Raw genomic sequence first — 121,896 nt, 5'->3', positions numbered from 1 at the left:
AAAGAGTCATGTGATTGTGGGCCACGTGCACTCTGATTGGTCGAGTCTCTTGAAATTCAAGTTAAAAGTGTGTGATTTATTTATTGTTTTTCCCACATCCATCTTTAAATGGGGCTCATCATCATCATCATCATTGGATGCTAGTGATGATGCTCAGATGCTGAATTCCCCCCCCAACCAGGTTTCATCGTTGCCATGGTGATGGGGCCGCTCCTCCACGCCCACACTGCTTACCCCCTCTCTCTCTCTCTGCTCTCTCTCATGCTCACAGCGAGCGAGCGAGGGAGAAAAGACAAGGAAAAAAGAAAGAGAGCGAGAGAGAGGTGTGTTTTCTAACCCACGCATTGGAGTGGGAGACAACGTGCACACTCACACGTGCACACACACACACACACTTGCATCCACAGTGTGTCATGCTAGCAGTGTGTGGGCTGAGCCGACCAGCCTTCCACTCATCCTGCTTCTCTCCCTCTCTCTCCCTCTCTCTCCCTCTTCTTCTCCTCTCTCTTTTTGTCTCCAGATACTCCTCTTCTTCTTCTTCTTCCTCCTCTTCTTTTCTCCTCATCTTCCATCCTCTCCCATCCTCTCCTCCTCCTCTGTGTTTCTCTCTCCATCTTTTCTTTTCAGTTTATCATCATGGAGAACGAGTCGGCAATCTTCTGGGTGAGTCTCTCTCTGCAGCGCTCTATGTGTGTGTGTGTGTGTGTGTGTGTTAAAGGTTTGTTTGGATGATGTTTCAGCAATATGTTTGCAAGTGTGTGTGTAGGTGTGTGAATCGGTAATTTGTAACTTTAAAAGTCGCGATTCCTTTTATTCACACTTAACCATTTTTACCTCTTCTTATCATATGTTTCCTTCCCTCATCCCTCCTTCCCATCTCTTTCCTTTCCCTAACTGTCTTTCATCTCCTCCTTTCCTTTCCTTTCTATCTCTTGGTCTGTTTTTCTTTCTTCATACTTTTTTCTCCCCCCCCCCATTAGTTTCCTTTGCCAATCTGTCCCCTTCCTCTTTTCTTTATCCCCGTGTCTCTGTTTTTCATCTCACCTCTTCTGTACCTTACCTTGTCTGTTCCTTCCTTAATTTTTATTCTGCATTCTTCCTTTTTTCCTCTTGATTCCTTTACTCTTCTCATGTCCTTCTCTATCTTAATTCCTTTATGTCTGCATACCTCCTTCCCCTTCTCTTCTCCTCTCCTCTGCTTTCCTTTCCTTTCCTCTCTTGTCCTGCCTTTTTATTTCCTGTTTCTATTTCCTCCAGCATCACTTTACTGTCCTTTGAGTATGTGTGTGTTATGTAAGCGCAGCTGTCAATGTGTAGGCTGTAGTCTCAGACCGACCACCTAAACACATGATCCCCTCCAGCCCATCCCACTAAAAAAAGAGAAAGAAAAAAACCCCACTTAAAACAGGAACAGGAAGTGGATCTTCTTCTAAAGCACTGACTCTCTTTGACATCTTGTTGCTGTCACAGCTAGGTGGTTAAAAGCTGTTGTGAAAGAAATTTATATGACAAATTAATGCAAAAAGAAAGTGTAATTAAAAAAGTCATAGAGGCTGATTTTTTTTCTGGAACGCTTTGGAAAAACTCCATTCTTAAATGCCAGATCATGGTTTTGAATGAATGGTATAAATGGCGTTCTTCACTCATCAAACAAGACAAGACATCTGACATCTTATAATTAATCCGGTTTGCAGTTTGTGGAAGCTGGCTTGTGACTGAAGCTGGCCAGATTTTTAAAAATCATACCTTTCCTCTGATATTGATTACATTCTCACATCGTAGAGACAATGTTAGATTCAATTCAAAGACAGTTTCGCTAAGACTAGCTACTGGCAGCTAACCACAGCTAACAAAAATAACAGCAACAAAAAAGCAGCGCTTTCAGACAGAAAAATTCAGCATATCCTCAACAACTCACCACAGTATAGTTGTCATCAGTCAGAAGTGACTTGTATCAATGACCTGTAACAGTTCTGACTGATGACTCCAGGGTAAAGAGTGTAGAGACTTCTCACCCAGCATTAACAGCTGAGGTAAGCAGTGGACTGACAGCCTTCCACAAATAGGGAAAATCTGCAGGTTCCAGTACTAACAGTAGTAGAAACATACAGGTTGGCTTCAGCTATTTTGGAGACTGAAACATTTTTGTCATACAGCAGCCATCTTAGCTATTGTTATGCACTTGAACTGGGAGGGGTAATAAAGCAAAAATCAGCTGATCCACTGACATCTAGTGGTGAAACTTTTACACACTAGCAATGTTAGAAACCTGTTTATTTCTTCTGTAAAGTTCGACATTTAAATGTAGGAGTCTGTGGGGACTGGCTGTTGCAGCCAGCTTCAACTTTTTTAGTTAGCCTAATTGTTAAAAAGGGTTGTTTTGTTGTCCATTAAGCTCATTTACATTTCTCAGAGGAGTGATTACACTATTAGAATTTATTTGTGTGGAAAATGGTGAAAATTGTAGTTAACAGATGTTTCCAAAGGTCCAGCTGTGTGGAAACCTCCTAAAGGCCCCGAACAGGCTGGCCTTGGCCACGCTAACCCCCATTTAGTCCATGAAGGCCCTGAGGCCAGAAACACTAATTGTCTTGTATCTTTGTTGGAAAACATGTTTGCATTGGCATTTGCATTTACAGTCTCTTTGAGTCTTTATTGTCCGTTTGTCATTCTGTGGTCTTTGCGGTTGTTTTTGATCCCATAAATCACCACAGAGATACTTTTAAAGATAGCATGACCATTAAAAGATTTAAAAATATCGATATCAAATATAAGGCTGCAACGAGATGTAATATTGAGAAAAAATCTTTTAATGGTCATGCTATCTTTAAAAGTATCTCTGTGGTGATTTATGGGATAGCACAAGAGTGTCCACCCTTGGACACTCTTGTGCTGTTGTTGGTCCATGAGACAGCTGCAGAGAGATGTTCTAACATACAAAGAGCTGATATTAAAACAATCGTTAAAAACAATAAAAAGTGTCCACTGTACCCACTGTCTGAGCTTTTTGGTCTTTGGTGTCTTTTTCTCCTCTTCTCCTGTTCCTGGTGAACTCCTTTGTCTCTTCTTTCCTTGTTCTGGTCTACTAGTCACCCATTTAGAATTAGATTTGCATCCGGTGTGCAGTTCGGATTTTGGAGGACTGCACAGGAGCTCATTTATGATGAATAAAAATGCCTCTCCATAGGCTCTCTGTAAGCAAATGTCTCTGTAAATAGTCAAAACAACAGTAGCATAAGCTAAACTAAGTAGTGTTTAGTACCTAAACCAAACCAGGTAGAGTTCAGGAACTAAATCAAACTAAGTTTTTACATAAAACAAATCAGCAAAGGAAAAAAAACAGGAGAAAAACACATACCTGACATACATACAGTGTATTCTTCCACCACCTAAAGTGGGCACTGTGGGGCTGTAAAACGAGGCCTTTATCTCTTGGCTACAGATATTGCTGCAACCACTTCGTCAGGGCACCGATGCCAAGTGATGCCTTGAGTATAATGAGAAAACGCTGGATGCATATGTTGAAACAATATTATGTTATGTCTCGAGATCAGAAATCGTTTTTTGGTTTTTATCTTTTCCAATTTGCTGTGCTTTGTCTCATTCAGGAGAAGACACTGATGCTCATTCAGTCCATTGTATCAGATGCTGTAAGAATTCTTGTTCTTACTCTAATGTGAGAAGTACAGATTCTCCTCAGATTTTAGGTTCCCAGTGATGTGCGAAACTTGACAAGATAAAGTGTGTGTCAGAGGGAGAGAAATTCAGTGTGTATTATCAGCTCCTGCTATTGGTTACCATGGTAATGGCCAGGGGAGCTGCATTTCCAGGACACACACACACACACACACACACATCTTGTTCACACCTTACAATAAAAAGCATCTTTGGTGATCTGACCACAAATGGATGGATGGCTTTAAATCCAGCTGTGAGCACACCTGAAGCATTCAGAGGTGCTATCAGGATGTGGCTGTTTATATTCAGAGCGACACATGTGGCGAGAAGTGCAGCAAGAGCGCAGATACATAATGAATGCAAATGCAGTCAAAAGCTCTCTCAACTGCTGGGAGAGGACTGAAATTATCATCAAATTAAAGTCATGAATTCAAGATTCAATTTAGGGATGTTTTCACTTTGGTTCGGCTAAAACAAACTGGTCTGTTTGCGCAGCTACTTCGACTCATTTAGGCGAGTGAGAAATCTCATCTCGTATAAGGACAATTGTTTGAAATTCAATTCTGGATTTTACAGAAAGGCAATGAAGAGAAGCCAATATGAGAGAAATATGATGTCTCTTAGTACTCTCACAGCAGCATTTTCGGATCACCTGGAGGCTTTTTCAGAGAGCTGTTAGGACTTCCTGATATTAAGGATAAAGGCCATTTTTCACTTTCATTCTGAGACAGGGTGTTCCTAATTTTGACAAATTAAGTAACTGAAGGAACGTGGTCCTCCAGATGTCTTTTATGTGCGAGTTAAAGGATATGATGACTCCAAGATTCCTTACAGCATCACTGAAGGCCAAGATAATGCATCCACAGTGACTATCTGATTGTTAAGTGTGATGGTATTAACCTTTTCTAGGTCCATATCTTCTTTTATTTCCCAAAAGTAAACAAGGACAGAGTTAGCACTAAGAGTTTCAAGGGCCAAAACCTATAACAAGTCCAATAAAGTTTCCAGATATTATAATCAAATGTAGAGGTGAATTGGAAGTTTGCAGTAAGCTAGCTCAAACAAAAACATAGAGAAGTTGGTATAAACCTTCAACCTTTAAAATATTTTTGTATTTTGTTATTTGGCTGATTTACGGTAGGAAGGCGCCTCTTTGCTTATGAGGTCAGTCAGTAGTAAACCAGAAAGGATATAGGCTCCAGGTCGGACACAAAGGATAAAATAAACAAACTAGTAAGCGCCTTGAAGAAACTGTTGTTGTGATTTGGCGCTATATAAATAAAATTTAATTGATTTTGAATTTGGAGAGTTAGCTAGTTTGGCTGGTTTACATATAATTATCTCTCATCAGATGGCTAACATAGAGAATAACTTTCAGTGTAAGGGTTAAACTGCACACAGTGAAACTATATATGCTGAGGTTCAATCAGTGAGGTACAGCAGTGGCATCATAAGTTCCTACTGCCATCACATATCAGCACAAACACCATCCCCAGAGTGGTTTGGTGTGACATGCTGCTGTGTGGTTTGGTCTACTCCCTGTGATAAAACCCTGATCCTCAGCCTCAGAAAGCTTAGAAGCCCTGATAGTGATTCTTTTATGAAGCATGTGTGGTAATGTACACCATGACTTTTTAAAAACAGGAGTAGTCCTAATAAAAAGCTGGAGAGGCAGAGTTTTTAGGGTTTGTGATCTATACAAGTTCAATACAATATTTTTTAGTAGTAGTTGCAATTTTGATTTAAAAAAACTATAAGATTTCTAGTTTTTTGGTTCAGAATTTGCCTCTGAGAGATAACTTTATTGACATATATTTAAAAAAAGAGTTGACAAAGTTTCTTGACAGACATCACACGGTATGGCCAAAAATAAAACAATAGTGTGAATGGGAAGTTAAAACAGTACAACTCTCCATAAAAGTATACAACACATTTTTTAAATGATACACTAGCAATTACAAAACAATAAGATATGATAGAACAATAAATGTCAGAAAGAGCAACGAAAGAGAGAATGCATCATATAAAACACATAAATATGTGATTTTTAGAAGCAATTCTGAGAAGTCACACTGATTTCAAAGGTAGGTCATTCCAAAGTCCTGATGGCAAAAACATCATCTACTTTAGATTTAAGTCTCAGAACAGCCAGGAGGGCTAAGGCTTTGAATTGGCTCATGTGGGGTCAACATATTTGCTATGCAGCTTGGAGCCAAACCACATCGGGCTTTAAAAATATCAGTAAAATCTTACAATCAATTCTAAAACCCACAGGGAGCCAGTGATGAGAAGCCAGGATCTGGGTGATGTGACGCCATCTGCTTAAACCAGTAAGAACCAGAGCTGTTGTATTTTGAACCAGTTGGAGACGAGTGACATTTCATTTATACCAAAAAAAACAAAAGAAAGCTAGAGTAATCTAACCTGGAAATAAATGCATGGACGACTTTTTCACAGATCACATTTTGAAAGCACTGGTTTAATTGTGGTGACAGATCTGATTTTGTTGAAGCAAGACTGGAAGACTTTCCTGATGTCTCAGTTAAAGTTTAGGCCTGAGTCAAACTGTAGCTTTAAGTGTCTGGCGGTTGGGTACATGTTAACATGTGTGTTGGCATGATGGCATCACACAGTTGCTGCATACTTACATACATCCATGATGGAAATCTGTTGTTTCACCACATCCAGTGAGATCTGGTGACTGTGGAGGCCACTTAAGTAAAGTGAACTCATTGTCATATTATAGCGTCTGTTATAATGGCATCTACTAGGGGGGGTCTTCCCACTAAGACCCTAGTGTTCTACCTACCTGCCTAGACTGTGAGTTATCTGGTTGTCCCAGGCTAACTAAGAAATTAGTTTGAAATGATAGGAACTTTTATGACATGGATTGTAATCCTGCTGGAAGCAGCCATCATAAGATGGGCGTAGTGTGGTCATAAAGGGATGGACATAGTCAGCACCAGTAATCAGGTAGGCTGTGGGGTGTACAGGTTTCACAGTTGCTACTAAGGGGAACAGAGTGTGCCCAGAAAATACAAGGTATGATGGATCCTTGTTTTCATTTTAGTTATTCAAAATTCTGTAGCAGAAATCAGACAAAGCAATATTTTTCCAGTCTTCAATGTCAAATTTTGGAACTTGTGTGAATTATAGCCTCGGTTTTCTGTTGTGGCATCTGGTGTGTCGTTCTGCTGCTATCACCCATCCACCTCCAGGTTCGACATAAGCATTCAGAGATGCTCTTTTATATACTTTGGTTGTAACAAGTGTTTGTTTGAGATAGGGTAACGCAGATAACCACTTTGATTGTATGGGAAAATCCTAATAGCCAAAAAGATAGCATTTCTTCCCCATGGTTGGTTTGAACTTCAGTAGGTCGTCTTCACCATTTCTATATACCTAGAAGCATCAAGCTGCTGCCATGTGATTGGGGTATTAGACACCTCCATTAACAAGCAGTTGAACATCCATCCATCAAGTCTAAGCAGAGAAACCCAGACCCCACAACCTCTTCTAGCTCATCCGGAAATTCCCAGGCCAGCTATGAGACATAATATGTCCAGCATGTCCTGGATCTTCCCTGAGTCTTCCTCCCAGTAGGGCATGCCAAGAACACTTACCTTCACCTAGGAGATGCAGATTAGGTATCGCAGATATATGCCCTAATCAATTCATCTGTCTCCTATCGATGTGGAAGAGTAGCAGCAGAGCTTAGGTAAATCAACAGCTTCACTTTCAAATTCAGCCCTTTCTTCACACCAATAAACATGTACAGTATGCGGGGCCCCAATCCATCTTTTAATCTTTTGACCTCTGCTGGAAACAGCACCACAGGGTAATCAATATATTTTGGCATAATTTCTGGACAACTGTTGTGTTCCCTACTTATATTCAGATTTCACATACTCAAACCGTTAAAAGCACTTAAAAGTTTCAGTTGGTTTTGTCAAATCTGTGGTTCATAAAGGCCATCAGAAAAACAAAACAATCCCACAGTAATCATCCCAGTATGTTTCTCTACAAGACGCCTGTTTGTTATTATTCATGAAGTGATTGATTTGCAGGCAAACAATGCAAACTCACTACAGGCCTAAAGGGTAACTATAACCCTAAATTAGACGTGAAAGTGATCGCTACTGTTAGTCTTTGCAGTCGTCTCTGAATAAACTCTAGTGTCTACATTTATAAATAGAAGGAACAGTCTTTCTCTCTGAGCAACAGTGCAGCTCACTGATGGTTTTTTTGGACAACAATGGAGCTCGATGACACAGAAAAGACATGTACAGACAACACTTGTAAATAGGGTACATGCTGTGCTGCGTTTGGTGTTGTGATGGGCTATAATATTTTTAAAAATCTCCAAAGATCGTTTAATCCACACAGGATTTGGGGGGGATTTGTAATGTGTTCATCACATAATGTAACAGCAGGTTTTAATACTTCATGTTGGATGTGAAATATATCAAATACAAATTAGGACACAATTAATGTGGTCTTGTTCATCCATGTTTATTCGGACTGTGAGTATTAGACCTTTTTTTTAAGTACTTTTAGTTCTGTTCTGTAGTTACAGCTAAGGAAATAACAATGAGGCTTCTCAAAAAGATGTAAATAGAAGAATATGTGGATGTGTTCTTGTTCAGGTATCATTGTGAGGACTTCTGTAAGCGTTTGACCTTCTGAGGACATTTTGTCAGGTCCTTGCTTTCTTAGAGGCCTGTTTGATGGTTCAGGTTTAAATGAAGTCACATCAAAGCAATTGTCAATGAGGGACCTCAACAAGATATACAAGAATATGTGTATGTGCATGTGTTCTTGTTCAGCTGTGAGAACTAGTGTGAGTGCGGGGACATTTTATTGGGTAATAATGTTAGTGCAGAGTTTAGTGGGGTTTCAGGTTAGAATCAGGTTACAGTTAGGAAAATGTGATTGGATGAAATCGATGTCAATCGCCCAGTTAATTCTCTGGAAACAACATCAACATTCCTGGATGAATAGCGGAAGGGTCTAAACGTTTTCAGTAGCGTTTGTCTTGGTGTTTACCTGATGAGCATCAGTAAAAAAAATATAGTAAGAAATATAGATTTTTAGTGTTAACCTTTTTTTTCCATTTTATTAACTCTGTGAGCATTAATGTATGATCCTATAACAGGGCTTCTGGACCTTATATCAAATTTGCATGTATTCTGAGTCTAGTCTGTCTGAATTCTGTTTTTATAGTTAACATTTACATTCAGGCATTTAAACACAATCTGTGTCTTAATCCCAGAGGTCAGGATTTTTTCTCAATTTTTCTTCCTTCAAATCGTCTTAACTTGAATAATATGGTAGGTCTTTTACAATCTTCCTAACAAATAACAAAACCAGCACAATGTCATATCCTCTTCCATCTATTGATTTATGCAGAAATATGGGAATATGGTACTCAAGAAGCCTGCCTCAAGTGGACATTAGAGCAATTGCAATTTTTCTTCAGCTTCATTTTTCAGCCCTCTGGGTTGCCTCTTAAATTTTCAGTGATGGGGCATAAAATGTTAAAAAGCTGCGTATGTGTATGTCTGTGTTCTTGTATAGCTGTTTTTATGAGGACTAATGTAATAATTATTATTATACCATCATTGGGTTGTCTTTTTATCGCATGCCTATTTGAGGGTTTAATGTCAAATCAAGTTACAGTTAAGGAAATTTCAACAGGGTCTGTCACAAAGATAGAAGTTAAATGTGAGTGTTTGTGTGTTATCAGTGAAGTCCAGGTTCTCAGCTTTTTCCTGGCAAACATCCGTTTCCTTGGCAACCCAGACAGGAAACAGGAAGCGTGAGTCAGAGGAAGTCCTTCTAATCTTTGTCTATACTTGTTTTAAATTGTGTTCTTGTTTGCAACATGTCCTCCTGCTGTCTGCGTTGCTGTGGAAACATTCCGGTTTTACAGACAGACCCACACAGACCAGCTGGCTAGCATGCTGTTAGCAATTAGCAAGCCACCAACTGCCTGCAAGTAGGCTACCATAAGCTAACAGGCTACCAGAGGTTACTCCCACTCAGTCTGTTTTTCAGATTTGGTCATGCATAACTTTGGTCTTTATTGTAGGGCCAAATTTGAGTCAGATGTTGATCTTCATATGTTGTTGGTCTTTCGTATCTGAATCTCAAGCACTCTGCCACCATTGATAAGTTAAAGCTGGCAATGCATAAAATAATTGTAAAAAATACATAAATAAAAGAAAGCCTAATCTTGGTGGCTGCATCAGTCAGGACACATTGGAGACTATATATATGAACAGACTAGTGGAGACAACATAAGCTTTTAAAGTATCAGGGTGAATAACCTGTAATATATGGTAGAATCACAGAAGAGTTTGCAGGACAGTTTGTTAGGTTTGTTGGATACGGGAATAGAGATTTCCTGCCAGCACTATCATGATCAGGCATAAGAAATTCCGGTAAACCAGCCATTCTGGTGTCTGTATTCAGCTCTCAATTCCAGATCAACACAAGTCAAACTGGCACGTGTCTGGTGTTGGGAAGGTTACTTTTAAAATGTATTCCACTACAGATTACAGAATACATGCCCCAAAATGTATTTTGTAACGTATTCAGAATACGTTACTCAGTGAGAGTAACGTATTCTGAATACTTTGGATTGCTTAATGTATTATCATGCTTTTTACAACTACATGAATGTACTATTGCTGTGTGATTCATTACTATTACTGAAGGCTACTCACCATACCAATACCAACTAGATTTTTAAATCTTAATATAAAATGAGTAGCAGTAGGTGGACATTGGGTAAGGCATGCATGTGTTGTTTGGGTTTCCACCAGCGTGGAGTTACCAAAAATAGAGAGAGCATAGCTTAACATATGAAACAAGAAAAGACCGCTATGTAATCCATTTATTTCAACAAAGTAACTGTATTCTGAATACCACCTTGTTATGCTGAAAAATGAATCTATTGGTACAGTTACCTTTTGAAACGGTAACTGTAACGGAATACAGTTACTCATATTTTGTATCTTAAATACGTAACGCCGGTACATGTATTACGTTACTCCCCAACAGTGCATGTAGCCAAATTAATCGAATAAACCGAATTAAAGCAACTGTTGGATTGCTGGTTAATAAAATAGAAGGACAAGTGTAAGTTGAAATAACCTTTTGCTCATTTCCAGCTTCATATTTTTATTCTTGGACTCTACTAGAGTACCATGCTTGACTTATAGTTCAAAATAATCCTTGCTGGGTCTTGGTGCAGTTCTGCAGTTCATCATCTTTCTGAAACTAGTTAAATTAGCTCTAAATCCAAAGACTTTAAAAAGCAGAATAAGTTAAAACTTTACAGGAAAAAAATGGAGTTCATTTTGTATGGTAAAATAGCTCTATAAACGTAATATAGAAAAATAAAACAGAATTTACTTAACAAATGTAATAAAGAAATACTTAATGAGTAAAATAATTGGCGACTGGCTCCCTGATGCTAAGTCTCATGGTTCAAGGTTATCTTTGAGTGTCAGTTTGCAGTCCATACACTGGCTCGCTCGTACATGCTAGCAGCTAATCAACCCTGCTAGCATGTACGAGCTTCAGCTGCTGCAGTGAGGCCTTCAGCCAGTTCACGTTTCTTTGTACTCGGCTTAGAATAGAAACTGAGAAATAAATCAATATGTAAAACTTTACATAATTCTGCCAGCATGGCAGTGGATAAGGAAAAAAAGGTTTGCAGCCTTGTTGCCATGCTAACAACTTCATATTGTGTAACTAAGTGAACCTGAAATGGCCTCCGTGAAATGCAGCTGTGTCTGACCCACTTCTGATTCACACTGCTCCACCATCTCCTAACATGTTTTTTCTCCTTCTTTTACCCCCTCTATATCCTGGCCTCCCTCGCCTTTACCTCCCACCCGTCTTCCTCTCGCTCTTCCTCACTCTCTTCCTCCCTTTCTACAGGATGGGCAGGGCAGCTCCCAGAACACAATCTGAAACCCTGAGACCTCTCACTTCCCTGCAGGATTACTACACTTTAACTACAGTATTACAACACAAAATCTTTCATAGTTTGAAGGGTTCAACAAAAGGCACTACAATATAAAGGTCTCCATCTGCTGCAGAAAGCACCCATCCTACTGCTACTACAGGATTACACCACATCTTCATCCAATCAAAACCTTTCAGAGACACAGGAAGCAGGCACCCCAGGCTGCACCAGGCTGCCCCAGGACCAGAAACCAAAGAAATCACCAGACCAGTAACCCAGACCAAAACAGAATCAGGAAAGACCAGAAGAGACCAGTCGAACTCAGTAAAGGACCGTGGAAAAGTTTGATGGGACTCTTGACGATAGGTGAGTAAATCTATCTTGATATTACTAGGTTTCCTCTCTGCACTTGAAGCGATGATGGATTTGCTTTTAGCCATTTCTGACTCTTTGTTGTCACTTTCAGCTGTTATGAGACTGTTTTGAGTTTGTTTTAAGTCATTTTTGCCGTTTGAGTCCATTTGGAGTCTTCTTTTAGTCATTTGTTTTGTCTCTGGAGTCAATATTAGTTGTTTTATGACTGTTTTTAATCTTTTTGTTCTCACTGTTGGCTATTTTTTGTGCTTTGACTCTGATTTTAGTCATTGTAGTCTTTTTGTGGTAATTTTTTGGGGGGTGTTTTTTTGTGAGGCTACTTAGTCATTTGTCATTTAGTCAGTTTGGTTTTGGTCATTTCATTCTTTTAGAGACATATTTAGTTTTTCTGAGGTCATTTTGTTGTTTTTAGCGGTTTTATAGTGCTGTGCAAAAGACTTGAGCCACCACTCATTTTGCTAGAAACACAATATATTGAGAGCATACAGAAATCGAGTTTGTAACATTCTAACAAACTTGACAGTCAATATTTGATATGATCACCTTTATTCTTCAGCACAGTTTGAACTGTCTGAGCCAGCTTTCTGTAATTTTTTTAAAATAGTCTTCATGAACAGTTCTGCTGGCTTCTTGAAGGACATTCAAAGCTCTTCTTTGGATGTTTCTGCCGTTTATTCTGATCCCACACTTCTTCAAAATGTTGAGGTCCAGGCTTTGGGGAGGCCAGTCCATGAATGATATTGTTCAACTGTTTGCTTTTCTGTCCAGATATGCCTTTATTACATTAGTCTGTTTGGAATCATTGTTATGCTGAAAAATGAATCTATTGGTACTTTCTTCATAATTCCATCCCTTTTTGTCAAGATCTTCAACACCACTGGCTCAAATGCAGCCAGACCATAACAGAGCCTCCACCATCTTTTACAGATGGCTGTAAACGCTCACTGTTGGACCTCCTTCTGGAATTCCTCTCCCTGTTTCCTTTATTCAAGAAGGGTTTCTTGATAGCTGCTTTCCACTGAGACCATGTCCAATGAGACTTCAGTAAACAGTAGATGGATCAACTTCAGTTTTTTCTTATTTCTTACACATGACTTTAAGGTAATGATTGTCTGCTGTAGATAGTTTTTGGGCCTGGTACTTCCTCTGTATTCTCCTCTCTTACAGTTTCCACTTGAACACTGCACTCAATGCTGAGATATACCAAGTTTCCCACTATTAGTCCTCTGAAAATTGTCAGGTTCAAGGACTACACTGAAAATCAATGAAAAAGCAGCCAATGTCCTTAAGAAACTCTGAACAACTATTACTCAAGAGCACTTTAAAAACATTACAAGTCACACTTCCTAAAAGCAAATTATAAAGACATTAGTGGTGGTTCAAGACATTTGAGCAGTATTCTACATTGCAGTGATTTTAGGACATTATGTGGTCTTTTCTTAATCTTCTAACTGAGCTTTGTGGATTTTACATGAAAAACAATTAGAGCCGCTTCAAGCAAACAAATATCCAGATGAAAGTGTGTTTTCAATCTTAGGCCAGTATCATAGCACCTGAGAAAATGATGTAAGAAGATGGCTTGTCTTATTATGACTGAACATACATTTATGGAGCACTGACATTATATTCTGAACCTAAAATCTGGAAGCATTTAAGTAAATTAGTTATTTGCATCAACAACTGATTCAACAACTGAGTAATTTGCCTGGATAAAAGCCTGTAACTGCATGGAGTGAGTCTTTTATTTTTTATTTATCCTGGATCATCTATCAGTTTTCAGACGTGTGTGTTGAGAAACTGTCGATCTGAAGACTTGATGCTGTTACATCGCTGTTTGCTTCAGGACAGGATTTGTAGTAAAAGGACTAAAACAAGAAAAAAAGGACAAGTGTGATATTTTAAAACACTTCCAGACACTCATTCATTTTCAGTCTAATATAGGACCCCGTTTCTGCTGGTTCATCCACCTCTTCATTTAGGTTCCTCCAGCATATTTAAGGTCAATGAAGTCTTTTTTTATATATCTCAGTCTATAAAGAGCATAAAAAACACTCCTCACTGGCTCACATTCATGCCACAACATTGCAAACCTTGAGTCATGTTTGCAGGTCTGAAGAAGAAGTGAATTAGCTTTTCTGCTGCCGTGATTCAAACAGCGCTCACATCCTGCAGCTATTGGCTGCAGTGAAAGCAGCTGAGGCGCCCTGTCAGTAGTGGAGGAGGAAGCCATTTTTCTCTCTTTGGGCTTATTTTGAGTCTCTTCATGGCTGTTTTTAGTCATTTTGAATATGCATGTATAGAATCACCAGTTGAATTTTTACCTTTGGAAGTTATGCCTCTGCTGCCACCTTTGCTGTTGCAGAACTCTCCCATAGGTTTAATTCAAAGTTGTCTGAGTATAAAGTCTATATGTTATCAAACCTATGGATAAATACACTAGAGAATTTAATACTGAAACTAGTGAAAAAATTAACTAGAACTCAACTACTTGATATAAACTGAAAGAAAACTAAACAGAATAAAAAATAAATAAATGAATTAAATGCTGGACAAGTACTTGAGTAACAAAACACAACAACGTGATTAAAGAATAATCACCAAAGAAAAGAAAAAAAATTTAAAGGTACGAAGACCCCTTTCTGACCTCAAGTCCAGGAAAACTAACCCGGTGTTCCCCTCCTGACTCCTCCAATAATAACGGCAATATCTGAAGTGCCTGATTAATTGGCTTTAGGCCAGTTCTATTGTAACAAGGTGGAAGTGTGTATGTAGGCTGAAGGCAAACTGTCAGCACAAGTAAAAACGTGCTTCTCACTTAGCCTTCACTCGACAACTTGCTGTGCTTTTTTCCTTCTCTTTCAGCCTCTGAAACAGAATTTGAAATTCAGGACGTCAAGCTAATTTTTTTTTCCAAATTATTTTATTCTGATCACTCGGTGTGTAAAACAGCCAGACTGTGATCGCTGTCAGCTGGAAACACAGACGCTCTTCTCACTACAGAGGAACATTCAGTCTTTCTGAATTATACAAGAGGGCCGTGAAAGTACATCTGAGCTTTTTATCAGTTTTCCAGCTGTCAACTAAAATTATACTTAACTTTCAGATGTCAAAATGTAGACTGCTGATACACTCGTTGGATTTAAAATGTTTTTTTGAGTAAAAAAGGCCTTTTAAGTTCTTAGAGTTAGTGTGGGATGCTATGATAGTGATAAGCCAAAAATAAAGCAAAACTTAACAGTGAAAAGATGAGGAATATAACGCTGGTGTCAATGAATGTCAATGGGATGAATAACCCAATTAAAAGAAGTAAAGTGATACTTAAAATGAGAAAGCTTAATGCCAATGTAATATAGCTACAGGAAACGCATCTGTCGCAGGAAGAGCATGATAAATTGAAGAAATTTGGGTACAGAAATTCTTACTATAGTACTTGCAAGAAAAGTCGTAAAAGGAGGGTAACAATACTTATTAAAAATTCAGTTAATTTTGAATGTTCTAAAGAAATTCGGGACAGTGAGGGGAGATACATTATTGTAAGAGGTAAACTAGAAGGGGAGGTGGTGACACTAATCAATCTCTATATTCCCCCTGAGAGCAACCAACAAAATGTGAAGACTCTACTTACTACAGTCATTTCAGAATCTGAAGGGACTGTGCTGTGTGCAGGAGACTTTAATGTGGTATTCGATCATAGAATTGATACAACAAGCACAAATAGAAGCAAAAACAGCCTGGCGAGAATGGTTAATACCTTTATGAAGGAGCATGGAATGGTAGATGTATGGAGGGAACACCACCCGCTGGATAAGGAGTATACACACTACTCAAAGACTCACAACACTTACTCAAGAATTGACTATGTCTTAATGAACAGATGGGATCTACACAGAGTAACTGAATGCACAATTGGAGTGGCAGATATTTCTGATCATTGTGCCATTCATTTAAAGCTAAATCTAAATAGTAGGCGTAGAAATACCTGTTGGAGGTTAAATCTGAGCTGTCTGAATAAAAAAGAAACGAAAGACCAAATCAAGAAAGATATAAAGCAATACATAGAGGAAAATTCCACTGAAGAAATTAGCCCAACTGTGTTTTGGGATGCATTCAAAGCTGTACTCAGAGGGAAGCTTATTGCTATAACTTCAAAACAACACCAAATGAGGAAGGCCCTGTACCTAAGCCAGGTGGAGGAATTGAAAAACACAGAAATATTATACCGAACAACTCGGAATGTTCAGCTCCAAGACAGAATCAAAACACTAAAAAAGGAAATTGACAATATATTGACTGAAGAAGTGGAAAAAAACTTAGATTTTTGAAACAGGATTATTATGAGAACGGCCCAAAGGAAGCGAGACTGATAGCACGGTGTCTTAGACAGCAGCAAGCTGCTAATACAATTCACAAGATTAGAGACCCATCTACAAATAACTTGCAGTATAGCCAGGAAGCAATAGAAGACACATTTAAGAAATATTACGAAAACTTGTATAAACAACCATGTTCCTCAAATAAAGACGAGAAAACTGCTTTTCTTAACTCCCTAGACTTACCACGTATTGGTACGCAGCAAAACAGCAAACTGACTGCCCCCATCAGTCATGAAGAAATATCTAGAGCAATTTCAAGACTTAAAGCTAATAAATCACCGGGGGCCGATGGGTTTCCCTCAGAGTGGTACAAGAACTTTAAGGAGGAGTTGATACCAATGCTTCAATCATCATTCAATCATACCCTTGCGGAGGGTGTAACCCCTCCCTCATGGAGAGAGGCGATTATCTCAGTAATCCCTAAAGAGGGAAAAGACACCGAATATTGTAACAATTACAGACCCATATCGGTTCTTAATGTGGACTACAAAATATACACATCTATAATCGCTAAGCGATATGGAGCAATTATGACAGACTTAATTAATGAAGACCAAACTGGCTTTATCTCAGGACGTAGAACTCAAGATAGTATAAGAAGGACCCTCCAGATAGTTAATTCGATACAAACAAAAAAGGGCAGTGCGGCCCTAGTAAGCCTGGATGCAGAGAAGGCTTTCGACAGTGTAGATTGGAACTTCCTATATGCCGTGCTTGAAAGGTTTGGTTTTAATGACGGTGCTGTGATGTGTATCAAATTTATTTACCAATCTCCTACGGCTCGAATTAGAATCAATGACAGCTTAACGGAGCAAATCTCTCTCGAGAGGGGTACCCGTCAGGGTTGTTGCCTCTCACCTCTTCTCTTCACTCTATATATTGAACCCCTGGCACAGGCCATCCGACAAAGTGAGGAGGTGAGAGGAATAAGTATTAAAGGGGAAGACCATATCATCAGCTTATTTGCAGATGATATCATACTCTACCTAGAAAATCCAAACCAAACTTTAATTCCGATGTTTAATGTAATTAATATCTTTGCTGAACATTCGGGGTACAAAATTAATGTGACCAAAACTCAGATACTGGCTTTCAACTATTTGCCATCCGAAGAGGTTAAAAATAAGTTTAAACTGAACTGGACTGCAAAACAAATGAAATACTTGGGTGTAACTGTGACTAAACAATTGAGTGACCTTTTTAAAACAAATTATGATAGACTGACCACTCAAATTAAACACGATCTAAACCGATGGTCAACTCTTACACTAGACTTTAGTGCAAGAATCACAACAATAAAAATGAGTATCCTCCCACGGTTATTGTACCTTTTCCAATCTCTGCCAGTTAAGATCCCAGTGGAAAAATTCAAGGACTGGGATAGGCTAATCTCTAGATTTGTATGGAACGGTAAAAGGCCTAGAATAAAATACACAACATTACAACTATCTAGGAAGCAAGGTGGTGTGGGACTCCCTAATCTAAAAGATTACTACCATGCGGCCCAAACCAGACCAGCGATAAAGTGGTGTGATCAGAACTTTAATGCTAAATGGAAAGATATTGAAATAAAAGTACAGGATGTCCCAGCCCAGACATTTCTTGGAAATGAGCAACTTAAGAAAACCTTACAGCATTTCCTTGATCCTATAACATCCCACACTCTAGAGATATGGTTTGGCCTAGTTAAACAAAGTAAGTTGGAAAGGGAGGTTAAGATGTTAAACTGGGCTGCCTATGTTGTTGGTGATATACCAAGTGCTCACGACTCAGGATTCAGGAAGTGGGAACAAAAAGGAATAACAGCGATTTGTACAGTAATGAAAGATGGCCATTTGATGAGTTTCCAAGATTTAAAAGATCGGTATAGTCTAGAGAAAACCGATTTTTACCGGTACCTGCAACTCAGAGACTACTTTTCAAAGGAAGTACGAAGTTCGCGTACGTCTTATGGCATCCTGAATTGCGTAATTAAATCATACAGGGGCCTCCAATTCAAGGAAATTTCTGTACTATATAAAAATCTAAGAGAGAACACGGCAACATCAACTGAATACATAAAAAAGAAATGGGAGCAGGAAATAAAAACTGATATCTCAACTGAGGAATGGTTAGATATGTGTGAAACCCAACGACTGAGACCCAACACAACGACTAACTCAAGATGCTGGAGAGAATTTGGATGGAAACACCTTACTCGATTCTTTATTACACCAAAAATCAAAAGTAAACAGACTCAAGACAGTTTGCCATGCTGGAGAAGATGTGGTAACATGGAAGCACACCATACGCACGTGTTTTGGGAGTGCCTGAAACTGCATAATTTTTGGAAGAACGTGACTCTTGTAATAGGCAATATCTTGGGCTATCAATTACCACACAATTTTAAAACTGTATATCTTGGGAATATTAGAGAGTATGTTATGTACGACGACTTGTATTTGACAAAAATCCTATTGATAGCTGCAAAGAAAGCTATAACAAGAAACTGGTACAAACTGGATCCGCCTTCTTCAAAAGACTGGTTAAATATTGTTGGAGAAATCTATGCAATGGAAAAAATGACTTACATTCTCAGATTAAAGGAAGATATTTTTGTTGCTAAGTGGGAGAAGTGGACATTATATGGCACCAAGGAAAATTAATGAACGAACAACACATTTAAGGTCTATAACTCTGTATATCTATTGATGCATGCCCGTATAAAAGTACGTATATAAGCTGGAGTATGTATGCTGCGGAGTAAAGGCAGGCATGCATACGGTAGTTGATTAGAATTGGCACCCACACCTTTTGTTCGCTTTAGTTCTGTTTGTTTTGACTGTGTGCTTGCATGGTTATTTCTCCTGTAATGCAATACATGTTTGTGTTTAAACTGTGACAAAACTATCAATAAAAATTACAGTGTCAAAAAAAAAAAAAGGCCTTTTTTAATGGAATTTGGTTGGTATTCATCACATGACAGCTCATCAATTTCAAATGTACTGAGAAAAACTGAAGGCTTTCTATGGTCTTCACCTTAATGTATCAATGACATATACCATATTTACATATTTGCCTAAACTGCCATAAATACAGCTGTGGTCATGCATATCTCATGGTAATTTGTTTTTAATGATTTCGTTGAACTGTTCTTTTTCCACGGTGGGATGATTGTACAGCATTGGTCTTTAATTACTGAAACAAGAACTGGAGGCACAAGTTGGAATTCATTTGGGATTGTCTCTAATACTTTTGGTATCCATCAACAAGCTGCAATAAATGAAACCCATTTGACACCTCAGAGTTAATAGAAAAATACACCTGTTACGGGATTCACAAAGATTTAGATTCTCTTTGAAATAGATGGACTCTATGCCTTATCATTGGGCAGTTAATGTTCATCAACCGGCTGGTGACAGAGAAAATTCAGTGTTTGTGTGTAAACTCTTACTATTAATCAATTCTTATCTGACTCTTCCTGTGGTCTTCAGGAACCAAAGCATTTTTAGACCTCACTTCTACTTCCAGATGAAGAATGTAGCCTCAGCATTGTTCTGTGTGGGAGGACAGTGGCTCCACTCAGGACAAAAACTGGAAATGATCAAAGTGTTGACCCCAAGTTATTTCAGGACAAAGTCTCCTGCTGCTCTAATCGAACAAACAATTTCTACTTTTTCCCAAAAGTCGAGCCTAAATCGGAGAAGCACAGAATATCCTTGATCAGATCGGTCCTGAAAGAAACCTGAGGACCAACCCGAGGAGACATTACATAACAGAGCACTCTGCAGGGAAGAGTGGAGGAAAACAGTCACTGTGAGCAACACAAAAGCTGCTCCTGCTCCCACTGAGTATTACCTGAAGGACCCATTAACATTTACAAAAGCAAGCACAAAGATAACAAGGAGCTGCGCTTTTACCAGGGAAAATATACTTTGACTGCCGATATGTAGCAGAAACGTTTTGCTCACTCAGGTGTGAAAGTCTGATTTTCAGAGCGGCTGAGATGGAGGGAAGAATGGGAAGAGAAGAGGGATGAAACAAAATGGAAGAAGCAATGAGAGATGGAAAGAAAAAAACTGAACCTGTCTACATTTTCCAGGTGTTTGAAGATCTATTTGCTGAATTGATTTTAACCTTTTTTTATTAGCTCTACTTCTCCGTCAGATTTATGAAAGGGCAATACTAGAACTTTACTAGATCGTCTGCTGTTTGGCATTTTAGTTAATGAGAGGATTTATACTCCTAACTTGTCTCATATTGCCATTTGGTTAAGGTCCTCTGGTATAACATTTAACAAGCTGGGCTCCTCTCTACCTTCATTTTTCAAAGTCTAGTGCAGGGTAGGATCTGTACAGAGAAAATAGAAACAATATTTCCTTTAAGGCTGAAGACATCTGCCTTTAAAGTGGATATAAAAAAATAAATCTCAGGACTTTTCCCTTGAAGACAGCAGTTCAGATCCAATAAAAGACCATTAATTTAGACCTGAATAGAAACCAGTTGTAGAAACTGCATGGAAGCATTTGTGTATACCTGCAGGTCATCAAAAGACATCTGATAAATATCAGATATGGTAAAAACTGCCATTGATCGACAAACTATTCAGTTTTATTCCATCTATCTAAAACATGTGTGGGCAGATTTTTTCTTTTCTCTGAGAATGTGAAAAAACTGAAACATGAACCATAATGCTGAATTGTGGTGAACTTCATGAATGTGGTAATCATAATGTAACACTTCTGGAGTCGTTACAGTACACTAGGACCAGCTAGGTTCGACTAGAGTAGTAATGAGTGTAGCGTGTAATAAAGACCACAGACCAGAAAATAAGCTACAAAGAACAAAAAAATGTAAAAAACTGAAAACAATTCAGCAAAAGGCTGAATAACCCCTTAAACAAACAAACAAACAAAAAAAGAAAAGTTGTCTCTGTGTCCTTTAACTATTAATCCCAGAATTACTCTGAATGCTTATCCGGTGCTTTGAGAGTCCACTGTTCTTTTGCAGAGGTGTATGGATTAATCCTACCAGTTTTTTTTTTTCAGCGAAAGAGCGCAACCTCCAGCAGGGGGCGTTTTTCCCGTTTCCTGCTCAGCACAGTTCAGTCAGTCTGTTGGTGGCTCACCATCTTGTTTCTTGCTCAGCGAATCAAACTTTGATTCTAGCTCGGCATTTCCCAATCCAAACCTTAATGGCCAAGTCCCGTTCAGTTATGTTCACAACGTCACTAAGGCAAGGACAGGTTGGAAAGACCAAAATACATTCTCCAGAGTACAAAAATGGCTTTAAGTAGACTTCTGGCTTGTTTTTGAATATTTTTTTCACTTGTCAGCAGCTCCGCAAGGACTATCTGCATTTCTCCCTCTACAGCGTCAAAAAGAAGGAACAACCCAGTTGGGTGTGGCTGGTCACAGGAGTCACGCTGCAGCGTGCCCTTTCACAATAAGAGTCTGAACACATATTTTAGCCATCTTACCTGAATTAACATAAAAACACCATGAATTAGCAAGTTTTTAACCTTTATGATCTATTTATTGACTATTTATCACCTGTAATATATTTCTTATGACTGTTTTTACTAACAGGCTTTTATTTATTGACAGCTATGTTAACCAGGGTTACAATAACATATTTCTTAACAATAAGATTGAGATCCTTGTTTTAAAACCCTTTTAGAAACAGATGACTTTGTGTTGTACGCTGCATTGTGTAAGTCCTGTACCAGGAGTAAATGGTTGTATCAACCAATGACAGAAATACTTTAAAAACGGACACCAATTAGGAACATAATACAGACCTGAATTAAGATTAAGGTCATATTTGCAATTTATTTTTTTGTACATGGATTCTGTGAATTATGAAATGTTGTCATATATCTGTAGACCTTTCCATAAAAGGTTTGAATTATGGCTTCTGATGCCAAAATATCCACTATAAAGGGCAGATGTTTAGTTCAGGGGCAGTTTGTTTGCACAAAAACACGACAAGCCCTCTCAAGTCAAGTTAAATACCAGTACTGACTTTTAGAGTTATTTGCCTAGAGTTTATCTTTTACTGATTTTACTTTTAGAAGGGTTGTTTACTTTTCCTTTCAGGACGTTGAGAGCCTGCGGGTCTATTTTGGTCTAAAGTCACACTAAAGTACTTTACTAAGGATTCAGTATAGTGTTTCAATCAGGAGCACAGGCAATGTCTGAACTAACAAATAACAGAACCTCAGTTTTGCTGTTAAGGTTTATGGACATCCAGATGTTTAGGGCCCCTAAACAATGTAAAACCAATTGCTAGGTCTTCAAGTTGTTGGACTTTACTAGTAAACGTAATAGAGTATCGTCTGCATAGAATGACATCCATTTTTTTTTTTTTTTTTTTTTTTTTTTTTCTTAAATGACATCAGAAACAGCAGTATGCGACATTACGTGATGGCAGAGCTTCAGTTCATCCTTTGTCTTTTTTTTTTTTTTTTTTTTTTTTTTTTAATTTTTTTTAATTTTTTATTTATTTATTTTTTTAATAAATAGGACAGGGGGAATGAATGAGAGAAAGAGGGGGAGAGAAAGAAAGAAAACCAAAGGGGAGAAGAGACGGTGAGAAGGGGGGGGAAGAGAGAGAAAAAAAAAAAAAAAAAACTCCTGGGTCACCTGTATGGAGAAAAAAAACAAACAAACAGAGGAGACAGCAAACAACAAAGAGCAACATAATAATAGAGAAAACAAAGCACCATCACAATAAACTAGCTAGTCATAGATATCAATAGTTACTAAATAAACGATATTGTGCAGCACGCAAGATAGACAGCGCACAGTGTGCTTTGAGGCAGCAGCCAAGAAAGCTTTAGTCCGCGTCTGTGAATACCCATGTGTACACCTGTGTGCATACCTGTGTGGATCAGCATGCTTGCATTCCAAAGGTTTCTCCATGTAATGATCTGCTAGGGAGTGTGGGGGGGCCACAGCCCCGTCCTCCAGGGTGTGAAGCGGGTATGGAGGAGATCAAAACTCCAGACATCCAGAGGCCCCCAGAACACAAGAGACCATGGAAGACCAAAAGAGGGGCAGCCGCGCCACTGTTCCAGAAAGAGCTGAGGAGAGTCCCAGATGAGGGCTCGCCCAGCAGCCGCGGAGCAGAAGCCAGGGGGAGTTGCAGTGACGCGCCCGTGAGCTCCGCCGGCCCCCAGCTGTGCCTGAGTGACCGAGCCCCAGGCCGAGAGGCCGGGGGCACCCCATCTCCAAAGGGGCCCGAGCGAGCCCCAGGCCCCAGGCCCCGACAAGCGGCCGCCAAGGAGTGAGCCGGTGTGTACCCGGACGCCCACCCCCAGACACAAAGAACCACCAACACACCGACACCTGAGGGAGTCCGCCACCGGCAGGGGAAGTGGTGGTGGGTGGAGATAGGCCTCCATACCTTGGAGGGCCTGAGGTGTCCCCAGAGAGGTGGCGTCTGATACCCAACCTGACATATAGACACAGACATACAGGCACACACAGACACAAACATCCATTCCTACCCTCATGCTCTCATATGCACTCACTCCACACTCAACCAACGTGGAGACAGACATAAAGAGACGCTGTACACACGATCACACTCCCCAAGCGTACTCTACAAACCGGGTCTAGGTACCCTTGCCCCTGGAGGGGGGAATTGCACCCAGACCCAGGTGGTGTTACCCTTTTCCCTGCGGTGGGGAGAGGCAGACCACCCCGACTCCGCAGCAGCAGGGAGGCCCCACACCCCAGACCGCAGTCGGACGGCCAACTCCTCCTACTAGCCCTCCCGCTCCAGCAGGCCGCAGAGAATGGGGGTGGGAGAAGACTCCAAACCTCCCTCCACCCGCTCATTGTAGTGTTGATGCATATGTGTTCTAAGGTGCAATTAAAACCCAGGAGGGCATGGAGCTACCTGCCAAGGAGCAGCAGGTAAGCGCATAGTCCCTCCTGCTAGCCCTCAATGACTAAGTGTCTTTAAAATTGAGAGGTGGGCAACGACGTCAGGGGTGAGGTATACACCCTGATGGTAATTTGGACTCCGTGATTGTGCCCACCCCCAAGATCCTATATGTATGTGTAATGAGAGTGTGAATAATGTGAATGTCTAAGTTGTGGGATAAAATTGAGGCAGAGGCAGCCAGAAGGGGACAGAGGGGGGGGTAGCCTCCTCTGCACCCTGGTGACATACCCCTACTCCAAGGCCCTGCATGTGTGGGTGGTTGTGGAGGAGCGGGAAGAGGGAGGCAGCTGGAGATGGGGAGGGAAGGAAGGGAGGGGCAGGTAACCCCTCCCTGGGGCCAGCTCCCCCGCTGACCCCAGTAGGCACTCCCACCCTTCGCGACCCGCCAGGGAAAGGGGGCCCAGGCCCATCAGACCGGGGCCCAGTGCAGTAGCGCCCCCCGGCTCCACAGAGCCCTGGACAGTCCACCCAACCCCACCACAGAGAAAACTGCACCCACCCCACCATCCACTCATCTTCCAGACTACATAAGACGGTAAACGCCCAGGCTGAGATCTTCCTCCACCTCTCCTGTATCTCCCCCTCCTGCAGAGAGTTCCTGAAGAGAAGAAAGCTCCTGCAAGATGTGACCATCCCCCCCACCAGTTGAAGAGCCCCCCAGGCGGCTCGACGCACCGGCGGCACCCTGCTCTGGAGCCGGGCAATGACATCCATTTTTAAAGTAGAGCCTAAAGGAAGCAGGTATAGTTCAGAAAAGAATAAGACCATGAACAGGTTGGGGAAAACTCAATATGGCTCCAACCTTGCACACTGTGTCAAGCGAGAAAGCGTGATACTGTTGAAAGAAGCAGTGTAGCTTGACAATGAAGATTTCTTAGATTCCATGCTGGAATAAGGGGCCAGCTTATTTAACTGCCACTTACAAAAATAGTTCAATGAAATGTGTTTTTGAGAACACTTCATTATTCTGTCGGATGGTATAATCACTTTTTGGGAGTTTCCAAAAGGGAACCGTTCCCCTCCCCACCTCCCATCTGCCTCAACTTCAGACAAATGAAGAGGCAGCAAACGTGACTTCTAGAAAAGCAGTGGATGGGATGCATAAAAAGGATGAATCCTGGGGACACGTAGCATTTAGAAACTCCTGTGTAATCAAGCTTTTCATCAACAGTGCACGTCGCAAATTTATATTTGAACAGCTGTCACATTGTTGGCTCGCCTTTTGTCTTTGCCTTCATTTTGAAGGTTAATCCGTCAAAACAACAGTGAAAAGCTCTAATTTATTGAGCTTTTATTTCAGGCACTGAGGCATGAAAATGCAGTTTGGCTTTTTCTATGCGTTCTTTTGTTACGGCCGATGAGAGTGTCTCAGTTCAAAACCCTCAGAACAGGTGGAGATAAAAAGAAAAATGCACACAGGAGTGAAAACCTCAACAGCTGCGGGGCTATTCAGAAATGCTTCGTCGGTGAGTTTGGCTTCAGAAGTGTTTGTTGCCTTTTTAAACAGACAGAAAGGGGGATTTCTCGGGTCTCACCATGCTAATCACAAGCAGAGAAAACATAATCTTCAGTCAGTTTAGTGTTTCTGGACTCCAGTCAACCACCTTCTCTCTCTATGAAAGGTTATTTGAATGACGGGAAAGTGATTCAGCGTCTCTGATGGGTAGAGCTGAAGTGGAAGCTGAAGTGGAGGCTGAAAATCAAACCCTGCAACTTAAAGCTGATTGCAGTGGGAACTGTCAAGCCAGCAAGTGGACAGAGCTGGACATTAATACAGGCTCTGTGTTTGAGAGTGCACCAGGTTATTTCAATAAGCACAGATGCAGTACACTGATATTATATGACCTCCTCTTTTGGTGTTAGGAGCCATTATTTACTGGGAAAACAGGGAGCACAGAAACACTCAGTGAACTGATGACAAATTGATAATAACACAATTTTCCGCTCATTTTGTACAACAGAAATGCAGCGGCAGAAGACAAAAGAGCTGAGCTGAAAAAACTAGGTTACAGTAAGTGTGTCTCCTGGGATTTCACTCACTTTTTGTCCACACTAGTATTCCACTGCTATTAGATGGATTATGGATCAGCCACAACATTAAAAAATCCACTTTTCCATCCATTGTCTTCCTCTTATCTGAAGTTGGGTCATGTGGGCAGCAGACTAAGCAGCATTTTCCTGGGGGAATCCCAAGTTGCTCACAGACGAGATGACTTATATAACATCTTCCAGTAATCTGTCTAAGGTTAGGGTTAGCGTCAGAGTTTATTTCACAATCACCTTTTATATACTTTTATAGTTATATAGTTTTTCCTAATTACAGATTCAAAGGGGGAAAAATCTGTTAAAAAAAAACACTGCAAGACCAAAATGAATGTGTGGCACTTTATTTGCCTAATTATTGTGTGGCTAACACAAACTATACTAGTGGATGTTAAGAGGTTAAAACCATTCATCCAGTTTGTTTTGCTCATGTAAAGTCAGGTTACAGTTGTAGTGGCTGAGCATTGTCCTCTGGATGTCATTTCCTCTAGCATTGTTTTCTAGTTCCTCTTAGAAGATCACGAGGCACTCCCATGTCAGATCTGCAGGAAGTTCTGGGTTTACCCCAACGTCTCCTCCCAGCTGGATATTCTCAGAAAAACACCAAGGAGAGACACGCAGGAGGATTGCCTGACTCTAAAACCAGAGGCAAAATGACTTGATCATCATGTATCACAAGCATCGCATTAATGGTTGGTTCCTAGTGGGCATACAAAACTATGTTTGCAGAGGTAACCCTTTAAAGTAGCGGTCTCCAACCTTTTTTGCACTACGGACCAGTTTATGTCCGACAATATTTTCATGGACCGGCCTTTAAGTTGTCGCAGATAAATACAACAAAATGAAACCAGTACTGGTACCAAAAAAAGAAAATTTATTCATAACACACGGGATAATGATAAAAATGATAAAGAAAAAAAAATAACGCTAAAAACCACTAAAAACCCTGAAAACCATCAATTTCACACCTGAGCCTCAACTCTCACGGACCAGTACTGGTCTCATGATCTCATTTTTTGGTTAATACCCAGGCTTAGATTGACTGGTAAACCTTTGTCTTCCAGCATTTGAAACCAGCTGCCTTTTTGTTTAGATCCTCTGTGTGCCAACCAAGCTCCTCTTGTCCGTTAGGAAATGGATATATTCCTTAGGGTTGTGGGGTGAAGTCTCCCTGGATCAGGCTTGTTCTGGCCCATGCCAAAGACGGAGTATCAGAATCTGGAGGCCTGTTTAACAGGCTCGGCTCTTTTGGAGCAGTATTTTGCATCGGCCATGAATAATTTCCAGGAGAGTGCTATTGTCGTAGTGTATATGGTGGTCTGCAGTGGTATTTAAAGTGGGAGGTAAATTTAAAAAAAAAAACATGTTTAAGACATCCTCCATGGATCAGGGTTACTCTAACGCCTCAAGCATTCAGGTGCTAATTGGGATCTTGGGAGACTGGAGGGCAGTTAAACACCTTGGGCTCTTTGTCGTGTTCCTCGAGCCATTCCTTAGCAATTTGTATGGCAGAGGAGGGTGCAGTGTCTGCATATGGATATGATCCAGGATATTGGACCTGTCACCCCATAGAAACATTAGAAGCGTTTTGGAGCAGAAATGATGACAAACAAAACTCTGAACATTTAACCAGAAAAACTCCCACATCAAGCAAGAACTGTAAAGGGTTCAGCTTTAACAACTACACAAATTTGTGTCCTTGGTTCCCAAAACACTTACAGAGTGTTGTTAAAAGAAGATCTGATGCAACACAGTGAAAACTCTGCCTCAGCCCCAACTTTATTTGAGTTTTTTTGCAGGCATCAAACTCAAAATGAACTGCTATTCTAAATAAATAAATAAAAGTTCTCCATTTCATCATTAAATCCATTTTCCCCACCGTTTTTTAAATTAAATGTAGAGTTTAAGTTATAAAACGTCATACAGAATTCAATTTTTTTAAAACAGGGATTAGAAAAAAAATGATTCAATTGTGATATTTATGTTGATGATGTTTTTAATCTTGATTTTACCGAAGTTGTCAGAAGCCCAAATGATCGTTTAAAATTATCATTGCATCCCTACAGTAAAACTATCCTGAATTAACCTTTAACAGTACGAACAAGTCAACAGTAGGAAAACGTCTTAGGAACAAAGACTTTATAAACCTTGGGTACGTGTTTCTATGAATGTTTTTGTTTTTAGCTTTGTGTGACCTCTGCCCAGTGCATGCTGGGAAACTCTGGAGCCTGCTCTAGCTCTGAATAGCTGTGTGTTGGTGTAAAAGGAATGAAAGAGTCTTTTTAATTTGGTCCTGTGACGTTTCACAGGCTGACATGTCATCCTGTGTGCTGAGGATTCCTCCACAGGGTGAGATGTTAGAGTGAAATATATCAGCAATTACGGGGCTTTTACTGCAGTAAATGAAAGGAAGTGATTCATTTCAGGGAGCCGCTTCTCTGTGTCCTGTTGGCGCTGCTTGATTACCCTCAGTTCACTTCAGCATGCTGTCAAAATCAGCTTAAAGTGTGTTTGGGATATTGGCTTTTATGGAAAACTGAAATTATGGTTGTGTAGTAATGCTGCTGAGAGTGGGGACCGCTTTGAAAATCCGCTGCTGGTGCATTCAAGGACACTTTCTCAGTATCTGAGATCTTTAAAGCTGGGAACTCAATGGAAAGATTTTAATGCAGCAAGCAACAAATTCAGACAGTTTTCAAAAGCTCACTTTCCGCTCAAAGCTCACTTGAAACATAGCTAGTTATGGAGTGCGAGGGTACTAAAAAGGTCCAAACAGCTGCTTCGTGTCCACTAAGTGTCCAGGTGTTCAGAAGTACTACTGCACATGTGCACAAAGTTGAAGTCCACAAGCTGGAAAAGTTTGTGGAGTTGGAATGTAATGAAATTAAAATTTGCATGATTGGCCAACACAACACCAAAGGAACAGATAGCGCCTCGTATTTTGTCACTAATCCCATGAAAATTTGGCATTTCGACCATATCACTGAGGTTTGTTCAGATTTAATTTAATTAATTTAAGTGTTCATACTCTCTATTTTGCCTTCATCATATTTGTAGTCATCAAAGCAGATCTGACAGCAGCTCACGATTAGATTCTTAATATTTTTAAAAAAATACCAGAACAACACTACACCATACTCTCTTCACCTTTTTGTCTATCCAGGATGAGCCCCATTTATGTTACGAGCCGGCTCAAAAGCTGCGGCATAAATAAATATGGAGACTAATACATAACAACGTTGGCTAAAATAGCTGGTACCACTAAGAGTAGTGAGCCACCATGAAAGGCTGCCTTTATCCATACCTGACTAGGTGTGGTCAATTAGCAACAGCTGAACACTCTTGCACTGCAGCTGCAAAGAGATGAGGGGCTGCAGAGGGACGCAACAGATCCATCTTATGGTTTTATTATTTGTTTCTAGTAACACCTTTAATGGATCAGCATCACCATAGCTGCAGCGTCAAGGTTGCTGAGGTGCAAGGATCAGTGTCTGCGTATGGCCATGTTAGGACGTTGGCAGGTCACCTGATCTACAACCTCATTAAACACTTTCCTTATCATTTCAATCAGTACTTTCAAGCACAGACTGGATATAAAAGATGGAGGTGGGCACTGTGACATCACCTGCGAGAAATCATATTTTTGAAGCTTTAAAATCACTGTCACCATCTGAGCTTTGAAACCAGGTGACAGAGGAGAGACTCAGACAGAGAAACCACAGGACAGGACACTCATGAGTCATGACTTGCTAGCTGCCCTGTTTCATTGTCCTTTCTGAATCTAATGAGAGTCATAATTTACAAAATGAACATCATACTTAATTCTGTAAATCATCAGATGTTATTTAATTTCTAGTCTGCTCTGATCCTGAGATGTGCGGCTGCGATTATGAACAACCAAACCAATTATTTTGTTGCCTCCCTCCTCACAATGCTGCTCTGGTTTTGTCTTGTTGTTATGAATCCAGCCAAATCCTTGACAGCATATGAATAATAAAACCAAATCAGCTTCTTAGTCCTGTGGTGAACAGCACATATGCTTTTTTTTTTTTTTTCAAAAGCTGGGTGTTAAATAACCATGATTGTAATTTTTTCCCTACTGAGATTGGTCTGTTTTTAAAAGTTTAATTGTTTTTATATGAAACTTTTATATTAAGCTTTTTTAACCGTGTTGTCGAAGAGCCTTTTAAGGAGTTGCCTTTTTGACCTCAGGGAAACAAGTCTGTTGTTTTTAAGAACAGGCATTAAAAAGAAAGCAGTAGTGTGGTCCTTTAAACATGAGTGGGTCCTGCTGAGTTCATAAATCCATCTTCAAATAGCTGAACTGCCTCTGAACTCCCATCTGCTTCTCCTCCCGTCAGCTTACATCGATCCTACGCTGAAAATCATTGCGTTCCCATAGCTTTTATTTCTTTAAACGCAGCTGAAGTGTCTCGGAGTGGATGGACATGTAGACTTTAAGCTTAGTGCTGCGATGGCTGAGCAAGCATGACAGACAGGAGAGGAGGAGGAGAGAGAGAGTCAGCAGGTTGATGTTTTAAACGGGATCTGCGAAAATTGTTCAACTCCGTTGCCATAGCAACAGCGAGCATGTAGATCAGGAGGCTTTTATAAAAACACGCACACACATACAGAGTGACACAGTGAGGTTAGCACAGGATTCCCTGCTATTCCAGTTTCTATGACAACTCACAACTCATCCTCGCCTCCCCGTCTTCCTCGCTTTCATCCTCAGCTGTAATGGAAGCAGCCATTAAGTTCTGACTCCGGCTCTGCCCAGCTTTATCAGCGTGAGGGGTAATCAGCTGTTAATTAGTAGCAGTGATGATTAATATGAACAATGATTAAAGGAGTACTAATGCAGTGTTAGAGCATCAGCAGCAAGAGGAGCATCGGTCAGGAGAAGCTGCTGGGAGGGACTTCTGTTAAAGCTTTTTTCTCCTCTGACCTCTTTAGCTCGGTGGAAGCGATTGGACCATTTGGCCTGTCAGTGTTGTCCATTAAGGCTAACGACAAGGTCGAGTCTCTCTCTGCTTTATGTCCAGAGTCTCTTAGACTGTTTTCAACCACAGGACTTAGCAGGTTTGGTGTGTCCTTCTTATCACAGGAACTGCTGCTTTCCCTTTTTTTTTTTTTTTTACTTAAATCACTCAGAATCACAACAGTCATCAAGCATGTTTCTGGTATAAGGTGAAGGCCCAATAACATTATACACTCAAGACCAAGAGATCCAACAAGCACAACAGCAGGGAGAAAAAAATCAGCTTCACTTTAAAAGGAAACAACAGCCAGTCTTCTTCATTCATGCTTCATCTCGAGGACACACGTGGTCTGATGTGGCTTTCATTTCCAATTAACCTGTTGTTGTGACTCAACACAGGAACCAAAAACAATACCTAAATGCGTCGGAGAGCAACTTAGGGTTCGTTTCTTACCCAAGGATACTTTGGCATGCAGAGTGGAGCAGCAGTAGTGCTCTACCTCCTGGCCCCAGCCACCCAAGTAGTTTGTAGTACCTAAAGGTAACCAAGTTGTTTGTGATATCTTAACCAAACCAAGTAATCTGTAGTAAAGGTGCTTGCAACTTAAACAAATCAGGAAGTAAATAAAAAACCAAAGCGCAAAACTCAAGCGCTTCACAGGACATAAACCATGACTTCCTGGCAGAGCATTTCACTACTTAGGCCATTTCCATCACTTTAACCTGCTGACAAAGATGCAGTTTGTAGCTGTTATTTCTCCGAGGCTCATATTGTGGCAGCTGGCGGGTCAAGGCAGCTATGCCAAAGGACATATTGTACACAGGTGGCTTCTGACAAAACAGCATCTTATTGGCCCCTGGAATGAGAACATATTGGACAAAACCTCTGAGAAAACAAGGCTCAAGGAGGAGCAGCCATCTGTTGTGACTGGTTGCAGAGTGAAGGGAAAGCAAAGAGAGAATAGAGGAGCATAAGGACCACTGACAACAAACAGGACAAAAGACAAACTACAGGAGAGAGAAGACAAACATTAAAGACATCCAGTAGTGGCAAAGAAACACCTGAAGACTGAAGAAATGCTTATTGCAATATGGGAAGTCCCCCCAGCAGCCTGAGCTTAACGAAGAAAACAAAGTGATGGTTCATGGTCACCAGATCCAACCCTAACTATTAGCTTTTCCAAAAAGGAAAGTTTGACGATCGATCTTAAAGGTAGAGAGGGTGTCTTCTGAATCTGAACTGGGAGGTGGTTCCACAGGTGAGGGGCCTGAGAGCTGAAAGCTTTGCCTCCCATTCTACTTTTAGAAAGTCAGGAATCACAAATAACCCTCCACTCTGAGAGCGAAGTGTACTGTTGGGATATTAAGGTATTATGAGGTCTTTATGATATGATGGGGTGTTGTTATGGATCAAGTGAAGAGTTTTCAGGGAGCTTTACAACCAGATAAGAAATAATTACAAGTCTATCTTAGAAATAATAATTATGTAGACTAGTTTTTCAACATCACTCTGAGACAGGATGTTTCTCTTTACTGCCATCAGACTTTTGTTTAATGTTTGGTTGAAGGACATGTCCTGTCCAAAAATTACTCCCATGTTCCTCAGTTATGCTGGAGGCACACTAAGTATCTGATTAGACATTGTGGTTTTCAGGTTTTTAGGCCCAAGAACAATAACCTCCATTTTGTCTGAATTTAAAAGAACAAAATTACAAGTAATCCAGGCCATTATGTCTTTAACATAGTTCTAGTCTGGCCTAATGGATGTTAAATGGACTGGTTCTTTTATAGCACTTCTCTACTTGATCACTAACAGCACTTTAACATGCCCCATTCACCCATTCAAATCGTGTTTTTCTACTCCATTCGCAGTCCAATGAACACTTTGCGAAAAACTTGGGTTCATTATCTTGCCTAAGGATACTTGCTACTTCACATGCTAAATGCAGCAGCCATCTACATTTTGATATTCAGCCATGATCAATAGAGTTTGGTGTAGGGTTGGGCCATATCATACCGTTCACGGTAATATCGGTATAATGTTGGGCAATGATAAGAAAATGAAATATCGCGATAGAATATGGGTAAAACGCTCATGCGCAGTGCCTTTGTTTTCATACGCACATGGCAGCGACTATGAATGAGAAGGGCGAGGGCGGATCGTTAAATGAAACGGATGAACCAGAATTGGTTTGTAAAAATGCTGCAACTTCAGTGGTGTGGAACTGGTTTAGCTTTCGTCCGTCAGAAACACAACAAAACACTATTTTTGGTAGAGCATGCTAGCGGGCCGTCGTTATTACCGTGTTTTTTGGAAAATACAGCACACTTAAAATCAATTCTTTCATTTTTCTGAAAATCGACATTGTCCCTTATAATCCCGTGTGCCTTATGTATGAATTCTGGTTGTGTTTACTGACCTCGAAACGATTTTATGTCGTACACGGCGCTCGAAAATCTGTCAAATGTTTTAGTACGACTTTGCTAAGCTACAAACCCGCACCGCTTGATGGATTTTCGGAGCATTACGGCTATCGTAGGCAGGAGCCTCGCGGAGTGATACGTACTGTGCTTCAACATAATATTACTGTATTGTGTGTGTATAACCTCTTTTTAAGTTTTGTGGATATTATACACGGAGTATGCTGAGGATATGTCGGCCAATTTCCACTGGAAATGCCTTTTGGTTAAACTGTCAGCAAGGAATTTGCATTTGCACTGCAAATTTTTTATAAAACTTTAATGCACATATAAAACAGCTGTTTGTTTAAGTGAAAATACATTGATTTATTTTTTCACTAATAAAGTTGTGGAGTTGTAAAGTATTTTGTCTAGTGTCAATTATATCGTCAGTTATATCGTTATCGCAATTTTTCAAATGTATATCGTGATAAATATTTTTGGTCATATCGCCCTGCTCTAGTTGGGTGTCATCTGCAATGGCTTGAAAATATGTGCAGTGTTTTCTTATAGTATTTCTGACGCAAAGCATGTATAATTGCAGTTAAAAGTATGGGTCCGAGCATGGAACCCTGTGGAACACCATGACTTGCTTTAATGTGTGACAAAAACTCTTTGGAAATAATCTGCTGAATATCTAGTGCAGCTCCTTTTATCCTTTTGGTATGGCCTTCCTTTTAATTTAAAAAATAATAAAGATCATAAAATGTTATCAAAACATGTATGTTACAATTATCAACAAAAAATATAGTACTATTAAAATACTACATTATTTTCAGAATGAATATTGCAAGATAACTGAGGAATGAATTTCATCCAGCTCCTCTTTCTCCTCTTTCCTTTCCCTTCCCTGTCTAATAATTTTCACACAGCAACTAAACTTTAGTCAAACTGTTGTACAGACACTTCCCACTGTGTGAACGCTTGGTTAAGGGGTGAAAAACAGGATGTGATGTAACATCCTGAGGACATTATTAGCGTTGGAGGAGGTGGAGGTCATATCAGAGTCAGCAGCAGACTATATGAATAAGATATCGTCCCACGATCACAGAGAATTAAACTATGAAGATACCTGGTGTTTAATTACATGAACGCTGATGTGCTACATTTGGTGTGCGGTGGAAAACACTAATGGAAAGCAGCCATTTTAACTGTTCACCTCTGTAAATGCAAAATATCCCCTGTGAGAGATGTCTGTAGGAGGCTGTTAGATTCATGCCAATATCTCTGTCATAATAGAGTTTCAATCCATATTTTAATATGATTTTAAGGTCTGGACATCTCTTCATTTAAACTTTATTTAAAAGTTAAAGTGGGTCCATGATTGTGCGTCCCAACAAAGCAAAAGTGTGCAAAGCTGACCCAGTAACTGTGTCAGAGGAAACTGAGCACAACAAGTAGAAGCAATGTGAGGATAGACAGACAACAAAAAGGCACATAGAAGGTAATAAATAGAAATAATGCAACAGACATGGGTTTCATTCAGAAACAATGTGAAATGAAGGATTTAGACTGGAGACAGGTTGCAAAGTCACTTGCAGATGTGCAGCAACTCTAGCCAGTCTAAAGCAGCCTGAGTAGCACAGTCTATATGGTAACAGCTGATCACTGGCTCATGCAGACTGGTTTAGGTTCAGCTGAGTTTGATTACATGGCCTGTCTGAACAAGCACACTATTCATTGTTATCTTTCACTACCGAAAGGGTTCTCATTCTGGAGTGTTAGTATTTTGTGAACTTAACACGAGGTGTATTTTGGCATCTGTGCCTTGATGTGCTGCCTGTTGAAGTACTTGTTGCAAAGAGATAACAGTTCTTTGAATCTGTATTAGTTTCTTCTGTGAGTATGCTAGGGTTCTGCTTGGGTTCAAGTGACATTAATAAAATCATCAGCTGCCGATCCAAGGCACACGTACCTGTCTGCTAGTTTTTTGAAAACCGCATAGATTCATCTATGGGGCATTACACATACACAGCACCAACTGAGCATGCACTCTCCACATATGTGGACATCCCAAAATGTGATGTCCACATATGTGGACAGCAGGTCCTAGGAGGTTAAAGAACTAAAATGGCACGATAACTTGTCCATTCTGTTGTGTTTGGCGTGTGGAATTTCTAAGACAATTTTTGCAACCATATAATCCATGCTTAATGGTCATCTGGAACCTATTGTTTGTGCATATTTTTGTTGTGCAAATGGTTTAGCTTTTTTGCCAGTCACTGCTTCATTTCATTTTTATTTGTTTGTGCTTTTAACAAAAAACTACTTGGTTAGATTTAGGTCAGGTTTAGACACTGAGAATAACTTGGTCAGGTTTAGACACTGAGAATAACTTGGTCAGGTTTAGATACTGAGAACTGCCTAATTAAGTTTAGGCACAAAGAACTACTTGGTTGGTTTGACATGAAGATTGTGGTTTGGGTTAAAACAGTGCCCCATCCATGATGACTTGGGAGTGGCAGAGCTGTCTCAGTGATTTACCAGCAGCTTTGAATGGCATTATTAAATCCAGCGGGTGTGACAAGGTTCTAAAGTGTTGCCTATATCTGCTCTGTGATTAGTGCAGCAGTCATAATCACCATTCTTTCTGTTTCAGCCACATGCCTCTGAGTCCGGCTGCTGACACCAAACATGATCGCCCGCGGCAACAGGCGGTTACAAACGGCAACCCGGCAGGCTCTGTTGTTGCCAGGGACGACGAGGGAGAAGACACGCCCACTGGGAACAGCATCGTCGTCCGCATCGGCATCCCGGACCTGCAGCAGACGGTAACACACACGCACACACACAGGCGTACTGTGTGTCGATGTACAGTTTGTATATAAACATAAGGCACAGCACAAACCTGTCTGTCTGTCTGTCCGGCTGTCTCTTTCTCTGTCTGTCCGCCTGTTTCTCTGTCTCTGGCTCTCTCAGAAGTGTTTGCGGTTGGACCCAGAGTTACCAGTTTGGACCAGTAAGCAGAGGGTTCTGGTGACGTTGACTCAGTCTCTGTCGGATGTTTTGAACTATGGTCTCTTCCAGCCGGCGTTCAACGGCCGAGCCGGAAAGTTTCTGGACGAGGAGCGGCTGCTGAAGGAGTATCCTCTCCCGCCCATCACACCCATCCCGTACCTGGAGGTAAACTTTACCTCAGTGTTTCTACAACACTGAAACATACTAAAACGTACAGCACTGCTATAACTTATAGAACATTATATTAGGACTGAAGTGTTGTAATATTTAGAGAAAACCCTGTAATATTTTTCTAGATTAAAGTTCAGTTAATCAAAAACCCATGTAGTTTCAATTTTCACATTTAAGTGAAGATATACATAACAAACAGATATTTGAACCTGTGGATTAGAATATCAACAACACCTCTTTAGAGCAACTTTCTTCCAGCAGGCTGTTTTCTCTTGTTTAATCTGCATGCAGACCTGGCTGTGAAGTCTTCTCCCTTTGTTGTTTTTTAGTAAAATTAACTCTTAATGATACAGACAAACCTGTGCACAAGTATAAATGCAAACATCTGCATCATACTAATGCAGTCAGAGTATCCCCCAGCCTCTTTTGAAAAGTAGAATGCAACTAACTATCAATACCATAGACAGTATAAAACAGGGGATGTCAAACTCGGGTTTTTTTTGTTTTTTTATCATGGGCCACATACAGCCTACTTTAACCTTAACTGGGCCAGACCAGTGAAACTCCCCTTTCTGTCAGTATTATTTACACATTTGAGCCTTGAGATATCTTAGTATAAGAAGAAGTGCAATTTCAACAGTGCGTTTCAGTTTTTTCTGCATGAAAAAGAAATGCTGCTGTAGTAAACGACTACTGCAACTCTTAAATTGTAAGGAAAAAAAAAAACAATTTCAATAGTAGATAGTGAAAAAAAACAGGAACCTTTCTGTCATTTAATTTTTTCTGTATTAGACCTTAGAGGAAGTCTTTACTACTAAAGATAAACTAAAATACAGTTAAAATTAGCCCCAGGGCCTAATGTTTGAAACCTCTGGTATAAAAGATGGATGTAGCTTACATACATTTCCCTGAAGCACCTTAAACCTGCTTTCTTTCTTAGAGGGCGACTTTTGTGGTTCCAAATAACTTGCAGTGGTAGACGTGTTTGTGAAAACAGCTTTCCGTATGGAGCTCTGTAAACACTTTCTTGATCAGTTTATTATGGTCATTAAGTTATGGTCACAATAAAAATCAATAACGGGGATTATTTACAAGATGCTCATTAGCTAATCATGAGTCATTCACAATTGGCCAATGAGCATGTGAAATCACAGTAAGCCCCACCCCTTTCAAAATAGACTTTTTGCTGTGGTTCCAGCAATTTTTCCCACAGAAACATGCTGCTAATACACCAGAGGGCGCTACTGAAAGAGGTTAATGTCAGATATTTTTAACAGGGAATGACACTTATTGCTCTTGGCTGTTTGGTGATCTTTTTAATCACAGACCGATTTAAAAACATGACGCTAACTCATGAAATCTCCTCTACATGCATCATGTAGCTTCAGTTTATTCCAGACTTGACTGTTTGTGTCTCTTTTTTTGAAGTTTCGTTACAAGAGGAGAGTTTACACCCAGAGTTACGTGGACGACAAACAGCTGGCAAAGCTGCATACCAAGGTAGGAAACACAATACTGTTAATGCAAGATTTAAATGTTGCAGAATTATTACAGTATTAATGCAAAATGCTCACACTGTGTCTCTAAATAAGGACACAAAGAGGTTTACTGCTGTATTCCCACAGTTACAATACTGCTGCAAGTGATGATATGAAGCTTGGGTGAAATAAATAATGAAAGGATTTAAATAAATATGTACAAAAATAGTTGTACATTTAATATGCAGAGGGATGCTTTCGGAGATGTGTTATTTATATTTGGCTGAGAGTGCAAAAAGGATCAGGAAATTTTAGCAGCGTTTGCTTCACTGCGACTCCTCCACACTCACCTCAGATTTAATTCAGGGAGTTTGTGCTGCTTCTTCATAGAATATTATTCAGTAAATAAGAAAAATGTTGTGTTTCTTTCCCTGTTAGGCCAATCTGAAGCGCTTCATGGAACATGTTCACCAGAAGAATGTGGAGAAGGTCTCCAAGTGGTTGGAAAAAGGCCTCGATCCCAACTTTCATGACTCTGACACGGGAGGTGAGCAGAAACAAATCCCTTCAGCATCATTTTTCAGTGTGTGAAATTGCATTTTGGAAATATAAATATAAACATATTTCTGCTGTGCAATTAATTTTACTAACAGTCCAAGAAGTCTGACCTCCAGTTTTGTTGAATTAAACTTTTGTATTGTATTTATTGGCTGGATGCTACTGAGCATAATTAGCATGTATCTGTATCTGTGTAATGTTCCTATACAATCTATAAATGCAGCCTGATAACCAAGCTAGCTGATCACTTGGCTACAAAAAACTAAAAGACTAACCTTGATGCTCCAATGTTCAGGCTGTAGTCATATTGTGTTTATTATTAGTATCCAGTATATTGAAACACAAACCTTGAAACATTCGCTGTGGTCATTTGATTGTAAGGTTTTGTGTATTTAAAGGGACTGTTAAAGCTAATTTGGCTTTTCAAATGTTTCCACCTGAGTGAGAGAAAGTCCTCCATAAGCCAATTGCTACACAAAGAGAAGGACTAAAAAGGTTCAGTTTTAAAGGGTTCAAACACTGTTGTCTTTCCATGAAGTTTTGAGTGGCTATGTATTAGTAGGCAGGTTGGTGGGTGTCTCCATGCCAAATTTTCTTAGGCAAGGAACCCCAAGTAGCTACCTAGCTTTATTAGAGGGTGTCTGAATGTTAGATAGGAAGTAAGTAAAAGTTTATTTGTATGATTGGGTGAATGAGACATGTTATATAAAATACTGAAGTGGAGAAGAAAAGTATGTATGAACCAGTCCATTTACCATCACTGGCTCTTCTTTCCCGAAACCATCCTAACTATGATTAGTCTGAGAAACATCCTACAGTCTGAACCCACCACATGCTTCCCTTAGGCAGCATCATTAGAAGGCACCGCATCCATATTCACTGCTTTGCAGATGATACCCAACTTTATCTATCCATGAGCCAGGCATGAATGAGTTTTTCCTTCCCACTGTCACCAAGTGCTTGCTCAAAGAGGGTCCTTTGATTGTAGCATCTTTATCTTGCAGTAAAGGTAAAGGTATTTAAAGCCATTAGAAAACAGTCATGGGTAAACTTTTAAAGAAACATTACTAACACATTTGCATGTGCAGCTCAATCTTACCTGACACAGAAGGAGCCGGGAATGTACTTCATACTTTCCTTGGTTAGCAGCGACTGGGTTTAAATAAATCATCGCCCCCTGCTGGTACTGCAACTTAAGCGTGTCCATTTCACACCTACGAGAGGCAAAACCGTGACATCCACACGATGAACCAGCGGGTCTGTTACATGCTCTGTAGTGATATAGGTGCTTTATAAATAAAACTGAATTGAATTGAACATCATCCCCACTTGGTTTCCATGTTGCTTCTCACATATTAAACAACTTGTAGGTGGTTTTCTGATTAGCATCAATACCCCTTCTGTTATCTGTTATGTACCAACCTCTGAATCCATTTTAAGACTTCCTGACTCACTGTTAGGAGGCTGTTTTTTAGTTTCTAATTACAGCTTTGATGAGGCAGACGTAAAAATGTACGTTTATACAGTTTTTCCAGATTTTATTTCTCTCAGGAGCGTCTGATCTTCGGCGAGCGCCATTGTTCAGTTTGCCCTCACAGCTGTGGAGCTGTTACTGACTTTAAAGATGGATATTCTCCTTCAGCCTAACAAAGACTTGTTTCCATGTGCTTCAGAGTGTCCTCTGACTCTGGCCGTACAGCTGGAGGAGAGCTGCGAGCTGATTAAAGTTCTTCGCAATGGAGGAGCTCACCTGGACTTCAGGACCAGGGACGGCATCACTGCCCTTCACCGGGCCGTCCTCTGCAGAAACAGCGCCGCCCTCACCGTAAGAAAACACTTTTTTTTTCTCTGGTTCTGTCTCCATGTGTTCACTTTATTTTGAATCACACCACAGCTCGCTGATTTTTGTAGGTTTCAGCCAACAAAAAGACATTTCAGCCGAGCTTTTCCATCTTGTGAGCTACCAAAGTCCTGCTTCCTGTCTGGGTTTAACATTAATATACAGCGATGTTTCTTCAGTGAGGACAGAGTGACTCATTCCATCTGACAGCAACATTTAAAAAAAAAAACCCGACTGAAAAAACACATCACCTGATAAAATCCACCAACTCACCTTTATATAAATGTCGGCTGCTGCCTGCCTGTTCAGTGTTTCAAGCTAGTGAGTTAATGCCATTAAATACATTTTTTTTTTAAACATAAGCAAGCCAGTGAGCAGTATTTATACAACAACGTGTTTTACAGGAAACAAGATTAAAGGAACAGAAACTTAGAATATGTTAGGTGACGGCTGTGTGCGGACAGGAATAGGACCCAAGGTGCAGACTCCAGAGACAAACTTAAACCAAAACAGCTTTAATGCTGAACTCAAACATAACATAACTGGGAAAAAATCTAAATAAACTAACACCGGTGGACTGACAAAACACACAGCAAAATAAACGGTAGATCGCAACATGGACACAGAGAAACACAGGGCTTAAATACACAGAGGGAGCAATCAGGGAATGAGTAACAGGAGGGAAACACAGCTGGGGCAAATCAGGCCTACCGAGACCAGGGGAAGCAAAACCAGACACATTAACATCAGACATGGACTTCCAAAGTAAAACAGGAAACATAACACAGACTCACAGGCAGGCACTAAAACAAAGGGAACAGAGACGTGGGACCAGGGCAGACACAGACACTGACTGGACGTGGAAATACAGCAGACAGGGGAGACAGCAACAAAGGAACACAGACAGAAAACCAAAACACTAAAACTCTAACCAAACCCCACCCAGAGGACCTTAACTTAAGAAAAACCCGTAAAGCAAAGCTAGAATATAAGGAAATAACAAAATCAAATAACCAAAAACACAAAACACTGGGTCACCGACCCAGGAACCCTAACAGAATAGCTAGAATATATACGGTGGCCCTGAGAGGCCAAATGGACTGCAACTTAAGAAAACACCAGCAATAAGAAAAACGCTGCAAAAGCACACAAAACTCAACGGAAATAGGAAACACGACAACAAAAATGGTAAAAAAGAAAACAGAAATAGTAAAAAACACATGGGAAGTTTTTCTGGGGAGACAATAACCCGACGGACCAGTTGCAGGAACCCAAAACATGGTAGGCGTGTTTTATCATGATTACTGATGACAGATTCTTAGGCTAATAGTTAGGCTAACACACTTACCTCTCATCTTTTCTTTCCTCACAAAACCGACAGATCCTTCACTTCTTTTCAGCAGGCAGGGCCTCCTTGGATAACGATGTCTAGTGATAATGGTCGAAACACCCGATGAATCCAAGGTCCACTACTGACGATGTGTCCCAAATTTTAACAATTTAGATCAGATCTCTAATCCCTGAACCTAACCAGGGAAAATGTCAGGTTAGCCTGGGTAAAAGAACGAAATTTGAGGCACACAACGATGTGTGCTGCTGGTAAAGTTGCTGGGCTGCTTTTCCTCATAACAGCCATCCCTCAAGATTTTCTCCGTTAAAAGCAGTACATTGTCCGGGATTGTAACATCTAGTCCTTTACTGAATCAGTGTCTCTCAGCGCAATTCTTAGCATGTTTTGGTTCCTGCAGCTGGTCCGTTGTCTGGTAAATATATCCTAATTAAAAGCAAGAAAACACAAAACCAACTACATCAAAAACAAAAGCAGCTCCTGCAGCAGCAGTGGCTTAATTAATTATTAATTTCATGATTAGTGTGTCTGCTTGACCTCCATGGAGGATGGTTATTAAATGGATTAATGTCAAACTGCTCAGTGTTGGACCAACATGTTTCCACCACACTGCTGCCACCATCACTTCAAAAACAAATTTAACACCAAACCATCAAAACCTGCAGTTCCTCTAACCATTTTAACTTAAAGACTTTATTGGAATTTAAAGAATGCATCTTTAATCTAAGAGAAAAAAATAATATTGAACATATTTTTCCTCATTTCTTTGGCTCACTTGAGATTTAATAAGCTGTTTATGGCCCATGAATTAAAATCACTGAGACCACAGCTGACTGTTTTCACCATCTTAGTGATGGGGATGAATCTGTACGTAACACGTGAGGGTTGGATTTACTGCTTTATGGTCCTTTCTAGTACTAATAAGACCCTAAATTTAGATTTTTACTTCATAGACTTCTACACAGTGGGTGCAGAGGAGTCTCCCCCTGCTGCGCATTAGAAACAATGCAGGTTCAAAGTACTTGCTCATTCTTTAACATCACTGCATTTTTGTTGTTTCTCCTGGTCCTCAGACTCTGCTGGACCTCGGGGCATCTCCGGACTACAAGGACAGCAGAGGCCTCACTCCGCTCTATCACTCGGCCATGGTGGGCGGCGCCCCCTACTGCTGCGAGCTGCTGCTGCAGGACCACGCCACCATCGGTATGAGGGGGTCTCATAGGACCAATCTGACGAATCATCTGATATGTTGTGGAGCTCTGTTATTATTTATTTATTTTATTCATATTTTTGTGTTGAAAAAAAAAAACACTTTAGCACTAAGAGTACTTGTTGTCATGGTTACAGGGATGACAGATGAGAACGGGTGGCAGGAAATCCATCAGGTGACACACACACACACACACACAATCAGGAAAATTACTTGCACTGATGGCAAGTTCAAGCCCTGTACAATTATGACTCTGTGTGTGCGTGTGTGTGTCTTTGTGTGTGTGGGCGCATGTGTGTGAGTTCAGGCATGTCGCTATGGCAACGTGCAGCACTTGGAGCACCTGCTGTTCTATGGCGCTGACATGAGTTCCCAGAATGCATCAGGAAACACTGCACTGCACCTCTGCGCTCTGTACAACCAGGTAACACAAACACACACACAAAGAGGTAATGCACATGTTGGTCATGTGATGGCGGCCTGTGGGTGTAATGTATGTTGTTAGTCACATTTTGGGGGTTTGGGTTTTTTTTTCATTAGGATAGTTGTGCCCGAGTGTTGCTGTTCAGAGGAGCCAACAAGGACATCAAGAACTACAACAACCAGACGGCCTTTCAGGTAAACCAGTCAATCAATCAGCAGATCAATAAAAGAAGCCTTTAAAGTAAAAAAACAAACAAACCCCAAAACAACCAGACAGCTTTTCACATGAAAATACGTTAAAAAAAAATTATTACACTTTAAAATGAGCTTTTAGTTTCAAAAATTATAATCCAATAATTAATAAATAAAATAAAAACAACAACAAAGTCTTTTTTCTTTACCTTCTATTGAAGCAAAAATAAAAAACAAATAAAATGATAAATAAATATCCAAAATAATCAATAAAAATCAAATAAAGACTAAATAAATAAGATAAACATAAAGAAATCTAATTAAAAAAACATTTCCGATACAATATTATAAAATAAGAAACATATATAGACCGTTTAAAAATACAAATAAAGGAACATTATGTGCCTTTAAGTAAAAAATATTTTTAGAATTATTTATTATTTTATTATTTATTTTTTAATTTATGTAATATAATATATAATTTAATATAATGCATTTATTATTTTTTATTTCTGATAAATAAAAAAATGAAATCCAAACAAGACTATATCTACCCTGCTCGACATAAAGACCAGTATGTCAAAAAAACGTTAAAGTTAGAGCTACAGAAACAAAACACAGCAATTAGTGGAAAAAATAATTAGCCCACCAAAAACAGAAAGGAGCGCTTGTTTCAATGCCAGAAATGATACCACTGCATTTAACCATCAGCACATCTAATTATGTTAACATCTCAGCTTCACAGACACATTTGCAGTTCTGTGATTGGATGCCTGCTGCTATACTGGCTCTTTAGTTTCACTTTAATCTTGTGCTTTCACGCCTCATGTTGTACCTGTGAGTTTTTATTATTTTCTAACCAGGAGACTTGTTGAAAGAGAATTTTACTTTGAAAATCCTGGAACTCTCTGGAAATCTCCGGAAATTATTTGCAACTTCAGAGATACAGAAATGTGAATCTGTTCAATCTGCTCCTGTGATGTTTCGTGTTTCAGGTGGAAACGAGATTAAAAAGCTGTGAGTTTAATTTTGAGCCCTACGTGTGTTTGTGTGTTTTTATGACTCCTGGCTTGTGTGTGTGCAGGTGGCAATCATTGCTGGGAATTTTGATCTGGCAGAAATCATAAAAATCCACAAAACGTCTGACGTTGGTGAGTTTCAACACATTTAAATCGTGTGCGTGTGTCAATGTTAGCACAGTGGCTGGATATTAACTCTCTGTGTGTTTTCATGTGTGTGTGTGTTTGTATATATGCGTCCAAGTAGTTCCCTTCAGAGAAACTCCCTCCTATACCAAGCGCCGCCGCATGGGCTTGACCCGGACAACAGCTGGAAACGGCCTGTCATCTCCTCGCTCCCTGATTCGCTCAGCCAGTGACAACGCCTTGGAAAGCCCCGCCTCCTCACCTGGCCCCTCCCTTCAAAGCCTGGAGACTCACCACGACACGCACACACACTCGCTACGCCGACACACACGCCGACTCAGGTAATTATGAGTCATTAATGGTGCCTTTACACATGTAAAAGTTCCCCATGAGATGTGCATGATTTCACCTAATACTAACAAGGATGCTGGCTTTGTGTTGCTGAAATAAGCAAGATCATCCCTGAAAATACATCTTATGGTCAGCAGCACATGAGGCTCCAAAACATGCTAAGGTGTAGCTCATTTATACATCTTTCAGCATTAATGGTGCCTTTACAGATGAGTTACCAGATTCCAGGTTCTCATTTTCTTCCTGAGTGGTCGTCAACAGGTTTCTCGCAAAACTACAACATCACAACAATGTGATTGGTTACTTGCAAGTCCTCAGACCTATCCGTTATGCACAGAGATCTTTTGATCACATTATGAACCGTAGATGAACCGTAGATTCATCCATCGTGTCGACTGCTTATCCAGTTCAATCCAGTTCCATTCCAGCATGTTACAACTTTTTTGAAGCCGGTTGCAGGTTCAAATTGAGCATGTGTATATAACAGGTTTCTCAGTTTTACATTTAACATGTTGTTTTGTTTCATTTTCTCATAAAATGGTTTTTCAGTGATTTTATTTGAAAGTTGGTTACAAGATGTCCTTTAAAGTGTAGTCAAGCCAGTATCTCCTTTCTCACCTGCAGTCCAAGTGGGGGAGGTCATGTGGAGACCAGCCCTCCCTCCTCTCCTCCCCCGACCCCACAGATGAGGAAGAGGAGGCTGTATAGCGCCGTCCCGGGACGCACCTTCATCGCCACCCGGTCCCACGTCCCTCAGGGGACTGGAGAGATCCAGCTGCACCGAGGAGAGCGGGTCAAAGGTTTGACCAGGATAATGATTCTTATCGAAAGTGTAAATCAGGAGCTAAACAAACTCTAAATGTCTGACTTTTATAACTCAATAAGGATATATAACTATCACCAAAACAAAGGCCAAAGAATTAAGAATAAATAAACACTGAATACAAAACTTCCATAATCAGATTCAGACCTCAGGTGTTTCTGTTTATGACATTATTTATTTATTTAAAAAAACCTTTATATCTGCATAGTTCTACATTAATAATCCTCCATCACAAAATTGAGCTCAAACAGAGGCAACGCATGTGTGAGGTGGTGATAATGAGTGTGTGCTGTGTTTACAGTTCTCTCTATCGGTGAAGGAGGATTCTGGGAAGGAAGCGTTAAAGGCCGAACCGGCTGGTTTCCTGCCGACTGTGTGGAAGAAGTCCAGATGAGGCAATACGACCCAAGACTGGGTAAAAAAACACATCCACAGCAGGGTCAGGGTCTTCTCTGCGTTTAGAACATGCTGCTGTGCGTCACAGAGGGAAAGCAGCACTGTTTATATATCAGTACTTTAACTTTGCGTTCATTTACTCGACCATATGGGCAGCATCTGATGGGATATATTTAATAAATAATGTGCTATGTAACATACATATGTAACACATGTATGTTTCAGAGACGCGAGAGGACCGCACCAAGAGACTGTTCAGACACTACACTGTAGGATCCTACGACAACTACACCTCCTACAGGTAACACAGCACCACTACACCTCCTACAGGTAACACAGCACCACTACACCTCCTACAGGTAACACAGCACCACTACACCTCCTACAGGTAACACAGCACCACTACACCTCCTACAGGAACTCAATGGCAGGTTCGACTTTCTTCAGAATCAGGATCATCTTCATTAAAGTGGTTTTGTTTGCAGATTCTTCTGCTGCATGCATGAACATGTGACAGACCTAATGAGACAAGTGACCCTCTCAGGTGTAACCCGGTGATTCAGCAACCGTGGCTGTTTCAAACTATAGAGGAAATTTTTATGTTTAAGATGACGCTTGTTGATGTTTTCAGCTTTTCTGTCTCAGCTGCCGGAAAACAGACGCCAGGCTGGGGAAGAACTAATAAACATTTAGAGATGTTCATTTATGTGAATAAGAAGTTCTCCCTGATTTGTGTTTTATCAGTGTTTATGGCCTTTTTCAGTGAGCTGTTCATATAACACCATCACTAAGAGAGGGTGCAGGGTCTCCTGCTCTGGCTCTAACTGTGAGCTTTACCAAAAAGGAAAGTTTTTGATTCTGAAAGCAGAAAAAATGTCTGTCTTCTGAATCCAAACTTTGTCTGAGAGCCAACTGTACTTAGATTTCAGCTCGGGTCACTGATGAAGAGGTCATGTTCAGCTGCTGTCCTTGCTGAGGCTTTTACAAAAAGTACCTTTATTAATAAATCATTCATTTCATGTCTGCAGAGCATTGAGAGCCTGGCTCAAAAAGCTGGTGGAGGACAGTTTAATGTTTTAACGATTATCACTTGTTCGTCGTCATCTGTAGTTATGCCTTAAAAGCAATTTCATTTCAAGTGGTTCAAACCTTGGAGGCGCAATAGAAGATGGAGGGATCTTTTGTGAGCCTCGTTTCTTTCTTCATGTTTCAGCGATTACGTGATCGAGGAGAAGACGGCCGTGCTGCAGAAGAGGGAGAGCGAAGGATTTGGCTTCGTCCTCAGAGGAGCTAAAGGTAGAAACCGAGGGACGGGTAGTGGAGTGGTGGGCGTTTGGAGGAAGAGGAGGAGAGATTTAAAAAAAATAAAAAATAAAAAAAAAGCTCCTTGCTGTGTTTCATGACACCTACACAGTCCACAGAGTCTGGCTTCCTGTGGAAGCAGAATCACACTCCGTGGACTCAACCCTCGCTAGTCTGAGGTGGGAGGAGCTTCCCTAACTCACCGGCTCTCTCTTCATTTCCAGCTGAGACGCCCATCGAGGAGTTCGCTCCAACCCCGGCGTTTCCCGCCCTTCAGTACCTGGAGTCAGTTGACCAAGGGGGCGTGGCATGGAGGGCGGGGCTACGGACCGGAGACTTTCTCATCGAGGTACTAGCAGACTTCATTTTATATTCAAGTAGACATCAGTCAGCTGACACATTTACTGACATTTTTTCATGTTTTTTTTTTCAATACTTTATTTTGTTTCTTATTAATTTTATTTTTAACTTATTTTTTATTTTCATATTTTTTTGTTGGTTTATCATTCTCAAGCATATTTGTCATATGAGCACGCTCTGTGAACAGAAAAGAAAAAATTAAGATGGAAACTTGATATTTTCTGACCTCAGTTTTAACAGGTTTTTTTTCTACTTTTTAATCACCTACAGGGACAAAAAGCTGTGAATCTTTGTGTTTGGGCCTGTGAAACATTTAAAACATTATGACTTGAGTTGTTTGTCTTTTCTCCAGGTGAACGGTACCAACGTGGTGAAGGTGGGTCACCGGCAGGTCGTCTCTCTAATCCGGCAGGGAGGAAGTCGCCTCCTGATGAAAGTCGTCTCAGTTTCCAGGAAATCTGAAACCAACCTGATCAGGAAAAAAGGTAGAGCCACCTGCTGTCCAGCCTTAGTAAGATTTGATTTTATTGGTACACAACAGTGTACAGTTAGTACAGTGATTTAAAACGAAGAAAGTCAATCTTTTCAGGCCTAAAAAGGACTACAATACAATAACTTAGGTGTCATATAAAGTGGGTTTTATTCAGTTCTGATAACATTTAAATAAGAAAAATAAAAATGAACTGGGAAGAATAAAGTTTTATTTTAGTTTTACCCCCTTGTTTCAATAAATAATTAAAACAAATCAAGATGTAATTATAGATGTAACAGTCAAACCATTGTATAAATACAAGACGCAGTTCAAGTTTAGTTAGCGAGGAGGCAGCTGCACGTGCTCACTTCTGTGTATTTGACATGTCAGTGACATGACGGCTATCTGTGAACATGTGACTCTTTACAGGGAAATTTATCTCAGCGCTCTTTCTTTTTATAAGTGCTGTAGACCAAAATACCCCCACCCCCCAACACACACACACTGTGTACCACTAATATGCAATCTTGCCTTGTAGCACCGCCCCCTCCAAAACGAGCCCCCAGCACCTCCCTGACCCTGCGATCCAAGTCCATGACGGCTGACCTGGAGGAGATAGGTAAACAAACACACACACACACACACACACACACAGTTAGACTGTAGCGGTGTGTGTTGCTGACCTTTGCTCTGTCTGCAGCCAGGAGGAGACGCTTCGGTGAGTCACATCGACCTCACGGTCATCGTGTTGTGACCCTGCGGTGACATTTGTCTTTGCAATCTGTTAGCATGATGTCGCAGTGATGTCATCAGCTGCATTTCCACCAGAGTCCAGGTTATTTCTGTGCAGACAGTTTTAACCAGACACAGTCGCACAGCAATGACACCAAACTCTGAACATCCACTGGAACTCCAAATACCCGCCTGTGTGTAGTGACCGTGGACAGGTTGCTGGTGACTGAGTGGAGGTTTAAAGATGAGGTGTCCGTCAGAGTCGCAGTCTGACAAATATTTAGCAGCCTGCCCTGCAGTGCAGTGAAACACTTTTTGTCCCCTTCCTGATTTCTTAGGGGTTTTTGCATATTTGTCACACTTACATGTTTCAGGGATTTACAAACAAATTTAGCGCCTCTGACCACACACACAACCAAAAGATGAAGCCGTGCCTCCAAGTGACACTAATCCCCCAAATACTCAGAACATTAGCACGAACATAACTCCTCCCAGCCCAGATGGGGACTTTGTGAAACCCACAAAGTTAGTCACGTGGCCAGCCTTCATCGAAGCACAACAAAGCTGATTTTAAGGGCACAGGGTGAATGACAGAGGAGACAAGAAGGCACAGAGTTAGGATTTTGGGGAATTCGGGCCAACACTTTGGCCTAATTTTATCTCCTGGAATGTTAGGTGGAAAAGCAGCTGATGTTTTCCATTGATGTCGCGACTTTTCAGGGCTGTAGCTGAATCGAGTATAGCTTCTACAATTACACACAAACAGCACGTGTTCGGTTTTTATTTGAGGCTCGTCCATTTTTTAAGGCATCATTGATATAAGTTAATCTACCCCTTGACCCCTGTTTTTCCCAAAAGGGGGGGATGCTACAAAAAAATGATGCTTGAAAAACCTAAAAAAAAAATAAAGAGTAACACGGTGATTCTTGAGTTTGGAATTTGATTCTTCTAAGTGCTTTTAAATTGAAACACCTTTTTTTGTCTATTTTGACACTTTTGAGAGTTGTTTTGCGTGAAGTCCTGCTGCAGCCCTGGTGACTGATGTTGTGATGTAGCTCTGATGTCATGATTTCGCCACAGTGTTTGTCACGCTGTTTGGAAACTTTCACAGTGGTGTGGTCGTGTACCGGATGCTTAATCATGTCTTGTTAGGAGTCTGTTCATGTTCCTTTTTGTCGCTCCAGAGAAACTGGATGAGATGTTGGCCGGAAGTCAACAGGAAGTCGTCTTGAGGGGCCGCCCATCAGATGACTTCAGGGCGGCGACGGTGAAGCAGAGGCCAACCAGCCGGCGTATCACACAGGCAGAGATCAATGTAAGACACGGTTGAGCTAATGGGATAAACACATAGCAACCGTTGCGAGAGGATGATTTTTAATCAGAGATTCCTGAGTCGCAGGCTTTCACAGCTCAGTGTTTACCTGCACACAGACTAATCAGATTTTCTTCTCTCAAAGCCTTCAAGCCCCCATAACATCAAATAATAAACTAGAGATGGCACGATACCACTTTTTTATGTTCGATACCGATATCATAAATTTGGATATCTGCCAATACCGATATATATCCGATATATCGTATTTTATAAACAATAAAATGTTGTTGTTTTTTATGTCTTGCTGCATTTTGTATAAGTTCATACTCAAGTTTAAAAAAACAAAACAAAACTAAAGCGATTCTGTTAAACCTGTATGAAAAAAAAATACACTGCACCCAAAATATTTCATACATCAGCAATACTGACCAATCTAATAAACTTAAACCTACACTATCCTCCCTATTCTGGCATTTTAAAGAGTACTTAGTGGAAATATTAAACAACCTAACTAATAGGGTTGTCAACTCCAAGCAAAAAAAAAAAAAACATAGGGAACCATCCCCAACCCTCTGCCTCATAATGCTTAACTGATGTAATCAACTGTAATTTAATGCAAGTGTAAAAAAAAAAAAATGCACAGAAATCAATAATTTTTCTACAATAATTAAATAGATTCAACATCTTTCTTCAACAGAATTGCAGACTGCACAGATGGTATCTTCCCAAAGGAAAAAGTACTATAGCTTACTAGGTTATAAATTTAATTTCTATAAAATGTTCCTATATACAATAATGGATTTCTATAAATTTTACATCAGATGAAAACTTTGGTTGTAAGATTCAGATAATTATTTATTAAAAGTAGTGCTGTCAGCGTTAACCTCGTTAAAATGATGTAATTTTAACGAGGTTAACGCTGACAGCATTAATTAAAAGCTAGACATGACAATTAGAAAGAAAATATGTTTTTGTGCCCACCTTTCCCTGTTAATGCTCTACCTGCCCCCCTGGCAAAACTTTGCTAGACCCGTCCCTGCACAGTTACCAGCTGTCAGCTACATAGAAAAGGATCCTGGTGTAGAAAGTAATATTAAATAAATCCTAACAACAGCTTCTCAAGCTTAAATGTGCCACTGTTGTTTATCCGCCTGTTTCCTCTTTCTGGCGTAAAGTGGGCGATAAACTAACAAGAGAGACGGGACTTGCGTCAGAAAAGCCGATCAGCTGATCATTGATTAGTTTCATGATTGAAGTAGCAGCAGGAGAGGGAGAGAATGAAAGGCAGTCGCTCCCAGCATTCGCTGGGAATGCTTTACAGGCATTCAGAGATGAACTTACACACTTGCTTTACTTCTCTGGGATACCTTTAAATGCCGGTTTGGAAGCAGTAGTGAGGCTCCAAATGCTCAACCAGACCGCCAATAGGTCTCACACGCCACAGCCGTTCTATCGTGAGACGCATGCTCCTCCAATGTGTAAAGGTTATGAGCTGGGTTACGCTATGTGGCAAGTTTTGTGAGGTGCTTTTTTGATATTTAATGGATTGGACTACATTTTTTATTTCTCTCCGATATCCGATCCAGTAATTTAAGTCAGTATTGGACCGATACTGATACATAATATCGGATCGGACCATCTCTATAATAAACAAGCATTTATTTTAGCTGAACTGGTCGCTATCTACTGGAAATAGATTTGGTCACGGTAAACATTTCAAAATCGGTGGAACGGTCTCTGTGCAGATCAGTCAAATATGGCTTGTTTGTAGCCGGGTTCATGCTCAGAGGTATTGCTAATCAGGCACAGGTCAGGCACCTGAATGTCAGTAGCAGAATAATCTGTTTGGCATTGCCAGAGAGAGATGGTGGATGGTAAAAAGAAAAACATTGTGACTAATAAGTATTTCTATCCAAAGACTGGTTTGAACACTTTTGCTGAGAAAGGGGAAAACACCTGTACTTTAAAGGATGTGGTTGAGATCACAGACACCATAACAATACTTACTCGTTGGGGTTGTTACTTTTCTTAAAAGTACCAAGTATTTAAGCATTTAAGCAACACATTTATTTAAGAGTATAAGCAGCTGACTGAGAAACCCTGGGTTGATTTATTGAGCCAATAACCACCTTTGTTTGAACATTTACCCTGGTTGCCCAGGAAAATAAACTGGGTTTATTTACTTCATGGCAGTACTGACTTCATATGTAAAAAGTACATAGTTGTTAGCATAGAAAAGCAAATAAATATCTTAATTCTTGGATTTTTGACAAAATCTTTGTGTTGTTTGTGTCTGTAGTCGCTGTTTGAGCGTCAGGGTCTGGTGCCCCCTTCAGCTCCAGAGAAGAGCACCATGCCTTTACCCAGAGGGATGTCCAGAACCAAGAGTTTTGGTGAGAAATGTGGCACTACACCAAACTATCGCATAGGCTCACATTTTGTAAAATATGTCACTGGCTGAGCATAAGAGTACCGGAAATAGGAAAGTCAAGGCATCATTGGCTTCCCATTTTATGACCCAAGAAGAAAGCCAAATCATCATAGTGCTGCTGTAATAGGCAGACTGGTTTCAAGCTAGCTAACACCACAGATAACTTTATACCAAGAACTTTAATTCATTGATCCAATGCAGACATAAGATCTCTTCGTGAGACCAATCTGTGTGGTCGATTTATTTTGACATCTCATTGTTACCACAACAGGCACACCGGACGACGACAGAATCACAGCTCTGATCAATGAAAGTCGGTTTCCACGGAGCTCTTCGCTGACAGACAGCTTCATCCCTCCTCCTCCTCAGACAGCACCGCCTCCTCCACCCTCTGCATCCTCTACCTCCTCGCTCTTCATACTCGACTCTGGCCCTCCTCCCTCTTTTCTCCCTCCTCCTCCTCCAGCACGAGGAGATGGACTGACCCGCTCTAGTTTCAAGCCAGGGGCAGAGCCAAGGCTTCAGGAGCTTTCAGATTCACCAACGAGGAGCCACACCCACGCCGAGCGGCAGAGGAAAGCAAGGTCCATGATCATCCTGCAGGACACGCCTCCACCACTGCAGCCTGATGCTCACGGTGCCCCTGCTACTCACACACTTCACACCGCCACACACACCGCCACACACACTCTTCACACCGCGACACACACATCTACGCTGTCTCTGCACAGCACTAGCCCCGCCCTTGGCCACTCACCTCTGTCGCGGCGCCGCGGAAGAGCAATAGAAAACCCCTATGCTAATGTGGGACAACAGGCTCCGCCTACCAAACCCCAGAGGAGGAAGTCACCATTACTGAAACAACTTCCTGTTGAAGAGCAGGGTTAGCATTTTTCTGTCTGATGTCTGTGGCATGTTTGTCTCAATCCTAAGTGCATGATTGGATATGTTGTTCAGAGAACCATGACTCGTGTTTGCTTATTTTTTAAATATATTTAAAATAAAATTGGGCTGAGACACCAAAACAAAAGAAAAATAGACTCCTAATATTTACATTTTCCAGGTCTTGGGATCAAAGATCACGATTCATCCAAAGAAGGAGGTGGACCCAGCAGCCCCAGCAGGGCTGAGCTGTACCAGCAGCAGGTTCTTTCAGAGCGCGCTCGAGTTCAGGGTCGCCGGTCGTCTCTCTTCTTGTCAGTGGAGGGAGCGGGGTCCGAAAATCAGGCACCGCCTCTTCTGACGCAGAGCCACTCGATGGATGACCTCGGCGAGCTTCCCCCTCCAGCTCCGGTCCTGTCACCTTCACCGACGCCTCATACCTTCCTCCACCCACTGACAGGGAAACCTCTAGGTCTGTCTGACAGCACAGAGTTAATGAATGTTCTCAATGAGAATCAGGCTGCCATATTTTGTATGGGTTAATAACAATAATCACCTCTGGAAAAGCTAGTTTTATTCAATTCAAGCTTAGAATAGAAAAGAATAGTAGAGCCTTGAAGTGCTTGACAGATCAAAAGGGGTATACAGGTAAAACCTTGCGGTACCGGTAAAACAAATAAATAAAAAATAGAGATTTTAAAACTAAGGAGGTATTCCGCAAAACACTAGTGGGGAACAACCTAGGCCAGAAAAAGTGTTAAGGCCGAAGAAGGTATCAGACAAGATCTTAATGTTCTCCACGTAGTAGAAGAACACTTTACAAAATAAAACACAACCTAGAACACAGTGTTGAGGCTCTCAACAAAACATGAAATGGCCAGACAAAGTAAAGGCATTAAGACTGAGGACAACAGACAGGGCCTTTGTGTACCGTGCATAGTAGAAGGCAACTCAAAAGAAAACCTTGAGTCACTTTACAGAATATAACAGGACCCGGGACAGAGCTAGCGACTTCAGAAAACATAAGATAGAATATTAAGAGATATTGCAAAACAAAACACAACCTAGGTAAGATCCTAGACCTTGACAATATACTGAACCTTGGAATTCAAGTTTTTGTCTGGATGGATTTTTATTCTCACTTGTGGTGTTTGTCTTCAGACCCGTCCTCTCCACTCGCCCTGGCACTTGCTGCAAGAGAACGAGCGCTCACCGCCCGCACACCGAGCCCTGAGCCTCGAACTAAACACGCTTCTGCCTCCACCACACCCATCCCCACCCCGGCTGCCAGTCCTGAGGGCAGACACAAGCGAACGCCCATCACCACCCCACAAAGCAGTCCTGAGCCACGATCCAAGCGCACCACTCCTCAGACAAGCCCTGAGCAGCGGACCAAACGCACCACTCCCCAAACGAGTCCTGAGTTAAGGCATAAACGCATAACTCCACCCCTTTTCCCAGATGGACAGGTTGAGCGCCCAGAAACAGAGGGAGGAGTGACATCACCTGCCGCACCCTCCCCTGAGCGCTGGAGACCCTCCCCTTTGCCACCACTGGCCAATGAGGCTCATTCTCCTCTGATTGATAGACGTAGAAGCCTCACAGTGGGCAGTTCAGAGGAGGAGGGAGGGGCTTACACAGTGACACTCCCACCTGCCTTGTTATCATCCAGCGATGAGGAAACTAGGGAGGAGCTGCGTAGAATTGGTCTGGTGACTCCCCCTCCTGGCTTTAGCAGCCCTCCTGCTGCTCCTCCCCCATCCTCTCTCACCTTGTTGCCACGACGAGGTGGAGAGGGAGGGGGAGGAGAGAGTGGTCCTGAATCTTTGGGTAGACGAGGAGATGAGGAGGAAGGAGGTGATGAAAGACTTCATGACAGCTCGTCTTCCCCAAGCTCCCTTCCACCCTCCATCACCCTGGCTTCTCCTCCTGCTCCATCTTCCCCATCTTCCCCACCTGCTACTCACCCATCTCCTTCATCCGCCGCCGTTTCCCCATCAGGTTTGAAGCCTCGCCTTCGTTCACCTATCGGTCGAGGACGTTCTGCACTCCGGGACCCCCTATTAAAGCAGTCGTCGGACAGTGAGCTCCTCCCATCTGCTGCATCATCATCCTCCCCCTCCTCCCCACTTTGCTCCTCTCCCACCAGTGGCGGAGGCCGACAGCCACGCTATTTGTTTCAAAGGAGGTCTAAGTTGTGGGGGGGTGGGGATCAAGATCGACGGGGCCTCAGTCCGGAGGAAGGGGGGGGGCGTCCAGCAGCCTTGGGAGGCCAGGGATCCGGCTCAGCTGTGGATCTAACAAGCCGGTCAGCTTCTGCACTAGAGCTCAGCGGCAGAGCGGGGTCTGGACTGGATCTAGCCAATCGGCTACAGCTGCTCAACAAAGATAGCCACTCTCTGGGGGAGGAGCCAAGCCCCCTCGATCCAGGTCGAAGGTCACCAGTAGGAGGTGCCAGGTACATCAAATATTGTAAATACTGGTGTGGTGTGCTGTTGATCTGGCAGTCATGCAGTGTGTTTTCTTGAGTAGATGTTTTGTAACAGTCTGTTATTTGTATTGTTCCAGATGTGTGGACAGTGTGGAGAGTAAATCGTAGGTTTTAATCTCTGGTAAACATTTCTTGTTATTACCAAGAGATGGCTTTCATCAGCTAACAGCTGACTAACATGCACCACCCTTGACTAACTACTAAATATCTCAAATTACTCTCCCATCTGTCTTTTGAACTAAAGTAGGGAAATCTTTGATAACCACATCACCTGAAAGGAATAATCTTTTTAGTGCTCAGCAACCATAACAGAGCACAACAGCCCTGTCAAGCCTTGTATTTGTTTATAACTTGAAGTTGTACAGGAGGTTTTTGGGGGGAATAGCTTCTGTTATCATTTTCAAATCACAAAAATAGAAGAGGAGCTAGGACTAAACCTAATATACACCAAAACTAAGAGTGGGGCTAGGACAGAGACAGACAGACACTAAGGAGTACTTTGAACAGTATTTTAATGTACTTTGATCTAAGACAGATTACATACTAAGAAGAAGGAGATAGCCTAGCTTAAGACATAACTCTAAGGTACTTAGCAAAATAAAAAGGACCTAGACCAGAGCCTTGAGGTACTCCACAAAACATGATAGGATGTTGGCCTTTGACAAGGCATCAATTGGACATTTTATCTTACCCTAATCTCTGTGTTTCTTGTGCTACCCACAAGAAACACAGCCATCTTCATATATTCTGTACAGAAATGTAAACAACCAAACCAAGTTATGTTAAAATGGTTTATCGGTGTGATCTGACGGTTTAACTTCCAGTGAAACAATGCTACACATTAATTTTCATGACTGTACAACATGATCAGTATTAGCAAAGATATGAAATTGCTTGCCCAGCTTTAGCCCCAGTTTTTCAACAGAAAGAAGCCTGAAGTAGTTTTCCAAGGTCCTGAAGAACTAAAGGTTCTTATCTAGACAGTCAAAATGCAGAGTGTTGTCTTAAACAACTGTTTCAAAATTTGAAAAGAATAATGTACAATTTATCTTCCACAACTTTCACATAAGAATACAATACTTGACAGGAAGCTGTAACTAATGATTATAAGGCTTAACAAAGGATCATTTACACTGTGTTTAACTCATAACTAAACATTCTATTTGCTGTGTTGCAGGTTGTTCTCCAGTCTCGGTGAACTTCACACCATCTCCCAGAGAGGATATGGCGCCTCCTATACAGTCCGACCTGGAAGTCGCTACCCTGTCACTCGCCGGAGCCCTTCTCCTTCTCCCTCACCCTCTGATAGGTCAGTGGGACTCCCCTCCACTACCGCCCCCTGCTCTGAAAGGCCAGATCTGAGCTCAGGTCGCGGTCTAACCATCCTAAAGTCCTCCAGTCTCAGCCTCCCCTCAGAACCAAAGGAGGTTCGGTTTGTGATGCGAAGCGCCAGTGCACGAACCAGATCCCGTTCCCCTTCCCCTTCACCCCATGCCTCGCCCTGCCCCTCCCCGGTCCTCAGCGGGCCCTTGTTGTCCCTACGACCATGGAGGCAGCGGCCCCTCAACTTGTGGAATAAATACGATGTGGGTGACTGGCTGGAGAGCGTGGGTCTGGCCGAACACCGCCAGCGCTTCCAGGACCACGAGATTGAAGGCTCCCATCTCCCTGCCCTCACCAAAGAGGACTACGTGGAGCTGGGAGTCACCAGGCTGGGACACCGGATCAACATTGAGAGGGCACTCCGACAGCTGCTGGATGGTTCCACTTGACCCCTCACCTCTGACCACTCACCTCTTAGATATCCTAAACTGTAACCTCAGACCCCCTGACCTCTGGTCAGACAGTAGGCCATCTCTTTGAATTGAATAATCTTAGCAGTGACTGAATATTTAGACCTTAGACCAGAAGTTTTCTGGTTTATCAGCTCTTTGATCAGCAACATAAGGACTGGTAGCAGCTGCAGACCTCTGATGTTTCGTTTGCCTGTTAATGTCTGCATGCCCCATAAAAACTCCCAACCAAACCAAATACTTCACACTGAGTTATGACTGACTTATGGTTGCGTAGATTCATTTTAAACAAAATTAACATGAAATTAAATGTGCATGGCATGTTTTTAATAATCTTGAACATTGTGTTAACTCAATGTTCTTGATTATACCAAAAGTTTTAAGTCAAATGAACTATAGGCTAATATTTTAAATGAGAAATTGAATCCTTTTTTATTTATGTACAGTGATGAATGATTAAGAGACGAATTAACAATCTGACACCAACAAAGGTGTTCATGAGGAAAATCATGAGGTTCAACTGCAGTATTTCATTTGGGGTTGAAAATAAGTCCATGCTTGCCAGAATATTAAAGATCAGAGAATTATTTTTCTCAAATACGCCACCTCAGTATTAGTCCAAAACAGTTTTCTTTTTGTCAAAAAACCCCCAACAAAAAACACTAAAACATTTAACATTCCCAGACATGGACACTCAGTCATTTAACTGGGAATTATAAAATGTCAGAAGACACTAATAGAAAATATCGATGACAGACATGTGCAGACATGTGAAAACTGGTCGCTGAACTATTGAAACAACCAAATGAACTGACTAAATCTTGTCAGCTGGACTCACTCGGTTTTACACTGTGACAGATTTGTCAGTGTTCTCTGATAGCATGTTTGCTAGTCTTTCCAATTGCTGGGATAACGTTACCTATAAAAGCAGAATCTTCTCCAGCATACAATTTCACTACAAGCCACTAAATTTTACTATACTTAGAATTAAAATGTACCAGTAAGTCCCACAATGTGAACAAACTGGGAACAAAATCCATCAAAGTTTCCCTGACCGTGATGTAACTTGAAACAGCTGCTTCTGTACAGCCAGGATTTAAAAATGAAAAATAACAGTCAGTGCATCTGAGAAAGGCAGAACAATGAAAGGAACTGAAAAATCTTATCAACACGACTCTGCTCTTAAGCTACGAGAGATTTGAGTGGCCATTATTTTTTTTAAATCCAAAGGTAACTACTCAGTAACTGTTAATAAAATTTATGGTGTATTACGATTCTTGAAGACTATAAGCTGCAGCTTAAATTCAAACAGTTGCTTGTTGCTACAGTTTTTGATGGACAGTAAACACTCAAACATCTGGAAACATCAGCTATGAAAGCATTACCTGAATTCGGGTCTGGACCATTACAAACAGCTCTGCTGCCAGCCTCTAATGGTGATCAAAGAGCTGATGTGACAATCCGACTACAAACACATCGAGACGGGTCGTGTCCTCGTGCCGTTCTGCTTCCCCAGACGAGTTTAGCTGGACCTTTGCTAGCGGAGCTGGATGACTGGCAAGCTACTGGGAGTCTCTACTGTAACACCAGGAGATTATAGCTGAGGATATTTGTCCGTCCTTTTCTTGTGACTTAACTTTTGTTTTCCCAAATAATCACTCATGACGAGTTTGTGTTAATTTTTGAGTTCATACTATCTTAAAGCTGATCATTTAGAATTTATGAATAACAAGTAACAATAATGTGGTGGTGATGAGTTTATAATAGTCCGGAAAATGATTTTGAGTTCCTTATGATTTGACAATGAGTTGAATTTCAAGGTCATCTCGATGATGTTTTTGGAATTCATAATGATTTGTCAATGAGTGTGACTTTGTGCTGATGTGCTATGTGTTTCAGGGAGAGCTGCAGCAGAGCTCCAACTGTAAACCTCTCTGGTTTCTAACCTGCTTATTGAGGGCTTACTGTACATGGTGCTATTTGTTTAAAGCCATCTGTACAGAAAATACTTTCCTCCTTCCCCTCTTTATCTTCCTCACCCTGATATCTATTAATTAGCCCCCCGAAATTTAATCAAAGAACGACTTTCAGGAACAGGCCATAAATGGAGTTTCCTCCCTGCCATACTGGGGATTTTTCATCCCTGCCATATGTGGGGTTTCCTCCTGACCGCAGAGTTTACATCAGAGTTCCCCTGTAAGACTTAACATCCATTCATTTTAATTCTACTTCATCTTATTTAATTTTTCACCGTGAAACGTTTTCATGTTAAGTCACAGTTAAAGTGCAGAGGTGAAGGATTTTTGTGCAGTTTCAGTATCCAACACAGCTGCCGACTCTATATCACTCTCTTGCAATTAATTAAATTGAATGTATATTTACACTTACCAGCAGTATATAAACTTGTAATAAAGTATTAACGCCACTAGATGGATAGGCAACAGGGAACGATATTATAAGCAGTGTAAGATATGGCTTTTCTGGAGATTTAGCGCCTTCCCCTAAAGGAAATTTACCAGGACTCTTATAAAGATATATTTCACCATTTGGAATTTAATTTAATCAAGCAAACAAAAGGAAATGTTGATCTGTAGAGCTGTCACTCAAAATGTAGTCTCAGATAACAGGAAGGGAGACTCAAATGAACCGAAAATTTCTCAAACATTTTGGGTTTAAATACTCAATAAATCCATGATGTTTCCAAAGTAATCGAGTTTAAATCAAATTATGATCACGGCTGATCAAAATAGTCAGGATTGCAGTTTTTGCCATCACGTCACCAGAAATAACAGAAAATCTTCTGCTTGCAGTTGTAGTTGCTCCTCAAAAGCTCAATTTGAGTTGGAACAAACCTCTGGACATATATGACACACTACAAATATTAACTACATGTTTATATGCTGCTAATAAATGTAAATAAGTAATTTATCTGCCTGCTGTGGAATCTAATCACAAAGAAGCTGAAAGAATTCATGTAGTTGGAGATACTGTCCAAAATTACAGGAAGCTATCTAAGTTAGAGTTTATGGAAACCGGCTGGCGCACTTTATCCTGATGTGTCACTCACGCCAAATGTGAAGCAAAGTTTCACCTCGCGTGGAATCAGCCACACTGGAGACCTGTGAATATTCACCGAGCAGCCAGCGGGATAAAGACGAAGCTGGAAACAAGTTCCAGAAACGCATCCTCACAGTTTACACAATGTTTCCTCCGAGCTCGCTCCTTTTTTTCCCTCTTTGTCTAAAAGCAAAGTCGAACCTTTCAGCTCCAGCTGTTCTCAACCAGCGCCGATAAGCTCCTCCCTCATTTCTGATCTCACTGGTATCAGCAGAGGATCACCGCTGATGGGTTCTCATGCGAGCAAATGTGGATTTGCCTGTATTATTAAACAGACTGATCGTATCCATACCGTGTGAAAACTCTGCTTCACGTTTGTTGTGAACGCACCGTTAAAGGGGACCTTTATATTTTTATACTGGCGCTAGATCAGAGTAGCTTTGTACAGGTCAAAGTCCAAATAATCTTCATAGTAACATTCCTGTCTTTATACAGGCCCTCAGTTCACCCTGTCTGAAACAAGCCAATTTATCTTCGGGCTCTTTCCTTGACAGCCTACTTTGCTCTTATTGGCTAACTTCTGGAAGCCTGCCGAGGGGCGGCATCCAGTGCTTGTGAGGTGTACTCTGAAGGCCAAGTGTTCGGCTCACAGGGATTACTTCTACTCATGTTTACCTCATTATGTGTTTATATACACACATTAAACATCACAACATCAGACAGATGACAAAAAAATAAGTAAAGGTTTCATATTTTACTACAGCACTAATAATGATACTATTATAATCATCACTTTGACCTCTTGCCCTGAGAAAACAGACTTATTCAGAGCTTTGTGTTTATCCTAACTTAGCACAAAGCATGGAAGCAGGAGGAAACTGTTAGCCTAGCTCCATCACAAGGTAAAAGTCAACGTTCTAGCTTATGTACACAGTGTAGTGTTGTATTCAGAAAACTAAAACAGAGCAGTCCTGAGTACAACTCAAACAGCCTCCTTTTTATTTCACTGTCTTTCTACATTTGCACATTAACAGCAAGTGGGTGGAAACTGGATTCCTCCAACCTATAAACCAGCGTTCTTTACATACCGGAGACTTGAATAGAATTTTATTTCAGACATTTTCTTAAAGTCACATCGCCCCCTTCTTTTCTGAATATTTGAATTTGGTTTAAAAAAGAATCCCTCCGTTTGCCGCCCTCTAAAGCACAATCGAAGTTTCAGTGCCTGTTCCCGCAGCAGATCGACTGCTTCTGTCTCGTTTCCTTCCAAGTCCAGTTCCCAAACAACCTGCTGAGCTGCAGTCATGATTTCCAAAGTTCTACAAGTTGATGTTGACATGCTTTTATGGACAAAATAATATAGAATGTACAGACTATTTACAGCACATTACAGTAGACTATATGGTCTGTATAATATATATTATGGTAGAATAAAATGTAGCTATAGTGTAAAATACAAAGTAGACAAAGTTTATTTAAAAAAGTAATATTTTGGTAGGCTGTAGTCTATGAAGTCTTTAATCTAATGAGATATTCAGAGCTTGTAAGCAGCTACACTGAGCTCCATCTGGAAACAGTGCAAGTTTCAATTAAACCAGGTTTCATTTTTTCAGTGAAGAAATCAAACGTGCGTACATTTAAATATACAATAAATTAACGGTGTCTTTTGTCCACAGAAACACTCACCAGTACTATTACCTTACATTATTGAGGTGACTGTTGTTGGGATTTAATGCTATATAAATAAAACTGAATAGAACTGAATTGAATTGAATACACTATAAAATAAAATTCTGCTTAAGTTCAGGATATTTTTGCGTTGGGTTCATCCAATCTTAACCTTCAGTTCTACTTAAATAAAGCTACACATCTGATGGGAAATCAGATGACCAAAGTCTGGCTTCTTGTAATTCTTCCTCTTGCGACAGACATCCTGGAAATCAGGCCTATACTTTCTGCTTCTGGTTATCCAGACTAGACTGTAATGACTCTAGTCTGAAATAACACTGGAAAAAATGTGACCAACAAAACAAAAAACAGAAGTGGCAGAGAAAAGAAAATGGCTAGTACCTGATTCTTTTCTTGCTTCTCTCAATTGATGTTGTACTTATTGTGCGCAGACTGAGCAGAGAAAGATGCTCTGCAGAAATGCTTTAAAATAAAACACAATAAAAAGAGAATCGGTGGATCGTCTGTGTGGAAAGTTACAAAAACTCAGTTTGGGTCATCATTATTGCTTCCTTTGGTTTTATCGATTAGCCAAACCGGTCTGGACCAAAAGTGTCTTTGAATGTTTAATCTGCAGCTCAGAGTCCTGCAGTGTGGCTGCTTACACTGAGAGAATATCACTTGAGTCAGGTATTCTGTACATGTGTAGTATATATTATAATGGACTACTGATAGTCTACTGTACAGAGTCATGCGCAGAATGAGTCAGTGAAGCAGGTTGGAAGCAGATCAGTGACCTCAGGTCCCCGCCTGTGCTCTGTTATACCTGACATGAGGTCAGTCGCCCATCGTAGGACTTCTCAGCCAATCAGAAATGACAACATTTAATCAGTTCTGTCTTATTTGAGCCAATCAAATGTAAGTAGGGCTAAACAGCAGGTGGCACCAATTCTTCTACTCACCCAGTGAGACTATTGTTTTTCAAACTTTCTTTTTCTTGTTGGTTATTAACAACAAAATAGATCCAAGTAGACGTTTACGTGAAGGTTACCGTACGAGCATCAGCTTTTATTCTACTTATTCAACACAGCTTTGTGTCATTTGACTGTCGTCATCATGGTTTCAGAACCACCTCATTAAACCATTGAATATATTAATGTCATTACAACAGCTCCAGTCATTTTTTTCTCAGTTAACCCTGTGAGGCCTCAGTCATTGAATCCATGCACAGCCTGCAACTGAGTACGTAGGTCGCTGACAACATTCACAACATTTATATACTCGTGTGATGCGCCCCGCATCACTCTACTTAACCACCAGCTAGTGTTTTGGTGGTGGAGTTTCTTCCATGAAGTGACTGAAAGCAGATGGAAAGTCAGAAACGTGTATGAGGAAGTGATGCTATCGAGAGCCAATCACAGTCCCTGCGGCCTCAAAGATGTAATGTGTGCTTATATTTCAGTTACAGAATCCCACTTTGCACTAACTGTTTAGATTTGGACTCTTTTAAGAAAAAATGTGAATTTTTTTTTGTGTGTGTTTTAATGGTTTTAAGACGTCCCCGAACAAAGACTGAGACCGCACAGTGTGAACATAATTAATTATCCATAATTAAGCCAGTAATTACACAAATAAAGTTTTATCATTTCTATGACTTTTACTTTACTTAGGCAATAAATAAAGACGTGTCTGTTAAATCTCAAAAACAAATTCTCACTAATACCATTTATTGACACTCATATTGGCATAGCAGTTTTATAATTAAAAATATCCTTAAATCACATGTAAATAAAGAGCGGGGCTCATAAACCATCCCATTCAGTAACTTTAAATACATCTGAAGTGAGCTGGATTACAGTGTTATTCAGTCTACAAGATAAAACCCTGTCCAAGTACTTTTGGTCATTTTTGGTTCTACAGTTTGTGTTTGCGTGTTCCGGCCATCTACAAAGATAATAAGTCAATCGGAAAACCACAAAAAAGCTGCCTCGTGATTTTTGTGCTATTTCATACGAGCTCAGATTGTTTATTTCTCTAAAAAATACCTGCAAGTTAATTTTTTTAATATACAGTACCAGACAAAGGTTTATAGACACTCACATATTCATATGTATATGTGAGTGTCTCAAAACTTTTGCACTTGGCACTACTTGGTCACTCGAGGGTTAAATATGAGCTGTAAACCTATCAAAACAATGTCATTTATATTTGACTGTTATAATCAGGTCTGTGATGAAAAGATTTTTAATAATTCCTCTAAGAGAAAAATGAGGATATAAATCAAACCATAGCTCCTCAGCCGTGGTTTAAACCTCTAATATTTATTATTTATGTTCCTCGATGTTCGGTAGCTGGGGATGGTCATGCCTCTTTTACCAGCGTTCATGTCCATGAAGTGTCAGAAAATACACAAAGTTCAGTAACGTTCACGCCCACGGCAGAGTAAGGAAACTCGAGAGTTCAGATTTTTACATTTTTGTGTTTAAAAAAAATGAGAAGTTTTTATTTAGAGATTTTACAGTCCAAAAACAGAAGGGAATAGAAAGCCATCATTTATAAATGTTCACTTCACATATTTGTTGGTTAAAAGTTGGTTGAGAACAGAATTTCTTTTGCTTAGGGTTAGACAACTGTAGAAACCAGAGGCCACCCAGCAGGGGGTGCTGCAGACAAACGTTGAAGCGATAACTTAAAAACTTCCAGATTCTTCCAAATCTGTGTGATAAAGTGATAATTGATCAATAGAAGCAGGATAAATCTGAAAGAATGAGCCAAAATGGAAAACTGGAAAATAATCCACAGCTTCCTGCTGATTGGCTGAGAATCCTGGCTTTCTAACCTGCGTGTGAAACCCTCCTCCCCCTCCTCTTAAATCTCCACCTGCTTATAAGTTTATGGTTTTATGTTCCCCCCCCCCCTCTCCTCCTTTCTAGCTTCCTCTTTTTACAGTATGTTTGTAGTTTCTTCTGGAGTGAGTGGTGTGCGTGTACTTGTAGTTTTTTCTTCCCTTTTCTAAAAACCGAAGAGCACACGATGACAACTGATGAGCTCTGCAACGCAACAGATTGTAATCTTTATAATAAACTGTCATTTATTACAAACTGCACTCACGGCCTTCACGTGTGCTTCTTTCACAGGTTTATGACCTCAGACCTTCTCTGGCCACTAAAGTGTGAAGTCGAGTTAATGACTGATGAGTTTCACCTCAGATGTGCGCTGATGATGATTTACTACCCGGCTTCATATTAAAACAAACACTAAACCTGAAATATTTAAAATATTTGAGAAGTTCAAACTGTTTAACAGCTGAATAATGAAAGCATCAAACTTTATAACAAAGTCCTTTAACAGAAGATTTGATGTCATGATTTTATCCCGTCAGTCCTGTGATGACGCATCTCTTCTGTAGCTTCCTGCACTCTGCCTGGACATCTTCCCCTTTCTTCATTCCTTCCCTTTTTTAAACTAACAGTAAATATTTAAATATCATCTGACATGAAAACGTCATGTGGTTAGCTAGCCAGCTGTCAAAAAGTAGCTATATCTTGATTTATGGAAAATATGGAGGGTAGGTATGAGTAACTCCATGGCTACAATTTACTGTGATGTCAGCACAGCTCCATGACCTTTTTACTCTCACCTGAACAATAGGTCAGGGAAGATTCAGGTTTCCAGTCATGTGACTGTTAACCATGTGACATTAACTTGTTTGCTATTTTGAAATGTAAAATGCTGTCTCAAGAGTCTGAGAGACTCATAACCATTGGTAAATAGGAGCACTAGGAAAAATGTGGTTGCTGGCAGTCCAAATGCTGCAGTCACCTTTCATTTGCATGGAAGACGCCAACTTGTCTGCAAACACTTGCCAACTGCTCACCAAGCAGCAGTGAAGCTGTGAAAAGTAAAAATGCAGATGGACACCGTTCTCCTTCAAAGTACAAGCTGACCGAAACAACTGACTGAAACTTTTACATTAAAGGCAAGTGTTCTCAGTTTCTGGTTTACATCAAACTTTTTCCACATTTTATACCAGTCTGTGAACAGTTGGTGAGTGTTTGCAGGCAAGTTGGTGTCTCACATGCACTTACAGGAATCTGTAACAGTGTGCTAGTGAACAAAGCTATCACAGGAGATTTTAGTGACCCTGTTCGGGACTGACTTCACAATGACTGCCAGCAACCTCCAGCAACAACTTGCCAACCAGTCAGGGAAACCTCGTGCCCAGAGGTTGCTAAATGTTATGGACTGCTCTCTCGGCCTGTGTCACTGGGGCCTTACTCAGTGATAAACCTGTGTTTGTCACTCATTTAGTGTTAAAAGCCTTTTCCTACTCTAAATACTCCAATAATAACACACAAAAGACTAAACTTCCCACTGAAACTTTTTCAAACTAACCTAAAAGTAAAGTTTTTAAAAGCTTAAAGTGGCACTGAAAGGAGTAAAGTCACTACAACTGTCATGGTGGATGGAATTAGAGGACTCAGGTCCGAGAGTCCTTGCGAAGTGATGGTGAATTTATTTACAGTGAAAACAAGGCAACAGTTCGACTGTAATCAAAAAGAGCAAGGCGACTTCTCCCAGCGTGACAGTGCAATAATAATCCAAAACTCCTTCTCTCGCTGCTCCTCCGTTCCCCGGATCCTGGAGACAGACGAGAAAACAAACATACAGTAACTAAACTGTTCTCTCACGTTCACAATCTTGAAACACTAACCGCGGCTGCGCTACCCGGCTTAGCTCAACGTTCCAGTGCTGGCTCTCATGCGACCGCACCGTTAAATAGGTCTGGATGTCAAAAGATTAGTAAGTAAGTAAGTAAAGTTTATTTATTAAGCACTTTTCACAGACAGACAGTCACAAAGCGCTGTACACAAATATCAAAATAAACAATACAATCAATAGACATATACAGTGTAAAAGATCAAATGTAAATAATGTAAAAAATATATATATAAAATACGTAGAACAACAAAAGGCTTGTTTGAACAGAAAAGTTTTTAACTGTTTTTTAAAAGAATCCACAGAGTCAAGCAAATGTAATTGTAGTGGTAAACTATTCCACAGCCTTGGTGCAACAGACTGAAAGGCTCTGTCCCCTTTTGTCTTCAGTCGTGTACGGGGAACAACCAGACTGAGTCTGTGAGCGGAGATGACGAGCAGCAGTGTATTTTATAAGAAGCTTGGATAAATAATCTGGAGCCTGGTCATTTAGTGCTCTGTATGTTAAAACAAGAATTTTAAAGCAAATTCTAAACTCTATTGGGAGCCAATGTAAAGAATATAAGATGGGAGTAATGTGGGCACGCTTGGTAGAACGAGTTAGTGGTCTGGTTGCTGCATTTTGTATTGCCTGGAGGCGAGAGAGAGATGATTTATCCAAGCTAGTAAACAGGGAATTGCAGTAATCTAAGCGTGATAACACAAATGCATGAATGAGTTTTTCCAGTTCAGCTGAAGAGACCATATGTCGCAGTTTAGAGATGTTTCTTAAATGATAGAAACAGGAACGAGACAAAGATTTTACATGAGAGTCGAGGACTCTAGTAGCAGCCGGCGAAGCGATTAAGCACAGGTGCGGCGGGTCAGCTGCCGTTCTGTCCCACGGCTCCCCAGAAGTACATGTTTCCACATCACAAGAAAGAACACAAACACACACGCACGCACACACACACACGGAACGGAGAGGAGAAAACAGCAAAAGTGCACAAAAACACAACCCAAACTGGCAGATCGACCAGTGATGACCGTCTGGCCGTGACAACAACAAACTGAAACTAAAGATTTACCGGCAGTGTGTCATGGTCCTGAGTCTGAGGACTCAGTGTTTTGTGTTTCCTTATGCTTTTGTTCATTCAGAGTGTGTATTCTGTTGTGATTTTGCCATTTGTTAGGTTTCTGTTCTTTGCCTGCCTGCTCCCACTTCTCTGTGTTCCCTCTGTCTGTCCATAGTGTTATTGTGTCTGCTCATGAGTCTGCCTGTCAAGTTCAGTGTCCTGTCTGGTTCTCTGTGTCTGTTAGTTTCCTGTTTTATTCTGAAAGTTCATGTCTCATGTCAGTGTGTTCAGTTTTACCTCTCCCCTGTCTCGCTAGCCTAATTGCTCCCAGCTGTGTCTCCCTCCTGTGGCCCATTCCCTGATTACTCCTCGTGTATTTAAGCCCTGTGTTTTCCTGTGCTCTCTGTTGTGTCGTCTGTTTAACTCCATGTCCGTCTGCATCATTCTGTGTAACCCGGTGTTCAGTCTGCATCTCTCTGCCATCTTTCATTGTGTATTTTGTTCCTCCTCCCGTGCGTGTTTGGTTTAAGTTGAGTTCTTTCGTTTTCCCCAGTTTAGGCTGGTTTACTCCCCGCTCTGCTCCTCCTGTTTTTGTCACCTTATCACCTCTGCAAATAAACATTCACTCGCACCCCAGTCAGTGCCTGCATCTTGGATCCTTTTCTCAATTCACCACACGACTGCTGTGCAGCCGTGACAGTACGACGCGACCACAAGATGGATCCAGCGGCCTCGACCGGGGAGAGCGACCTCACGCGCCCTACGCCTGGTGGACTGGGTAACCCACACCTCCAACGCACGAGCGAAGGTTGTGGGGATAAATGCCATTGAGGCTATTCTGGATGGAAATCCCTATCTCCACCAGGTCAGGGGATTTACGGATTTAATCTCTGAGCTGCATAAAGCCCGGGAGGCGGTGCAAGCTCGGGAAGTGGCGGGTTCTGCCCAGCAACAGTGGACTACGACCGTCCCTGAAGCAGCCGTCTCACCTTCACCCACCGGAGGTTTCACGGCCCGACCCGCCGGAGGTTTTGCCCTGCCCGTCGGAGCCGTCAGCGGTGGGGAAGCAACGTTCGCGCCACTGGCGCTTCACCCCACAGCCAGATTCAGGGACTCCTGTGCGACCATCTGTGGTGAGTTTTAAGGACGCTGGTGCTTCTGAGACTGTGTTTTCTGGGGCTGTTCATAGTGAGAGTAGAGACAGTACATGGCGTTTACCTACCTTCGTGGTAACTGACCTCTCACAAGTTGGCATTTTCAAAACATCCATAACAGTAACTGACTGTGTTTCATCCACTCCACCACCAACTCCAGTCTCACTTCAACCAGTACATCAGCCTTTAGCCAGTTCATTAGCCCAGCCTGCATCTATTCCATTAGCCCGGTCACCCGCTCCCTCCATACTGGAGGCTGTGTCTGTGCCACCCATTTTGAATCCCGTTCCTAGCACCCATTTTAAGCGGAGAGACAAACCCATTAAAACCACTCTAGTTTCTCAGAAACTGGCTAATTTAGAGACTGTTACTCGCCCCAGGGCCTCCCCAGAGGCTGAGTTTCTGCCTTCAGCCGACTCTGGACCCCTGGAAGCCAAGACGCCAGCTAAGAACTGCACCGTGCCAGCGCTGCCTGGGCAAAGCCAGTGCCCTGCGCAGTTTCAGTTACCGGTGTCTCTGCCAGAGGCCCGTGTGCCTGCTGGTCCTGTTCTGTCTCTGCCAGAGGTCTCCGCACCTGCTGGTTCTGTCCTGTGTGTGCCAGGAGCCCGTCCACCTTCCTGCCTCGTCAGCTGGAGGGCCCGAGGGGCCCGTCCAGCCCCAAGACTCGTCAGCTGGAGGGCCCAAGGGGCCCGTCCAGCCCCAAGACTCGTCAGCTGGAGGTTCAGGAGAACCTAGCCAGCTTCCTGCCTCGTCAGCTGGAGGGCCCGAGGAGCCCGTCCAGCCCCAAGACTCATCATCCTCGCCAGCTGCAGTCTCATAATCCTCGCCCGCAGCAGTCTCCTCATCAGCTTCATCAGCTTCGCCTGGTCCAGCCTCTGCCTAAGCTTTGCCCACGCCGCCGCCTGGTCCAGCCTCCGCATCCGCTTCAACGTCGCCTGGTCCAGCCTCCGCATCCGCTTCAACGTCGCCTGGTCCAGCCTCCGCATCCGCTAGTCCTGTCCAGCTCGCGCCTTCAGCCTCCCTGGTCAGCTTCAGCAGCCTCAACGTCGCCCGGTCCAGCCTCCGCTTCAGCCTCGTCTGGTCCAGCTTCAGCATCCTCATCAGCTTCGCCTGGTCCAGCTTCAGCATCCTCAGCGTCGCCCGGTCCAGCATCTGCTTCAGCTTCACCTGCTTCGCCTGGTCCAGCCTCTGCCTCGCCCGGTCCAGCCTCTGCCTCGCCCGGCCTCTGCTTCTGCCTCGCCTGGCCCGGCCCGGCCTCTGCTTCTGCCTCGCCTGGCCCGGCCTCTGCTTCTGCCTCGCCTCGCCTGGCCCGGCCTCTGCTTCTGCCTCGCCTGGCCCGGCCCGGCCTCTGCTTCTGCCTCGCCTGGCCCGGCCCGGCCTCTGCTTCTGCCTCGCCTCGCCTGGCCCGGCCTCTGCTTCTGCCTCGCCTGGCCCGGCCTCCTTCTCACCTGGTACTGCGGGGGCCACGCAACCTTCTGGTCCCCAGCTGCCGCCTCAACATCGTCGGTCATCTACCAGGCCGCATGTTGGGCATCTTCGCCACCGTGGCCGGCCTCCGGACTTGCATTGTCACCACCGCTGTCGTGAGCACGGTCGGTCCCCAGAACTGTTTCCACGCCACTGCCTACTGCGTGGCCGGCCTCCGGACCTGCCCCACTGCCGCTGCCTTTCACACGGACGGCCCCCGGAACTGAACTGTTTTGGCCTCCGGCGCTGTCGGCCTCCGGGTCGGCCCCCTGAACTTGTCCGTCTGGGCCTTTTTGGACTATGTCCCTCCGTCCTGGACCCCCACCGCCCGCCCTGGTCGGGTCGTTTTCTGTTTTTTGGTTTTTGGGGGGGGGGTTTTGGGAAGTTTTTGTGTTTCTGTTGGGCTGTCTGGGGCCAGCCCTTGAGGGGGGGGGGGTACTGTCATGGTCCTGAGTCTGAGGACTCAGTGTTTTGTGTTTCCTTATGCTTTTGTTCATTCAGAGTGTGTATTCTGTTATGATTTTGCCATTTGTTAGGTTTCTGTTCTTTGCCTGCCTGCTCCCACTTCTCTGTGTTCCCTCTGTCTGTCCATAGTGTTATTGTGTCTGCTCATGAGTCTGCCTGTCAAGTTCAGTGTCCTGTCTGGTTCTCTGTGTCTGTTAGTTTCCTGTTTTATTCTGAAAGTTCATGTCTCATGTCAGTGTGTTCAGTTTTACCTCTCCCCTGTCTCGTTAGCCTAATTGCTCCCAGCTGTGTCTCCCTCCTGTGGCCCATTCCCTGATTACTCCTCGTGTATTTAAGCCCTGTGTTTTCCTGTGCTCTCTGTTGTGTCGTCTGTTTAACTCCATGTCCGTCTGCATCATTCTGTGTAACCCGGTGTTCAGTCTGCATCTCTCTGCCATCTTTCATTGTGTATTTTGTTCCTCCTCCCGTGCGTGTTTGGTTTAAGTTGAGTTCTTTCGTTTTCCCCAGTTTAGGCTGGTTTACTCCCCGCTCTGCTCCTCCCGTTTTTGTCACCTTATCACCTCTGCAAATAAGCATTCACTCGCACCCCAGTTGGTGCCTGCATCTTGGATCCTTTTCTCAATTCACCACACGACTGCTGTGCAGCCGTGACACAGTGACTCTAACCGCAGTGCGGGTGACATTATTTGTCGGACAGTGCATTTAAAAACTCTCCAAAACACACCAACAGCTGCAGCCATCCACCTGCCACTGCTGCAATAATGCAAGCTTTAAACCGTAATACAGTTTAAACAGGTGAGTTATAAACCTGCGCGTCTCATAGAGTGAAACGTGATGTTGTGAGCTCGCGAGACTCCCAGTGACAGGGATTTAAAATATTTACATTTAAACAAACAGCTCTCAGTAACCTAAAACAAACATACACCATTCAGCGCGGAGGAAGACAACTCCCATATTTCTTCTGACAGGTGCGTCATGGAGGAATCCGACAAACAACCGGATAACCTGACCAAGCGGTCCAACACAACGAGAAAAACCGACTCATCAACGGATACCGAGGACCTACTCGTACCCGACATGCAGGCAAGTGTGTAGAATCCAACAACAAGAAGCTGGATGTTCTAGCCATGCTTCACGAGATCAAAGATTTAAATTCAGTTTCCCCTGCGACCGGAGCGCGCACCGGGCAGGGAGCAGCTTCCATTCAACAACTAAACTGTTTTACCTTAGTGAAACAGTGAAAGATGAGTGTCGGTGCATTGCCGAAGGTCAGTTTGTGGGTTACAACAGAAAATGACGCATTTATTGTTCTCGGGCGGGATTATTTCAACAACCCGAGGACGTTTGGCCGAATAACAGAGAACCGTGTCTGTGTAAACGCCATCCATACATCCATTCGCTTCCGCTTATCGATTCATATTAACTTTGACGCTGAGTATACTACGTTCTCAAACCACGCCTGTCCAGGATTTGGACAGGGGAGCAAACTGCGGCAGGGTCAGTCTGATATTATTTGTTTCATATTTATATCTCAAGTCTTCACAGCCCATCTCCATCACACAACACTTTCTCATATATTCATAAACTTTGGCATGTATGTATGTGCAGCCTAAAGTTCACATTCTTTGTGTGGTGCCTTTCACTCTGGTTTCTTGGAATGTGCGCGGTATTCGTTCACAGGTGAAAAGCGCAACAATTCTGGAATATGTCACAAAATGAAAGGTAGCCATTCTCCTCAGGAAACACATCTACAAAAATCAGAAGAAAGGTACAGGCTCTAATTGAATCTGTCCTTTTCAGCTTGTTATAATAGTAAACAAAGAGGTGTGTCTATCTTGTTACATTTGCTCTAATAGACACAGAAGGTCGATATATAATTATTAGGGGTGCAACGACACTCGTATTGATATTGAACCGTTCATACAGTGCTTTCGGTATGCATATGTATCAACAATACAAAATTTTTAATTTATTTTATCAACTTTTCTTCTGACGATGCTGTCTGTGTTGAGAGCTCAGTGGATCTGCGTTCGACTACTCCGCCTAGGCTGCACTGTCTAGCGCAGATCCACTGAGCACAGCGCAAGTCAGAAGCTAAGCTCAGTAGCGATGGGATTTCCGGCTCTTTTTAGAGAACCGGCTCTTTCGGTTCGCCTCACTAAAAATGAGCCGGCTCTTTCGGCTCCGAACCGGCTCTTCAGGTTGTTTTGTTGCTTTCATTTATTTATTATTAACAATAATATAAAATTATGCACAAAAGGAATTACTAATGTAAAAAAAAAGTGGTTTTATTTATATATGTTTATATATAAATATATGCAGTGGCCCCTAGAGACAAAGCACGTACAAACTCCAAAACACATTTCTAGCATGAACTGAACTTCCAAAACAGAGCTACCTAGATCACTTAAATTGCACAATTGCAAGCATGAAAGCATATGTGTATTGTTTGTGTATTTATACACAAGCATTCATATACAGTCAAATAATAAAAAATAAAAAAAATGTTCATTTACCTGTTATTACCACACACCAAATCTGGTCGTTGGTACTTGCTGTGTAGCCACTAGGTAACAAAAGCTCAACGCTGCCCCTACCATCCTGGAGCACTTCTGTTGTCTTTTGTACGTGTTTTGAGTTTTTATGTGTTTCGGAGTTTTTATGTGTTTTGGAGTTTGTACGTGCTTCAGGGTTCGTACGTGATTTGAAGTTTGTATGTGCTTTGTCTGTAGGGGCCACTGTAAATATACTTATTTATTCACTCCATATAAAATGTAATAAATAAATCATATAATACAAAAATCAACTATTCACATTTCAACTTTTAACTATTTAAATTTTCAGCTTTTTCCTTTTACAAATTTAAAGTGAAACAACACAAAACACTGCAAACCACAACACAATTAAATATAAATTATAATATAAAAACAAAAAGAAGATGCATATTCTCTGTCATATGGACCTGCATTAATAAACTTTCTGAATCCTTTATAATCCGCTACTGAAAATAGTTGTGGATGATTACTATACCTTTCTAATGTGACGTTGTTGTCCCTGGCTCTCTTTCTCTCTCTCTCCCTCCTGCTCTGTTCCTGTGCTACTGAGTGTAACTACCGCCCCTCCCCCCTCTGCCCAGCGCAAAGCACAAGCGTCGCATGCTGAGTGAAGCGGAAAAAAAGTGCGAGAGAGAAAAAAAAACAAAAAAAACATGGCTCGTGATAAGGAGCCGGCTCGCGTCGTTCACTTCAAAGAGTCGGCTCTAAGAGCCGACTGCACATTTATGCCGACATCATCCTAGTGCAAAGACAAGTGGAAGCAGACAAAAACAACAAGCATGCATGCTACAAACCTTACCCGAGTCATCTAGACAGCCGTTAGCACATGATTCTCCTTATGGGGACCTGATATGTTTAATATGCTGCTGAGAATATAGCTCAGAAGAAGCGTATAGTATAGCTTTTATTTTGGAAAGAGACATTTCTCTGTAATATGATTTCTCGATCAGATAGATTTATTTTTTTTATTACTTTGTTGTTTCAGCAATATTAAATTTAAAAACTGTACTTTTAAGTTAAAATATCTATTCATAATTTTAATAAATGACATTAAAAAAGCATGAACATTTTTTGTATCGAAAAAATATCGAACCGTGACACCAAAGTATCGAACCGAACCGAACCGAACCGTGAATTTTGAACCCTAATTATTATGTACTATTTCAAAAAATATTTTTACAATCATCGATCTGTGTGCTCCTAATAATGATGATCCGGCTTTTTTAAATACAGTTTTCTATCAGAGACTGAAAATGTGACATCATTTCCGGGGTAAAACCGCAAAGAATTGTAGGTACAAGTGGCAAGCGGTACTAGCGCACGCAGGCTTTCACATGAAAACAGTCACACAGCGATAAAAAGAAACACAAAAAATGGCAAGAAGCTGTTGTATTATTAACTGCAATAGCCGGTCGCATGACAGCCACGGGAAGCCGGCGGCTAAAGAGATCGTTTTTTTATCGGATTACGTCGTGGAAGACAAATTGTTCAAGCCATGTTTCCGAAGTAACAAAGAGCTGACGGATGGCCTGGATTGCAGCAATTCGAAGACCAAATATAACGTTCCAGAACACTCCAGCTCACAGGTTAGTCTGATCCAAGCAGTTCCACAAAGGTACGTCTTCTGTTGTTGTTATTACGTAATTTATCATAACATAATTGTTGATGTAGGTTACAAATAAGTCTTATATTGATTTGAATTGAATTTGTTGCGCTATGCTGCTTTGTTCACTGTGGCTTTGCGGGCTAATATTTGTTGTATTTTGTAGGAAAACCAGCCTACAAAATGCTGGAATGCGATCCAGACTGGGCACCTCTATCAACCTGGGTCATACAGAGTTTAAAGCTGCTACCACAGCGGGATCGGTTAAGAGAGAGAGCGATATCAAAACAGCCACGAAAAGTCCCGCATATATGTGCCCAAGTGTTGTATTGAAGCAATCAAGTGATGAACAACTGTTTTCCAGTATGTTGTTTTGCAGTGTTGTTGTGTTTTTTTTTTTTTTGTTGTTGTTGTTGCATTGTTGATTTGTTTTTCACCAAAGCAGCTAATAAAGCACAATGGAATACAATTTTGCGTCTTTCCTGTGAGATTCTATAATAGAATGAAACAATAATGCCAGTTATAAATAAAGACAATAATAAAGTGCCCGAGCACTAAAAGTGCAAAGGCTCTATTGTATCTGCTCTGTTTCTTATTATTATTATTCAGGCAAAACAAGTGCCTTTTTGAGGGCTTTAACATGCTCAAAAACTCATGAAATTTTGCACATGTGTCAGGTCTGGTGAAAAATTTTGTATTTTAATGGTTTTACATAAAAGCATTGGGAAATGGCTCTGGAGCGCCACCTATGCGTTGTAAATGCAGCCCTACGAACACATAGTTTGAGCTACATGTATGAAATTTGGCTCACACGTGTATCATGCTGAGGCAAACAAAAAAGTCAGTGGGACCACTGATGCAAACCCAACAGGAAGTCCGCCATTTTGGATTGAAGGTGCCATTTTGGCTCTAATTTTTCCATTTCCAGGCCTCGTACTTTTGCGAACTCCTCCTTGGGATTTGATCATATAAGCTTCATATTTGGACAGTGTCAACTACACACCTGGGCCATATTAAATTTTGGAGCTTTTGAGTTTTCAGGATACGGTGTGACCGTGGCGGCACGGCGAATTTTGATCATTCACCATGAAAATCTTATTGCCTCTCATTCTGTTATACATTGTCTGATCTGGACCAAAGAGCCCACATATAATAAGGATCCACCCCTGAAAAAATTTCAACTGCCACATTTGACATCAATGACAGCACCACCTAGTGGGAACAGGAAATGTCATGTTTTACACTTTGGAGTACAGTATAGTGATGGGTGACGTCTGCAGACTCAAATTTCTCCAGGAAAGCCTTAAGGAGTTGGTCTTGGGTTACAGTGAAAAGTGTGAGTTTTCACGAAAGGGTGTGACCCCGAAAGCATGGCGAACTTTGACGTCTTGCCATGAAGAAACAAATTAGTATAACTCAAAGAAAACCAGTCTGATCAGTATCAGACTTTACAGGCATGATGTCAGACCTGCCCTGAATAGATTGATATGCCCATCGTCAGGAATATGCAGAGCGCCACCTAGTGGGAACAGGAAATGTTATGTCTTTCAATTTGATAAACTGATTTTCACAGGTTCATCAGGTCCACCTCAAAAGCGGTAAATATTAACATCAGTCCCTCATAATGCTTCAGTAAGAAAATTGTGAGTTTAAACTGAACGGCGCACCCTGGTGGCAAGGCGGTTCACCATGAAAGATGAAGTGGCTTTTGAGGGGCTTGGAAAGTGCAAAAACTCTTGGAGTTTGGCCCACACCTCCAGTGTGATAAAGGCTTTGTTGTTATATTTTCAAGGAATATTGCAAAATGGCTCCACAGCGCCCCCTACAAAATTTCAAAACATCAGCCCCTGCAGTGTTTCATCTATGAGGTTGAAACCTGGTAAGCTTATGGAAGATATCAAGATGTACAAAAAAGTCTTTTCGAGCAATATCCTAAATCCAACAGGAAGTCAGCCATTTTAAAATTAATGTGTAATTTTGGCAACATTTTCCCCTCTTTTCAGGCCTCATACTTTGACAAACTCCTCCTCATGATTTCATCAAAATGACGTGATCTCCGGTGCATGGAGTCTATAGACCTTTGTGATAATGAATTGTAAAGCTTTTAATGTTTGGCGAAACGGGGTGGTCATGGCACCACATGGAGGTTCACTCACTAGCCAGAAAGTAGCAATCTGCTGTCACTCAAAAGCACAATGTCCAATCTCTCCCAAACGTGGCAGCCATGAGTCGAGAGTCGAGCTCGTAAATGTTCGATATGCCATTTGTCAGTCATGGTTAGAACGCCACGTAATGGGACGACTATAATCATCATCGAACGAGATGAAATTTTAGCTTGTGGTTGTACACATGATTTCCATCAATGTGACATCAGATCGGACGTGCTGGGTGTAGGTGTTGGGCGTGGCTGAACGCGCCGGGGTGCGAGGGCCCTCTTAACGCTGCTTGCAGGTTTATTTTCTATTAGATCCGAAAATGTTGTGTAATACTACAACCTGAAACGACAAATAGATTGCGTTGGCCTGTGCAGGAGATAAAGAAAAAAAAAATCTAACAACAGCTGTGAAATGGAATAGTCCAAATCACCAAAGTAAACTGGGCGGGGCTTGTTGCAGGGATCTGAAGTTACTAAACATTTTGTGAGTGTATGCACTCACGCTTAGGACCATATAATAATAAATATGTGTGTGATGAAAGTTGGGCAGCACGCTAACATCCTTACTCCACTCTGTATGCTCGTATGGGTCTGACACTTTCACGCCTTTGATTTTTTTCCTCGTACTTTTTTTTTTGCCTTTTCGTCAAGTCTGTCTTTGTAAGGACCTGCCGTGTTCTCCGTAGTTTTGTACATAACTGTTTTTGGGGCAAATAAAATGCAAGTAGAGGTTAAAACCGCAGAATTAATGATTACCGGTGCTGGAAATACTAGCGCTTGATGCAGTGTTTTGATTTTGTTGCTACTGGTACCTACAATGCAATGCGCGAAAGTCACGTGACCTTACTGCAAACTCAGCAAGACTGTATTAAACCTTTTGAGCGCTCCAGTAATTCAGCTAATATAGCACATTTACAGTCTGCCAGAATAATACATGAATATATGGAAGATTTTGGTGTTTGTGATGTCTGGAGACTCAGAAATGAAGCAAACAGGAATTATACTTTTCTTCTCTTCTGTATATCAATCTTTTTCAGGAATATATTTTTTTCATAGGAGTAATTCTATCATTGAAAAAACAACTTCTAGAATACACCCTATTACAATAAGTGAGCATGCACCCATATCCTTAACTTATAAGATAAGCGATAAGATAAGACTTTATTGATCCTGCAGTGGAGGAATTAATGCATTACCGCAGCTCAGGTAAAGATAGCAGAATTGATCCCATTTTAAATCATCTCATAAAGTTTAATATCGCCCTTTTAATGGATTCAGAATTTGATAAATTTATAATGGAAGAGTGGAAAGTGGAACAGAAAGTAGAACACGATATTGAGGGAAAAAATAAATATCTAACAAGCAGATATGCAACAAATCCAATCAAACAAACATGGAAAGAACTGCAGAATGTTAAATTACAACTAGACAGTGTTGGGGAGTAATATTCCATTGCAGTTGCCGTTTAAAAAGGTGGTATTCAGAGCACTGTTACTTTGTTGAAATAAAGGGTTTACACAGTGGTCTTTTCCTGTTTAATATGTTAGGCTATGCCCTCTCTATTTTTGGTAATTCCATGCCGGTGGAAACCCAAACAAAACACACATTAAGAGGCTCTAATGCCTGTGTCTCATGACGTGAAGAAATATTTTTAAAAATTGTTATTCAGAAAATTATTTAATATGAAGGCAATAGGCAGAGTGTTACAGGCATAGCCCTAAAGAATGTAGACTCATGGGCAGTGTAGTCCGTGCTGCAGGGAGAGTGGACTGCCATTAGTGATGTGCGGATCAATCCTGAAATATCGATTCCTCCGATACCAGTCATTTATGTTCTAGAATCGATTCTCACATTAAAATATCGATATTTTTAGTAATTTAGGGTAAATTTGTAGTTTATCATTAACAGCAACACAGTGGAAAGAAACTATAACATTCGGATTGTCTACATTCAAAGGAACTACTTCCTCTTCCGCCTTTCATAGACATATGTGTGAAATACGGCTGTATAAATGTCTTGCAGCCCCTTGGCTCGCGCACTCACAACAATGGCTGAGCGTAATTGTGCGGACGTATTTTACCTCCACAAACAGCTGAGACATGGTTTGCGATACATGTGGCAAAAAAGTGCTCCAAGAGTGAGGTGTTGTGGCTATACTTTCCCAACCTTGAGACCTCAGAATTAGGGAGACATTCAAAAGGGCTGTTGGTGGGAGGTGATAAATACATTTTACAGTGTTTATTTATTGGATAAAATACGTTAAATGTCACCGTTATTATTAGCCGGCCCAGAAACAGCGGGGGTGTCCAAATTCAGAGGCTGCTTCCACCTGAGGACCCGGCCTTCGCGGTCTAAAGAAAGCCGGGTAGTACGTCATGAGTTCCCTCGGTGGAGTGAAACTCAGCCGTCTGCTCCTTGCTATCTAAAATATAACAGGGCGCTGGCGTAAACTCTCGACCGTCTCACACTTAATTAGTTTTCTGTTTGATGTTTATTCAGCTGTGTGAAAACCCCGGAGGAACCCACCTGAGGGATTAATAAAGTTAAATTTAATTTAATCTAATCTAATAACTTTAATCTCAGCCAATCCGATTTACTCACGAACAAATAAAACACTGAAAAAGCCAAACAATAACATTTTTAAGTTATCAAAGTGACTTATATATCATGTTTAACCCGAGTAGTGAAAGACCGCGGGGGTTTGAAGACGATGTGTCGGTCGGCTCAGATATTTGAAGTTTACACAGCTACATTCTCACCTGAAAACATGTTAAAAGTTGTTTTTGTTTTTTTTGCGACCCAGAAAGAGAAATAAGAGTAATATTAAAACTAAGTAGCTGCCGCCTTTGTTGGAAACTGGAATTGGCTCGGCCGCGCTCCGTGAGAGACGTCTGTCTCGCCCTAGCAGCACCTGTCTCTCTCCTCCTCTTCAGTTCGTCTCAACATATGCACCTCATATTCTGTGATATGATTTACTCTGAGGTGTTTGACAAGGTTAGTGATGTTGCCACAACCATACATGCCAACCCTCCCGATCTTTCCGGGAGAATCCCGGAGCCACCATTCTCCCGAATTTCCACCCTTTAGTGCTGCAGGCAAGCAAGGTGTTCAAATAGCGCACAACTTCAGTTTTTTTATTTCTATATGATGAACTCTGCATTATTAAGTGATAAGAACAAGTAATCCGATGTCCTGTAATCATTATGACGCTATAATTTGAGATACAATAAATAAAATATGTTTTTGTATAAAGTATCGGTATCGGATCAGTATCGTCGATACCACCCTGAATATTACTTGGGATCGGATCGGAAAGGAAATCAGTGGTATCGCACATCACTAACTGCCATACCCGTTATGTGTCTGTGAGGGAGAGGAGGGAGAAAAAGGAGAGTCGAACAGTACGAGTTGTCACCGAGCAGAAACAGGAGATGAAAGCATGTAAATATAATAATAACCACTGCAGCCAAAGTAAGTTTAAGTAAGCTATTAAGACTCGACTGTACACCGTGTTCGCGTTTTCCTCTGAAACAATAAGTTCCGTTGGAGCAGCCTTTCAACACCTCTCTCTGTCTCTCACTAGCAAAGTTGACCCAGACAACAAAGTAAAGCTAGTTTTTGGCTACAAGCCCGACAGGAACCCGACGTATTAGCCAGAGGTCGCTTTACTACGGTTTGGGGTGCGGACCTGTTTTATATACCGGTACACGCGGAATAGTTTTTTATATGAGATCGCTGCAAAAAGTGCAGCCTTACCTTAAGATATATTAAGATTTAAAATTCTAGTTGGTATTGGTATGTCGAGTATCCTTCAGTAATAGTAATAAATCACACAGCAATATTCATGTGGTTGTAAAAAGCTTGATAACATATTAAGTAATCCAAAGTATTCCCTTATGTTTGGGAGCATGTATTCTGTAATCTGTAATGGAATACATTTTAAAAGTGACCTTCCCAACACTGCAACTAGATTACATTTTATCACAAAAAACAGAATCTCTTCGACAGTGAATGCAACAATACTGTGACGGGAAATCAATAATACTTACTATTAAGTATTACTACTACTTTTACCGTTATTTATATTCTGCTGAAAATAAACCTAATCACCTCTATCTGCCAGGGACTTACACTGTGCTCTAAACCAAATGCCTAATGGCAAGGCACCAGGCCCGGATGGATTCCCTGCTGAATTTCTGAAACATTTCTGGTCCGTGTTATCTCCACTATTCTTCATAACTGGCACAGAAATAAAAACAAAAAAAAACAGTCTAATCCCTCCCCATATGAAAATGGCAGCAATAAAATAGTTACTAAAAACAGAAAACGACGCTACTTTTCATCTAACTACCAGCCTTTGTCACTAATTAATACCGACATTAAAGTTATTCCTAAAGCACTTTCATCTAGATTAGAAACAGTTCTGCCCTCAATAAATCATAATGACCACACAGGATTCATCAAAGGCTCACATTCTGCCAATAATATTTGCAGACTGCTCAACCCAATTAGCCTGGCTCAACATCACAAAACAGAAGAAATGGTCACGTTGCTACATTCTCAAATTTTGGCTTGAAATCACTCAAAGAAATTCCTCTAGCTTGGGTTACATAATCCAATTATGTCCTCGTGTGTGCTTACTCAGTGACATAACCTCAACTGTGATTGGGCCAACTCTGTTTACAAATTTACAAGTATGGGGCCCAGCTGTCCCAGGTCATTGGTTGCTTTCTGAGCCTCTGGAGTCTCCTTGGGTGGATCCTCTGGGCTGTGCCACATTTGTGATGGAGGGCTCCTGGGCTTTATCTATTCTGCTGATGTGGGCGAGCTTGATAAGAGTGCTGGTGCTGGTAATTGATAGTAAAAATAGTCTAGTAGCTCCACTCACCCTTTCTTTTGTAAGACTCCCACAGAAAATCAATAAATGAACCTGAACAGCTGATATGAAGGGAGAAATTACCTTCAGCAGCCAGCCTCAAGTGGCCATTAGAGGAACTGCAGTTTTTGGCATCGACACAAATAAAAGACAGATCACACACACTGAACTCTTCAGACCATGTAGACACGAATTCAAAAGAATGAAAACTTCCACAGCTGGTGATGAATCCTAATGAGGAACGTATCGTCACAGTTACTTCTGTTAAAAGTGTTGAAATTGATGATCTGAGCTAGGGCTGGGCGATATATCGAGTTTTTTAAAAATATCGATATATTTTTATACGAGATATAAGATGTGACCATATCCTTTATATCGATACGTTATAATTATAGTTGTCGAGCCACAAGTTTGCCTCTCTTTCGTCCACTTTTGTCTTTACGCAACGTTACTCGGCCTCGCCTCTCCTTCACTGAACACAACTCCCCCTCCTCCTCCATAGCTTCACCTGCAGGCAGCGACAAGATGAACACGGCAAATCTCCATTAACGAGTTACTGCGCATCGCTCCGTGCGTGGGGCTGGACGGCGTCAACGTGCTAACGAGCTAACCACGCTAACGCCATGCAGCCCACAGGGGCTGCACAGCCTAAAATCCTTTCATTTTCTCAAAAGTTGACAGCGCGCCTTATGTATGGATTCTGGTTGTGCTTGATGACCGCGAACCGATTTTATGTGGTACACGGCGCTCAGCAATCTGTCAAAAAATGTTTTAGTACGACTTTGGTAAGCTACGGAGCTGCACCGCTTGATGGATTGTTGGAGCATTACGGCTACCGAGGAGCCTCGCGTAGTAATACGCACTGTGCCTCAACGTAATATTACCGTATTGTGTGTGTATAAGCACCATAAATGGCACCTGAAGCGGATTTCAAACTCCAGGCTGTCAGTCACGCAGTAGAAGTTGGGAACAGAGCAGCTGTGAAATCTGCCTATGTTATTATGCTCAGCGTCTTTTAGTTTACATTTTGACTGCACAATTGTGAGCTTTTTGTTATGGACAAAAACAACATACTTTTCTTTTATTTATGGAGCATTATTTTTAATAAATGCTCATAATTTATTTTTGAGTAGTTTTTTTCATGTACATCTATGCTTTATGTTAATAAAAGTGCCTGTGTGACATCTGGGACACAGCTTTGACTAAGAACTCTCTTTTTGTTCTTACTTTATGGCTTTAAAAAAATATTGAGATATATATCTTATATCGCCATCCAGCTAGAAAATATCGAGATATGAATTTTGGGTCATATCGCCCAGCCCTAATCTGAGCTGATGTAAGGAAGCTGAAAGAGGAAATATGAGCAACATCCATCAGGATGAGTGTCTTCTAAACTAATAATGTGTACGTGCATGGGTTTAGACACAAAGACAGAGACAGAATAATCAATTTAAACTCTTCTTAATGTCCACCTTTTAATTACTTGATCAAAAATCATATTTGAAGTTCTGCATTTCAATTTTTTAAAACAATTAGTGTCACTCATGGTTACAACAGGCAGGGGAAAAAATCCATGCTGCTTTTGAAGGAAAGTTTAAAATGAAGAAACAAACGTCCGGAGGCAATTATTACAGTTAAACTAAACTTAAAATACCTTTAGTTATTCCGAACTTCTCGTAACTCGCACATACTTTCATATCCTCACAGCACATACAGAAAATGTTCAGAACAAAATAAAAGTAAAGTATTTAAAATAGTAAAAGCGGAAGGAAAAGGAGCCCAAAAACTGAAACCGAAATACAAGAGGACCCGTCTGAACCGATAACAGCCGCCTGCACGTGACACACAAATAAACAGATCGTCTGTAAACACACAGCACATGAACTTCACTTAGTGGGGACATTTGTCAGCTTTTTTTTTTTCTCTGAATGACCAAATCAGAGGTCAAAGGTTAGTGGCTCACTCGTTTTCCTCTCCCTGCTCTCCTATTGACTGACAGACTCACTTTATGAAGGACCACGGGGTCGATGCCACTTCACAGACTGCAAACATCAGAACAGGTACTGTACTCTGACTCTTTCTTACTCTCATAACAGGGATGTTTTCCTCTTCTTCAGAGCTGAACTGTTAAATTTTACCTGTGGTTAGAGGTCAGTATGGTTAACAGAAAATCTGCAGGGGCTGAATGGATTAAGGCTGTTTGTTAATAAGTTTTTAAAGTGTTCATTATCGTTCCTATTGTTGTTTTAGAGTTTAAACAGATGCGCTGATTGGTTGGTTTATTTGAGAATTCAGAAGGTAGAGAAGAGGAAGTGGAGACAATAAAAGCAAAAACAAGTCACAGGCTTTATTTTGCTAATTAGGTGCCAAACACACGTATTATTATTGTTCTTTTGCCTGTAACGTGATGATTTGTTATATCTCCCCGATGTTGCTGTGTGATACAGATAAGGAGCTGAATGTCTAAAGTGACTAAAACCTTTGCACAGTACTGAACTTTCACCAGCAGAGCCACCTCTGACTTTATGAGTCCAACAATAAACTGAAGTCATGGCAGTACTGGTCCTTTGAGTCACAGAGGGTGTATAAAAGATTTACAGCTGGCTAAAAAATAATGATAACATCAAAAATAACAAAGCTAGCTGGCTATTAATTTTTTTCTGCCTTTGCAAAAGAAGTGAGTCTGTGAAAGATTTTTTGCTGGGGGAACTAGATGCTCATCCTGATGTTGTTTCTGCTGAGTCCATTTATAGCTGCTGCACACACACACACACACACACACAGACACAGAGAAACTTGGCATCGTGCTGCTGCGCTGTTAATCTGCGTTGCACCAGAAGCTGGCTGTGTGGTAAGCATTTCGATTACAGTGCTGCAGAGGAAGCAGAGGTGATGTATGAAACAGCTTTATGTAGGACAGGTGGCTTTCCACCAGCTTCTTCAGAAAGATGATTCAGAGGAACAGGGCGTGTGACTGGCTGTTTTACACAATTAGTGCTGAGTTAATTAATTGTGCAAGTTTTAACTTTTATTCCTGAAAAGAATTGTTTTTTTGATGCTTTTTTACTTTATATACTATTTTTTTATTACTTAATTGTCAATTAATTACATAAAATTTGAACTTTTTAATCTTTTAGGAAAGTTAGTAACAGAAACTCTCCATATATTTGTCTTTATAAAATGAGAAAGATGATGTGGCAGCTCAAACAGATTGATTCCTGTTTTAATGCCTTAACTCAAACTGTGTTGCCTTCTCAGTACTGCTAAGAGTTTAATCTACTTTGTTTGTGTCTCAGTTTTTTTGGCCCTGTTTTAAAATCCAGAGAAAAAGGAAAAACAAGTACACAGGAAAGAACTATTAATAAAACCAGATCCTGGTCACTGAATGATTGAAAAATTTTAGGTCTCAACAGACTTGTAATGTTTTTACTTCTAGCAGACATGATAACAATCCCAGATCTGATCAGGAAGAAGAGGGATGGAGGACAGTTAAGTGATGACGAGATCAAAGCCTTCATCCAGGCCGTTAAAGAGAAAACCATTCAGGACTCTCAGACAGGTACAAACCATCTGACATGCATTCACATTTCCTCCTTTGCATCTTTAACGTCTCCCACTCTTTGTATTTAAGGGGCCATGCTGATGGCTATTTGGCTGAATGGGATGGTCTCCGCCGAGATTAAGGCCCTGACCCGAGAGATGATGTCATCGGGAGAAGTGATGGAATGGCCCGATGAGTGGAAAAATTTCATGGTGGACAAACACTCGACTGGCGGGGTGGGAGATAAAGTCAGTCTGGTGTTAGCGCCAGCGCTAGCTGCCTGCGGCTGTAAGGTATAGACTTTAACGATGAAATCTGATTGGTTAAAACGTTAAAGTGAACCCATTCTGTTCATGCCCAGCTGGACTGCACTAGATTTACATGATTAATATTATTTTAGACTGGGACTCAGTGCAGCCCCCTGGTTCTGTTTAAGCTCCTCCCCTTTTAAACAAACTTCTTGTGATTTGTTACCCCACATTAGTAGAAGGTGATTTACTTGGGTGGGTGTGTCTTCCTTTTCTCAAAACGTGAGATTACCATATTAGGAATATTAATTCAGTCCATGTCCACAGGTTCCTATGATCAGTGGGCGGGGCTTGGCTCATACAGGAGGAACTCTTGATAAACTGGAATCAATTCCAGGATTCAAGGTGGAGCAATCAAGAGAGCAGGTGAAGCGAGCTGTTCTGGCTCACATATATTTACATATAGTTTTAAAAATTAATAGTTTTAAGCAAAATGTTACTCTGGGGGGAAACACACTGAAGCACTTTGCGCCCCCCCTGGTGGGCCATGAGGGTACTGCATGTGAGTCACAAGAGGTCAATTACAATAAATATACTTAAAAATCTTTTTTTTTAATATCAAATATTTTGATTTTATGAGGTAAATAACCACTGGTCCACTGGAGTGGGCAGTTCAATTTGCCAACTACCAATGAGAGCCAAGGATACTGTTGGCTCACATAACAGAGTTGCCAGGCAACTAGACCCTGGAACAAGTGAATAACTTCCTGTTTCGCCTCTTTAGGCTCACGTGAGGATCATTGATTAAGTTATATTAAAAGTTTTGGGCTCTACAGATTTTCAGATATTAAATTGGGCTCAAGGATGGCATAGACTGTATATAATAGATGGATATAGCCACAGTGACAAACACTGCATGCTCATTGGCTCACCTCTTGTCAGTCACATGTCATTGGCCAATGGGGATGAGACTTTTTAAAGTGTCTTTTTTATAATTATTCAAGAGTCGAATCTATTGACTGAGACCATCTACTCAAAAGGAAAGAATTTCCTAATAGTCAAAATAAAGTGAGTAAGTCTCTTCTGTTTAACCACCGGAGGAGTCGCCCCCTGCTGGCTCTTAAAAACAATGCACGCTAAATCAGATGAAACTATCGACTGTTTGGGGAAACACGGACACTGACATCTTTACTGAAATTTGTTAATTAATTCCAATGGTAGCTCTTGTGATAAGGGTACAAAAATAACAGATAATTAAATATTTAAATTCATAAATAAATAAAACTGCATACGGATAATAAAGAGTGATAAACACTCAAAGTCATTCTCTGATTCAGCTGTTCTTCTCCAGATCCTGGAGATCCTGGACTCAGTGGGCTGTTGCATTGTGGGTCAGACAGAGACTTTGGTTCCTGCAGATCGAGTCCTGTACGCTCTGCGGGACATCACCGGCACTGTGGACAGTTTACCTCTGGTTACTGGTAAAAACTGGGATTAGTGCTTCAAAAGCCAAAAACCCTTTTTTTGTGTTGTTTTTTTGAGAAATCTAAGCTTTTCCACCCGTGTGTTGCGAGGGTCAGGGGACCCGACACACAGGCGGAAAGGATTTAGACTTTCTTTACTTGATATGTGAGCCCAATCAGCCTTCGGGGGAGGGTCATTTCTACCTGAACATAAGTTTGAGCGGTTGTAGCAGCATGCCCATTTAAACTGATGAAAAGAACCAGATCTTTTGATACCCACATAAAACTGGTGTCCAGCACCTGGCCGGATTTTGCCTGGATATCCGTGTTTTTTCTAGTCAGCTTACAGCCGTCTGTGCTGTTTATGCAGGTTCGATCATCTCAAAGAAAGGAGCTGAGTCTCTGTTTGCTCTGGTGCTGGATGTCAAGTTTGGACGAGCTGCTATCTGCAAAGACTTTGAAAGTGCTACAGAACTAGCTCAGATGCTAGTGAGTACAACAACAATTCAAATATTTCCCCATAAAAGAGGGAGGGAGGGATGTGAAACATCTGTGCAAGGAGCGATGCAGCAACACAACATTGAACCACAGGGGAGATAATATTGGGTTTATTATAGGTTATTTTAATCCAAACTCAGAGGTTTAATTTACAGCGCAGCATCCAATGCCACAGCCCGTTAATGGCAAAGCTGACCTCAAATTTGGATTTCGCTGTTTATTTTTCTTTCAGGTGGAAGCAGGAAACGGCCTGGGCATACGTACAGCAGCTGTGCTCAGCGGCATGAACAGTACGATCGGTCAATGTGTGGGAAACAGCGTGGAGGTGATCGAATCTCTGGAGACACTGAAGGGAAACGGACCCGATGACCTGATGGAGCTGGTCACGACTCAGGGTGATGACGTCGCTCAGCAGCTCTCGTCTGTCAGGGTTTGATCACCAAAGTAACAACGTGTCTTATCCGAGGCATTAAAAAGGTCCTGAACCCCAAAGGAACACCACTTTATTAGGAACACCTGTGGCTCTCTAAATGCAGGAAGCATCTGAACCATTTCAAAGTGGCAACTGGTTTTATTAGCACACCCATGGCCACTTTATTAAGTACAGCTGCGGTCTAATAACGTTGCAGCATCTCTTTTGTGCCACCTGCCTGTTTACCTCTTCTAGCAGCAAGCCAGATAATTTGCAGTGTCGAGTTAATATTAAAGATTATGGATAAATAAAATGTATCTTATCTTCATTCTTCTCCTAGCTCTATATAGTTTTAAATATTGCACTCCATACAGATGCCCTCTGATTAAGAAAAAGAAAATTATTATTTTACACGGTATGCAGCCCCTCAGTTTACCTCCCGTCTCTTTAAGGTCCTCCTCCCTAAAGGCCTACTTTGTTCTGACTGATCAGTTTCTGGCAGTCTACCGAGGAGCAGCACCCAATGCTTGTGAGCTGTACTGCTTGTATTTTTTGGACTTTGTACCCACAGGAACTACTGCCACATAATTCTTTATCTTTTTTTAAAACTCTGAACTTGTTTAATATTGCAGATCCGCATTAACTTGCTAATGGGGATTTGCCGCGTTAATGAGGTTATGGTGTTAACCTTGTATTAATGAGATTAATGCTGACAGAACTAATCTAAACCTGTAACTTTCTTTATACATGAAAATTAAAATTAGAAAACGCAGAACAGCCTCTCCTTTGTGAATATTATAGACATGACAAGAATCTCATTGTTACCTTTGTTATAGAGTCCTAGTGAATATTACCCTTAGATGAGATAACCAGTTCTATAATGATGATAATATTTTTTTTGCTATAGCTAATAAGAAAAATAGACCACTTGGGTTTAAAATTAAAAAACAAACAAACACTTAATTCTGACAGCTGTAAAAACATCATGGGAATCTAAACCCACTGCATGCACACCTTTACAGACAACAACTTGCTTTAATTTTAGTCTATTTTTAAGTTTATTTAATTTTACACTGGTGTAAAAATTTCCCTTTAGGTACATTTAAAAAAGAAAGCATGATAAATATTTAAAATGTGTTTTGTCTGTGTTTGTAGGCGGCTTGTTGCTCGTGATGACTGGTCTGGTGTCTGACCTATCAGAAGGCAGAAAGCAGATTTCTGAAGCTGTGGTTGGTGGAGCAGCGCTGTCAAAGTTCCAGGCCATGATGGAGGCTCAGGGCGTGAACAGCGACACAGCTCAGCGGTTGTGCTCCACCAACGCAGATTACTACAGCGTCCTGAGAAAAGCGAAGCATCAGCTGGAACTGAAGGCTCCTGCAGACGGTAAAGCCAATAAAATGCCTCCATTCACTGTTGATGCATTCAAAGACACACTCAGGAAATATGAACTACTTGCACTTACAAAGAAAATTTATCATGTTTAGGAATCTAAAGAAACTAACAAACACAGCTATCTTTGATGACACGGGAACTTTTATGCTGAAGCGCAGGTTGTTACACAGTTTGTGATTATAGTTACATTTGGGGTTTGTTTTAAGAGAATTTGTTACCAACAGAAATTAGACAAGAACTGCACTGAAAATCAGTGGCAGGAGGTCTGATGTAGAGATGAATCCAAATTTGAACATTTTGGTTTAAATAGTCAATATGAACAAAAAGAGGTACCGTATTTACCGCACTATAAGGCACACGTAAAATCCTTAAATCTTCACAAAAATCGACAGTGCGCCTTATAATCTGGTGCGCCTTATGTATGAATTTTGGTTTGTGCTTACTGACCTCGAACCGGTTTTATGTGGCACACTATGCTCAAAAATCTGTCAAAAAAAGATTTTTAGTGCCACTTTTTGGAGCATTACGGTTACCGTTGCCAGGAGCCTCGCGGAGTAATACGTACTGTGCTTCAACACAACATTACCGTGTTGTGTGTGTATAACGACTCCAAAATGGCACCCGCGAAGAGACACGCTTACGAAGCTGATTTTAAACTTCGAGCAATTAGTTATGCAGAAGAGAATGGAAATAGAGCAGCTGCCAGACAATTCGGCATTAATGAGTCCATGGTGCGCAAGTGGAGGAAGCAAACAGATGACCTAAAACAAGTAAAGAAGACCAAAAGGAGTTTCCGAGGGAACAAGGCGCGATGGCCGCAGTTAGAGGACAAAATTGAACAGTGGGTTATTGAACAGAGAACAGCAGGTAGAAGTGTCTCTACAGTCTCTATTCGACTCAAGGCAACAGCGGTAGCACGTGACATGCAGATCAACGACTTTCGAGGGGGACCTTCTTGGTGCTTCCGTTTTATGAAAAGGCATAATCTCTCAATCCGCACAAGAACTACTGTCTCACAGCAACTGCCAAACGATTACAAAGAAAAGTTGGGCATTTTCCGCACCTACTGCCAGAATAAGATCACTGAAAAGAAGATCCGGCCAGAACACATCACTAACATGGACGAGGTCCCCCTCACCTTTGACATCCCCGTGAACCGTACTGTCGAGAAAACAGGGACCAGTACGGTATCTATACGCACCACAGGGAACGAGAAGTCATCCTTCACTGTAGTTCTGGGCTGCCAAGCTAATGGCCAGAAACTACCACCCATGGTCATTTTCAAGAGGAAGACTTTGCCAAAAGAAAAGTTTCTGGCCGGCATCATCGTCAAGGCTAACTCAAAGGGCTGGATGGATGAAGAGAAAATGAGCAAGTGGCTGAGGGAAGTTTATGTCAAGAGATTTTTCCACAAATCTCCGTCTCTTTTGATCTACGACTCCATGCGCGCCCATCTCACCGAGGCTGTCAAAACCCAAGTGAAGCAAACTAATTCGGAGCTTGCCGTCATTAACCAAAGACCTCCAACCACTAGATATTGGTATCAACAGGTCGTTCAAAGTTAAATTACGAGCTGCGTGGGAGCATTGGATGACAGAAGGCGAACACACATTCACCAAGACAGGGAGGCAACGCCGAGCGAGTTACGCCACTATCTGCCAATGGATCGTAGCTGCTTGGGCTAAGGTATCAGTCTCAAGTGTCGTCCGAGCTTTCACGAAGGCTGGAATAATCACTGAACAGCTAAGTAACAGCAACGAGACTGATTCAGATAATGATGAGAGGGATCCGGGCATGCTTGATGCCGAAATTGCCCAGCTGTTTAACTCAGACACTGAAGGTGAAGAGTTTGATGGATTTGTGGAAGTTGAATGAACTGGAAATGTAAGTGTATTGTTCAATATTTGATGTTTAACAGCTTAACAATGTTAATAGTTACTGTGAATGAGTTGGTTAAATTTTAACTCATCCAATTGTTTTATTCTGCTGAATGCACTTTAAACGCCTTTTAATCTGGCGTGAGAGGGATCCGGGCATGCTTGATGCCGAAATTGCCCAGCTGTTTACCGTAACTCAGACACGGAAGGTGAAGAGTTTGAGGGAATTGTGGAAGTTGAATGTACCGTACTGGAAAAAGTGTATTTTTCAATATTTAATGTGTTACAGCTTAACAGTGTTAAGAGTTACTGTGAATGAGCTTAATAAAGGTCGAGTTGTCTTTTGTTTGTCTTAATGCGCCTTATAATATGATGCACCTTATGTATGAAAACAGAGCCAGTCTTCAACAGTGCGCCTTATAATCTGGTGAGCCATAGTGCGGTAAATACGGTACAACAGTGAGGGTCTGCAGCCATCAGTAAAACACGGTGGAGGCTCAGTCATGGTTTGGGGCATTTCAGCCAGTGGCGCTGTGGATGTTGTCAATACTGATGGAAATATGAACACAGAAAAGTACAGTCAGAGTTTGATCCAAAATGTAATCCCAACACATGCACTTGCATATGTGTACTTACATATGTGAGCCCTCGTATTTGATAACATGTATTTTTACTGTGTCTTCCTGCAGGTATCATTTTGGAGATTGACGGTTTGGTTTTAGCTCAGGTGCTTCACAGATTGGGTGCGGGGCGATCAAAGGCTGGAGAGCCTGTCAATCACAGCGTGGGGGCGGTGCTACTGGTGTCTATAGGTCAGAGGGTCACAAAAGGTAAGAGGCTGTTGCTACTGCTGCTGATGGTGTGAGGGACATCCTCCTGATGGAGCCGTGTGTTTTCAGGCGACCCGTGGCTGCGGCTCCATTATGAGGATCTGGCGCTGACCCCAGACCAGAGGAATCACCTCGAGAGCGCCCTGACTGTGGGAGCAGACAAAAAAATACAAACACAACAGAAACGCACTTTGGTGGAAAAGATACTACCTGAGAAATACCAGTGATTCTTGAGATAAGGGACAAAACATGTCTGCCAGATAAAACCCAATTTGAGGGTTAAAAATATGCATACAAGTGTTAACCCAACTGACTGAAAGAAAAACCAAGGCAATGTTTATACAACAAAATTATGATTTTGCATTTTTTATACATATACATTTATTTTAAATGGTACAATACATTACCAGTACCTTAAAAATCCATTGTCCAGAAGCAGGTGTGATAATGTTAAAATACAGAAAAAAAATTAAAAGTAATTCAAAATGTAAACATCATGGCTCTCGTCACTAAATATTTAAGTCAATACCTTATATAATATCAAAATATGCAATTGAAAATTTATTTTTACATATTTTTTTAAGTGATTAAAATCGTGTCCAGAGTTTTTGTCAACACCATCAGATTTTTTTAAAAGTACAAAAAAATCAGGAATTATTGTGGTTAGCTTACACTCTGAGGACCCCTTTACCACTTCCTGTTTGATACACGTGCCATGAGGTCACTGCTGTGATAAGGTTTTTTTGTTTTTTTATTTCATTCATCGCATACCTTTCTGAGAAAACCCTGTGTCACAACCATAGTGTGTCAACACCAAAGTCGATGAAATGCAAGATTTAAGTATCTTTTTTATAAAAAGAGCTTAATTTAGGTAGATTGTAGAGGCCATAAGCAAATGATGCAAAACAAGATAGCTTCTGTCAGAAAAACGTGTTATGAGGAAGTAGGGTGTCAACACCATCAGATGTCAACACCATCAGGATTTTTGCCTGACAGTGTTGACCCATTTCCAGTGGTGTTGACAAATGCCACAAAAGTGTCCCATTCACTAATTATATTAAGTTATTTTAATTAATATTTCAGTCATATTACTTTCTGTGTATTTTACTGATATTTCTGCTTTACAGATGTGTTGAATATTATCGAATTTGCCTTATCTTGAATCTCATTGTTTATGTATACTATGTCTATGAAGCGCCTTGAGGCGACTTTTGTTGTGATTTGGCGCTATATAAATAAAATTGAATTGAATTGAATTGAATTGAAATTGAACTTTATTATTCCTGTAGGAAAATGCTTAGTCCTCTGCATTCAACCCATTCACTCAGTGATGCAGTGGGCAGCTACCAATCGAGGATAGCCGCTGTTTGTTGGATTTGAACGCCCAACCTTCCATCATGTGGCATCTACTGAGCTATCTCTGCCCCAAGAGCTGATCTTTAAGTGATGATGGATGAATCCTGCTTCTGGGCCCAAACTACTCTATTTATTAAGGCTATTGTGCTTTTAACATGTTTTATTGCTTTTTATCTTGTTCTATTTAATCTGAACAAGCCCCTAAAAACAGTCAGTGATCACTGTCAGCCTAACCATCAGAAACCCTTGCATTACCTTTTATTGAGTGGAAAAAATTTAGCGTCCATCCTCCAGCTTCACTGTGTTTATGTTATGCTAACATAGCTGTGTCACCAGCGATCACGTAGCACATCATTATATACCAGCTAGTCCAACTTCAGTAACCCTGCAAAAGTCACTGTTGTTTAGTTTTCTGGCTTCATTTATATTGGAATGTAGGTGGAAACCAGCAAGCTAACTTCTAACTCTGTTAAATTTCATATATTCTGTTTTCATGGATGCCTGGATGTTACACCTGGAAGAGCAGCCACACTGATCATTTTATTAAAGATGAAGGAAAGAAAGAATTTAGACAGATTGTAACTCTCAGTGATGCCGCAGAGTTTCTTTGACTTTGGGATCTGCAGCGGAGTTTGGACCTGGAAACAGCTAATGACATCAGACTTAAAGACTGGATAGCATCTCTATTGCTTAATACATAATTGTGTTGTGAATATTCATCCTTAATCTGTATAAATGCATAAGGTTCAGAAAAATTATAGTAATTACAAAATGGTACATTTCAGGCTAGAATTGCAAAAGGGAACCTGTCAGAGGAACGAAAGAGAAGGAACAGGGATGATCAAAAAAGGAGAAAAAAAATTAACAGCCAGCCTGAGTTGAAGAAAGAGTTTCTCATAAAGGAAAGGGAAAGATCTAGAAAGAGAGCGAAAGAGGGAAAAATAAAGAACATCAGTGATCTGAAAGGAAGAGAAAAAAGGGAGAAGAGAAGGTTTTGGAAACAAGCAAACACACAACCAGAGTACTTTAGGTATCAAGGAGTAGTAGGCAGCTACTTGCTGGTGAACTATTAAGATGTAGAACTTGACATGTGCAAAAACAGAATTGTTATGATGTGTCTTATGATATTACATAAGTTGTTAAACTTTAATGGTCATTTTGAAAGAAATAATATTTTGTTTTCTATTAGTGTGTCACCACCGTCACCGCCTTGTCAACTCCATAATATGGATTTTTTTGTTTATTTTTCTCTTTTGAAGAACCGTATATTATCCTCCCTCATGATCTTCCAATAAAAATACGTAATTTTCTCAATGTGTCATTTGCATGCTGCTAAATATGATTGTTTCTTTTCTGAAAATATGTATGACTGTAACGCTACTAATAAAAAGCCAAAACAATCTTACTTTTAAACATAGTATAATTCGTTTGAAAACATATGTGCATAAACAATAGAACAGAGATGCTGCTAATAGTCAAAATAGCTGAAACAACTTAAAATATATATTTTTGCATTTGTTTGTGTCTGATGGTGTTGACAAAAACCTTGCACTTCTCCAGCAAAAATATAAATTATTAAAAAATATTACACCTGGGAGATTGTACCAAAACATGGTGAGACAGCCAAAACTTTGTGTAACAATTATATGTAAATATGTTTGTTTGTTTTTTCAAAAAATATATTTTAGAAAATTAAAACCTGTTTTGTCCCTAATCTCCGGAATCACTGATACACATATTAATACTTTTAAGTTGTAGAGTTTAATCTGCCTGTAGGAACAATGTGAATACTGCTCCCATGACCTCACCGGTCCGTCCGTCTCTGATGCTGCCGCTTCCTGCTGAGCTGATTAAAAGATCGGCTCCGTGCTCACGACTGCTCATCCTTAAACTTGTTACCTCAGTTTATCTGGTCTTCAGGTGATTTTATCCAGCTGTTTTTCACCATTAAGCTTTCCTCACCATGGCCCTCATGTAAAACTTCAGTATTTATCGATCTGTCACTTCACGGATATCAGTGTTACTCACACCTTTAGTGTTCGCGCCATCTTTTCACCATCTATTTCCTCCTCGCTCTCAGATGTGCAACTGATGTAAGGATTCATTTAGAATTGTCATTTTATTGCTGGCTCTGCAGATCTTTCGTTTAAATAAAAATCGCTTCTTGAAGAACTGAATCTTGGTTGTGGCATATTCTATCTCAGAAGCTATTTGATTTTTCTCCTTTTCTTCTCGAATTTAAGAATCAAATTTCTTTCTCATAAAGTTTTCACTTTTTCCTCTGATCAATATCCTCTGACTAAAAATTATAATTTGTCAAACATTTTTGTTGAGTAAACAAACAAAACAAAAACGCTTTTCTTCTTCAGAACACAAATTAAACTTTATTAACAGTCTCACATTGACAAAAAGACTTAGGAGCATAAAAAAGTTCCTCTAACATTTTCATCATCTCACTTCTTTATTTATAAAAAGTACAAACAGAAAACAAGAGCCAGGAGTCAGAGACAGGAAGCAGGCGAGCAAGTTATCAGGATGCTCCGGCTGGTCCCGGATAATTAGCACACCCGCTCCTAAAACAGACTTCCATAAACTTTATTCACACAACAGTCACGCTGTCATCAGGGGTCAAAGGTCAGTGGACGACAGAGTTGAGGGGCTCAGCTCTGATGTTTCCTAAATCCAGAGTGGAGTCCGTCTCCTCATCGATCTCCCCGATCACCGCACTGTAACCAAAACAAGAAAAAAAACATGTAACCACGAAAACAAACGAGAGGATTACAAACAAAAACAAACAGGAAGAACAAATAAAAACAGAAAGGAAAACAATAAACAATGATAAACAAACTACATAACAGAACTGTTAACAACAATATTTTTTGTTCATTAAAGTAAAACAACATGTAACAAATCTATATCAATCATGTATGTATGGATCCCCACACATCATTTTCCTTATCGTTTAAGAATAAGAGTCTTTCTCTTGGTTTTCCTTCATAAAAATAATTTTAAACAAACAAAAACTAAACTCTGATAGGGGTACCCGGATCAAATGTGCAACCACAGCATTCATCCTTAAAGCATCACAGAAAAAAACTTTTACATTTTTTTTCTTAACTCTTAATTATTAATTATCCTGTTTTGCAATAATAAATTATCTTTATAAAATAATAAAATTGGTAAATTATGTTACCGTATTTTCATGACCATAAGGCGCACTTAAAAGTCTTAGATTTTCTTCAAAAAGTGCAGCGCGCCCTATAGCGCGGTGCGCCCTATGTGTTGTAAGGAGGACGTAGTAGAGAACACCATGAGAACGCTAAAGGGTGAAGTGTGGGCGTTGATCATATATACCGGACAATCGCACATACCTGTATAAAAGAACAGGTATGTGCATTATGTGGAACATCGTTGTTTTAACAACCCTGAAAATGGCAAAGAGACACGCTTACGAAGCACAGTTTAAACTGAAGGCCATCAGCTACGCGGAGGAACATGGAAATCGAGCAGCGGCGAGAGAATTTAAGATCGATCATCGAGCAAAGAGCGAGCGGGAGAAGCGTTTCGACGGTCACCATTCGGCTAAAAGCAGTTTCACTAGCTGAAGAGATGAACATTGAACATTTCCAAGGAGGTCCGTCTTGGTGCTTTCGTTTTATGAAACGGTGCCATTTTTCCATCCGGACCAGGACTACGGTAGCGCAGCAACTTCCAGCGGATTATAAGGAAAAGCTGGCCATCTTCCGCTCCTACTGCAGCAAACACATCGGCGACAAAAACATCCAGCCCAGCCACATCACAAACATGGACGAGGTCCCGCTCACTTTTGACATCCCGGTGAGTCACACTGTGGAGAAGAAGGGGACCAGCACGGTAGCGATACACACAACGGGGTATGAAAAGTCTTCTTTTACTGTTGTGCTTGGCTGCCGTGCTAATGGACAGAAACTGCCGCCTATGGTGATTTTTAAGCGAAAGACTTTGCCTAAAGAGAAGTTTCCAGCAGAAATCATCATTAAGGCAAATGAAAAGGGCTGGATGGATGAGGAAATGATGAAAGAGTGGCTGAGGGAGGTGTATGTAAGGAGACCAGGTGGTTTTTTCCACGCATCACCATCGCTGTTGATCTGTGACTCTATGCGTGCCCATCTCACAGCCGATGTGAAAAAACTTGTGAAGCAAATGAACTGTGAGCTTGCTGTCATTCCGGGAGGCCTGACAAAGGAACTCCAACCGCTGGACATCGATGTGAACCGCCCGTTCAAAGTAAGGCTGCGAGCGGCCTGGGAGCGATGGATGACCGGTGGAGACCACAGTTTCACTAAGAGTGGAAGGCAGCGCCGGGCGAGTTACGCCACAATTTGCCAATGGATTGTAGATGCTTGGGCTAACATGTCTGCTGGCACTGTTGTTCGAGCTTTCGCAAAAGCCGGCATCGTTTCCGAGGAGCCGCACGGCACGGAAAGTGACTCTGACGGTGAAGACAGTGAACCTGGCATGTTTGATGGAGATTTAGCGCAGCTGTTCAATTCAGACACAGAGGATGAGGACTTCGATGGGTTTGATTGATGATAAAAATGTGAGTACCAAACTTTGTTTTGCTCCTGCTTTATTTTTAAATATGCACACTTGTATGCTTGTGTGTTGTTGATGATGACGATTATTGGTAATAAAAATGTGAGTACCAAACTTTGTTTTGCTCCTGCTTTATTTTTAAATATGCACACTTGTATGCTTGTGTGTTGTTGATGATGACGATTACCGGCAATAGAAATGTGAGTAAGGTACCGAATTCAGGTTTGCTCCCGCTTTATTTTTAAATACGCATACGGTACTTGTATGCGCCCTATGGTCCAGTGCGCCTTATGTGTGTGTTAAATACAGTAAGGGCACACATAACTGAGACTGCGCCTTTTAGCACAGTGCGCCTTATGGTCGTGAAAATACGGTAATCTGATTCTGTAGATTAAAATTTACATTAAGGCCTCACTAATCTTTTGTCTTCAGTATTGATTCATCATCAACAAAGGTCAAACGTGACTTACACGTTGTCGCCTCGGACAATGTAGAGTCCCAGCACCACCTGCTCGACCCCCTGACTGGAGCTGAACACTCTCTCGTGACTCTCATCCAGGATCAGGTTGATGGTCTGATCAAAGCCCTTCAGAGTGCCCTGAAAAACAAACAAACTGACATGAACACAACTTACAATAACAAAAAGTTAACATCCAAAATAATTCTGACTTCACTGAATCCCAAATATTGTGAGTGGTGGAGTTCTGATGAGGATGTGTTCAGACTCACCACAATCATCCTGCCGTCCGAGGTGACAATGGCCACGGTACCTGGATCAGCACGAGTTAAAGAAACAGCACCTTTATGGACCAAAACCTCTCTAATATTATTCAGAACCTACAAATAGAAACAATTATCATCACACAAAAATTGAAAGCTATCCCGTCCACCCATTCTGGCCACAAGAGGCGCTTGTAACCTTAGCTTATGTCTGTTAATGAGCTCCAGTTTTAAAACTGTAGGTTATATGGTTCCAAAATTTAAAAAAAAAGAAAAAAAAAAGCTTAAGATTTTACAATTTTTCAAAGTGGTCCAGATGTGATGAGTCCTGATGAATCAAACTGTGAAATCATTTACAGAACTTCTCTGATCAGCGGGTCCAAATAATATAAACACAGCAATAAAATCACGAGATTTTCCTTCTTGTGAATGTGAAATCTACATTTAAGAAGTCTGAACATGTTTTAACTCAGCTCTGAGCAACCCGTTTCTCACAGACATCTATGAACTGCCGCTAATTAACAAAACAAGTAAGTATGCAGCTAAGCTAACTAGCATTTTCCCATTCATTCAGAGGGTTTGCACATTAGTGGCTAACGGCGGAAGGATACGGTTAATGTAGCTCTCCAGCGCAGTGGACATCCTAAGTCCCGGGCTCGGTGTCTATTTATCCAGCGGGGTGGTCGACAAATACTTATAGTGGTAGTCCGGTGACAAAATAAAACCGTGCGCACTCGAACAGCAGCAGTAGCAAACGGCTAACAACACACTGGAGCGCAGACTAGAGCAATCAAACACTGAGCATGCACGAGAGCAGAGCGCCGAGCGGAAGCGTCACATCCGGTTTGTGTTAACTCAAAAAAGAAAACAGTAAAAACTGCGAAACTTAAAGAAATTTAAAAAAAAAGGTGGAAAAATGGGAAATACAAAAGAAAAAAACGTCAAGTTTTCTAGTAAATTTGTCAAGTTTATAAGAGAAAAACAAAATTATGATACAAATTGGTAAACTTACATGATACAAACTATTTTTTTGACTATTTCTTTAATGACTCTAAAACATTAAATATTTATTTTCTCGTTTTTCCACCCTATCCCTTAATTTTTATCTTTAATTATTTTAAATATTTCTTTCCTTCCTATGCTCCATCATAGTTAATAACCACTTTCTGTTTATTTCAATATATTTTCAGAGCCCTCAGATGCTTCTTTGAATAGTAAAACTATTTATGACTCATTTCTGAAATATAAATGATGTGATCCACAAACAAAATGCCCACCGGAAGTGATGTCATTTCCTGTAACTAGAAAAATACAAACATATTTTTACAGTTATGTGGTCCTCACAGGAAAGGATGGTTAAAAAATTATGACGATTTTAACTAATATAAACTATTAGCGTAGATTTAACTACCAAACACAATAATAGGCATTTGAAATTAGCTTAACATGGAATAAAACAGTTTTGGGATCTTTGGATAATTAAGGAAATCTAGTTAATGCTCTCTAAATGCACAACTATTACGTACACTTTAATGTCATTTTGAAAAATTAAAATGGTGGTAACCATGAAGGTGAAGATGTCCAGGCTGAGTGGTAAAATGGTGTTGAGAAACTTTCAGCACAGGAAAGACAGGCAGGTCTGCTTTGCTTTTCTTTCTGTCAAAGACGTAAAATTAAATATGTATTAGGAAAGAAAAATCATAAATAAACTTGTGTGTGTTGATGTCAGACAACACACAGAGTCCAGTTCTCCCAGCAGGTCTTCATCTTTATTGTTGCTCAGTAATCGTCCATACAAAGGCGGGTGGAGGAGAGCAGTGGAGCCCGACAGGACAAACAACAGGAACGTCATGCTACCAAAGTATTAAATTTGTACAAAAATACTTTACAACATCCCTGTTCCTTTAAAGAAAAATACAGTTTGGTTGGTTGGTGAAGCTACATGGAAACTAATCTGACCCACTATTTCAAATGGCAGTGCAATGCGTGTGTGTGTGTGTGTGTGTGTGTGTGTGTGTGTGTGTGTGTGTGTAGGTAGGTGGATGTCTTGCTGAGGTGAATCACTAGAGTGCAAATCCCTGCAATGTTATACACACATACACACACACACACACATACAGGCTCTAACAAATACACACCCACACACATGGTAATGTTAATACATGCGCACAAACACAGTGTGTATGGCTTTAGGTCTCACTCATCAAACCTTTGTGAAGCCACACCCCTCAGCCGTGTGGCTTGTTCCCATTGGTGGAGCAGTTCTCTTGGCTGAACCTTAAAACACTAACATCTATGTGTTAGCCCTCAATTCAAGGCATTAGCTCTATATTAGCAATGTAAACCATTTCCTTAGACCTTGTTAGTTCTCTTTAATCAACCTGTAACTACTACCTCGGCTAAATGCTAGCTGCAAGCTAAATTATAGTTCATGTTAGTCATGTGCTAACATAAACCACAAATCAGTAGAAGCTGACATAAAACTGACATACTCTCTTGTTAGCAGACATTTTTAGCTCCTTGGTTACCCGTTATGTTTACCTACCTACAAACCAACCAAGCCCTTGCTATGTTAAGTTGTAACCACACCAGTAAATAAGTGTTGAAAAATTGTACAGCTAACTTACCACCCATGTACTATGTGCAACTAGCCACATGTTATAGTTAGCTCTAATGCTCTGCATCAACTACCACATGCTAAACTGTAGTTCTATTATTTCCCATGTTAGCTTTTTGCTAACAAGAGAAAAACTTTGTTTTGCAAATGTAAGCCCTATGTTAAAGGTCTGTAAGGGCTGTGCTGGCACTAGCCGTGCGCTAACATAAAAAGTTTAGGTTTGGATAGCTCTTTATTCATATGGTAATTAAATTACTTATATGCTTATTAACTAATAAATATAGCAAGAAATGGGTGTTACACATAGAAAGCCTAATTTTCTTGTTCTATGTGTATAGTCATGTGTTATGGTTAGACTAGTCCTATGCTCAATGTCTGCTAGATACATACTAATCATGTGTTAGTAATGTCCTCAGACCAAGTTAGGCTGCTCACTTGTCAGTTGAATTTGATGTGTGGTATACTGCTTTTGCTAAAATTAGAAACCGTGACTTAGTACTAACCATAAGCTAAATAGCTCTGTTATCCCCATGTAAGCTATGCATTAACATAAGCCAAAAATCTGTAAGAGATCTTCAATGGAGCTGAAATACCCTTATGTTAGCATTGTCTGCATTACGTAAACCCCGTGTTCAACATCTGTTGGTCACATGCTAAAATGTATTTCTGTTATCTGTTATGTTTGCCTAATGCAAATAAGAAAAAAAGTCTTTATTTAACACATTAGCCCAATTTTAAAAATGGGCACAAGTTGTGCTTAACTGTGTCCTGACATACAATAGGATGTTACAATAAATGTTAGCTTTGGCTAGCTGTTTAAATATATGCCAACCAAGTTCTTTCTTTGTGATTAGCTAATAAACATAATAATAAATGGATATCAAACACAGCCAGCCTATGGTCCTTGTGTTATGTCTGTTATGATTACGCTAGCCCTTTGTTTAGTGTCTGCTAGCCATATGATAGCTATGTCCTTAGATCAAGTTAGCCTGCTCAAGTGTCAGTGTAATACCAGTGTTTCAGCCTTTTTCTAGTCAAGATGCTAAAAGACAATAATTAGCTCTACAGCTAACCGTACCTTAGTGAAGTGCAAGGTTTGTGCTAACAATACACAGACTGTGCTAGTACTGGGATAGCTGTGTGCTAACATAAAAAAAAATGTTGGTTAAATTTAAGCTTTGGTTAGCTGCTTTTACCCATGTGCTTACAAGTCTCTTGCTATGTTTATTAGCTAGTAAACATAGTTGGGATAGTAGTTTGTACTGTGTATATAATTATGGGTATGCTCTGCGTCTGCTAGCGTAATGCTAACTACATACTAGCCATTTTCTTGCAAAAAAAAAAAAAAACCCATCTGAGCTTTTAGAAATTTTTGGGTAGACCAGAACAGCCAATTACAACTATCCACATAGAAACAGCCAATCACAATGCTAATCCAAAGCACAGCAGCAACTATTGGAGTGTTTGGCTCAGGGATGCTGAGGGAGGGTTCTGATTGGCCACTTTAAATAGTGAGTTAAGACTAAGGTGAAAGCAGGAAGATGTTGACATCACTCAAAAATAAACACTCACTCACTCTCTCTCTCTCTCTCTCTCTCTCTCTCACACACACACACACACACACACACACACACACACACACACACAGTGTTTACTGTCACAGGTTTCCTGTTTTAACAGGATTTTTTTTCTTTTGTAACATAGTTTTTGTGATTATGAGATGGTGTTTTCAGGGTTTGATGGTTTTTGATGTGAACAGCGATGGGGACTGAACTCTTTTTTTTTTCTTTTTTTTTTTAAATCTATTTTACATATTTTCTGGTTCAGTCACCATGGAAACAAACAAACAAACAAACAGAATTGACAACAGTCAATCAAAAAAAAAAAAAACACACCAATTGATTAGCATAAGAGATCACTGTCACTGGGGCTGGGGAAGGGGAAGTCGGGGGAGGGGCATGCGTGGCTTCGTCCTGGAAGCTGATTGGTTGTCTTTGTGTGTAAAAAAAGAACCAATCACAGACAGGCAGGGAAGGAAATGTTTATGTTTCTGATTGGTTCCAGCCAATCAGCTGAATTTTTCAGAACTGCCGTCCATCATCCTGGCTGCCTATTGGTCAGGGGGTAGATTTGGTGGGGCTTGAGGTGGGAGGGGCTTAACTGGCCTTGTGTTTAACATGTAACATACACACACACAGACACGCACACATACATACACAGTGTGGCCAGTCCAACAGGTGTAAACAGTAGAAAAAGTATTATTGAACTTGCTCAGTGTCATCATCATCATTATTATTATTGACAGCGTGGTTATCGTAACTCTTCCAGCCTGTAGCTCGTCCATGGCACAGAACTAAAATCTTAACAGTAAACCCTTCGTTTCATTTAGGATGCTCCGATCAGTATCAGCTGATCATTAGTGAAAATGCACAGATTTTTTTTCTAAAGGTAAAATTCACAAATAATTATTTAAAAAAAACATAAAGAAATTGTCCTTTATATTATATATAAACAAATTTCTCTAGTTGACATATTAAAGCATATAAAGTAGCTGTTCTGGAGCTTTGGATCCTACCACATGTCCTCCATTAGCAGATGGAGTGTGCCCAGTGTTGCAGAGGTTCCTTTTTTGTGTTTTTTGTTTTAACTTAGCTTGCCAAAAATTTAAATTAGAAACTGCATAATTAAGAAACATGTTTATAGGAAGTAGCCATTAATAGATGGTTTTGCACAAAATATTTCAAACTGTTACTTTTAATGGGAGGCAACGCATTCCCAAATTCCTAAGAAGATATGGACTATAGGCACTTTTGGACCAAAAAGCATCAAAGATGTATAGCTTTCCAAAATACACTTTCCAGATATACTAAGCTAAGCATGGTTTGCAGATTCTTTTCTATTCAAACTGCCTACATACCAAAGATGGACAATTTATTTTCCCCAAGGGGACACATGCTAAACTGGGACTGTTTTGGAGGGCTGCACCAATAAGCTGAAATAAGTTCTGCTCAATATTATTTTTTTCTCTTTATAAGCTCATTGGTGCAGAGCTCCACACCAGTCCCAGTTTCTTATGGCCTCCTCCTGGAGCATAGATATGCAGAAGTGATGTAAAAGCTGAATAGCATTAAGTATACATGAAAAATCAAATTACCTTGCCCTCACACAGAGCCAAGGTAAAATTATTTCTCTGTGCTTTGCTCCATTTTTTAATCGCTAAGAGTTTTATATACTCAGCTGATGTTACACCCATTTTTATGCAGGCTTTTTAAATGTACTTTTTTGCAATTACCTTCTGCAAATTTTAACCTAAACTCTTTACCACAGTGATTTATGTGTTGAAATGTTTTGAGTTGTGTGATGTCAAATTTTTAGTATTCCTTTCTAACCATACTCGAATTTCTTTTAGAACTTTAGTGATGGCTAGCGGTTCTCCAATCGTGCATATCATGTGTATCTAAAAAACTAACAAAGGCTTGTTTAACAAGACCAATAAAAATTTCTCCGGTCCGAAAGCACCTTATCTTTGTCTTTTCACTAGCTTCAAGCTGAGGCGCAACAAACATCATAAATATATATGCAGCTGCAGGTTTTCCTGCTCAGTAAAAACCAGTATTGTAGACATGATCAAAACAGCAAAAGGTGACCTCTAGCGACCACATAAGGTATTAACCCAAGAATGGCTCCTACAAGTATCATGTTTCAATGTCCAGCTCTGGTTTAAAACTTTAAAACAGTGTTCATCCAGAGACCAACATCTCTGCTCAAATGCTAACTTTTCTCATATTATTCATCTGTATAGCAGCAATGGTTAGTAATAATGTAAATTTTGTGAATGGCGTCATAAAATATTAGAACTGTCAGTTGTAATTTATGGAGAATTTAGGAAATTAAAGTGATAGAGAGCAGGTTACATAAAATATAGCAGCCGTTCAACAGTGGAGCCAAAGTACAAGCCAAACCTTGTACAGTTTTAGTTCAGTAAAGTGCAAAATCGAACTTGACTAAGTGCTAGTTATTATTTTTCCAATAGAATGGTAAATAAGAATGCAACAATGTTAAAACCCCTCAAAGCTGTCTGTCAACCTCTGCCAAATATTTAAACCAAACTACTGAACCTTAGTGTCTGAATTTTATCTGGTTATCATGAAAAACTACACCTGGTAATGCCCACAGGAATAAATCTCTGGGTTGCCAGACGAACTAGCTAAGGAGGTCTTTCCTTTTGTACTGTTTAATTTGGATATCTCTTCAGGTTTCCATGTCATGTTGAGCCTTTATTTTAAGGAGGTACATCTCATCATAACCTTATGAATCCAACCTTGTATACTTGCCAAACCTCACCTAATCCCAACCATTTTTGAGCTCGAACTCTCTTTCTATCGTCATTTCCACTTATACCCTTTCTTCAAAATCTGCAGTTAACCAGAACCATTTTTATTCTCATCTCTTAAACCAACCTTCTGGTACCAGTTTCTTGTGGGATCTGTACCTTCTTGTTCGAAAGCTTCTTTCTTTAAATCTATGTGGGGCAGTGCCTAAAACTACCTTTCCATCAACCTTCCAATGTCAAGCATAACTACTTGGAAAAGTTACACCTTCAGTAAATTCAGACTTACCGTCTTCTGCATTCTGAACAATCTAATTTTTAGTGTACTGAGGACCAGTTATTTCAGCTGGTTAAATATCAAATAGAAGACTTTCATAAGGATTTCTTATACACAAGCATAAGGATTTAGTAATCAGTATATGTTCAGTAATATCATCAGATGTAGACACTGATCAGAGCATCCCTAGTCTCCTTGGCAACTGTTATGCCCATCAGCAGGTTTCGGTATCTGGACTAGTGTCCCATCAGTCTTTGTGCTGCTGTGGATCTCGGCCAAATGCCACAAATCTGGTTCTAGTAGGCCCAGGATCCAGGATGGACTTCACCAAGCACTGGCCATGGCAATGGCACAGTATCCATAGTTCCTTGGCCAGTGAGACCACAAACATGAACCATGCTTTGACCAGTAAGACAACTAGATTTGCCTCTGGTTTCACTAGAAACAATAGCCATTGTCCTGATCCCACTAAGACCAGTACCTGTGTGTCTTGGTATGCTAAGACTATTGGCTCAGGTGCTTGTTTAGTAGGACTTTGGTGGAACCTGGAACCATAATTCCAGAACCCATGTGTCTTCAACCTAGAATTCTAGGCTTCTAGAACCAGTAACCATCAATCTTAAAAGAGTAAGACCATTGGCTGCGGCACTGACTTCATAGGGATATATTTCTCGGCTTGTAGACCGTTAAGACTATTGGCTGTAGTTGTGGCTTCAGTAGAACCAGTAGCACTGGCTCTGGGCTAGAAGGACCAATAACTATTAATCTTAGACCAGGTAGGCCAGTAGCCCCAGTTGTGGCTCTAATAGGATCATTAGAATTCTGGTTCCAGTGACACTAGTAATACCAGTATACAGAACTGGTTCAGGTTAAAAGGTGTGGAGTTGCTCCAGTCCATCACTGTGCTTTCAGGCTGCTTTAGCAGTTCAAGGGTCAAACTATAGTAGTCAAAGGTCATCCAGAGGGTGTGTGTAGCACCATGGGCGGTCTACTCCGAACCAGTTTAAACCAGTTTTAAATCAGTTTGATTCAACTTTGTTGTCCCCTTTTTCCTCACGGTCTCTCCAGTCTGGTGTGGTTGAATCCAGTGTGCCATAATTTTTGTCTGCTATAAGGAATTGTTTGTAACCTGCCCCATCCCAATCCCTGCCCCAAAGCCATCTCCTGGTTGGCTCCACTTGATTGGACCACTGTCCTCTCCCTGGCCAACAGAGAGCTCTGAGGGTCCCAGGTCACTGCCAACTGGCTGAGAGGGGTGGCTGCTGTTGGTTGTGCCATCGGTGTGATTGGCCATCAGGGTAGAGGAGGAAGAGGATGAAGGGTTTCGGCTGATTACAAGCTCCAAGCGGTTTGGAGACTCTGCAATCAGGGGAACTACAAGGCAGCAGTCAAAGTCCCTGGTCCGCACATGGTTAATCTGTAAGAAAAAAGAAATCTTAATTTAAACCAAGAAATGAAGAGTTGAAGGCTGTGGAGAGATTAGTGAAACTGGTATATTTTTGTACCTGTAGTATTCGGTCATAGGCTTTGAGACCACCCCGTTCCGCTGGGCCTCCGGGTCGGATGTTATTAACATAGACGCCGCGGTCCAGCAATCCATCAGAAACGCTGAAACCAAAATCCTCCAGGTCTGTCGCCTTCTCCAGAGTGAGCTATGAGTACAAAAACACACCTGTCAGTTAATAAGGATCACAGGGTTTGTGAACCTCCCTAAAGAGAGCAAACACAGGCCAAACATTACCTTGTGAAGTTCCACAGGGTTCTGGTTTAGGATGTCATTTACTTCCTGTCTCATCTTCCTCATGGCGAAGGCTCGGCGCTGAGGGTCAGAAGGCAAGGTGTTGGATCGAGGAGTCACCTGAGAACAATCACAAGAAAGTTGTCTTCAAAATCAATATTTCACAAAATAACACATATCACAGAGAGAGGTTAAAGGTCAGCGGCATGTACTTGTGGTCTGGAGTTGCTGCGCTCCTGGAAACTCGCCTGGCGTCCCAGTGTGCTCCGCAGAGGGGTGGGATCATGGTTTAGACTGAGGGTGGAGCCTGACATGATGGTAGCCTATGAGAGTCAATCAGAGAACAGCAAGCGCAAACATCCAATCAGAACCGGATAAATAGCAAACATGGTAATTAAAGATTGCTGCCTTTGAAGCCAGGTGGCAGGAAAGGACCTCTTTCTAATCATACATCACTATTATCTACTGTGCCTCTACTGATGTTTCTGAATTTCCATTCCTAGGATCTGCTGCTGTTTTTGAGCAGGCTCAACTGTTGTCACCATTGACTGTTTTAACTCATATTTACTGACAGGATCTATTGTTTTGTACAGTTTAATGGCCTGTAATATGAAGCAGGTTCAACATAACAAGAAAATCTGGCTTTGCTTACTCTGATATCAGCAAGCAGCCACACGAAGGTGGTTATTGGTACCATTCAGGTCTATACAGTAAACTGTTTGGGGGAGTTTTTTGGCATACACTCTTTATATTCCCAGTGTGTCATTATGTTTTCCAGTGCTTTTAGATTTCATTTTAATATTTATTAACTGTGGAATTTTCTAACCTAGCAGTAAGTTTGACAACACCTATCAGGAGCTGATGATCTCTCTATAATAAACACACACCAGCCACATTTTTTTTTCTTTTTTTTCGGTAAACCTTGCTATTACCTGGTTGCAGAACTGTCTTAATTCTTCAAAGTCCAAGTTGGAACTTCTTAATGTCATCTTGATAACATGTAGAAATGCACCATGTCATTTCTACATGATTGGGTGATTAGCTAATTGCTTTATTAGGTATACATGTTCAGCTGCTTGTTAAAGTGTCTGGTAAGTGTATATTACTCTATTTAAGACTTATAGGAAAATAAAATTGCTTTAAAACGGCAGTTTTCCATTTTTCTTACTGGTCATTTTCAGGGAAAGAAAAACTACATACTAGTCATCAAGGTGTGAGGGATCTTCTAAGAATCAATACTGATTGATCAGTAGACTAATGCAGGTCTCTTATCTCAAGCATAGCCGACATAATCTAATAAGACATGAACTCTGAAAGCTCAGCATTCAACCTGAAGTTAGCTGGCTAATCATAAATCCTGCTTCGTAGTACAGACCTCTACAGATAGATTCTACTTTTGAGCTCACCCAGAGGATTTCAACTCTCTGACTGTCAATGTTTGATGATTGTGCTTATTTTCCACATCACACCCGTTTTTTTTTTTTATGGCTAAGCTTCCCAACCGATGCCCACTTCAGCCAATCAGAATCAAGAACTCATCAAACGCATGCATGACTGACAGATCTGCTTCATGACTGGCAAAAAAAAAAAAAAACTACCCATGAGGCCTTGCGCAAGCTCTCCAAGCATGCCTTGCTCAAACTGCCATGCCTGGTGCAACAACATGACTCTGCCATGTGACTGTGTTTGGAAGCTGGGTGATGTCACTAAGATGTCACAATGACGTCACCATGGTCTGCTGTTAGAATGCAGTTAGAGTCACATTCAAAACCAGCAAACATGTCAGATGTTTGACAACGCTGGAGGTCCAGTTAGAGGAGACAGAAGAAGAGGAGGACAGGAGGAGTTAGTACAGGGGAGGGAGGATGGGGAATACCAGAGTGAGGAGGTGTGTCTCCTTTCCAGACTCCTGGAAGAGAAGGAGTCTCTTTTTTACTTCTGTGTGCCAGAGAAGGTATAAACATGTAGTTCTTTCAGCATGAATTGGACAAATATGACTAAACTTTGACTGTCAGTCCTCAGGGCTGAACAATAAGCCTCTCATCAGTGTTCACATCACTACATGATTATTTGTGTTAACAGTTTTTGTCCAGTTCAATAATTAAAGTGATCAATATTTCAGTTATATTTGGTTTGTCTTCATTCTTGTGGATGTGTGATGTGGTTTTTAAGTGTTTCTGTGGATAAGAAGAGCATTATAGTTGAGCTCGTTACAGACGATCACAACTGAGATTAATGACTTCCAGCCTGTGTTGCTGTTCAGATCAAAATATCAATGTCATCCTGTAACAGTGCGGTGTATTGGGCACAGGAATGCTACAACTGTTTATTACAGAAGGTCTATACTGTAACTTCTCCAAAGCCAAGTGGGGAGACTTGATCTGGCTTGCTGTCCAAATGTTAAGTACTTGTGACAGTGTGGTGTATGGGTCACAAAAAGTTTATCTGTTTTTAAAAAATGCTTAATGAAGACTGTAAAAAGTTCACTTATGTTGAGCGTCTTTTTCAAATTGTGTTGAAATTGTGGACTTCAACCTACAAACCAGTTTTTAAATTGTGTTAATCAGCAAAGTAAAACCGCAGTTATGATAAATATTTTATGCCATACTTCCTCAAAACTGTCCTCATATTTAGTGCAGGAAGAAGCTATAAAAATGGGATTTTCTAAGGACAGTGACAGTTCTATCACAGAGATTTGTGACACTTAGTGTGTTTGGACTGTGTTCTTAGTAGTGGTGCAACGGATCAAAAATCTCACGGTTTGGATCGGATCACGGTTTTAAGTCACGGATAGGATCAATTTTCGGATCAGCAAAAAAAGAAAAAAAGAAAAAATGTTAACATTTACTTATTAACTTATTTAAGTATTTTTTGCCTATTAAAAACATTCAACTCAAGACTCATTCCACGGAATTATATAAAAACAAATTAAGGTGCAATGTAGGGCAGTACAGGGCTTTGTATCTACCACTCCGCTGTGATATAACGAGCGGTCACGTAGCTTTCCGTTGCCCCGGAGGTCGACCCATTTGTAGTTGGGCAACAGAAGATGCCTGCGACAGTTCAGCCATAACTTTAAACTTTTCCTGCTCATACATGCCTGGGTACGATCTTGTCACTGAAGTGGACGCGCAACGGGATATCATAGCGTGGCTCAAGCACGTTCATCATAGTTTAAACCCCTTGTTTTGCACAACGGAATACGGCCTCCCGTCTGCAGCTAAACACCCCAGTAGCTTTTGTAATAGCTTTAGCCCGGTCGGATTGGGCAGCAAAGGGCTGCTTAAATGCCGCAAACTCCTCTGCTCCTCCACTTGGACCGCTTTCGCTGACCATAACTATTGCTTGACAGACTGACCACGCACACCATACACATACTTTTTCGAATCTTCGGATCACGTGCATGCCGAACCGTAGAGTGGGATTGGTTCGGATAACGGATCAGCCGTGATCCGTTGCACCACTAGTTCTTAGTGTGTAGGGTAGTTTTTGTTTTGTTTTGTGTGTCATAACATTGAGACGACTACTGAATGTCACAGATGCCAGCCAACAATCCACCAATGGCAGACTGCAGCGTAAACGCTGTCTCCTGGTGATCCACAGGAGGAGTTTCTACACCTTCAAGGTGTCAGGCCTGTGATGTGCCCCCCTGTCTTATGGTAGACAGGAATTTAATGTAAATAACTACCACATTTGTACAATTTGAAATTTACAATTTATATTTGCATTTCAATGTTTGTGGTTTTCACACTAATAAAGTCTAACTGTTGCAACTCTGATTTTTTTTTTTGTGTGTGATTTTAGGTCAATTGTGTTAATACAGTATGTCAAAATGAAAAATAACTGTAAAGACATACATGTGAGATTTTATTGAAAGTAAAATCAAAAACCAAATAAACTCAACTCCAGAAGGTTAAAAAATTAGCCTTAATCCATCATCTTTTCAACATTTTTTCTATATCTTCTTTGAGAAAAGCCGGCCTATCAAACTTCACAGTGTAGGTGCTGGTATCCATACACCAGAGGGCGATGCAGAAAGGCATTAGCATCTGAGAATTCTTCATTTGCTGAATAAAAATTTCAGAAGCCTTACTCCTGCTAATACTCAACTCTTACTGTAAATACTTCTTCTACTGCTAACACTTCTCACTATAGTAGATTTCGTGGCGTTCCTCACCTCCAGCTCTCTGAGGATGCCGCTCTGTCCACAGGTCTCCAAGTCCTCCAGAGCCTGAGACCAGAAGTTCTCCTCCTGGTCTGGTTCTGTCCCATCATGTCCCACATTAAACCTGAGAGGGAAAGGTAACAGGTCAACCAGTCAGCATGATGGGCACACACACACACACACACACACACACACACACACACACACACACACAGGAAGCTAGTGGTCATGCTGGAGAGTGTTTTTTTAAAAGGAGGGGGCATGGGCAGTGATGACATACACATCCACCAGGTATTGATATCGGTGTGGCGGGGGTTAAAGGTCACCAAGTGAGGGTATCTGCTGGAGGTTACTGGGTGTCACAGAAGACTGTGTGTGAAGGGTTAAAGGTCAAAGGTCACTGTGGTACCTGCTGTCAGAGATTAGACCGCTGGGCAGATTACAGCCTCTGCAGAAAGACACACTACTGTTATTGCTGTTAGCTCAGCGCTACATACTCCATTGTTCAGGATGAGGAATGCTAACAGCTACAAAAGATATGCTGCAAAATGTATCCGTGCACATCCATCTTCAGGCCTCTCTTCTGATGTGCTTCTGGGTTTAAGGGTATACACATACTAGGCAAGCTCAGTTTGTTTAGACTGATCTTATCACATAGTTTGAGCATCAGTGTCATAGTTTCAGTGAACTGCGCCAGTTTGTGATGTAGAGGAGGAGGATCGAGTATCTGTACCCTCAGTATTTCATCTGTATCTGATAATTCATGGGAGAAAACTTGAAAAATTGCATTCTGAGTAAATTTGGAAATCACTATGTGGCATAAGTGGCTGCTCAAAACTAGTATGAAAAGCATATTAATCCTTCTCCCTCCTCTGTAACAGTTTTGAATAATTGTGTTGATCAAAGTACTTTAAGCCCTGAAAACAGCTTGATTAAACCTGGAACAGTTGAATACTGTCTGTTATATAACAAAGGTTATTACAGTTTTCTTTACTCAAGCTTTTATGTTTTTCACTGTGCCGTTCACTCAGTCTCTCACCCTCCGAGAGGTGGGCGGTCCCAATCGTCGTCATTCAGACCCAGATCCGACAGTGGATTGGCTCTCTGGCGAGTGGAAGATGATGATTGGCTGTTGCTTGTCTTGGCGCTGCGCCACTCGTGGAAACTGTACAGTGACGACTGAAAAGTAGGAGCTACACACACCAGCAAAGGAGAAGTGTTTCATTACTGAGGCATTAATGAGGTCAGCAGAGGTCAGAGGTCGGTCCCTACCTGGGGTGGTGAAGCTGCTGTCCATGTTGGATCCATCCCAGGACTCCACAGCGCTGTCCACGGACGGCAGTGTGCTGAACGCTCTCTGGCTTGTCGGAGGTGCAACCATGACAACAGGCTCCTCCTCCCCATCCTGGTTCTCCAGGTTAGGCCCCACTCCTGGCCCCAGACCCGAACCAATCACGCAAGACTTTGGGCTTGACACTGCAGACAGACGGAGTACGTTTGTCAAACCGCAAATGTGCGTTCGTGAATATAAATGTGTAAATCTGTTACTCCACTGGAAGTGACACCGTGTCCCGTCCCTTTAATGAGCTGTACGTTCAACTCTTCCCCTACCACAAGGGGTCGCCACAGTGTTATGGGTAGCTCTGCATCTTTGATTCGGGAGCTTTATTCCCTTCCAGACAACAGAAGGGACTGAAAAGGGGACTTTTCGCTTGTTGGGTGCTCGTTTGCACCACCAAACTATGGAGCCACTTAATGACCTGTACAAATAACGACCATCATTCAAACCTCTCCATGAGGTGTTAACAGCAGCGATGGCATAAAAGTGCAGGTTATAAAACTTCCCTAATGAAATCTTTAAATTACGGTAAATTATATTCAACATGTGCTCTGTGGAGGACTGTTTATAAAAATGGTTCTAATTCTTGAACAGTTAATGTTTAACTTTGTCAAACAGCCTGAATTAAAGCTTAAAGTCTGACTGTTCGATTTAACATCCACACCACCGCCACAACTTCAAGCTGGATAAAACACAAAGCAATAAAAAGGAAAGCTGATGCCGAGGAGGGAGACTGGGTTGTCAGTTTCTTTTTTCAAAGATCCTAACTGGTGCTGATATTTTGATGTTTGAATCATTTGAGTCACAGAGGGGGAACAGAGGCTTCAGAAAGTCGCTGAAGTGGAACGATGCATTCAGCCACTGCACAATGTGTCTCTCTGAGGCCATCTTAAAGCCATGGAGCTGTAAAAGGAGGTTTCCTTTTCATGTGCAGCCGGTTTCACAGCAGAAGGCTTGGCAGTTTGGTACAGGTAACTACACGATCAAAAAGCTTTTACTTTTCTTTCTGTTTAAAATGAAAACTCCCACACAGCTGCTGTAAGATCAGGACTAGAAAACAGTCTGTGGGCTGCTTGTGTGCAAGAACAAAACTTATAAGTTATTATTTTGCTCTTATATCAGGACATATTTGTTACAATTAAATGTCCAAAGCTGGTGAAACAGGTGGTTGTGAATTATTCTGCTTTATTAATAGTTTATAAAGGCTACTGAGTGATTGTTACTGGTTAAGTAAGCTGTATGAGACACACTACACAAGCCTGGCTCTTGATGTGAATCTCATTTCCTTGTGTTTTGCATTTGCTGTTGATGCTTGTGATTATGAAAGGTGTTTATGGTGTGAAAAAAGCATCTACGTACGTTCTCCCTGCTTCTTGATCTTCAACGTGACCGTCTCACCCGCCTGCTGCAGCAGACTGATGGCTTCACTCAGAGGTTTCCCCTTCAGGCTGCTGCTGTTGATCGCAAGAATACGGTCGCCTACATGGATCGCACCAGTCCTGTAAACAACACCAAAACACAGAGAAATATACACTCAGGGTTCAGCAACTCAAAAATCATACTTGACAAGACTTTAAAGAAGACTGGAACTGAGTTAACAGTCTCAGGGAAACACAAATATACTTATACACAAAATAGAAATGAGAATCATTTCTGTAGGAAAGAGGTGAAAACCCAATTGATGATGAGGAAAATAATTATTTTTAAACAGCAGAGGGCGACACTCTCCACTTCATCTGGCATCCTAAGCTTATCATGTCTGTCACGGTTTCACTCCATATTTCATTCCTCCAGTCACTGATGTTATTTTTAGAAAGATGAAAAATCTTTTCTTATTTAAAATTTCCTTAATTTTTTATAGTGAGACCATTTAGATGGCCTGCGCTGATACTGTATTTCCTATTTTATACATCATTAAACATAATCCCTCAGATTTAGGCAGCCAGCTTTAGCATTTCCTCTGTTTACTACCTTTGACATAAAGATGGCGTTTACACAAACAACCCTGGTTCTAAGCTTCTTAGTGTCTGAGTTTCTGTAAATAAAATGCCGTATTAAGCACAGAATGTATTTAATACTAATCCAGAATCATACATAACACCAGCAGGGAACTACTAAAGACAATAGAGCCTGCACTAATGATAATAATAATAATAATAATAATAAACATCTATTTATGGCACTTTATAGTGAATAAATGCGATCCTCCAAATAGCTGAAAAGAACAGAAAACTAGATGTGCTGATTAAGTGATTAAATAATCCACAAACTTGACATGTTTTCTACAGGTGTGACCTGTAATTTATTTTTTATGTAATGTAATTAGAGTTCATGTGCGTGCACCTCTCTGCCAGCCCCCCCTTGCTCAGAGAGGAGATGATGATGGGGTCGAAGGGCTCCTCGGTGCCTGAGATGGTGATTCCCAGCGGACCACCATAGCGTTGAAGCTCCACTGTGTAAATGATGCTGCCAGACACCTCCTGTTCATCTGAAACATTCAATAAAGATCGATTCCACATAAGGTCAGTGGTGAACAGATGATCAGGAGAAGATGGCATGGGAAGGGATGATGTGGTGACACAGACTAAAACACGCTAAAACTAAGCCAGAAGTGCAATGTTTGTCCTGAAAGTAGCATTAGACACCTCCTTTAAACCTTGAGTAGGTTTTCAGGGACTTAAGGGCCCTGTGTACCCTTAAGAGCGGCTGAGGACATTTAGAAAACCTTGACTGGGATCTATATCGCCATTAAAATGTTCTAAAGGTTATCAAGGTCCAGGGTCTGCCATAAGTTTAGTGAAATCCTCATCAAGGTCAAATTATTCAGCAATGTTTGAGTTAGTTTTGAAAAGAAGAGCCACCCTGGTAAGACACTTGAGAGTCCTTGAGAAGTTGATGGCAGATTTCAAGCAAACTGTTTGCTTTCCAGTCGTCCTTTAGGACGGTTGACGATCCGGCTCTACATCTAGTAGTAGTAGTTCTAGTAGTACCTTAGTAAATTTCTGTTCGTCCTTATGGATGATCGAGTAGATTTAGAAAATATGAATGGGGTCCTGAAGGATTCAGGGATGTTCTAGTTGGTGTTGAAGATACTTAAGATTGTGCTGGTCCCTTAGAGTCACTGATAAGGTTTGAAAGAATTTGGCCATCCTGAAGATCACCAACAAGATCCTAAATGTTTTTGAGAACATTCAGTTTTTGGAAGAAGATTTCAAGAATAATGGATTAGTTTCTAGTCCTCGAAGACTCCTGACAGTCAGGTTGTGATCAAGTTACGATTAGATTTCATGTTTAAAGAGGTTTTAAGTTTAACTTAAAATGATACAAGACAAATGATTTCAAATCAGCTATTGATCTAGAGAGTTTAGGACCCCATCAGGACTCTCTAAAGTACAATAAAACTGTCATAAAGATGCTAAAGATCTCAGGATTGTCAGAAGATTAGTGAAGATTTTATGAGCACCAGTTTGGCTCCTACATGCTTTTAAGTACCACTGTCTTTTCACTTATTCAAAAGGATTTAGGTGTGACTGTTGGTGTTGCTAAAGCTCTTTAAATATGATCTTTTGAGGAGAATTTGGAAAGGTCCCACAGCTTATTAAAGTTGGCAAGTAGGTCACCAAGGAACAACTCTAGAGGTTCTTTTTAAGGAGGATTAATGATACTGTGGGCATCCCTGAAAGCTGGTTTATCACTCGGCCTCTTGCTTTTGGGAATAGACTTAAAAGCGATACCAGAGTTGTCTTCATCTTTGCGGATCTTCAGTTTGACGAGCTCCTCACACTGCTGGAGGATCTGAACAGCTTCCTCCATGGAGCAGTTCTCCACACGGATGTTATCAATGGCCAGCAGCTTGTCTCCCAGCTCCAACGTCCCCGTCCTGAAAACACATTCAGGTAAATTAGAGGAACAAGTTTAATAAAGAAGTCAGCTGAGATCGTTATTATGTCATATTATCATAATCATGACTGCAGTGCATCTGCTTTATGGACAGGATGGAATTTTGCATTAATATCAGTTCTTCAACATATGAAATATAACCTTACAAATTTTACATGAAGATATGTTAACTTGTACATGAAATAGGTAAGATAAGCTAAGATATTGCTTTGGGTTTAAACCACGAGGTACAACTTAAACCAATTTTTTAGGCTTTATTTGTTTACATTTTGGGAAAATTAATCCCAATCATTTTACCTAATATCAGTTCTTTTTTACTAAAATGCAACTTCAGTCCTGAAATGGTAAATCCTGATGATACTCATGCAAGTTCTTTAATTCATGTTTGTCCCTATTTTCGATGCATTTATTGTTATTTATTTGTAAAGGACATCGAAGCTGGAAGATATCCTCTGAAATTGGTCCAAAATCTTGTAAAACCGCCGGCACTTTCTTTTCCGTATGAAGGTCTATAACTAGTCCTCTGCTTCCTGTTTCTAAAAGTCCTGCAGAGTAAACAGATGCTACCTGCCAGCAGAAGCCCTTTAGCTCATATTCTGCTTCACAGTCCAAAACACATGACCTACAAACCACGACATGCACAGGCCTGGACCGTTAGCCTAATTAACCAAACACGTACAGGCGGCAGTCTGAGGTTTAACACAGCTGACACGGTTTTATTTTAGCCTCACATACTGTGTGTAGAGTTCAGCCTCAGTTAGGTTTAAGGCTGGATTAGAGTTAGTTTAGCCATAGTTTGTGTCACCTGTGTGCGACGCTGCCTTTTTTGATGTCCGAGATGATCAAAGGATCACCTGGTTTCCTGTTGGACGGAGCTGCAGACACACAAAGAGACGAGTTGAAGATGAAACAGAAAACTGTAAATAATTAAACCTGTTTACACCACTACAACCAGAAGTAACGATTAAATGTTAAAGGGGAAAAGTAAAATCAAAGCAGGAAATGTAATATTGAAGTGACACCCAAGAGGAGGTCGGGCTGGATCTGGTCTGATGAAATCCGTCTTTCAGAATGAAAATTTAATTTCCCCGATGTGTAAACATGATGAAACACCAAATTAAATCATTTAATAAAAAATAAAACTACTGTCACTGACAATAAAAAGACTTTTATAATAATCTAGTTGCTTGTTTTGGCATTGGCACTCTTTCTTAATCAATAATTAACACAGAGCTGTGTTACTAATAAAGTCTATCTAAACCATCCACTGTAGCGACCTCACATTAGCGTACGTGTTTGCGTAGTTGTTTCTCTTTACTTACAGCTGATGGTGATTCCCAGTTCCACTCCTGGTTTCTTTGGGAGCTTTACGTGGAACGTCCCTGAACTGGGGATGACTGACTCTGTGCAGAAAGATGGAGACATTTCAGCAGTAGAAATGTTTAATTTACTGTGAAATACATCAGAAGAGGAATAAAGGCTTTCTGCTCAACATCTTCTCAGTCAGAATCAGGTGGTTAAGCTTCTGTTCGAGGCTTTAATCATACGCTCTGTATACAGTCCTGCCTGGCTTGATGAGAACCAGTGTTTCAATCTTACTCACACTTTGTGTAACGGTTATAAATACAGGAAGAAATAGAAATATTTTTTGCTCAGAGACATCAGCAGACATGTGGAAAACTATTTCAATAACAGTCAATGATTAATCACAAAGTGAGTTCATAGGTACGACGTACATGTTAGCTGTCCATGTATTAAACCTGATTCTACATAACTTAGAGGACACATCATGCTCTCAAATGTTTATAGAAGATCAAAGTTCAAAACTTAGAGGTGATCCTACATAAAAACCTTTCCTGCAAGTCAAAAATCTTTAATGCACCATTTGTGATGACATCGGTCTGTTTTGTAGCTATTATGTTAAGAATGTTCAGGAAGTCTTTTGTGCTGTCCATTTGTACATTTTATTAATTTATTAAGTGAAGTATTGAGATTATTAATTGTTAATATCAACACTGACTGATAGAGACAAAAAAAGACTGCTACAGATTCACACTGGCCGTAGATGCTGACAGTAGGTGATGTAACATTTAACTTCACCATTATTAGATGACGCACAGCTATATCGCTTCTTCGCTACCGTTCGGTACAGTAGACTGGACATCACAAAATAAATTGGGAGTTAATCTTTTACATAAGCCTTTGTTTATAACTGGCTATGAGCATGTTCATAAACATACACCCACTGCTTGGTCCCTTTATTCTGAATATCCAAAGCACTGTTAAGAACTCATGTTAAAACTGAAAATCCAGATGATCTTCTAATTATTAAAAAAAGCTAAATTGATCTGTTCTTGTTGAATTATCCTGTGTAAAGATTATCTATTACTCACTTTCCATAAAATCAATCAGCATAGATGATGACATTATAGAGATTTGTAAAATAAATGATTGTAGTATTTGGCTCCTTGCAGGTTTCGGAAGATGTCCCCTTGGACTGACTTCAGTTATGATGCTTTCAGGAAGTGAGGAAAATTTTCTCAGCCTTATGTTTCTCTGGGAAATAACGTCCACGGTCTATATTCTTCTTTTGGTTAAATAGTGACTCTGACTGTCCTGTAAATGACATCTCATGCAGTTAACCGTCCTGCAGCTACAAATCATACAATATGCCTGTGAGTCACTACTGACAGCTTGTTGTGTCGTTCTATTAAACTCAGGCGTAGGTGGTTATTTACACCAGCTGGAGTACGTTACATCCACAAAGAGTCTGACAAATTACAGAGAAGCAGAACCAAACACAGACTGGCAGTCAGTCAGCCAAAACACGACGACACAGAAAACAGATGTCTTTGCCCAGCAGACAGACATTCATCAACAAGCACAGTTTTCAGTGCTGATCAGAAGCATGAAAACACAATTCTGATAAAATGATTTTTATTTATTTTTTACCAGCTACATCGAACTCAATTTCCAGTGTGAGCTGAGCAGTGATGGACGAGTCTCTGAGCAGCTGATTGGTTTCTTCAAGGGTCGAATCTTCGGTTGGAACGCCGTTTATGGATAAGATCCTGTCACCGATCTGCAGGATGCCACACCTACACATATATACACAAATATCTGATCACTGGAGCTCTTCTTACAATACTGTAGAGTCTGTACAGAAGGCCATGAGGTAATGGCATTTTGAACTGGTGCTGCAAACATAAAATGCAAAGCTGCGATATAGAAAATAAAAATTATATATATGTTGCCATGATTATCAATAAAGACAAAATATTAAATATTTCCAAATTTCACAAAAAAAAACCAACTGAAAATTGGGGGGGAAAAAGTTCAAATCTGAGAAGAAA

General features: G+C 40.9%; 4 protein-coding genes across 21 annotated transcripts in view; 2 read left to right on the top strand and 2 right to left on the bottom strand.

The window, feature by feature from the left end:
• The first annotated feature begins 392 nt into the window (after positions 1-392).
• shank3b (SH3 and multiple ankyrin repeat domains 3b) lies at positions 393-66,322 on the top strand. Of its 8 annotated transcripts, none has more exons than XM_040035905.1 (28): positions 393-663; positions 11,629-12,022; positions 36,420-36,591; positions 36,740-36,779; positions 36,848-36,943; positions 38,378-38,449; positions 38,866-38,974; positions 40,659-40,810; positions 43,247-43,376; positions 43,521-43,558; positions 43,691-43,807; positions 43,924-44,001; positions 45,083-45,149; positions 45,262-45,484; positions 46,119-46,294; positions 46,619-46,732; positions 46,939-47,014; positions 47,927-48,009; positions 48,240-48,364; positions 48,728-48,860; positions 49,386-49,466; positions 49,548-49,565; positions 50,764-50,894; positions 53,194-53,287; positions 53,597-54,208; positions 54,389-54,679; positions 55,369-56,665; positions 57,876-66,322. In XM_040035905.1, the coding sequence occupies exons 3-28, from the start codon at positions 36,455-36,457 to the stop codon at positions 58,468-58,470; spliced, it is 5,085 nt and encodes a 1,694-aa protein (XP_039891839.1). In that variant the 5' UTR covers positions 393-663; positions 11,629-12,022; positions 36,420-36,454; the 3' UTR covers positions 58,471-66,322. The 8 variants fall into 8 exon arrangements, with proteins under 8 accessions (XP_039891839.1, XP_039891840.1, XP_039891836.1 ...); XM_040035908.1 differs by adding an exon at positions 56,776-56,819 and having other exon boundaries at positions 396-663; positions 36,740-36,943; positions 57,876-57,978; XM_040035906.1 differs by lacking the exon at positions 36,740-36,779 and having other exon boundaries at positions 394-663.
• A 6,345-nt stretch (positions 66,323-72,667) lies between these two features.
• On the top strand, positions 72,668-95,614 carry LOC120735992 (thymidine phosphorylase). Of its 5 annotated transcripts, none has more exons than XM_040035896.1 (11): positions 72,672-73,159; positions 85,265-85,325; positions 86,705-86,824; positions 86,897-87,099; positions 87,382-87,480; positions 88,406-88,535; positions 88,888-89,006; positions 89,248-89,410; positions 90,583-90,810; positions 93,386-93,526; positions 93,596-95,614. In XM_040035896.1, the coding sequence occupies exons 1-11, from the start codon at positions 73,052-73,054 to the stop codon at positions 93,751-93,753; spliced, it is 1,530 nt and encodes a 509-aa protein (XP_039891830.1). In that variant the 5' UTR covers positions 72,672-73,051; the 3' UTR covers positions 93,754-95,614. The 5 variants fall into 5 exon arrangements, with proteins under 5 accessions (XP_039891834.1, XP_039891830.1, XP_039891829.1 ...); XM_040035895.1 differs by having other exon boundaries at positions 86,702-86,824; XM_040035899.1 differs by lacking the exon at positions 72,672-73,159 and having other exon boundaries at positions 84,500-86,116.
• Positions 95,615-97,243: 1,629 nt separating this feature from the next.
• On the bottom strand, positions 97,244-101,005 carry lsm8 (LSM8 homolog, U6 small nuclear RNA associated). Its single transcript, XM_040035901.1, has 4 exons — positions 100,789-101,005; positions 100,187-100,227; positions 99,928-100,055; positions 97,244-97,608 (listed from the first exon to the last, which is right to left on the bottom strand). Exons 1-4 carry the CDS (start codon positions 100,817-100,819, stop codon positions 97,518-97,520), a joined length of 291 nt encoding a protein of 96 aa, XP_039891835.1. The 5' UTR covers positions 100,820-101,005; the 3' UTR covers positions 97,244-97,517.
• Positions 101,006-101,927: 922 nt separating this feature from the next.
• The window catches only part of grip1 (glutamate receptor interacting protein 1), a 54,142-nt gene continuing 34,173 nt past the window's right edge, over positions 101,928-121,896 (bottom strand). For 3 of the 7 annotated variants that reach the window (XM_040035891.1, XM_040035894.1, XM_040035893.1), the window contains 13 exons: positions 121,496-121,641; positions 119,866-119,946; positions 119,349-119,418; positions 118,378-118,523; positions 116,987-117,131; positions 116,003-116,142; positions 114,577-114,780; positions 114,344-114,497; positions 113,317-113,428; positions 109,352-109,462; positions 109,143-109,259; positions 108,907-109,053; positions 101,928-108,818 (listed from right to left, as the gene is read on the bottom strand). In XM_040035891.1, coding sequence (XP_039891825.1) covers positions 108,510-108,818; positions 108,907-109,053; positions 109,143-109,259; positions 109,352-109,462; positions 113,317-113,428; positions 114,344-114,497; positions 114,577-114,780; positions 116,003-116,142; positions 116,987-117,131; positions 118,378-118,523; positions 119,349-119,418; positions 119,866-119,946; positions 121,496-121,641 — 1,882 coding nt within the window. In that variant the 3' untranslated portion in view covers positions 101,928-108,509. Of the gene's footprint in view, positions 108,819-108,906; positions 109,054-109,142; positions 109,260-109,351; positions 109,463-111,015; positions 111,049-113,316; positions 113,429-113,713; positions 113,753-114,343; positions 114,498-114,576; positions 114,781-116,002; positions 116,143-116,986; positions 117,132-118,377; positions 118,524-119,348; positions 119,419-119,865; positions 119,947-121,495; positions 121,642-121,896 lie in introns of all 7 variants that reach the window. The other 4 variants (XM_040035892.1, XM_040035888.1, XM_040035889.1 and 1 more) reach the window with 3 other exon arrangements.

This window comes from Simochromis diagramma, unplaced genomic scaffold (genome assembly GCF_900408965.1).
Source record: "Simochromis diagramma unplaced genomic scaffold, fSimDia1.1 OVJJ01000816.1, whole genome shotgun sequence".
Lineage (NCBI taxonomy): Eukaryota > Metazoa > Chordata > Actinopteri > Cichliformes > Cichlidae > Simochromis > Simochromis diagramma.
The sequence above is the reverse complement of the archived record's forward strand: the minus strand, read 5'-3'. Positions and strand labels throughout refer to the sequence as shown.

Bases quoted from the DNA above. Each gene is read 5' to 3' on its own strand.
- LOC120735992 (XM_040035895.1), top strand. From the start codon at position 73,052: ATGGAGGAATCCGACAAACAACCGGATAACCTGACCAAGCGGTCCAAC. The intron at 85,326-86,701 runs GTACTGTACTCT...TTTTACTTCTAG, and splicing joins GACTGCAAACATCAGAACAG to CAGACATGATAACAATCCCA. The intron at 87,100-87,381 runs GTATAGACTTTA...CCATGTCCACAG, and splicing joins TAGCTGCCTGCGGCTGTAAG to GTTCCTATGATCAGTGGGCG.
- lsm8 (XM_040035901.1), bottom strand. From the start codon at position 100,819: ATGTCCACTGCGCTGGAGAGCTACATTAACC. The intron at 100,228-100,788 runs GTATCCTTCCGC...GTGCTGATCCAG, and splicing joins GCTGGAGAGCTACATTAACC to GTACCGTGGCCATTGTCACC. The intron at 100,056-100,186 runs GTGAGTCTGAAC...TTTGTTTTTCAG, and splicing joins CGGACGGCAGGATGATTGTG to GGCACTCTGAAGGGCTTTGA.
- shank3b (XM_040035902.1), top strand. From the start codon at position 36,424: ATGCCTCTGAGTCCGGCTGCTGACACCAAACATGATCGCCCGCGGCAA. The intron at 36,592-36,739 runs GTAACACACACG...TGGCTCTCTCAG, and splicing joins TCCCGGACCTGCAGCAGACG to AAGTGTTTGCGGTTGGACCC. The intron at 48,010-48,239 runs GTAGAAACCGAG...CTTCATTTCCAG, and splicing joins CGTCCTCAGAGGAGCTAAAG to CTGAGACGCCCATCGAGGAG.